The following is a 137,253-nucleotide window of genomic DNA, read 5'->3' on the forward strand; positions in this document are numbered from 1 at the left end:
CTTGTCCCGCTGGAGCTGCCCAGGGCTGACGGTCTGAAAGTACCACGAGAGAGAGACTCGCTTTCTCAGTTTAGTATCTTTGGATACATTTAGTATTATTGACAGGCGAGAGACAAAACCAGACTATTTCTTTCTCTTTTCAGATCCTGTCCCATCCACCAGCAAGTATTTTCATTTCTGAAGATACTAAGAGCCTTTTTAAGGGCATTATTTTATTAGGATTAGTTTACACAAAAGGCTCTGGTGAAAAACTTTTTCCTCACCCCAGGACAAATGTCTTTGCCAATGTCACCTCATGGATTTTCCTAACCTCTTCATAAAGCTTGGCAGTGAGTAGAAATCCTTTCTTCTTTCTTCTTCCCTTAAGGCCCTGGTTTGCACACCTCACAACCATTACTTGTAGCCTAACTCTGCAAAGCTCTTCAAGACAATTTAGGTAAGCAGTAGTCTAAAAATAAGATCTTAATCCTGCTGTGTGCAGCACAGCCTTCAACCTGAGCCCACACCAGATCCGCTCCAAGGACCAGTTCCAGCCTTTCCTTTCCACTGCAAAAGCAAACCATTTCCTACTAATGTGTTTAGTTTTCTTTGTATCAGCTCACATTTTCAACTAAGACGTCTGAAGATTATACAGTGGTTTATGAAGTAGAAGAGCCTCCTATGTCACAGCCTTTTCCTCTCTGGGGAGGTGGGAAGAAAATTGCTTGAGCCTTACTCTTCACAGAAATAAACCTGTTCAGGAGCATCAAGCCAAAACAGTCTTAAAAATGACAGCCCCAAAAAAATCAGGGATTTCAAAGTCTTAATTATAATGACACTTTACTGAAAGCACTACCCTGAGAAGTGCAGGACATTAACTAAAAAATAATGTACTTGAAATATTGCTCAGAACTCCTCTAATGTTTTCATTCTATTAAATTCATAAAGAAAGCATAATACTGTTTAAGTCCTAATGCACTAAAAACATTTTTTCAATCAAGTAACCAGACTACCAGGGATAAATCTTATGCAAGTTTCAGGCAAGAAGTAGGCAGGATCTCTGTACCTCCTCGGGTGGGAACCTGAATACAAAATCAGTCCTGGAGAAGCCCTGGCCAAAGCCACTCATGAATTCTCAGTCTGGTATCATTTTTTCATCACACAAAGACAGGCTGGATCTGATTCCACCTGGGTTTGTTATCTTGTGACCGCCTGACCAGACCCATCTCCCATGCTGTGGTTGCCACTGTGTGGTTGCATATGGTAATAGTAGACATGAAAATGCTGCTTCTGCAGCTTCCCACCCATGATCACATCCTTTAAATCTTCTTCCTGTCACAGCTCCTTTGGTCTTCAGTAAGCTAAACCCCTTCCTTTATAAAATATAAACTTCTATGACATTCACAGACAGACATCTTGTAAAGTGTCCGTAACATTTTGAATAAGATGACAGCGTACTGACCCTTTGGGGTAAAACCAGGCCTTTTTTTGTATGTTTATACAGCACTTAGCATAACAAGATCAAGCTAGATCATAGGTACTGCTGAGTTTACTTCAGCCATACTAGCAGGTTCAGCCCTGCCCAGTTTGCAGTGCAACTTTCTCCATTCATCTTTTCCTTCAAGGCCACATGCCATTTGGGGTGTCTGCTGTGGCCTCCCTCTGGAACTGAAAACCTAGAGAAATCACCCATTAAACTATTTCATGCTGTTCCTGACTTGCTCTCAGAGCAGCGTAAGCACCTTCTCTCCCCAGTATGCCCAACCACAGGGCCACCAGTGTATCACCACCATGGGGACATGCTCCAGTCTTGTCACACACTTAGATCCTCCTGCCAAGGCTTAGGGGCATCATCCAGACCTCCTCTCCTCTGCTGCTCTCTCACCCACCACTCCTCACCAGAGAGATGGGTCCTCACCCTGATTCCCTCCTGTGCTACATTCCCACTTCCCTCATCTCCACTGGGTACTAAGCTGAGCTGGCATGGCCCCTGTGAGCTGGCTGGGCTTTCACTCCTCCCCAGCTCTCTCTTCTCACACAAAAACATCACGGAGGGGACCTGATGTACCACCACTTGTTCTTGCGAAGGGCAGCATCAATTCAACACCCAGAGGCAAAAGCTACAGAGGTTTGAAGAACAGAAGCCAGCAGCGAGGTCAGGGTGGAGACACCCCGTCCCCTGCCCAGCGGCTCCCCGCAGATCTGTGGGGACAGTGTGGAGGCCTAGCGCCGGCCCTGAGCCTCGCTGGTTTCCAGCCTCCTCACCCCCACGCCGGGTTCCCGGCAGAGTCGTGAAGGCCAGTCGGCACAGACAGCACACCTGCTGCCTCAACGGCCGGCAGCACAGCGGGGAGCTGTGAAGCACCTCCCGTCCCCTCAGAGGGGCACACAGAGCCCTGACAGCCACCACCACAGAGCCCTGACAGCCACCCTGCCCTGCCTCAGCATTCCTGGGCCTGCGCTGAGGGGGCTGTGCTGAGGGGCCTGGGCTGAGGGCGCCGCCCCGGCTCCCTGCACCTTCTACGGGGACCAGGAGGCGACGCCCGGCCCAACCCCGCCTGCCTCAGCCCCTGCAGCAGCACCCTCGGGCTGGGCAGGGAAGGCGGCCCTGAGAGAACGTCCTCTCAGGCAACGCGGCGGTGCCTCGGTAAGCATGGCGCCCGCCTGGTCACGTGAGCGGCTGACAAGTCGCACGTGATGCGAGAGCTCTGGGGTCATGTGACCGGCCGGCGGGCGCGGGGCGGGGGGGGTGGCTGCCGTGGAAATGCTGCTGCTGCTCATCTTCTCGTCGTTGCTGCTGCCGGCCGGCGCCGCTCCCGGTGGGTGTCCCGGGCTGGAGCCCCGAACCGCCCCTGTCCTGCCCACGGGTGGGGACCCCCCCAGCGGGCTGCCCTGCGCCCCCACCCCCCCCCCACCCTAGCGGGCTGCCCTGCGCCCCCCCCTGCGCCCCCCCCCCACCCCAGCGGGCTGCCCTGCGCCCCCCCCCGCCAGCGGGCTGCCCTGGGCCCTGGACGGGGCCTCGAATCCGCTTCCTTGAGCAGGAACCCCCAGCCGGCCTGGGGAGCACTGGATGGGTGCCCCGGGCTCCCTTGGGCCCCAGTTACCGGGGCTGGGCTGGGCTGGGCTGGGCTGCGCCGTACTGGGTGCCGGTGCCGGTTTCCCCGGCGCTGACGGTTCCCCCTCCAGCTGCCCGGGCAGCGGGGTCGGACCTGGAGGAGCGGCATTTCCAGCAGGTGCGGGACCACTTCAGCTTCGAGACGTGTGGCAACGAGACCTTCCCGCAGCGGTACCTGGTCTCAGGTGGGTCCCGGGAGGGGGCGCTGCGGCCAGGCTGCTCCCGTGGCATGGCCGTGGCAGTGCCTTGCTATGGCTCAGGGCTGTATTTCTCGCTATAACTGCTCCTGCACTGAGGCAGAGAGCCTCTCCATCTGGTACTCAGAGAGCTGTGCTGGGCAGCCAGGAGTCAGTTTGAGCTGAGTGCCAGCCCTTCATGAGCCAGTCATTGCCCCCAGCCTTGTCTGTATCCTCCTCTCCTTCCCTTCAATTTGTTGGTCTGGCCACGGGGTGTGGGATGCCGGTGTGGGGAACGGCCTCTCTGAAGCGAGAGCAGGCTGGAAGCAGCAGCTGCGTTAGGCTTGGACCAGGGCTGGCTTTGTGCATGTGTGTTTTCAGCAGGCCAGAGCATCTCTTGCAAGTGCAACTTGGTGCTCTGAATGCAGCAGGAAAAACAAATAGTGACCTAACGTTGCACTCTGTACCCATTGTTCTTATGAGTGGCGATGACTCCCCCTGGATCAGTGTTTTGCATTATTTAAAACCCTGCAGCTATCGATAGCTTAAGCCGTGCTGAACAATGAGGGCTTCCAGCAAGAAGCTGCCTGTTTTCCTTTCTAGCCAAATAATGAGTTATTTTCTGTGCAACAGGCAGTAAGAGAGAGGAGGCTTTTCTAAACGGCATGTGACTAAAAAGAAAGCCATTTCAATAACCGGTGTCAGATGTTTTTCAGTCCTGCCTGCTTGAAGAAATCGGGGAGAGATTTGCAGAGAGAGAACAAAGGTGAAGCTGTGAGTAGCATCAGCTCAGGGCGCTGCCCAGCCTGGCACCTGCCTGCTGCTGCCTCACAGACTGCTCACGTCTGGGGCGTCACATGCAGCATCTCACCTTCTGCAATCACTGGTTACTCCACAGCTTTACCGGCACCTGCACGCAGTCACATGTTTCATCAAGCATGAATTCATGGATCACTTCAGCCCAAAGATGTGGGAACACCAGTGAATTTTGATAGTGCACCCAAGGCAGAACTTTCACTCATTAAGTGGCTCTTTTTGAACAGAATTTTGGGATCACCTGGTTTAAAGCATTGCATAACTTTTATTTATTTTCTTTTTAAAGTGTTATGTTTTATCTGAGTGTCCTGGGCAGAGCCAAATAATATTTGTGAGAAACGAAACATTAACATTGCCGTTCTGCTGGTTTACAAATAGTTTCTTACTCAAAATTCCTGTGAGTAGTTCCATTCCCCTCTACTGCTTCTTGTGCAATATGTGACTTTTCACATCATCAGCAAGAACTTGAAGGAGACTATCATTTCACAACCAGGCATCTGACTGTCTTGAGGTTAGCTGGCAGCTCCCCAGGATTTCAATCTAAAAATAGATACTTTTTTAAGCAACCCATCTGGTTTGTTTTTGGCTCCTGTGAATGGTTGTTTTCTCCAGGAGCCACAGAGCATATCAGAAGAAAAGCCAGAGTATGTAGCACTTCCATTTCCTACCTGATACCCAAAGCAAATGCAACATAGAAAGAGAATCAGCCTCTTTGTCAATGAAGAGTAGCAGTTTCACTAATGAAAGGTTTCAAACCCGTTTCCAAGCCAAATCCTGCTTTGGCAAGTCTGTGTTGATAATGCCAAGAATTAAATTCAGGTGCCTCTGTCAATGGAAATGACCTTATGTGACGTGCTGCAGCAGCACCCGTAGGACAACTGCTATTGGAGGGTCCCTTTGCCACATCACCCGGAGTGTTGAAATCAACGCTTAACTGGGGGTCTGTTGTTGAAGAAAGCTATTTATTATCCCTCTTAATTCCTGTGCCTTTTAAGACTAAGTTAAAATCAAATGTTTGTTAAAGTCAGCAAGCATTAAAGCAACTGTTTGTTAGATAAGCAAGTACTGACATCATGGGTCAGCTTGTCCTGCCAGTCTCAATTTGCCTTCAGCTATAAACAGATCAGAGGATGAAGCGTATCATGATATATCATGAAGCATATCTAGATATATCATGAGGTATATATGTGTATATTACATATATAACGTATATCAGCATATCAGCAGCAGCATATCCTGGGCTGCATCAAGAGAAGTGTGGCCAGCAGGTCAAGGGAGGGGATTCCCTGCCTCTACTCTGCTCTGGTGAGACCCTGCCTTTAGCCTTGTGTCCAGCTCCGGGGCCCCCTCTGCAAAAAAGGCAGGGACCTGGCAGCGTGGGTCCAGAGGAGGCCGTGAAAATGGTCAGAGGGCTGAAACACCTCTGCTGTGAAGAAAGGCTGAGAGAGTTGGGGGTGTTCAGTCTGGAGAAGACAAGCCTCCGCGGAGACATTGTTAGCAGCCTTTCAGTATACAAAGGGAGTTTATAAGTAAGTGGGGAGACGCTTGTTACCAGGACCTGTAGTGACAGGACAAGGGGCAATGGTTTTAAACTGAAAGAGGGTGGATTTGACTGGACATAAAGAAGAAATTTTTTATTATGAGGATGTGAGATAGTGGATGAGGTTATCCAGAGAAGTTGTGGATGCCCTGTCCCTGGAAGTGTTCGAAGTCAAGCTGGACAGGGCTTTGAGCAACCTGATCTGGTGGAAAAAGTCCCTGTCCGTGGAAGGGGGATTGAACTGGATCATCTCTGAGGGTCCCTTCCAACTCAAACCATTCTATGATATGTCACTTACAGCTTGTCTCTACCTTATACATCACAGCAGGAGCCGCAGAAAGATGCAGGTTATGCCCTAATGTTCATTTGTGGGAAAAGTGATCTGTGCAAGTATTTTGGGATGAGTTGGGCTGAAAAAGGGATATAAATTGGAAATGCCTCTTTTGAGGGCAGGTGTTTCCAAATGACTTGCAGAACTGAGATTTTAGGGATTTTCAGGCAGAAGTAGAAGTTCCAGGCCATGTACTGATCTCATGGAAGCTCTTATTTACTCCTGCTCAGATAAGAGATTTCTGTAGCCTGCTCTTTCTAATGCCTTTATGCCTCAACTCAGGTTCTCAGGGATCAGCTTGTTCACAGAGTTCTTCCTTGCTAAGCTCCTGCCCAAACTCACCGAAAGTATAGTCATTTCAGGCTCATGTGTTGAGTTTTTTGTGGTTTTGGGGTTTTTTTATTTGCTTCTGTCAATTGTCTCACTCAGCAAAGTTCTGGAAGAAAGGATTTGGACCCATCTTTTTCTATACTGGCAATGAAGGTGACATCTGGACTTTTGCTCAGAACTCTGACTTCATATTTGAATTAGCAGAGGAACAGCAAGCACTTGTGATTTTTGCTGAGCATGTGAGTATTTTAGTCATTATGCATACTATAGCCTTGTTCTGTTCGGTGTTACCGAATTCAACTTTCTGCAGGTCTGGAAAAATAACATCCCTTGCCATGAAGCTGAGGTATACCAGCTGTACGCTTTCTCCTCATGGTAGCAGCTTTTCTTTATTTAACTATGGCGTCTGATTTTTTTTTTACTGCGCCTACCAGCAATCCAGGATACAGACTACAGTTTCAGTAAAACCTATGCCATTGTGTGTTTGCATTAGACCAGTGCTTTTGTAAGTAGTTTCCACAGGCCTTGAACTCCATGCTGGACTAGAGAGTTATTTTGTTTGGGCAATATGTAATCTCCCTAGCCTGCAGAGTCCCAAGCCAACCTTTCCCACACCACTCTATTAAATCTAGTATTCCACAACTTATGCATGAAGAGATTACCCTGTTCCCTTTTCTAGTTGGGGATTTCAGGAGAGAGACGTGTGCTGAGGGCCCCCTTGGCACCCACTGAAGTCATTTGTCATGGACTGTCCATCCTCTACAGGATACGTCCTGAAAGTCTGTGTTTATCAGATGCAGGATACAAGGCACTTCCTCAGTTACAAACAAGTTAGAGAACACCACGTGCTCTGTTATCGCTTACTGTTTGTGCACACTTATCCCAGTTCTGTGGTGAGAACAGAGTTCTTGACACCAGCATTTCTGCAGCACACCTCTTTCCTTTCAGAGGTACTATGGGAAGTCTCTTCCATTTGGACTTGAGTCAACGCAGCTGAAGAAGACTGCTCTGCTTACCGTGGAACAAGCCCTCGCTGACTACGCAGTGCTAATTACTGAGCTTAAGCAGCAGTATGGTGCTGCAGACTGCCCTGTCATTGCGTTTGGAGGCAGGTAAAGGTTGTGTGTGCTTCTTCCCTTTTCTGCATCTTGTCACAGTCATGCTGTTCCCATAGATCTATTTGGCTCTCAAGCAAGTTCCAACAGCAGACCTTTAAGCTATCCAATGGAGAGCAGGTGTGCCTGTACCTCAGCTCCCAAGAGCTCATTACCAGATCCCCTCAATCAGCTCTCCCATCCAGAATTAGTCTCCATTTGCAATTGCTTTGGAGAAGAATCACTGCCTAGGATGTTTCTAGGTATCTTCAATGTACTAGTCAGCCAGAACTGCAGAAAATGGGAAATTGCTCCTGCAGAGTAAGAACATTTTACATTAGAAATACAAAAAACTAATAATTGGTAAAATATTCTTTCCAGAGGCCACCCATTTTTTCTATTAAACACAGCCTTTTTAACAACATCCCGCCATTTTCATTGTAGGCTTCTTTATAATTCTGCTCTGTAACCTGCTGCTCGGTTGCAGCTCAGCTGTGTCGATGCGATGTCCTTGTCTCTTGAATGCGCGCCCCCCCCCCCCATGCTTCCCTTTAAAAGGCTTCCACCAAGTACAGGGCTTCTAATTTAGTTGGAGTGAGATTACAAGCATTTGACCTGATTGTTATCATTAAACTCTCAGCTCACTGTGGTGGTGACTAGACTGTAGATCTCAGGGGTATTTGTACTGTCACTATCGAGCCAGTAGCTAATGTAAAAAGGGCCAGGAGCTGTCCTGGGATGGGGAGGTGAGAGAGGGATTCAGCAAAACCTGCTGGCTGGGCTGCATGTTAGACTGCATCTCCGTGTGTGTACATCAGAGTTGAGTCTGAGCAGCCTCAAACAGCACTAAACCCAGCAGTGTTGGAGTGGCACAGCATTTCCCATGGGAGAAAAAAAAAAAACCCTCTTCTGTTGCTTATAACTTTGCCAGACTTTAACGTGAAATTACATGTGGGTGATGTGTGAAATGGTATTTACTGCAACCACTTGGGGTGGTGGGGAGGGAGACTTGAATACCTGTAAGCTTAGACTCAGACTGGGTGTTACCTGTGTTTTGGGGATGTCATTTGCCACTCCCAAGAGTGACCACAGAGTAACTCCACAGACATCAGCATATGAATAACTTTTGTCACCTGGGGTTTATCTAGCAACCCTTGATGTATCTGCAGATTGTGGCCCTCAAACTGAAGCTACCAAGGTGGCTTTGAGTTTTATTGTGGTATTTATTAATGTCTCCCATTCCCTATATCTCTGCTGATCATCTATGCAGCTGTTATTTGGGGTGCCCAGGGAGAATACTCCACTTCCCAGCACTAGAGAGGGCTGCATATCCTGTAGTGTTCAGGGACACCCTTTGCTAAGAGCCTAGCTAGTCTTTATAATCCTGTATGCAAAATGTGTCTCCTTTCCACACTGAACAGTGACAGCCTCACTCGAGTCCCACTTGGTTCTGCACTGAAGCCCTCAGGACACACTCCTGAAGGTGCAGAGTTAAATACTGAGGCAGAATTTACATTTGGCTGCAGAAGCAAACTGGGCTGCTCTGTTCCCACTGGAGTTGGTGTGAATGTTTGGGGATGGGCCAGTAAGAACACATTGTGTACTGCTCATTGACCATAACTCGATCTTTTTACATGAGGATGGCATCTACTAGACATCCATCAGGTTCTTGTTGCCTTGGATTAGGTGAGCCTACGAATGCTGGCCTGAACTTTTGAGTTACTCTGTTATAAACTGTCTGTTAAAGGAAGTAACTCTTTGTCTCTGCTGTGGCAGCTATGGAGGAATGCTGAGCGCTTACATGAGGATGAAATACCCAAACCTCGTGGCTGGAGCATTAGCTGCCAGTGCTCCTCTGTTGTCTGTGGCTGGTCTTGGAGAGCCCACCCAGTTCTTCAGAGATGTAACAGCAGTAAGTAGCATCTCTTTTCAGGAGCATTATTTTCTTCCTTTAAGAAGGCTGGATTTTTTTTCCTTTTCCATGTATTTAAACAGACATCTGTCTTCACAGCATCAGTGCTGGGCAGGGAATGCAATTAAATGGGAACCCACCCGGAAAAGCAGCAGCTGCAGATGTGATGGCTGAGCACTGCTGTAGCTGTGGCAGCTCAGGGCCCAAAGGTGTTGCTCTGATGAGCAGCACAACTCAGTTCCAGCACCTTTAGTACCACTAAGGATTCACTTTCCCATTTCTAGTGACTTGACCATATTGCAGCCTGAAAGTTTTCTTTTGTGTCTGGCTGAATGCCCTTTGGATAATTTATGCTTCAAATCTTCTCCCAGAATGCTGTATTTTGCATTGATATCAATAATTCACAGCAGCTCCTTAGTCCCAAGATGGTTGCATTTTAGTGAAGAGCTGGAAAATCTTCATTTCACTAATTAAAAATGTGAGAAACGCTCAGTTGCCAATTATCCATAGCTCAGACAGGATGCGGTGTGAAGCACTCTTTATTACGTTCTCGCAAGACCGGGCGTACAGGGGGGAATTGTAAGGGAAAGAATGTTGTTTTCGCATAATAAGCCTGATGGGAAGGGCAGGAGCGATTCACCAAAGCAATCAACAAGAGCAATTCACAACCATTGAAATCCCTGGCCTAGGGCTAGAAGGCAAGTGGTCTTTTTGTCAACTGTGATGACCCAGTACTTGGAACTGGCTTTAGATGGATGCAGATACGGAAAGACTTGGGGAACCTGAATTTCGAACTTTTCCATCTTAGTAGGCTTGCGTGATGAGCTCATGCATATTAACTTCTCCACCCTGGAGAAAGCCAAGGTTCATTTCCATGAACATGCGACGTATGAACACATACATGAAGGGGCGTATCGGTAGGCGGTTCGGGAAGTCTGTACACCCTGTAGTACTCAGCCAATGAGGAATCAGGGGAGGGAACTGGCGGTTGGGAGAAAGGGATGTAAACCATTGCATGATGGCTGGTAGGCGCGTCCACTTGATGGGGGCGCACGGTCTTGCAAGAACGAAATAAAGAGTGAGTGCTTCACACCGCATCCTGTCTGAGCTATGGATAATTGGCAACTGAGCGTTTCTCACAAAAAACATGCAAGGTATCCCAGGTTCACTTAAAACCAAAATTTAAATGTGGCTTTCACAGTTGGGGACATAGGCCCCATAGGAAAGTGGTATTGCTTAGAACTGACTTATATTTAGTTTATAAGGAAAGAAATGTACTAGCTGGTAGTACTGAAATCTTGTGTTGCCTCTTTTTCGACATGAATTTCTAGACCTGGGTGACACAGATGGCTTTGCACGAACTACCTGTGTATGAAACTTGGGGTCTCTTTGCTCTTGTTTCAATGCAGAGACTTACAGGACAGATAGCATTACCAGTAAGTGTAAATCATATTAAAATAAACACAACAGCATTTGAAATTCTAAGTGTATAAGAGAATTAAAGACATCTTGTCCTAAAATTGTACATTTTAAAAAACGTAATACCACTCAGTCTTCTAACAGACCCTGCGGTGGGAATTCTTCCCTTCTCAGAAGCTCTGTTCAGCTGATATCTCTGTCTTGATTGAGCTGTGAATATGCTGTGAGTCAATACACACGCCTGCAATTAGGGCTTTGACCTTTTCATGTGAAGAAACTTTCCAATTATTTTTAAAATATATTCTCTCTGCAGTGATAAGCTGACCTCTGGGCTGAGAGCCTAAGCAAGCAATTTGTGTTGTTTTCAAAGTAATTCCTTCCACCTTCAACACATTTGCATAAAAGCAATTTGTGCATCTGAAATCTGAATTCAATTGCTGCTCTTGGTGAGAGAACGCCCCTGGAGAGCTGTTAATGCTAATGAAGGCAGAAACCTTTTATGAATCATTGTGGGAGCTCTCTCTTCCTGTGAGTCCAGAGTGCATTGTCTCAAAGCAGCTTTCTCTGACTTTTACTGAGTTTTTCCAGCCCATTTGATAAGCCTCCAGCTCACAGGGGAAGTGAGCAAAGGGCAGAAAGCGGATTTTCCATAATGCATTTGTGTAAGAGTAGGTTATACGTGCCAGCTGCGCTGGCTGCGGCCGGGCAGAGAGCCCCTGGTGAGCACCACCCATACAGCCATATGGGTGCTTCCCCTGAGGTTACTGCTGCAGGGGCTGTTCAGGCCTGGACTTCAGATCAGTGTAGACATCTGAACTAGGTGTGGTTGAAAAGAGGAAAGCTGGCAGCCTGGAGGGGCAGCAGCTTTCCTTGGAATACTTGTAATGCCTCCTGCCTCTGGTTCTGCCAGGGCTCAGCTGAACTGTTCCTGCGTCTGTACAGGTCTGCAGGGGAGCACAGGAGGAGCGGTGGCCCTGCTGCAGCTAGTGGGGAGCTCAGCCCTCACGGCAGCCAGAGCAGACTGGCTCCTCTGTCCCAGGCCAGGGCATCCCCACACTCCAGTTAGAGCCCATAGTAGATGAAGATCAGCAACCACATCCAGAAGGAGATCTGGAATTCCTAAGGGATGTCCAGGTAAACTGTGGAAAACCCCATAGTGATTTATCTAAGCGTAACAAAGGCAGAGTTAGGAATAAAAGGAAGATCCCATATCTATTTTTAGTTGAGGCTGGGTCTTTGTAAGAAAAATGTTTAGCTAGTGATTTGTGGTTACTTAACCATAGCTCTAGCAGGGTAAAGGGACCTTAAAAGAGCCCTAATAATTCTCATTATTACAAAGCACTGGTTGCCAGCAGATCTCAAACTGTCTTACAAGCTGACAGAAGAGAAACAGTTTGGGTTGCTAGAACCTTCAGTGACAACTTGTTGCACCAGCATAACCAGCCACAGTTTTTCAAACATACCTTAAAGTGCTTTTTCAGGATCAGTAATGCTTTTCCCAAGAAAAAAGATGTGGCATTCTTGGTCATCTGGCAGGTCACTGGCAGGCTTAAGAAGAAAAGCAGGTCTTGGTTCCCAAACCCTCTATGCATAACTGACATCTCCATGGCTCCTTCTCATAGACAAAGTGTAGTTGGAAGAACTCTACTGTGTGTTTAAAAGAAAAGAAAAAAACAAAAACAACCCACCAAGCTTTCAGGCCTAGCACTCTCTTCCCATGTCCTGGGAACATGTGTCTCCTCACTGCCTCGTGTTCAGTCTAATGGTTCCACTAAATGCAAAGTGTTTTGTGTAACAACTCATTCCAGTGAGACCTGGTGAAACAGTTGCTGCTTGGTCTGAGCTCTGCAGACTGTTGGCTTCTGCTGGGACGTGCTGATTGTCTGGAGGACAAGGTAGAAGCACCACTGTCACTGCTTCTGGAGACACAGATGAGGTTCTGACCAGTGGGTCAGTAACCCCTGTCACCTCCTGGTACTTCTAGCAGTTCTTCCCAATGCAGCCTCCACACGTATCTCCTCTGTGTGACCGTAATCCTGTGTCTTTTCTGTCCATTCAGGATTTTCAGAAGTCCAGCCCAGGTTGTGTTACAGCTGTCCGCAAAGCCTTCCAGCAGATTAAGGATCTGTGCTTGAGTGGAGGTAAGGAAAGATAGCCCCAAGGGCAGCCAGCAGGCAGTCCCAGCTGTGTGGAAAAAGTTGATTCAGTTTTACTTCAGCTGGGTCTTCAATTGGTTCAGCTAAATCAATGCAAATGCCCACCTGGCCACCTCTTTCTGCCTGTATGATTGATTTTTGATTTAATTAACAGTTTCGGTTAGCATTATAATTAGTAATCAACATCAAAATGAAAGCATCTATGCTTTCAGTGTTAATGAAACCATCTTTTCTGCATCAAAGTGCAAAAACACCTGCAGGTGCAAACCACCTGCATTTTATGCTGGTAAATCCTCATGTTTCACCAAATACTTGTCCTCAACACCCACACCACTGAGAACTGTTCAGGTGTATGACAGCTGCGTGGCTCAGCTCACTGGACATATCTGAGAAATTTTTGGAAGGCAATCCAGGTGTTGAAGCAGCCATCACAGTCTCTTTCGTCTCCAATGTTGGACAGTTAGGTGAAGCCAAGGACAGAGACTGGTGAAGATCTCTGCAGTGTCTCCCACGTAGGCCAGACCAGGCTCCCATCTCCTGGGAGCCCTGCATGGTGGTGGAACAGCTGTGGTGGCTTCTTGGTCTGTCTCAAGGCTTGGGTTGGTCTGTGGTGCTGCACGTCAGGGCCTGTGTGCCTCCAATGGCTGCTGTTGCTGCCTGGCTGCAGGGGCTGATCCTGGAATTGCCCAGAGCAGCCAGGGGGTCCCAAACCCCATTTAGCTTTGGGTCACAGCAGGAAAGATGTTACTGTTAAATAGCCAAGGTCCTCAAGGTTTGCCTGGTGCCACGCTTTCTGCAGCAGGGTGGATAAGGTGGTCTTATTTAAGGCTTAGGCTCAAGAGGCAGGTGCCAGGCCTTGGGTTTCCAAGTAAAGACAGCTGGGCTGCAGTGGGCAGCTTGTAGAGTACGACGGGGACAGACAGGAACTGCGACACCAGAATGTGGAGGATGAAAATTAAGGGAGCAGCTTTCCCCAGCAGAAGTGCAAAGGCATAAGACTGCATCTTGAAGAAATCTCTTCAAAGACAGATGTCCTGGCTCCTGCTCTCCTGCGTAAGAACTTGCCTGAGGAGACTGCGCTGCGGGACACAGCAAGGCCCAGGGAGGGAGCCTGTGGGGGTGAGGAGGAGGCAGCCAGGCAGGGCACTGGCAAGGATGGGCTTGTACCAAACTGCTCTTCTCACTGTGCCAGCTGGGACTGCTGCTGTCTCAGTGGGTGCTGATTCCTCTGGGCTCCCCAGGGAGGTGTTGGTGGCTCTGCAGGGAGCAGACTGTGGGCCATGCGGGGTGTGAAGCTGCACAGGAAGGCTGTGCCTGAACATCCACATGTGTGTAAATTTAGACGTAATGTTTCCTTCCCACTAGAAACCTCATCCGTGTGTTACGGCATCTCCTTACTCCTGAGTGAAGCAAGGTGCTGAAGCACGGTATTGTTTTCCTCTGCTGAAGTTTGTGTCTTTCATTTTCCTTCCTTCTGCAGCCTACAATGAAATCAGCAGCAAAATGTCCACGTGCAATAAGATCTCTAACAGGAATGATGTTTACCAGCTTTTTGGGTTTGCTAGAAATGCCTTCACCATGATGGCCATGATGGACTACCCTTACAAAACCGATTTCATGGGTCACCTCCCTGCCAATCCTGTGAAGGTGAGTCCCAGGCTGCAGGTGAGAGTCACAGTTTCTGTTGTGCACCTTGGTGACCAGAGTGCAGGGACACTGTCAGGCACACACCATCAGTGATGGTGACAGAGGGAGGTACTGGTGGATGTTGCAGCCCTTCCACTCTGACAGTAAATCTACACATTTTAAACTTCTCTGTGACAGTGACTGCTGTATTTGAACTGCACTGCCGTAAGGCTTGTCAGGGAGGGTTTGCTGGAGCCGCTCCTACCCTGCTCTGCCTTTACCTTAGACACAAGGGCCTGTGCAAACTTGTTGACTTCAGCTTTTAAACACTAAAAACCCGTAGCTTTAAAAAAAAAAAAAAAGTGCTTTGTTGTAGCCCACCTCAACACACTTTCATAGATATATTTTTCTTGGTGGGTAAGGATGGAGATCTAAAAATCAGGCTCCTTTCTAAGTGTCACCCAGGAGGATGACATACCTCAGAGTATAACGTAGGGAAAAGTCTGCTGCTGTGGGGGCTGGAAAACCTGCAAACTTTCAAGAGAATCAGATGGCAAAGTGTGGGAAAGGGGCCTGGTTGTCAGAGGGTTACAAAGACTTCTCAGACACCAGCTACTTTTGAAAGGTCCTAACTTTGACCCCAGATCACCAGTTGCTGTTGCAATTCTTGGTTTCTTCTGGTGTTCTGTCGGCCTTTTGCTGCTGTTCTCTGCCGCATTCCAGCACACCACACGGACAGGACTTTATTTTCCCCTGGCCTTATAGCATTTATGGTTCGAGCCCTACCTGAAGCAAAATGCATACTGTGCAAGAGGTCATACAGGCTATGCTGTACTGGGACTCAGGAGATGCTGTCTCTGGCTCCACTGGGCATCCAGTTCCCTTCTAGGGTCTGTTTAACAACATGTAAAATGGAAATAATTATTCTATCTGCATTGAGGAGGGTGTTAAAATATTCTGATTGTAGGAGGAAGGAACTGTTGTGTATCATTGACCTTCTCACAGCTGCTTAACTTGTTAAAGGAACTGTTTGTCCTAGCCCTGTCTCCTTGTTTTTATGTATTTTATTGCTAGAAGGGAGGGAGGAAAAAACCTCAAAACCTGTTGCATTAGGCCCTTGGAAAACTGCTGAACCATAAAATGTGTAAGTGATATTGTAATGAATCCTCCAGCTTAGATCTTCTTCGGAGCAGAGACTGTTAACTATCCTGTCTGCAATTTACCTGTAATGTGTCTCATCCAGGTCAGCTGTGAACAAATCCTTGCCCACACAGACCCAGTTCAAGGCCTGGCTGCTCTTGTTGGTGAGTTAATATTACCAGTTTGGTCTTTTATTTAACACCCTGTTTTCTAGAAGCACCTATAAGCAGAGCTGTTGCGTTGTTGTGCAGGTTGTGTATCATGGGAGCTGGTATGACTCCGATCTCCCACAGGGATGTTTTGCCCCATACTGGCTTTGTCCATGGGGATGTCCCATGGTGGCCCATGGGTTCATTCTCTCACCTTTCCAAACTTATTCTTGTCAGGTTTTTCAGCCATTGCAGCCCCTTAGCCTGTCTGTCCGTGCGATGTGGACTTCTAAGGTACTTGGTTCTTTTCTAAAAGTTTACCCACACTCTGGCTCAAGCAGTCACAGGTTCAATGCACATTCACTGACGGAACTTTTCTGGTCTGTGTGTTGAGGACAAGGTTGTCATCACAATATGCCCTATGGTCTTAATCCAGTAGCAAGACAATCTTAAATGTACGTCTCTGTGAGTACTTAATTTGTCAGCCAGCAGTGTTTGTAAGGAAATTATTAGAGACAGAATTCAAAACTCTTTTGAAGACTTCCACCTTGGTCATTATTCTGAAAAACAGGTTCTGAATGACAAAAAATCGATTTAAGGAATTCTTATGGGTTTAATGCAGTTTAGTAGGATTGGGAACTAATTTTTTTTTTTTTTTTGCAAATTATGTGTGTCACCATGATAGCACCAAGTCAGAAATGTACCAGTTCCAAATCACTGCTAAAGATGTTTGGCTGGAAACTAGAAGAGTTGTTAAAATACTAATGTCTTGGCAAACACTGTCAGATCTCTTGATGTATTCACATCCTACTTCTTTTCTGAGGCAGAGTGGGACTCTTGTTTCTTTGTGATGAACAAGCTGAGGGTAGATTTCTTCCTCCTTCCTGTGGGGGAGCACTTTGTGGCTCCCTCCATCTCACCAGCTGCATTCACTTGGGACAGTTTAATCATGCAAGAGGCATGATCCACCAGAGCTTTAGGCAGGGGACTGGCTTTCTTCCATACCTGCCCCTCTGTGTCATACAGGAAGACACTGTCTTCTTTCTGCATGTCCTTCAGCCTCCCACCTCCTGCCAGGTACAGCGTAGTGTTGTGGGCTGTGATGCTGAACTGGCAGCAGTTAAACGGCGATAGCGTTAGCGTTGTCCACTGATTGCTTACAGGACAATAATACTCTGTCTCCTTGACGTGAATCCACTCCTTCACCTGTAAAAAACCAGACCAACACTCACCCATTGTATCACACTTCGAGTGGGCATCACTGTCATGTCAGGCTCGCTTGGTTCATGATAAAGGAAACCAGTATCTCAACATCTATTTGAATATCATGGGGGTCAAGGTGCCAGATTTCAGATCTACATTTAGCAATCAGAGCCTCAAAGGAAACTGAATAAAATACCAGAATGGCACAGCTTTAAAGGAGCATTCTTGGAAAATCAAAGGAGTGAGCTGAACAAGGTGCCGCAGGGACCTGCTAGAACTGGCATAGCCCAAGTCCTGCCTGCTCTCCAGACTTTTAACACATTATGAGGAAAATCATCTGAAGAAGGCTATATTGCATCGAACCGTGGACAATAACTGAGTTGGTGTCATCTGGAGGAACTGGGTATCAGCCTTGATGTGCAGTTTATAGATTCTATCCCTTCCTCAGTGAGCAATAAGGACTCTAAGACACCCTCATTCTTTCAAAAGAAACCATATCCATCATGGTAAAATGGGGCCAGGCCCTGAGTCTTTACACTTTCACATGGGAATTGCTGAATGATCTTTGAAAACTCAGTTCTCTTGGCTTCAGGGAATGGGATTCTCCTAGAGTGACCCTTTCAGTCCCCGTCAGGTCTCTTCCCAGAAGGCTGGGCAGTGCTTTCCCTCCTCTTTCAGAGATGGGAAATACAGATTTGAAGAGACTTCACTGGCATTCCAGGACTTGAGCCCACCTTTCCTAAAATCTAGGCTAGCGTCCTCACTGCAGTTCATTCCTCTTCCCCTCTGCCAGTGTTTCATCCTCTCTCTGCTTGAACAAGGAAAATCAGGTGGTCAGTGTGTTTGGGGCAGGTATGTGACCAGTTTTACACTTAGTTTTTCCTGTGTTAACAGGCTGCACCTCCACTGTATATTTAAAAAAATACTTTAAACAGCCTTTGTACTCTAGCAAATAGTGTGACAACACAGCAGCTTCTCATGCACATGATTGTAATGACGGGCACGTTTTCATAAGCTTATTGGCCTGACTTGCAACTGTGCCAGTCCACGAAGAGACCAAAAATGATGAAGGTCAACCTGTTGGAATAAAACAGTCAGGGCCTAGCAATACAGAGATCCCGTTTTGGATCAGATTTGGGATTACAAGAGAAATGAACTTACTCCTTTTAGTGTCCTTCCTCCAATGCTAAAGATCTTGTCCCTGACTGTAGCCATCCCGTGGTCACAGCGGGTAAAAGCCATGGCACTGTTGCCGATCCAGCGTCGGAGGCGAGGGAGGTAGCTGTATGTGTCTCCTAAGGTTTTACCCCCAGAGAAGCCCCCTAAAAGGAAAGCAGAAGTCTTGAAAATCTGTCCATCATCCTCTCTGACATCCAGCAAATCTTCTGCAAACATTAGCAGAGCTGATTTTTTTCTTTAAAATACTTAAGAAGCTCGGATTTAAAATTTCACACCATTCTGCAGAGCTGATGCGGTGTGAAATTTAAAACCTGAGCTTCTTAAGGTATTTTAAAGAGGGGAAAAAAAAATCCCAAACCAGTTCCAGCTCTTTCTGTAAACAGTTTTCCACAAAAGATTTTTGAATAAAACTCTTAAGGTATTTCAAGTGTAACCAGGAACAGCTTCAACTAGGGAATCTGCTTCCAGCACACAGTCACAGAATGGTGGTTTGAAAGAAAAGCGTTCAAAGCTCTTTGAACTTTGGATCTTCGACAGAAGCTCAGAGCCAAGCTGCCAGTGCTGTTGTCAACTTTCTCTCCTTATTAGGCACTCACTTGAGTGTTTCAGGTGTGCGTTATAAAAAGCTCTTTGCAGAAGGAGGATGCTGCAATGGGAAGGGTAAACACCTCCAGCTGCCTGCCTGTTGAATTCCAGCCTGCACAGAGTCTTTGCAAACAAGGAAGATGATATTTCAGGTTGGCCATAAGCCCCAGCTCACCTAGGCATGAATACTTTGTCTGCTCTTAATTTTCAGTTTGCTTGGGCAGGGCTGTAGGCTGGCCAAAACAAATTTGCAGTCACCCCACTAGTTTAGAAGGAAATGAATGCTGTAGGTAGGTATAAACCAGGGGTATGGTGTTATCCAGCCTAGATCACTGTGGTGTGTTTGCAGCTCTGTGAGGCAATTGTGTCCTTGCTCTCTGGTAGGAATTGAGACCAACAAGGGTTAAAAGAGCTGCCTGTGGCACCATGGGCCAGCTGAGTCAAAGCAGGGACTTGAACCTGAGTCTCAGCAATTCCGCAGCTGAACCATTATCCACCCGCACTGCACTGCCATGCAGGAGGCCTGCTGTCACGGCGGGGGGGACACATCTGGGTAGGGCAGCCCCTGTGCTGCTGCCAGGCCTCAGGTGTACAGTCCATCACAGAGAGGGGCCCTTCGCTGCAGCTGTGCAGTTGTGGGTCATCTGGACTAGACCAGTGCCCTGATCCCAGCGGGCTGTGACTGGTGCAGGGAGCCTGTGGCCATGGCAGACTGGCCCAGGGCTTTTAACTGCAGAGGCAGTAACACAAACACTGTGCGGTTCCTAGGACAAACCAAAGGTCATCTTTCAAGACCAAATTAGTACCTGCAAAAGCTAAAGATCCTACAAGAATTTCCTGAACTGTTTAAACCCGTGCTGCTTTATTGTTAAACATCCTGCACCATCTACCAAAGATCCCTGTAATGACTGAGCCAGGACTGCAAGGTCGAAGGTGAGCAGGGGTGTGGATTGCAAGCAGGTGGTGTCACCTTTAATGTCTTGGAAAGAAAAGAATTCCTGCCATTCAGGAGGGCAGTGGGGCTGTGCTAACACACCAGGGAGGGACACTGGAGCTGTGGGTGTTACTCGTGTGGGTGCAGGCTTAGGCTGTGACATTAAGATGCCAGCAAAAATCAGTGAAACTGTATGAAAATATGCTGCTTTCTACTAGCTCTGTCACCTGAAATATAGAGGATTCCCTTGTGGGTTGTGCCTGCGTGATCAGCAATAGGCACGGGGAAGGGAGCTGCGAACTCCCACTTGTTGTCAGCGGGCTGGTACAGTTCCATGGTGCGGGTGAGGGTCCCCAGCAGGGTCCCACCACCCACGGCGAAGATGCGATCAGACAGTACGTCCGCGTGGAAGCGTGTCCGCCTCTCCAGCATACTGGCGACCTGGAGCCAGGAGGTGTTGCGGGGATCAAATCGGAAAACCTAGGATCACAGCAGATGGTGATGGTTAGCAGAAGGCAGGTGGCTGGCTTGCACCTTGTGTGCCTTCAAGAACTGATAAACGTTTTCCCTGGACTGAGGCAGTTTTTATATTCAGACCTGGACAGGCTCAACTTCCAGTGCCAGCTGATAACAGCAGTACCTCCCCAGTGGAGCTGGAGGCTCAGTTATGGCCTTTCTGCAGGTCTGTGGGGGTCTGGGAACAGGTTGTGCTCCTGTTCCTGCAGCAAGCAGGAGGTGAAACCCATTGGCTTAATGAAATACCTTTGTTTCAAACACCAGCTAGCATGTGTCAGCTGAAAACTTGATTTAAACAAGCACATTTTGCATCTCTGCTACTGTTTGAGTGTGTAGTAGAGAGCAGCTGAGCTTGCCTGCTGCTCTTGCCCAGGAGAAGGCAGGAGTGGCTTCCCCTCCCCTCGTCCCTGATGGCATCCCCGCAGGGGTGTAGCACCTCTGCTAAGGCCGGGGTTCCACTCAAATCTTGTTCAGCAGTAAATACCTCCCCAAACTTGTTTTGTCAGTCCTGGTTAGAAAGCCCAGGTCAGTGAGCAAAACCACACGCAGCCCTGCTGCTTCAGCATCCTCTGCTCCACTGCTGCTGAGCTGCCTCCTACCTTCAAGGCAGTGGAAGAAAGTTGCTGTTTGCAGTGGCACTGCTGAACTAAGTACAATGCTGAAATAAGCCCCCTGGAAGTATGGGAAAGAAAAACATGCTGTTTTTTCTAGCAAACTCACTGAAGCCATCTAGGAAAACATAAAATCCTGCACAAGTCTTTTTACTCTCAAGGCAGAAGAGGAAGTCCTGGGAGCTAAAGCAGATTTACCTTTCAAGGGCAAAACTGAGGAAGGAGCAGTTCTCAAGTGAAGTGGCTTTAACCATGCCTCCCGCGTGCGAGTCCCACGGCAGCAACAAGGGGGACGGGGGAGCATTCATGAGGTTGGCTGACATGGACCTGGCTGAACCTGCACTGTGGAAGTTGTGTACGGATCAGGGTGACAATTTGCAGTAGGAGCATGGTAGGACCAGGGCAGGACCTCGTTGCTTCCCAGAGAGTTTGGAAGCTCTGTGCCCAAGGGCTTTCAGTACTGTACAGAGTGCTAAGCAATACGTAGAGGTAGGAGATGTGTGGTGGGCAAGAAGACTGACTCCCTCCCTTCCTCACCCAGCCATTTTTCCAAGGCTACATGTTTCTTGTGTCTTACCTCATTTGATGGCTGCTTTCCTGTGGGGTCAAATTTGCACTGTCCCCCGATGACAAAGAGGAAGTCGTTGATGATGGCGACACAGTGGTTGTACACTGGCACACAGAGGTCCCCGACCTTGTGCCAGGTGCTGCAGCTCTGGTCTGCAGCCCACATCTCTCTGCACACGCAGTTGTCAGCGGTTCTGCCGCCAGCCACAAGCAGCACGGCGGAACCGGAGCGGAGGCTTGTGCTCTGCGTCTGCAGGACTGGCTGAGCATACAGCCGGGAGTGGTAATTCAGAGCCTCCTGCAGGTACCTGTGGCAGCCTGAATCCAGCCTCATAAGGGGCATTTCCTGGACATACTTCTGCAGATCCCTTAAAGGAATGAGAGGGAATCTTATGCGCCTTAAAATATCTGCCGCATCTTTCAGCCGCACGCGGTCGTGCTGCAGCCAGCTCACAGCAGCTCTGAACAGCTCCAGCTCGCAGCATCCCTCAGTGTCGGTCCTCTCTAAAATTTCACAAAGGGTTCCTCGGTCCAGGTCTTTCAAGCACTGAGGATCAGCCAGGATCTGTTTGTAATGCTGCCCTACGTAGCACATGGCTTTCTGTCTCAGCTCTGCTGGGCCGAGTTTTTTAGCAATGTTAAGAACATCTATGCAGTTCTCTCCGTTCAAGCAGCTCTCCAGAAAGCAAAAGCACAGCTTGATCACCTCCCGAACCAGGAGGGTTTCTGCAGCTTTGAAGGTCTCCTCGATATTCTGTAATGAGAGGTCTAGTCTGTTGGAGTAAATGAAGTTGAGAACGTTCTTCAGCCCAGCAGCACTGACAGCTTTCAGCCGAACGTTACTGTCTGCGCTTCCCGCTCTTGTCAAGTTTCCGACAAACAGGATCTTGCAGTAATTACTTGCTGAAGCTAAAACGATCTTGTGAGCTGGAAAGCAAACCCCTTCTGCCTCCAGTGTTACGTCACACAGTGCACTCTGTGAGCGAAGGCTGTTGAGCCCTTCCAGGAGTTTCGCCAGGTAGGTGTCCGACACAAGCCTCACCGTGCTGGCCTGGGAGCTGAGCAACATTTCTCTGAAAGGGGTGTAGCCCTGGGGCAGCCTCAGGACCCTTCGCTGCACACACTCAGCACATCTCCTGCAGCCCAACCAGTGCTTTTATGCTTCGAGGGAGCCGAGGCTGCGCTGCCCACGCCGCAGAGCCGTTCCGAAGGCAGTAGCTGCAGCAGCCTCCCTCCTCAGCGGCCTCTGCCTGGTGCTTTGCTGGCGCAGAGCGCCGGGTGCCTTGCAGAGCCGCGTGGGGCCGTTTGCAAGTGGAGCTGTTGGTGCTGGTTATCAGACAAAGCCCACAGTGTTTGTGGGTTTTGCCTGTGGGATGTGACACTGGCAGCAGCAGACGGCCACTGGTGTGGCCGCATTCCTCCTCCTTGCTATCTGGTAACTACCCATCCACACAAAAAGCAGTTCATTCTTCGGCAGCTCCCCAGCTCTGCTTCGCTGGGCCGCCTGGACAGGTGCTCTTTCATCAGGGCAAGCCTGCACACGCCGTCTTCCCCTTCTTGAACAACAGTCAAACAAAATCCTGTCTGTGACGTGCCACCCTTGGCCCTCTGACTAAATTTGATGCATTCAGACAGCTGCTTTCAGGGAGGGGGTGGGAAGGTCTCAGCAGTTGTGTCCCGTTCAGTTTGAATCATTCAGCTAACGTCCTGTACACAGCCTGTTCCCGGGTGTTCTGGGGACTGGAGGCTCTCCCAAGGACTAGTGAGCCTGTTGCTTGGCTTCTTGCACGAGCAGAGACAGCAGAGAGCACCTGGGAGCACCTGGGATCCTCCCCGTGGATACAGCAGAAGCAAAGGGTATCATGCAGCTGGGCTTGGGACCATGTGAAAGCTTTGGCATAAAGTTGGCTCATAATGTAACAGTGGTGCAGACCCTGCTAGCTCTGCCCCAGCCTTACACACTTGCCCAGCTGGGATAGCTACCCCTCTGCTTGGTCTGGCCATGAGGCTCATGTGGGAGGCAGTGGGTGAGACAGCAGAGAGGCACTGACAGGTTGGCTTTGTGCTGTGTTCCCACCTGGCAGGGGTGTTCTACAACTCCTCCGGCTCAGCGCAGTGTTACGACATATACCAGCTGTACCAGTCCTGTGCTGACCCTACGGGCTGCGGCAGCGGCTCGGATGCTCAGGCCTGGGACTACCAGGTAAGGTGTTGGAGACACCAACAGGTTTCAGCTGCTGCCATGGTTATACCCCTGCCCCATGACAGCTCTTGTACCTCTCTTAGGTTTGCACCGAGATCAACTTGACTTTCAACAGCAACAATGTGACTGACATGTTCCCTGAGATGCCCTTCACGGAGGCCATGCGAGAGCAGTACTGTCAGAGCAAGTGGCACGTGAGGCCACGAGCACACTGGCTGCAGACAAACTTTTGGGGAGGAGGTGAGCTGTGCTGGCTTCTCGTCCCTTTGCATTACCCTGTAGTTGTCTGCCTGTCCCCCTCTGCCCAGCTGAGCTCCAAGGGGACAGGCAGCAGTGCACTAACAAGTCCTGGAAGAAAGTCACAGCCTTGTGCTGACTTGAGCCAAACAGACTTTTCTGTACCTCTTTGAGACAGAAGTGGAAAATCTGAAAACTGCCAAGAATGTGGTTTATTCGTGTTTTCTGTTCCTAGCCATGTTTCCTGCAGTAGCCAAAGATATTTGGTTAAATGGGCAGGACGAGGCCTCTCAAATGTCATCTCTCTGAATTTCAGACCTGAAAAGTGCAAGCAACATCATTTTTTCAAATGGAGACTTGGACCCGTGGGCTGGAGGTGGGGTAAGCATGTGCACTCCTGCACACCCAGCACAGAGAACAACCTTTCCAGGTGATACACTGCCCCTCTCTCCCTTCCAAAGCAGCACTGGTGATTTATCTTTAGCCCATCTGAGTTTCTACAAGCGGCTGTTTTACGCTGAACCATTCAGGAGCCTCAGGACATTAATGATGGACACATTGAATAGAGTCCATCAGCCAGGAACACTGATGCAGCAAAGGTGGCTTCACTAGTGCAGACACAGCAGGAGCCTCCTTTCCCAACACCCGGGCTCTGAACCACAACCCATCGTGTTTCTGTGGAGACTTGGTCTCAGTGCTGACAGCCCCTTGCCCTCTCCAGCCTCAGCACACTTTGTGAGACCAAGCAGTTGCTGTAAGCAGCAACTCGAAGCAGGGCATATTTTAGCTTAGGTTCAGCAAAACTTCAGAGTGGTGGCAGAGCTCTAGTTTAAAATTTAAAAACAAAAATGTCTCAGAAATGGATTTTGAGTTAGTTGAGCTCCTGACTGTAATGCAGAAGTTCCGTGTTCTAGGCTGGCTTGGCAATCCCAGCTGCAAGAGGAACAGGTTCCTTAGGGTGCATGGGCCCAAAGGAGCTTGTTACTTCAGACTGCCTGTACCAGAATCGTCTGACAGTCTTCATCTTGGGGGAAGCCTTCACTTCATTTGAGACAGATGGTTTGGCTCATCAGGACCATTAGCCATGAACACAGCATCAGCTGTACCAAGGATCTCTCCCTGTGCTTTTCCTCAGTCCTGCCCAGCTTGTCTTCCAGTTTTCAGAACTGATATCCAGTTCTGCCTGGTGACTTGGTGAGAGTTTGTCTCTGCTTTCTTCTCCTTCCAGATAAACAGCAGCCTCAGTCCTTCACTAATTGCACTGACCATTAAAGGAGGCGCTCATCACCTAGATCTCCGGTAAGTACTGAACGCTCCTTTGGCTGACCAAATCCTGCTGCACTGAGTGTTTGATCTTAGCTAGCCACAGTCCAGAGGACCAGGAGATACCTGAAGAGGTCTGGATACCAGACTGTTGCAGCACAGCTGTGGAAGAGCAGCCTTCTTCCCCAGTACAGCATCCAGGGAAGCCAGGCTGTGCAGAACTCAGCACTAAGCTTACCTACTTTCATTAGAACCTGTTCTTGCACCGGGAGTGGCACAAGTGTGTGACAGCCTGTAGCTGTACTTGTGTAGTCCAGGGTTTCTTGGCATTAGCCATCATACTTTAGGCCCAGAGCAGAGGGCAGCAGCCACCAATGCAAGGGAGAGCTCTCAAGCCTGCCTCCAACCTCCTGGTGTGTGTGAGACTGTAACTTGTTTTCCAGGAGATAAATATGAAGTACAAAGCAGATAATCTCTGTCCTTCCATTCCCTGGCTTGGTTTTCCCTGTGCAAGGGGCAGAGAGCTGCTGCCCACTGACTAGCTCACACTGCTCTGCTTTCTCTAGAGGACACAATCCAGCTGACCCCCCGTCTGTCACAGAGGTGCGCAAGCTTGAAGCGAGCATCATCAACAGCTGGGTGAAAGCTGCACAGATGGAAAGGGCAGGGGAGAGGCACTCGGGAGCTCCCGCGGGCAGACAGGCCTGACTACACCCATCCCACAGCCCCTGGTGGGTGGGAGGCTGCCACCAGCGCACAGACAGCAGCCTGCTGAGCTGGGCCTGTGCTCTTTGGGAAAGTGTTATCTCCTTGGCCCTGACTGTGGAAATTCACCTTTCTGAAGGTCCCACCTGCCCCTAATCAAGCATCAAAAGAAAAGCAAAAGGCCAAATCACTGGCTAAAGCCAAAACCACGTTGTGTGGGTTCCACGCTCACCTGCTTGGAATGAGAAGGCATTACAAATGGTGGAAATAATAAAAGCTGGCCTGAAGGCCCAAGAATCATCACTGTCCTCAATAATATGGTTGCAGGAGGCACCTGAAGGTTGAAGCTAAATTATTTTTAGACAAAAAGTAAATCCTAGGCGACTAGTGGAAAAGCAGAGGCATGGTCATTACTTACACAAGTTCACAGGGGACTCCATTAGTGACCAGTTATGTCAGCCTCATCCAGTACTGTGGGTCTGGGTTTTTTGTTTGGTTTTGGTTTTAACTTGCACAAGAGATCTCCAGTTGGTGAGCTGGTATTTACACAAAGTAATCCTGGTGTGTACTGCTGTCACTGAAGAGCTGCTTATTGATGACCAGTAAAGCACACTTCCACTTGAGACATCTTCAGATCTTTTTAAAATAAATTACAAGTTTATTAAAGTGTGTGATATAATTTCATGGCTTGGTAGTATAACCAAAGAAGATAAAAAAGGATACTTCTCACCTTTCCAGGTGGAGTATACTCATCTTTGCACATAGTCAGGTGGATTCTTACCTACTGGAATTACTATGCACCAATAAATACTAGCATAATTGCAAAAATATTAAATCCTGGTAATCAATTGGAGGCTCAGTTGGTCCACTTACAATAATTTTATGAGTTAGCAGAGAAGCCTCCCGGGTCACAGACTCACATTACTTATATAGGCAAAGTCACAGCACTGCTTCAGCTTCTGTTACACTGCTCAAGCACAAGGCTTTGTGTTGAGTATTTGCATGGCTGGGTCCACCCTGCCATCACTGTATGATTGGTTCCCAGAGCTACGATGTCACTCACTGATGTTATTTCACAATATTCAGCTGCTGACAAAAGGGGTTTTTTGCATACGACTTGCTTACCTCTTCCCTGTTCTTAAGCACAAAAGGGCCAAAGCTCCCCACACCCCCACCCCCCGCTGAAGAGCTGCAGCAGATGAAGTCCCTTTATCAGACCTTTCAGATACGTACAAATGAAGGACAACGTATGGAGGACCTGATTAGTCAAACTCCAGTCCTTAAAGAAAAAAGCCCTTAGAGACTGCTAGTGGAACTACATCCTCAATAAGACCTGTATCTTCTCAGTTTGTGCTGACAAAAACCTCTCCACCTCTAAGAGCTGTCAGCTGAACTATACAGCTTACACAACGCTGCCCCTTCCAGCCTTACTGATATGCTAGGATCTGGTATGCTCACAGGACCCTCCTGGCTTTTCTGAATGTAATTTGCTGTACCCCAGCAATTATTCAGGACTAGCACCACATTAAAGCAGACAGTGGTGGATGTGTCTGCAGAGAGGATTACATCTTGCTTACATTACCTTTCTAACAGCACCCTTAGCTCCCAACAAGCAGGCACCCCAATCAACCCAGCAGTGCATTAAAGCGGCCACCATGTCTTTTGGAAAGGAATCTGCAAGTTAACATCTTTGCCAGGGGCTTGTTTTGTACCTTTGAGTGAACAGAGGCCCTGGTGTCTTTTGACATTCCAGAAGGAGAGAGTTCTTTAATCCCCTTATAATGGACTATACCAATCTTTTATTTTCTGCTGGCCAACAGTACTTGCCCCAAAGGAATCCACATAGTGCAAGGGACACAAATGGTTTGATTTATATGGAAAGATGAACTAAAGGCTTTCAGATGCTATGGCAAAGGGATAAACAAGATATACATGGACGTCCATGCAGATGATAGATGAGCAGTGCTAAAAATAATTACAAAAACAGGCTTCAGAAACTGTAGCAGAAATCTGAAGCCAGTGCCACAAATGTCCATGATATTTTGAAGCCTTGGACAAGGAAGAATGGGACCCAAGCAGAAAACCCTGGTGTGTGGTGCTCTGAACTGAAGAGCCCAACAGTCACCGCTCTTGCACACTGCAGGAACGCTGCTTGTGGCTGAGCTTCAGGGAACACAGAAGGAAAAGGGAGTGCAGGCAGAGAACCATCCATAGGTGGAGCCCCCATGCTGGTTTAAGACCTGCACCAGTGGGGTGGTTGAGAAGAGGCTTATTCATTCTATCATCACGTACCAGCATGAGGAGTATGACCAAGATGGAAACATTGCACAAAACAGTAAGAAGTGTCTCTCTGGTCACACGCCTTTAAGTCAGAGCTTGCAAACTGATCATGCAAAGCAGCAGGTTCTCCTGGCAAGCTACAAGTCATCCATTTCTGAAGAACTCATGGTTGTTTTTTATTGTGGAAGCTGAGGCCTCCAAAATTTGACAATAAGTTCTAGCAATACTTCAGAAACAAAAAAACCCCGAGCTATTCTTCCCAAATCCAAAGTCAGGAAACTCTTAACCCTTCTGTTGAAGCAACAAGCTTGCTAGACAGCATCATGGAGCTACCCTGACATGTCAGTTTTACTGGTCTTATTACATATACTGAGTGTGGCATTGGAAATCAGGAGCTGAACTGCCTGCAGGAAAGCACAGCTGAAGGGAAATAGTCTTTAAAGGACAGGAGAAATTCACAGAGCCGTGTAAAGATGTTAGCTGCAAAAACCTATCCTGTCTGCATCCCTCATCATTGCAATGTCACACTGATAGAGAATAGGAAACAAAGTGGATTCTTTGCCTAGTATTTAGAGGAGTAAATACAACTCTACCTGAGCATGGCATGTAATGGTGAAAATCCTGTTAATGGAAAGCCATGTGAAACACAGAAGGGGGGGTGTGTGTGTGTGTCCCAGCCAATACCATGGACATTGCAAAACTGCCAGTTTCTAAGATCTGTAGTGACACTTCAGTTCTCAAAAAATTCAGAGATTAGATGCCAACTGTGGCCCCATCCATCTATTAAATTTTCTTTGAGCAAGCAGGTATGTATTTTTTTCTGAGCTGTGGCTTAAAGCCCAGACTGTGAGAGTTCCAAGTCCTACAGCTGTGCAGCACTCCGTGGCTCTGCCCATACCCATTTCTGTTTATCAGCGAAAGCAGAGGGAACAGCATAGCTGGGTGCACCTGGTTTGGTTTTTATTTTCATTAGGCAAGGCACTCAATCTCTTGGAGAGAAACCAAGGCAGGTCTTTGTGCAAAAGGACAGAATCACTGGCTGAAGAGATGGCCTTTCTGCAACATTTGACTTAAGCATCCAAAGCATAAACATTATTTATGGATTACAGACCCTGCAATTAAGGCTTTGATTCAAAGAACTACACTGTACTCGAAAGAAAACTTTCCAACTACATGCAAAGCTTCTGAGCTTGTGTTGTGCCAGGGCTGGCGAGGGAGTGTGTGCACACAGTGGAATTGAGATGGGCTGTGAAGCTCAAGAGACTACTCTGACATTGTTAAGGAAGTAAAAAGAAATAAGCAATTAAAGTGACCTTTGCAAAAGAACAGGAAGAAGCAGATGACCTTTTATCAGATTATTTAGGTTTATACCATTTCACATGTGATATAGGAGTCTGAAACAAGCATTTATTCTCAAAGGTAGAGAGAGATGAAAAATCTGAACTTCAGATTTAAAGGATGAGGACAGTAAAGCCACACTTCGCAAAGATTCAGTTTCCCAGGAAGAATTAGGTAGAAAAGAAATCAGTTGGACCAACAGGCTCAGCTAAAAGACAAGAAGTGTGTTTGGGAAAGTGACAATTTATTCTTCTCTCCTTCCTTTAACTCGTTATGAAATGGATGATTACTCTCAAGCCAACCATAAGGCAAAAAAATTATAACACAAACTCCCACAGTCCCATTTGTAAAGTTGATTACATTAAGACTAGTATAAGACAGAAGGTTTTTGGTGAGCATTTATATGTATTCCACTTTCTAAGAAATCTCTTTGTTTCCTCAGTAGGGCTGCTGTATAGGTGAAACGCCAGACTCTGGAAGTTTTACAGTCCATAGCAAAGTCATTAATTAAGGGTTCAATACTACCTTCAATTGAAGGCACAAGGCCAAAGCAACGCAAGTCAGTAGGGCCTGGGTAGTCTCACTGAATTTTTTTTTTTTTTTTTTAATCTCCAGTTTTAAGCCTTCAGCCTTTAGCCAGAGCTCAGCTCTTCAGAAACACAAACCTGGCTCCACATACAAAAACAATGAAGGTGTTTCCTCCCACATTTCAACAGCATTTTCCTTCTTCACTGTTATGTCAAAGAAAACAAAAGTCTTAGGAGCAAATCAGTTGTGCAGAAAAAGGCTACAGCTACTGGATTCCACTGCACACATAAGTGAGAAACTACTCTCCAGGGTTACTGGTGGCATGTGAACTGAAGGAACATCATCATTCTGCACAAACTGGTCACGTCCTGCAAATCCCAGGGTCCCTCTGATGACAGAAAAAGGTGCGTTTAAATAATTTGTAAAAGTTCTCCATTTCCATAAGCCATCATTAACACATGGAATGATAAATGTGGTCCCAAGGGTAACTTCTGACTCTGGCAAACAGAATTGATCAGCATAAAACAAATAAAGGTGCATCTTACTTTACAAATCCAAGGTTACAAATACTATAAAATACACATACCCCCCTCAGCCACTGGAAAAGTAACCATTACAGTCAGATTTATTTAATTCCACTTAGCAGCCCTAAATTTAGAGGGGACTGTACCTCACTGTCGCTACCATGCACCTGCATACTTCCCACCACTCCCACTGATGTGAGGGGAAAGGACATTTTGGTAAGAACAACCTCTTTAAGAAATATGAACAAGCACATTTCTGAGAACTTATCTGTGAATACAGGACTGTCCAAGTAGCTATAAAACCAAAAAGAAAAGCATTATAGAAAGCTGATTTCCAAATTTATGGTTTAAAAATCTATTTGCACATACAAAAAATGAAAGATCCCAGGGCTCCCATACAATTCTTAAAAAAACCTGGGTCTGCTTTGTCTTCAAGCAACTGAATAGATTTCACTAATTCTACTGGGACCAGGAACTGTTGTAATATGTTTAGACTGCCTGCTTTTAATACTATCAATGAAAATACTTCTACCCAAAGTAATTTCTCCACAGTCAAAAAAATTATGAACAACATGAACTTTGCTGTACAGTTGTAAGCTTGAGTCAACAAACACCTTACAATGCAGTATCTGGACAGGGAGGGACGGAAGGAGGCTAACTTGGAATTATACCTAATGTGCTCACAAGCTTTCCCAGTGCCCAACCTCAGAAAGCAGCTTTCAGTCAGAATACCTGAGTCTAACTGATGCAAATAATATATAAAATGCACGTGTAGTTTCACTTGCGTTTCACATTATCTCCTGCATTCCTGCAGATAAGTTAAAAAAACTGCAATACCTCTACAAAATTATATACCACTTCTGAGCCAAACCAGCAGCAAATTCTCTTCCATCATTCATTTCAGCCACAGCCTGAACAGATTGTTCAAAGTGCTCTATAAAACTAAGACACTGTACAATAGATGCTTTGCTGCTACCTCCTTCTTCTAATGTGATGCAGCATAGCTCGGTAGTTTGGAATGAGATCAGAGTATCAGTAGCAATACTGACAGCTTTGCTTCTACCTGGGACAACGTTACAGTTCTTTGTTTATTCCACTTACCACCTGAAACACTCTTCTTAAACCTGAAACATGTTCTTACGAAGGAATGGCGCTGTAACTGAGTGTTTCAGTGAATCCAGAATAAACCAGAAGCCTGTAGGTTTATTCCTTCTCTCCAGGGACAATCCTGTGCTGTAAGACAACTTGCTGCACTCCCGATATTTAACGAGCATTTAGTAAGACTGACATAAGTGACTTCTCGTTCACCAGAGCCCTGTGAATGTCATGGTCCACACTACAATTATTCTCTGAACCGCATCATCAATACCAGGAAAAACAGCTTAGTATGGCACAGCTTGTCCATCCCAGAACCAGGGATTAGATTTAAGACTGACATGACTTCTCCAAACCAGAGAAGCTTTCCCAAAGGTTTTGTTTGTTTCTTTTAAGTCAAAAAAGGTGCAATATAGCATCTCTCCTCAAACCCTGAAAAGTAAAGTGACTTGAAGATAAAAATGCCACCATTGGAAGGTCTACTGACACCCAGTCTATGCTGGCACCCAGATAGGGAGTGGATGAGCTTCTGTGTTAAATACGTATTTGTCAAGGTTGATTAAGTCTATGTCATCTGAAAACAGCAGAAACATATATTTGAGTGTTTCCCCAAGGAAGAAGCTCTCCATCTTATCTCGTGGCTCTGGATTGCTGGGATTCTGGACATTGTTAATGGAAGTATAACCACCTGTAGGAACCTGTGCCAAAAGAAAGGAAGAGATTTTGTACATTTTGATAATCTAAAATCAATTATTTTCACTTCTTAACATCCAGATGCACTTGGAGAAAATGTGCTATGAAACAAATCAGCATGTTTTTAATTTCAGACTTGTTTTCATTTACATATAAAACTTTAGTTATGAAAGAACTTTAATTGCATTTTAAAAGAAACTACCCTGATAAAATGAATCAGAATGTCCATTTATGCTTAATTTAAAGAGGTATCACAAAGAACATCCCCTTGAAGTTTCTGGACAGAAGTACAGAAAGTAACTAGTGCAATTTCTACATTAGAGTTGGACAAATTGCCATACGTATTCTCTAAAGAACAGACAATGGATATTTAATGGCCACTGCAATCTAGGCCACACTTTTACAGCATATCAGAGTGGTATCTTCATAAGCACTGTAGTCAGAATGAATATAAAAAACCCTCTATTAAAGCACTAATGCCATTTTGTGGCAAATTTTTTTTTTGGCAACTTCAACCAAAGGGTTCTTTCAATCCAGCCTGGTCCTTCTCAGCTTCTGAATTCTAAAGAAGATCACAGTAGAGATTCTAACAGCTTCCAAGAGGACATAAGGGCACTTTGGTAGTCTGCATGCAGCCTCTGCATTTTACATTTTAAGCAATGTAATACCAGCTCTTTCCCTGAATGTACCAAGTAGTGTATCTCAAACTGTAAGGCACTGCATGAACTGAACTTTTCTGTGTGTTCTTATGAATTTCCCCACATGCATTTGATGACTCTTGAAACACAGAAGGTTTCCAAAGTTCTTGTTAGAGAGCAAGTGAACAAATACAGTGCTGACAGAACAAGGACATTATAAGCTGACCTTACCCGTGTGTATTTATTGAAGTTCTGCAAGATTTCCCAGCCCCAGTCTTGGTATTTCTTATCACCAGTGAATCTGTACATATAAAAAAGGCTTTCCACAGTTTCTGGTCGCAGTAAGTTGTGCCTGTCTGCAGGCTGCAAGAGGAAAAAAGGCAAGAATAATTCAGACAACGAATTTCCTCAAGGACACATGCAGGAAGAAAAAAAATAGCGATTCCCATCTCCACCTACTCCAGAGAGTTTATTATGCACAACTCAGCTTCTAAATACACTACAGGGGTAATTAAAAACAAAGGCTAGAGTACACCTAGAAAGGAAGGCAGCAAAAGAAGCACCTGCTTCACAACAGAGCACATCACCAATATCTGGCTGGGAGTTTCAACAGCAGAACAGAGATACAGAAGAATCATCAAATTACAGTTCAGGCCAACTATCTGTTCACCTTGATTTCCACATCTTTGTGGCCCTTCTGTGCATGAAGATTGAAGTGTACGATCTCTGGACTCAGGCCTGTCTCTACTTGAGCATACATCTGGTAACAGGTTTCTATAAGGGCTTCAGCCAATTTCATATGATCAGCAGTCAATCCGTTGTGAGCTCCCAGTGCCAGAGTACCAGGCAAAAAGCAAACCAAGTGATCCTGCAAGACAAGACAACTCTTACTCTAGAAAAAAATTACACAATAAACAGGTATTTGTGTGAGTGCACATGCCCCTCTCTGTCCCTATGTGTGTATCTCATTTTTTTCCCCTTCTTTCTCTTCTTCAAAACACATTTCAGGTACCAAGAACTTGAGCATAACTTCTTACGTTTGATGTAATGTACCATGAGGCAGGCAACATTATTACAGAGACATCACTAATCTGGAAAATTTACGAGACTCTGTTTTTATGTCAAGTTTCTGAAAAAGAGGTCTGAGGTCAGTGCAAGAGGGAAGAGAGCGTCTTTCGGTTCACCAGAAGTATTCATTTCATACCAGCCTATGAAGTGGGGTGAACAGGATCACCTAAAGGTTTCTCAATAGACACACCTAAAGGGACAACGTAAGAGACAAACTCATCATCTGAATTTCATTTTAAAATTCTGAAATAATCTTAGCATTATTGTAAGAGACACAACATCTGCAGAGATCATTAGATCCACTGACAAGCTTTCAAGCATATTTCTGCCTGAAAGCTTGCCCCTTTCTTGCAACTTTGTTATTTGGGGTAATAAAAAGCTATTACCCCTCACATCTACAGAGCACCAAAGATGCGAGAGCACCATTTTTCTGGAGAGTCTGGGATATACCTGGCTCCCATTCCCACCACTAGCTCTAGACTTACTCTCTTGTTTACAGCCAGCTGAATGCCACAGATAGCAGGCACCTTGAACAAAACATCTCTGGCTCGCTGTGTATGTGTGGAAGAGGGGCATCTGAGGATGATCTTATGAAGAGCATTCCTGCTGGCTTTCCCAAGACAAAGCAGCAGCAACGAAAGCACCGCAGGGACACTTCTTCCTTAGCTTTTACTTGCTACAGCAAACAATTTCTTCAAAGGACAACAGGAGTGGTATTACTTCAAGAACTGTGCAACGTTTGTAAACAATCAAGATTAATTTAGTTAACTTCCCAAGAAAGCTCAGTCATCAAAGTCAGTTGAAGAACACATCAAAAATCAGATTGTATAAAATGCCCAAAACCCATCTCCAGCAAAATTCAATTTGCAGTACAAGATTGATTGTCCTTCAGGGGCTAATCCACCACTGGTATTGTGAATGTAAGAGTTGCAGATTAAGGTCACATATGGAATTTCAAATGATTCTTACCATTCAGTATGAAAGCTCAGGTCTCATCACCCAAAAGCATAGTAAAAACACTCCGGTGCACAAGCAGCACCTGTATGGACCTTTAAAAGCTTTGTCCAGTCCTAAAGGAAATGGGTGAGGGTGGTGAAGGTCAACACAGACACAGGGGACAAACATCCTCCACTTTTCCAGTTGGCCAGGGTAAGACGCCTGTCAAGCCTTTCACTCAATAATTGATTAAATACCCAAACTCTGACTCCCTGTAACAGAAGCAAGTGTACCAATACATGCAAAAACCTAAGCCAAATCTATCTGTCTGAATTCAATTCTGTCATATCTTGGGATGGAGGAGCTCCCTCTACCAATCCAGTCTTGCTCACAGCAGGTTTGAAGAGCCTTTGAGAAATTCAGATGCAGGAAGCACATGCAGAACTGAACATCTACATCAAGAAACCAAACAAGTCAAAGAATTCACTAAAACTCACTTCAGGTATTGAAAAAGTATGCGTAAGGCTACACATACATTAATAACACAACACTCATCTTTAAAAAAAAAAGCCACACACTCATACAATATCTGCACTTGCATGAAATCTTTAACTGAGATTTTAAAATGCCTTTTAAAGAGTATGGATGCACAAATTAAGAGCAGGGAGGTGAGATCAATCAATTTTCTCTACAACAAACAGCATACTGTTTTACTCAATAACCCTATATACAGGAAAAGAAACAAATGTCATGAATAGACAGAACCCTCCAAAATTATCAGATTTTTTTTTTTTGACATAGTAACACAATATTAGATCACCTTGTTTTGAAGGTAAATCTGAAAAGCCAGGTGTGCAAGTGTCTACATATATTTTTGAATTATGGAATATAAATAATATATAAAACAGGCACTGCCTCAACAGTTTCAGACACTGGAATTTTATGACCAAAACAGAAGAAAATTTGACTCCAGCTCCAAAATGTTCCGTCTTACAGGAACATAAATGAATTTACCAGAGTAACTCAAAGAGAAGGCTGCTGGTTTACACAGGTGGCTGATATTGACAAACTAGTTACTCAGTACTGCCATCCCACTGCCTATATATATATATAGTCTTGGTTTTATTTGTGTTTGTTTTTTTTTCCCTTTTTTTTTGGTTGGTTGGGGTGTTTTTCTTTGGAGGGAGGAAGGGGGAAAGACAACACAGAAGCTTTGCATTTGCCTATCCATATGTTGATTTTTCTTTTTTTGGTGGTTGGTGCTTTTTCTGTTTTCTTTTGTTGTTTTTTTAAATGCAGTTGTACTTCTTACCATCTTGGCACTGAAATGGCCATGAGCAAGCTCTCCTACAAAAGTAAGCTTCTTGGGTTGTGATCTCTGAAGAAGATGCTTCTTCACTCCTTCTATGGCTCTCATATAGTCCTCCAACAGTCTGTGAATTAAAATCATTCCCAGTTGGCTCACATATGCACAGTTAGAACACATTTAATCATAGCTGATGTTCAGCACAATCCTTTTGGAGACTGTTATTTCAGTCTAAAGAACAATATTTAACCAAATTTAATGAAGAACAATACTAACCAAAATTTAACCAAAACTGACAAAAAACCTCAACTGGACATTAAGTAGTTATTACTACCAAGTAGTAATATTGGGTTTACTTTTCAAGTAATTTAAGTATTAAATTCAAGTAATTTAAGTATTAAATAAAACATACTCCCCACTGTTTCTAGGCAGTAACCAGATTTTATCTCAGGAATCCTTAGAATTACAGTAACTGAAATCACAGAAATCTAGGCGGGTAAGAACCTCTTGGAGGTCTCTACTTCAACCCTCTGCTCTGAAGCAGATTCAATTAGATCAGGTTGCCTGAGGGCGTAACCAAGCAATTTTTTTTTTAGTATCTCCATCCAAAAATGTAGTAGTATGACCTTAAATGAAGTATCACCCTCAGAGACCTTGAGCAGTCTTTTCCAATGTTTGACCACTCTCACTGTGAAGCATTGTTTCACAGTATTTAACTGGAATTTCCCTTGTTTCAAACTACTTTTATGTGGAAAAAAGCTGAATAATTTCATTTGAGGTTCACTAAATGCCATCGTTCGTGGTCCCAAAGACCACAGTCTCCATTTACAGTGAGGTGTGGCTTGGAAAAAGCAGTGATGCAAGCTTTCTTTGCAGACATGCACCCATTCTGATATAAAGAAATGCCTCAGAGAGGCATTAAACCCCTCGACATGAACAAGTCCAACATAATTAGCTCATAAGCAGACAAAAAAGTGCTTGGATTTTTTGTCTTGTTTTGGAGGAAACCTTCTTTTCCAACATCTCTAATTCCTCTGCTCCCTGCAAACATTCTCTTACACTTATCCAGCACAGATAAGAGAAACGTAAGAGACCTAAAGCAAAATTTTACACAAACATCAAACTTCAGTCTCCTTTCTAAGAAAAATTACTCCTTATGGATTAAATCTCCCACCTCAACCATCTTGTAGGATTCACCTTTCCCTCACAAACCCAGAGAAAGCACAGACATTGCTGGTGAAATGAAGTATCATCGGTATTTCAGAAGTGTCTAATTATGCTCCGTATCTACTGCAAAGACTTAATTCTCTTTTCCTGTCTGCAACACTCCTCACATCTGATGTGCTGAGGATGAAAAGCTTTCTGAGGAGGAGAGGTTTTGAGACTAAGCCTAACTTTCATGCTGTTTTTACATCAAAGTTAGCACAGGTCCCTCTTGCTTGCTTAGCTTGCTTTTAAAAACAGTGATATTTTCAGTCAACTGTTGGGCACGTACATTATTTTTCTTTAAGCAGCAAACTACAACAGGAAGTTTTACAGTTCACATAATTCTCACACAGATATGAGAAATGGAAAGAACTTACTCATTTTCTTTTTTTCCACCCTGAATCCATTGCTTCAGCAAATACTCATAGTAGCTGTCAGCTCTTGCTCCCAGAGTATAGACACCCAGGTGAGTGAACTGCCCACTATTGGTGTTTATGAACATAGGCACTAGTCCATCATTTTTCCCTGAGAGGGTATGAACATGCTTCATCACCTCATCTACAGCTTTCTGAATGAAAGAAAATAGCAAACATAAATTACAGGTATAAATGATGCACAAAACTGTGGCTAGTAACTTCAGGCTGATAACAAATCTTTAATTATTCTTCCTCAAATTAGCATCAGGGACATCAAGTTCAGCTCGTGTAATATACTAAATACAGGATTTCAAACTTTCTGACTCTCAAAACATGATGCACTAGGTACATTTAAGTACTGTGACATAACTGTAACTATTTCCTTTCCTTCAAATAAGCCCACTCGAAAGCCAGTATGGCACCGGACTATGATCTGACTTACTTGTATCTGCAAGAAGTCCAGCTAAAATAACATTTACATGGATCATGCAATAGCTTAAACTTCTTTATATAACTGCACAAAACTTGAGCTGTGTGTAATACAGTCTAAAACAACAAAACACCACCACCAAACAAAAAGACTGGAAAATATTCTCCTCTAATTATTTTTATTTCAACTAACTTTTCCTTATACTGTGACCTCCTGTCAGAGCCTTATCTAGTGAATCACATTTTAGTTCCTTGTACGGCAGCATTTAGGTAATGTCATCAAGAAACCTCACATAGAATTCTAACAACATTAAGCAAGGCACAGTTCCACAGTCCCCTGTTTAGCTTAGTATTTTTTCAAAATCTGACAACCGAATGTCAAACAAAAAAAATGACAAAAACTTGGAGGGGGGCAGTGGAGGGATGGTGGTGTTTGGGTTTTGTTGTGGTTTGGTTTTGCTGTTGGTTTTTTGTTTTGTTTTGTTTTTTTAAATCAAAAGCTGTTTCTGAGAAAAATATTTATTGACTTTTTGGTACTTAAGAAAATAATTGGAATTACTTTGTTTCTTTTTCTTCCCTCATCTAGAGTTTCAGAACTCATTTAGTGTCACTTAGAGACTACAGAGACCACATACATTGACAAAGAGTCAGTGGTGGAGCTGCAGAGAGGTGGAAAAAGAGAAAAACACTGACTGATTCTTCCATACCTGGAATTTCTCATCTCCAGTGAGACGAGAGAGCTCCCTAAACTCAAGCTGAATGCTGGTCACCTCTGCCACAGTGCTGTCAGATGTCCAACGAGGTGGATGTGCAGTGCCACGGCCAATGTTGACATCAGAATATGGTATCTTGGAGGGGGTCTTGAATGCTGGCATAAGTCTGTTCCCAATGTCTTTCTAAAGAAAACCCAAGAGCACAGGACAAAACAACAAGACGACAAAAAATAAATATATACACACATACCCGTTTAGACTTTCTTTCAACAAGCAGAGAGAAAAAGAGAGAATAGCAGCTTGGGTTTAGATGGTGCAAGAAAGCCAAGAATTAAAAAGGGTCATGGATTTATTCATAGTAATGACTATGTAATTACTACATTTAGTAATTACTAAATTACTAAAGTAAGAGTAAAGAGTTTCTACCTTGTTCCTAGTATTGCAAGCCTCATTGGAGTCTGCAACCTCTATGCAATGTGATGCAATTCTGAAGTCATTGACTGCATCTAGCTAATCTAAAGAGCTGGCTGATGCTGTTAAAACACACAGAAAGGGCGACAAATGACAACTATTACTCTTCGCTAACCATTTATTTCTTCTTTTGTTTCATGAACTTTATTACGGTCAGCTCTTAATCAACAGAAAAACAGGCATATAAGAATACCTGACAAAACACAGCAAGGTTCTGAGGTTATCCAGAAAGCAAAAAGTAGTGCAGGCTTAAAAGATTAAAGGTAAATCCCTTTCCCACCACTTTACATTGCAACTTAAAAAACAAGCAACATTTAACTTTCTGATGCATCTTCCCTCAACTACATCCAATATAGAATACATAATCTAGTTTCATTTCTAAGACTAGTCACTCACAGCTTTTTCCAAGAAGAGGCTATCTCCAGAGAGATGGTAGGTGCTCAGCAAGCCCCCCAGGATACGAATAGTGCTCTCAAAGAGGTTCACATCCACATTTTTATCAAATACTAAATCGTTTGCTACCCATTTTCTTGCTTCTTCAAACTCTGCAAAGTATAAAAGGGAGTCCAGTTATGAACTTCTGGCATGTTCCAAACAGACTAGAGACATTAGCACTCCATATATCCATGACAGTTACTTATATCTGTCTAAAGGGATCATAATTTTAGATGGAAAACTAAAATAAAGAGCACATGGTAGGAGAAGTTTGACTATCATTGGCTTAATATGTTAAATTCAGCATACACCACAGATGCATACAGACAAAAACACCCAGCAAAATAAAAAGTTTCTAATAGTCTAAAAAAAGAATTGAGGAATTCTTTATTAAAATCATCCAGAAATTGAGATCTTTTAAGCCCATCCATTTGACTTCTCAGGCAATTAGTTACACTTCCACAAGAGCTTTCTGAACTTTACCATGAAACCTATTTAAACCAAAGCTGTTATCTACCAAGATACCTACCAAGATAACAGATAACATTTTCAGTTAACAGCCATTAACACCTCTAGTCTAGCAATGTCCTGGGGAGCCTGCCTCCTACTTCAGCACTTAACCCTAAAATCCCAACAGTCTGCAATTTTTTGTCCAGAAACAAAAATGGTTGTTTATCACTCTAGTACTTCAAAAAGGAATGTAAAAAAACTCATTTTAGATTCAAAAGTCAGCTTATCAGCAGTATCACTCAATGACTGCTTTTGCACAGGTTCTAACTCCATGGTGCATGTGAGTTAGCTCATGCTTTAACTATAAAGGCTAAACTAATCTTGAATTATCACACCTTCCAGAAACTCCTGCTCGTGAGTAGCGCAGAACAATGAGTTTCCCAGAAATGGAAGGTATTCCAGAGAAGATTAACTCTAAAACAAAAGGATGCCTCTATGTCCTCATGAGAAAAAAATGTCTCGGATATCGGGTAAGTACTGGATGTTGGGTAGACTGAGAACCACAGAAAAATCTCTACTGTCAGATGTTAGCACTATCCAGCAGTACAACAGAAAAGGTAAGGTCCTCTTTCACAGAAGCATTAGCATTGATCAGCTTGCAAGAAAGACTGGCAACCTCCAACAGAGCTTTAATTTAGATAGCATTTGTTATTCAGAAAAAAAAACACAGGAGCTTTCTAAGGCAATCAGCAAAAGAAGTGCTATAAAATATGAAGAAGCCTTCACCAAGAACCCATTTCCAACACATCTAAATTACTAATAACTTATTTTAAAAGCTCTATGCAGTTCACAATTAATTTTTTATGAAAAAAAAGCAGCACACTGTCAGCTTTCTGAAAGATACACTACTCAGGCCTAGAGCTGCAGACATGATGTAGAGTTTTCATTTGATTTAATATTTTACACAACCTTCAAAGGTAAAAGAGACAGAATCATAAGAGACTTTGACTGTTTATTGTCCCCTTACTAGCACCTCTGTTCTTCCTATCCTGACACAAAAAAAAAATGCATGATGGATAGAAGTCTACAAAGGTGGCTATCGACCAAGGTTAAATAGATACAGTTCCAGAAATTTTTAAATACCACTAAGAAAAACACTGCACCACAAAAAAACCCAAAACAACAAAAAAAACCCCTAAGTACTGATTAAGCAAGTTTTTTGCAACAGAATTGCACAATTTTTGGCTTAGTTTTTAAACTCTGTTTGAAAGTTTTCTAACATAGTCACTTCAAGAATAACTGAAAAAATACAGATATCAGAGCAGTTCAGGAAGGAGGTATTGAACACTCCTTCATCTATTGATTCCTTACAGAAACAACTTTCTTAAATCCAGGTATGAAATACTGATACTAGGTGTGATAAAACACAACCAAGCTTACAGGCTAACTATCTAAGACTGATAGGCAGAAAGCCTACAGTGGCTGTATAATGGTACAAACATAGCACTAGAGTTTCAGTACAGAAACAAAAATCAGAAAGCTTAGTAATACCTTCCTCAGTTTCTAGCAGACATATCCTTTGTTATATGTAACAGTGGAGTATTTTTTTTGTGGCTCAAAATTCTATTCCAAGAAAAATGGTGTCATTTAATATAATTGGGGTTTTTTTGGTTTTTTTGTTTTTGTTTTTTTTTTTTTTATACATACTGTTTTATATATATATATATATATGTATTTACCCTCACAGGTAAACAAAAGTTATTGGCCACGCATAGTAAATGTTCCCTCCAAAGAACTCTGAATGTGTACTGCCTGAATAGAAAATAAGGAATTATTTTAGAGGGGAAAAAATGGAGGAGGAAAAAAAATTACCTTCTTTTAAGCCTAAAATCCACATGGTATCCAAGGCGTCAATTAAGGTAAGCCCAAGTCCAAACCACTCACTGTAGGACTTGGACAAGGGCTTCAGCTCATCATGGCCCCAGGCAAAATCCTTGTACCCTTTCCAGGCATGGCGGAATGCTTCTATCACAGCCACCTGACGCTCGGTGATGGGCACTGCAAAAGGAAACAGCACCTTGCTCAAGACTTCTGCAGGGGAGTTATGCAGCTATATCAAACACCATTTTGCTGCATTCTACACAAAATAATCTTTCTTCTGAACTAGACAATCAGTGTAACGGAAAAACCATCCTTAGATTATTCTTTTCAGTACAGCCTTTCCTCTGTGGAATAACCAGTCAGTGTTTCTGGTCAGCAATTCAGCCAGATGGAAACAGAGATCTCTCCCTGGCAAAAAAAAAAAGTCACTTTGGCAAATAAAACATTAAAATAATCCCATGCACAAGTGTTACATGAGTATCACTAAAGCTCAGAGACCTGAAAGTCAGGAAACAGCAGAATTAAGATTGCTTATATCAACTGGAATTCAGCTGCTGAATACATATGCTTAACAATTCAATCCTCAGCTAACTTACCACATACCATTTTTTGCCCCCTGTCTTATTCATTGCTGTCTGCTAAATTTAAAATCAGTTATACAAAATAATTTCTCTTGAACTTTTCATTTAATACAAAAAAGGAAGAAAATTTACATTTTTCCATCCTGGGCAAAGCCATACCTTTTTCCACAGTTCTACTGAAATTTTTGCTCTCAATTGGCCATAAAATTGAGTTTATGTTACACATCCAACATGAAAAATTTCAAGCCCATTAGCTGAAATTTTTCAAAATTATAAACAAAGATTTCTAGAGTGTGAAACACCAAGCAGCATAAGTAACCCATATATATTAAGCCAGAACAAGCCAAACACACCACATTGTAATATGCCATTTTTATCATATCAGAACTTCCTCATACGAGCCCTGAAAGCAGAACAACAAGTTCTTTACTCCACAAGGACAGCAATTGCAAAAACAACTTCTCCAACTTTCTGGTGAGACTTAAAAATAGTTCAGTTTAATTCAGGGAGGAAGTCACCTTCCCTGTATTTGCAGAACAAAAGGAAAACCACAGCTGAAAAAGGAAACTGTCCCTTCCAAGCCCTATCTCTTTAGACTATCCCTTCCTGGAGAAAGGACAGGAATGTCTGCTTTCTCCCAGAGGCTCTATTTCAAAAATTTGTCACTAAAATTTATTTTCAAATTCTGAAGGCTAATAAGCGTGAAGGCTGTCATGGTGGAATAAGGACACTGAAAGGCTTGGATGTCCTAGGTAAATAATCTTTCCTACACTTTTTGTTTTCATTGATTAAAATAGATAAATAAATAAAATAGATGTGTGGGGAGGAATTGCACAACTTCAGCCATAAAAGTGAACAGAAATAAAGGTATAATTAACTGTACTATTTACCTGGTTCCTTCTGGTCTTCAACTTCCACAGATGAAGGTTTTTCTGGTTCCTTTATTTTACTAGACGGAGGTTCAGTGCTTTGGTCAGGTTCTATCACTGCTCCTCTCCAGCTTCAAATACAAGGGATTGTAATTAAGATTTAATTTGATCACAGAAAGTCATGCAAATGAATGAGATATCTCTGCATTTCCTTTTTCTCACAATACTTTGATAAAAACAGGAGTTGGATTTTCTGTCAAGGATCAAAACAACTATGTTGTCCACTAGATAATTTTTCTGTTCAAAGAAAGTAATTTGTACCAGAGAAATTTTACTGGATTAAGAAACATGTCTTACAGGCTCTTGGAATTTCATTAAATACCTTGGCACTGTAATTTAATAAAGAACTTCTAAAAATAATTAAAACACCTGAGAATGCTGCATTAGAAGTATTTTGTTATCTACCAGTTCTGAAATGATCACAGGAGCTACTAACACTAAATAGTACCACACAAATGATGATCATCAAAAAATCATGAATAAGCATAAAGGAGTAGCCACTTAAAGTCACTTAAGGCTTTACTAGCACGGGACTCACGGGACTTCCCTACCACCACAGATGCATAAATCAGTTTTTACTGGTTTTTATTAAGAATCTCCTGAAGTCTCTCAGAACAGACATCAAGTCAAGACAAGTTCATATCAAGATCAAACAACCTCGACCATGCTGTTTAATGTACATATTGCCTCTGAGTTCATCCTATGCCTCCTAAGGGAACCAGACTTACAGGACCTTTAAAGTTTTTATTGTTTACAGTCAGTATATCTTATGACTGACATAAATCCCATCATTTCCTTTCTTACGTTCATTCTTTAAATTTGTAACTAGTCTTCACTATACTTTCACTGCTCTCCTAAGTTTTCCTGTTACCACCCGTTCAACTCTCTGAGTTATAGCAGAAGGCACAGCACAAAACACTTCAAGTCATTCTGAGAGATTTCAGGTAGCACCGACAGCCAAAATGCCGATGCAGGCACAGTTCTGATGCTATGATCAGCTCAGCTGTGCCAGTGCTGAAAAGGACACAAACATATTAAAAAAAAAAGCCTAGTGTTCCAAATCTTAAGAACCTCTGCTGAACTTGTGGCAGTCGTTTCTATATCCAAGTTACACCCCTCCAGTTATTCCTAAATCAAACAATTTCGATCAATAATATCTTAGGGAACAACTTAATATAATCATAGCAGCATAGACCCACTGTAAAAGATACTACTGTATCTGCATAAGGGGTCTTTGAACGGTATGATTAACCTTTTGTAAGAAAGGAGTAAGCACATCTTGTACAGTTACATGCACACAACTACATACGCGTCTACGGCTTCTGCCAGCCCAACCTGGGCTTACCGTGCTTAGTGGCATCACACCCGTAACCAACACTGACACTGATGTATCTTCCAAGTCTGGCCCAGGACAAAGACACTTGTGACGGTATTATTGTACTGATACATCAATATTTACTACAAAACAAACCGTGGAAACCTACAGAATTTTGCTGAGCATTAAGAGTGTCTAAGTGCATTAGAAATACAGACAGCCTTGGCTCCAAATCCTCTGCAGTTCTATGATGCAAACAGTAAAAACAGAAAAGCTGCACATTCATTGAAATTAAACAAATCAGCCTAGCAATATCAACACCTGTCAGGCCAGACCGTAACTTGCTGGAAACGTCTCTACCTGATAACGGATTTCTCCGTTTTCTCTTCTTTATCAGCCTGGACCGGGTCTTCTACAACCTTGCTGGTATCATGTCGGGTCTTCAGCCTCACATCCCTCCACGGTGGCTTGTTCTGAAGATTGGAAGGACCACGCCGAACATGAGGTGGTTTTGGTGGCTTCTGAGAAAATAAAGGAAAAAAAAAAAAAAGTGCTTGGTATGTTGCACAGTTGGTAAAATTTCAAACCGTAAATCAACAGCATTCCAGTGTTAAACATAACTTCAGATAAATCTTATTTTGATATCGTATCAGCATACAAATTCTGCCCTGAATGCAAGGTATGCTAAAGACCTTAGTTTTTTGTTTGTTTTAAACTTCTGGTAAAATTATCCAGTTCTTAAGTTCACACTGAGAAATTACTTTTAAACTGCCTCTACTGCTACCAGTGTTTAATTTAACACAAGGCACTGCCAAAGGATTGTAAAGATATTTAATTCCATTTTACTAGGCACAGTAAATTTTTTATCAGAATTAGCAAAAAGCATCGGGAAAAAAAAAGCTTACACAATGCTATTGTTAGGTAATACCAAGAATTACTACACAAGTAATATGTGTACATTTGTGCGGAGTGAAGTAAAGATTTAATACAAAAATTCGTATTAACTGGAAATCCCAAAATTCATGAGGTAAATACATGAAGAGCAACACAGTAACCAGTATTCCTCTACACCACTAATTCACACAGCCAGTTCATGTTTCTTTCCCATCACATCCCCCACAAATGTAACCCTTCAAAACCTACTAACATCTGTTTGCTGCTATATTTCAAGCTTCCAGAAAAGCTATTTCAGTTCAGTGTGACACTGACAGTATCCCACGACTCATATTCAGCCACGACTCTATTTAGGCTCCTCACAACAGCAAGACTGATGTCCAGAGCACTCCCAGTCCAAACAAATTAATTGTAGCAAGAAAGTGAAGCCTCAAGTAAGAGGTCACTGTGACTTAAAGTCCTGGCACTCCTAGGTATATCAGTGATTAGGAAACAGTATACTGAACACTTACTTATAAAAAGTAGAGCCAAGAAATACTATACCAAAGCCCTTCCTGAGAAGAGAGCATTCCACTCAGAGCAGACTTTTATTGCAAGTTATAACTCCTTTCTCAACAACTGCTGAAACCAAGCACTATTTGCAGCTTTCACAAACTCTTTGGTAGCTTTATAAAACTCATTTCTTCTCATAGTACCTGTGGTGAAAGCTCTGGGTAGTCTCCAAGGTTGGCATCTGCTTTCTGGGGTGCTGGTAGAACGGCTGGATTTGCCAGCTTTAATCCAGGAATTTCTGGTTCTGTTCTCTGATCATCCAATGATTTGTTTGTTAGACCTAGACACACAAAACTGCTCAGCACAAGGAATCAACAGTTTAGGCTCCAGCTAGAAATTTAGAACAGTTTGCTGTATTCACATACTAGATGCGCCTCCAAAAAGTGTTTCCATTCACAAAACATTGATAAACACACACAGTGTCTTTTGGTATTAACACTCTCCCCACTATACAAGGAGGTTGCTGAAATGCACATGCTTCTTTTTAATTGCTATTATTTTAGCTTCTCAATACAGGCTGTAAGATAATATCAAAGGCAAATGTGCCTTCATATTGTAGAAAAGCTTGGAATTTCTAATCTGATGGACAATCAAAACGAGGAGAGCATTATCTTATTCTACTGTTTAGGTTTGGGTTACCACTATCTACACACAAACATAATAAAAAAACCACTCACAGCCTCCAAATCTTAATCAACTAAACCAAAACACTGCTCTAATCAAAATAAATAATAAAAAGGGGTATGAAAAATATTTCTGATTAAGCAGAAACAAGTCATTGAAACGTCACATAAAAATCATCTCACAGGTGTGCATTAATGGATACACCCCGTCATTGTCAATAAAAATTAAAACTAGTTATAAGAACTACAATTAATTAAATGTAACACCACATTCCGGTAATTCTCAGCTATACAGAACACATACTTTTCCAGGGTTCCCCCATGCTTGTGTATGAAATGACTCCACAGACTGCCAAGAAGGCAAACAGGAAGAGAATTATGCTCCGCTGTAGTCGAGACAGCTGCTTCCATTTCTTTAGGAGAGAAAATAAGTAAAAGGAAGAATATTTAGCATGACATTGAGATCCAACTCAGTCAAAAATAAACTCTTATCGGTCAGAGCAAGAAACACAAAACTGAGTAGGTTTAATTTTACCCTCTGTTTCCAACTGCAGACATCCATTGCTTATCTTCTTTGATGATAGAGAAAACAGAAATACAGCATGCTAGCAAGCTCAGAGAAACATCAGAGCCATTTTCTGCAAGAACCTCAGAGACTACCAAGTGCCGAGATTCCCAGAGAGCATCAGCCACAGCGCACTGACTTTCATCACAACCTTTGCTGGCTGACCTGCGCATCTGCCCAGATGTCAAATGGGAAATAAGCCAAAAGCCTCTTTCCTCCCTTCTGGCTGGGGAGGTGCTGCAGAACACACATGCAAAATATGGAACAGATGAAAGTGATAAGAAAATTAAAAACGTTACTGCAGCAAAGAAGGCTCAAAATAAGCACCAGTCACTGGACAAGAAAATCCAGGCGTCCTGCCTCTGACAAACATATGTGTAACCGTCACACAGAACAGGTGCTGCCACCACAAATAAAGTCACCAACCCGCAACAATATGAAAATGAAGTAGACCAAGAGAACAATGAACAAGACAAACCCACAACGTTTCCAAGTTTAGTCCTGGGCAAAAATGTGTTTTTAAAACTGAAGTATATACAACAAAATCACTAAAAGTCAGACAGCAAATGCTAGATTAGCCTGAGAGGGAAGTTTCCTCCATTTAGAGAGAGAGCAGTTGGAGTTAAACATTAACTGCTAAATTACCATTTTGTTCGTTTTCTAACAGTCCTATCAAAATTCACCAGAGCAGCATTTTGCTTCTGATGGCAAGTTTCAGCACACAGAGAGGGCTCTTTGGTGCCAACGCTACACTCGGGAACACCTGCAGTTTCCTACAAACCACTCTACACCCCCCAGCACTTCCCACAGTTATCATCCAGAGGCTGCAAATGTTTCAGCAAAGAACCGTGCTCACAGTGCCGAGCCCCACAGCACACATTTCCTGTTTTCCTCCCACAGCGCTGACAGCACAGTAATCCTGCACACCCTTCCCTACGCACACCACAAGATGCAGATCCCACTCCTTCACCTTCGGCTCTACCAGCACAGCAAACCATCTCCCAACTGCAGAAGGATGCTTGAAACCCAGCGGCCCTGTGTTTCCCAAGGGTAGGATGGGAAGAGGCATTGACTGTGGTGTCTTGGGATGGGTAGGAATAAGGCACAAGAATTCATGAGGGCATTCACCACCATCTTACTTTTTTTTCCTGACAAACAATAAGGATAAAAGGAAGGATGGAACCTCTTGTGTCCTATTCCCACATTACCCTAGCTGTTAATAGAGAGAAGCTGCCATACTGTGTCCCTAAACAAGTTCTCCAGACACTTCACCCGACCACCTGTAAACCTCTATAGGTGGCTATCTGCAACAAAGGTTACCTTGTCCCTTTGACTCACACTTTCCCACTCTGCCTCTCCAGCCCAAGACTCCCACCCGCTGTAAAGCTGCCTGCCCTCTCCCTATCCCCCAACTTCCACACAGCTTTGTTCACAAAAATTAAGATATGACTTAAAGCACCCTCAACCAGCCTGCACTCCGCAAAGCCCTACCAGTGGAGAGCTGCCACCCGAACACTCCTGAGAACAGACACCAGCCCGGGGCCACCCCTTCCCAAAGCCCAGGGTATCCCCATCGTCAAGTGCCCACAGCTCAGGCCCACTGCCCAGCTCAGAATGCGGGGTCCCAAGCCAGGACCCTCAATACACAGTCCAGCTGCACCCAAGCCCAGAGACACCCCTCACCCCTCACTCCCTACAGACCGTCCCCCCCAGCCCAGCAGTGCTCCCTCACTGCCAGGTGCCCTCTGCACCCAGCTCGCCACTGCCGTACAGCTCCCCACCCGCTCCAGGCCGGGTCCTCCCCTCACGGCCCGGAGCCCCCCGCGGCCCGGGTCCCCTCACGGCCCGGAGCCCGCCCTCACCCGCCACCAGGAGCGCCGCCTCCAGGCCTTGCTGTTATTGTAGCCGCCGGCCCCCACCGCCTCCTCCGGGCTGAGGGTGACGGAGATGAAGTCCCGTCGCGGCGGCGAGGCGGCGGCGGCGGCAGCCGAGTACATGGCGGCGCCTCAGGAGCCGCAGCCCGCTCGCCCACCATCCCCCTCGCCGGCCGCCATGATCCCGCACCTCCCACCACACATCGGGACGGAGCGTCCGCTTCCGGGTGCCGCTCTAGTCCGAGAGAACTTCCGGGACTCTATGGCGCCCCTAGCAACAGCCGCGCCGCGCCCTAGCAACGGCGGCCGCAGGGCGCGCCGGCCCCGCCACGGGCAGCCAGGGCCGGCACGGCACGGAATCCTAGAATCACCTCGGTGGGAAAGGACCTTGAAGATCATCTAGTCCAACCGTTAACCCAGCACTGACAGATCCCAACTCCACCAGATCCCTCAGCGCTGGGTCAACCCGACTCTTCAACCCCTCCAGGGATGGGGACTCCCCCGCTGCCCTGGGCAGCCCATTCCAACGCCCAACAACCCCTTCTGCAAAGAAATCCTTCCTAAGAGCCAGTCTGACCCTGCCCTGGCGCAGCTTGAGGCCATTCCTTCTTGTCCCATGGCTTGTTCCTTGGCTCAAGAGACTCATCCCCCCTCTCTGCACCCTCCTTTCAGGGAGTTGCAGAGGGCCATGAGGTCTCCCCTCAGCCTCCTCTTCTCCAGACTAAACCCCCCCAGTTCCCTCAGCCGCTCCCCATCAGACCTGTGCTCCAGACCCTGCACCAGCTCCGTTGCCCTTCTCTGGACACGCTCGAGTCATTCAATGGCCTTTTTGGAGTGAGGGGCCCAAAACTGAACGCACTCATCGAGGGGCGGCCTCACCAGTGCCGAGCCCAGGGGTGAGATCCCTTCCCTGTCCCTGCTGGCCATGCTAGTGCTGATACAAGCCAGGATGCCATTGGCCTTCCTGGCCACCTGGGCACACTGCTGGCTCCTGTTCAGCCGGCTGGCAATGAGCACGAACGGTGCCCCTCGACGTGGCCAGAGCGTGGGGGTCTGTCCTCCTCACAGGGGGCAGGGTGGCGGCAGCCGCAGCCCTCACTGCCTTACGCAGCGCTGGAGCCGCGGGGGCCCTGCACCGCCCACCCGCGACAAGCGCCAAGGGTGCCACGAGAGGACGCAGCTCTTGGCGTTGGGTTTTCCGAGTCCGATCAATGCCACCGGTCATCCTGGTGCCGGCACCTGTTTCGGGCAGGTGGTGGTTGCCTCTTCCCCCTCGCTATACCTACTCTCTCAACGGAGCTGGGCCGGGAGTTCAGCTGCCTGGGCAGGAAATGAGACATAAGGAGAGGCTTTTCCTGTGTTGTGAAATTATAATATAGAGACCAGTCACAGAAATAGGGGCATGAAAGAAACATAAATGGAAATGTGCATGTAGGAGGTCATCAGGAAAAACAACTCAATGAACAGAAGGGCCGGCACACTCCCATCAGTCGAGCTCAGGAGGGTGCAGCTCCCATCCAGCTTGGAGAACCACACTGGGGTAAGGCCACGGCACCAGCCACGCAGCAGAAGACACTGTGCCCTAACAAGAGGATGCACCACAGACACCAATGCTCCTCCTGCCAGTCCACCAGGAAGGTGAGCACAGCAAAGGAAAAGCCCAAACACCTGTTGACTCCCAGAGGCCTGAGAAAGCTGTCTAATGTTGTTATTGCCTGCCAGGGAGAACCCCAGAGACAGCCATTTGTCAGCTGGCATCCCTTGTCCTTTGCATCACACGCACACAGTCCTGGGCAGACAACACAGGAACCATCCCGAGAGGAGACAACTGAAATCTGTGAGAGGATGTGTGAGAGTAGGTGAAAAGCAACTTAAGCAGTTGTGTAAACCCTTCCGTAAGATCTGGGACTGAATTTTGGTACTCGGCAGGATCCACTTGTCCCACACAACTCCTTCCCTCACCTGCTTCTCCACAGATGCGAGCCCTTCATCACTCCTTGTGCAAACAGTTATCTGCATCTTCACTGCAGAGGAGGAGGGACATCAGTGGGGTCAGAGGAATAGGAAAGAGCGCTGTTTAGTAAGGTACACATTCAGAGCCACAACATAACTGGCTTTGTAATAACCATTACTCCTAGACCAGGTTTAGTTCAAAAGGGAAAAAAAAGCATTGAAGCAGCTGCTTTAAGACTACTGCTTTAAGTGCTGGCACTGAATTGACCTTCAGTTGTGCCTAACTGTTCTGTTAACATACATCGGTTTAGCCTTTAAATTTGGAATCTACCTCACACTAGATTTCCAGATAAAACTGAAAATTTGGTGGTTTTCTGAGCAAACAAACAATTCTGGTGGATATGAACACTTAAAGCGGTGGAACAATTTAAAAGAAGCCTGAAGCATGCATTCATTTTTAATATTTATTTTCTTATCACAGGAAATTACTGATTTATGTACCTTAAAAACACATCAAAACCCCCAGCAGCATTCACATGGGTGCCAAGAGAGAAACATGGCGTGAAATAGGTAAGGGAAGGAAGAATATCTACTTCTGACCTTTGCTGGGTTCAGCACTAAACCCCCAAAAGAGCACAATCTGTTATTTGTGAAAAATCACTAACTTCCCCTACTGCTCGTTCTATAAATAGAGCCCTGTTTAAAAAGTGCCTGTCAATGGGAAGCCAAATAAAAGTTGCATTACAGTGAGTGCTCATTACCTACACAACAGCTGCGAAAGCCTGACTCAGATCCATATCACTCAAATTACTTTAAATAAAAATAAAACACACTCCACCCACAATTAAACTCCCTTCTCTCAGTAAACAGAGTTGAAAAACTTGAAAAAAATTAAACAGGATTGCAAGCAAGAACACAGTCTTCTGCTTTTTGATGAAAAAATTACATCCCACCATGTCAAACTCCTTCAGGAATTACCCTCTGCTGAGTTCCACATCCTGTACATCTGAAGCGTGGGCACTGCAGCCTCCAGCCGTGCCATACGTGACGCTGTCTCAGTGTCCAACACCCATGACGTGTAGGGACAAAGACGACAAGTGTAGTTTTCCTCATGGACAAGAAACACAGACACACACATAGAAATCACAGTAACATCTTTATTATAAAAATGCTTAGGTGTTCAAAAGTTTCTGGAGTACTACGGGACGTCCCTTTGTTTCAGATATTTTTCATTCCGTAACGCATACTAGAACTACTTTGTTACATACAGGACAGATTTTATTTATTTTTTTTTAAAGTTCTCCCAAAATTCTTTCTATGTTCCCGTTTAAAATGTGAGGAGTCATAAAAAACAACCCAACAGACAAGGCATTCAGCACTCTAATTCAGCTTCTCCTTGAAAACAACCTCTAGAAATCATGTCAGCAGCTCAGTGTACACATGATTAAAGCCCATGGGAACTGAAGTTTCAAAAGAGAAAGCACTTTAGAAAGAGCACAAGAAATACATTTTCTTTATAGCACAGTGCAATTTAAGACAAGAGCGTGCCTGAATCAACAAGCAATACCCACAAAGATACAACACAATTTGTTCTCAGATATAAGACGTGACTGACAGGAATGGAATGGCCCACAGAAACACTGTGCAAAAAAAAATTACAGAATTGAGTGTCAAGGACAAATGCTTAAAAGAAATGGGAATTACTGGCTGCACATGCAAACTGAGGTAATCAAAACTGTCGTTAGCTGGTTTGCATGTGCAAGAGGCTCATTACTTATGTGCATGCAGATACACTTTATACCCGAAAACTCTGCCACTGACATTTAGATGCTTTCTCTGGAAAACATGAGCCTACTTACAAATCATATTTATTCTCAAAGCCATTTTTATACTTCCCCAACATTCTGCATACAGCTTCACGTCAGGAATTACAGAAAGCCCTGTAAGTTATTTAAAAGATGTACACTTAAAATACATCAGCTGCTCCTCAGTAGCAGATGCATGAAATATCAACGTGCCAGATGAGGCATCTTCCTCACCACCTTCCTTAACAACTGGTTTAGGGAAAAGGTATAGAGCGCTCCTCAAGCAAAGGCCGCCCAGCAGTGCACCTGAATCATCCTCACAAAGGCTGAAATGACTCCGGTGCGCTCAGTGCAGGTTCTGCAGCAGGCAGGTCCCGCCTGGCACAAGCTTGCTGGGGCAGCATCCAAAGGCTGAACAGGAACAATCATTTGTGGATCACAGCCACACTGGGATCCCTCAGCCAGGGCTGAGGTCACATGCTACGTATGTTCTGGCAATTAGTGTCCTTAATTAGCTGACACATCTTTACATTATGGTTAGTAATATATTTAAAAAGAAGGCATCTAAAGAATTATTTACTAAGTGAAAGAGTGCTGGAAAACTACCTGGCAAGAAACTGTAGAAGCAGAGGCTGGTGTTCTACTGTGTACACTGGTTATGCTGGGATTAAGGCTTCTTCTGGTTTTGGTTAAGCATTAAATTCTACCATCAGAATTTGTTCCTCTTATTACTTTCAGATACTTTAAAAGAGTCCCCTTTGAGACATATGGTATACATTAAACAGAAAAATGAAAAGTAAAATAAATGATATAGAAGGAAGAGCAGAGGGTTGTGAAAAAATTTCTCATTTTTTTTAATTAAGAAAAACAGGTCACTACAGCTGTAAAGAGCAATCAGTCCAAGCTGCCTATTTATTTATGTTTTCTTGGAATGGCACCAGCAAACCTAGATATGCAAAGCAGTCTGTTATGCCTTGGAGTACAAACCTCAAGCAACCCTGCACAGCAGCAACCCTACCTACAGCAGACTCCTCTGTATGATCTGGTTAGAGGATGCAATTGCTGAATTGGATCTTCTAACCAGCACAGGATTAGGGAAAAGATGGATCAAACTGATTCTTCAACTGTGCACACAATTTAAAAACAAAACAAACACCCCGACCCCACCAGCACAAAGAAGATACCTAACAAGGCACTGAATACATTTAATCTTCTTGAATGCAAAGCTGATTTATTAGGCCCTGACTGGCTCTTTTACATATTCATATGCACAGCAAATAAGAAATATAAAATCTGTTTGGTACCCAGAAGGTGTTAATCTTCATTCACATCCAAGTTTACAAAACAGACTGAGGTAAAAGGCATAGCCTTCAAAGTTACCAAACAGAGCTGGTGAGCACAGATGTGTGTGTAAACACAACGGCTGCAAGGATCTGGCATCAATCCGATACTGCAAAGCAATTTTTTTAATAACATACTTCATAGCTGACATTTTAGTGATGTCAGTTTTTGTAATGGATCTGACCAACAGATAACTGATTTGAGGGGGAAAGGCCTCCCTTCTCTTCAAGAATTTCCTAGCATTTCTGCTTTGTTTTCCTCAAGTACATAGGGAGAAGGGAAGTCTTTGTTCTTCATGTACACGTCCAGACCCTGAGAATGTGTGAAAACAGTACTGTTAGGTTGTAAATACATCCAACTGGCTACCTGCACTATTTTTAAGTCTACATAATGTCCTCAAAGAACAACCAACTACCCAGAGCTAAAAGGTCACGGGAAGGGCAGACAACAGCAACAGTTTCCCCAGTGACACAGATGGAAGGTGTTTCAGCCCCAAGCCTGGAGTTCATGAAGGAGAAGTACCAATGAACCATAAAACAATGGATCTCAGAAGCAAACTTCCTTGGGAGGGGCAGGCATGGGAAGGTGTGTCCTTAACTCACATTAGAACAATCCTAGCAAAGAAAAGTCAATTCAAATTGCCTTGTTTTCATTTTGTTATTACAACACTTCGATTGCAATGAGTTTGCTACCTGCACACAGAAACTTAGTGAAGATGTGAAGTTTTATGAATGCCCTTCCCCACAGTGCCCACACATCCTCCTGCAATCCACTATTTCTTGCCCTGTTTGTCCAATACAGAGAAGCTCCTCTTCTCACTTCCAAATGGAAGCAGCTTTCCTAGGACCAATTCTTTCCAGAGGGACAGACAAGAAATCTATGACGTGGTTTCTCTAAAGCCAATGCTTTAGAGTTCTCTAAAGAACTCCAACTTATCATTCAGTATTCACTCACTGTGGGAGAGGGGCACAAATTAGCATACAATCGCATACGGTGAGCCCATGGATTTTGTACTTTGAATATTCTGCACTTATCATTCAGAAGATCTCAAAGTATTTGTGAGTCTTAATGAAATTCTCCAGCCTCACTGCAAGTCTCATTGTACAGATGGCTAAAACTAAGAGTGAACCAACTGCCGAAGAGTAAACCGTAGGGGAACCACAAACGTAACAGAGCCCAAGTCCTAGTTCCTTTGATCTTACCATTTCTCAGCAAGACCAGGCTAAAGAAATCCCCTGTGTTTGGAAAGAAATCAGACGCATACCTGCACACTCTTAAAAATACCTCCATAGATAGTTATTCTCACCTCTCCAAAGTAAGACACTAATGGAGAAATCTCACAGACAGCTGGAGGATCTTCAGTTCCTGAGAGACTAGAGAAGAGAACACAGGATTAGCTTCTTGCAATGCTTAAAAAAAACAGTGCATCTTTGTCAAAAGATCATCAAGAATAGGATATCCAGAAGGATAAGACATCTGTTTTCACATGCACCAGACATTATTCGAAAACAAAGTATGAAAATAAAAGAGAATTAGCAGCTCCCAAATATTTCTCATCAAAACAAGAACATGCTTTTATAGAGGTGCTTCTCAAGTAAAACGAACAGCTTGTGGGTTTATTAAACGATGAGTTGATGAAGTAATTATCCCACAGAGTAAAACCAGCTTGATGCAGGAAGTATCTGAATTGGTAATTGCTATAATAGCTGATCCTTAAGCCCACCTGAGAATCTTGATGGGCTTTAAGCACTGGGGCCATATTCACAAAAGCTGGTGAGGACTACAAATTACAATTCCTTGGGCTGGCTAAATCCAGAATGATGGAAAAGGTTGCCCCTGCCTAACAAGCTCTGCCAGAGATAAAGTCCAGAGCACTGTGCACTACTGTCTAGAGCACTCACAATCACTAATGGAGCAGGAGCTGTAATAGACATTACACGGCATGTTCAGAAAAGACCAGTTGAACAAAAAATCATGCCGAGCCACCCTGGGATCAAACTAATGCCCCGTTTTGTAGAGCACAGTACATGCCACTAGCCAGCTGGCACAGCTGGGCACTCACAGGCAGAGACACTGTGGAGAAGGTCACAGAGGTTCCTACCCAAGTTTCTCCGGTATCCTGCAACCATTTTCATCCAGAAATCTGGCCCCAGCCTTGAGAGCCCAGCGGTAATGCTGGGCCAGGAGGGCTTGCCGAGCAGTGGTAGGAGTGTCTTTGTCAGCTGTGTCTGCGTTTTTTAGGGGAGAGAACTCCTCTTCTCTCAAAACTTCAAATGCCACAAAATTCCTACCAGCAAAAGGGAGAAAACAATGATAAACAAAGCTAGCCATCAGCCCTGCTGATGTGCAACAACCTTAATGGGGAAAGGCTCATATATATTTTAGGGAGCAGCAATGTATGCAGCCTGGGGCAGTCAAGCTAAGGAAAACCCACCTCCCATCTGAAGAGCAAAGAAGTACCAGGGCTGTATGATGGAAAAATACAGTAAGAAGCCCAGTCTCTTTGGGAACATAACAGCAGCTTCACAACCATCCAGAGCTGCGCACAGATGAGAGGAAAAGCAGAGATCCCACAGAAAGCTCTCCAGGCACTGGGAAGCTTGTGGACAAAAAGCCTCAGGTAAGAACACGGCAGGATGGAGAGAGCAGCGGTGCCTGAAGCTCAGACACAGCACCAAGCTCTGCAGCTCACTTCAGAGCATCGCACCCCTGCTGCAAGAAACGGCCACTCCACTTGGGAGTCTGTAGGCAAGGATCAACTGAGGACACCAGTTCCCAGGTATGAACAAGCAGTATGGGAAGATTCACAGTTGAATCTTAAGTACAGCTGTTTACCAGAAATGGGAATGCAAATTAAAAAATCCCACAGCAGCATCTGTGCGTTTCTGCATTTCACGTGTGAAGAGCAGCTGCCAGGCTGGTTTTGCAGTATTATTAAAAAAGCACAAGGAATCACTGCTTGCAAATGAGTCCTTTCAAAGCTCAGAACTCGGCACTGTTTCTATCACATTTCTGCTTTTGCCTTTGGTGTGATACTTCTTTACTGAACACACGTGAGGAAACGGAGAGCAGTTCAAACCTTGAGCTCCCTACCCTAAAGTAAACCCTCTAAAAAGAAAAATACTATTCCCGAACAAAGATAATTCAGTTTCCCTGAGGTCTCTTTTTCCCATTTATTTAAGCCTAAACCAGAATCTTTACTGCTCAATTTGAGACCTCGGAAAACAGGTTTTAAAAGAACACTTATGCTAAATTCCTACATTATTAAAAGTCCCACATTCCCTAAACACAAAGTACCCCTGCCTGCACTAACACTACGGCACAGCGCTCTCAGCTATGTTTTAGAGCTTGGCAAGTCAACACTGACAGTTCCCAAGCAACAGTAACTTGGCCCCACGGTGCTTAAGCAACCCATTTTCCAAACACCAAGGGTGTGAGCTGAGCCCTGGCATAACACACACCAAAAACACAACCAGAGCTGCAGTTGCCATGGAAGCCACAATCCTGAAAGACCCAATTTTTGCAAGTCTGAATACTCCAACATGGGCTCGTATTAAATGTTGGCTTTGTGCTAGATTTCCTTTTTTTTTTTTTTGATTCTTTCTTTCACAGGGCTGGCAGAGGCTGAGCCAGCCAACACATGCTCAGTGGAACAAACAGTTCTGGGAGCATGGTCAGAGCAAGGCCAGCTACTGCTGAGCACTCTGTGGCCGCATCTCTCAGAGCCTGTGGTGTTATGTTGTGCTGGAGCTTGGTGTAGATCCAACAGCCTTTCTAACAAGCCACCCACAAACCACACGCTCCCTGGCAAGGCCTGTTACAACCTACAGTCATTCAAACAAACATTGAAAAGGGGAGGAAAAAAAAATAAAATCACGTCTGCCACTAACTTAGAGAACTGGAACACATCAAACACAAACTTCTCCAGCTTTATCCCGTTCGGTTTTAGCGGTTTTACCAGATTTCCCTCCTCGTCAATGTAGGGCACCTTCTTTATGGCTACGTGATGCCTCAGCTGCGGTTCATATTTCCTGCAAAAGGAGAAGAAACAAGTTCATTTATTCCATGTCCACTTAGAAAACAGTAGTACACTTCTGGGAAACAGATGGCTTATTACTGCTCTGGGTCCTCTCTCAACTGTTGTCCGTGTTGCTCTCTCCAAACTGATCCAAGTCACATCCAGGAAACACTTCACTGAGCAGAGCAGCCCAGCCAGCAGCACTCCCTGTACCAGTGGGACATGACAGGGTAAAGCAAGAGGAGAGGAAAGATCTAGCATAGAGCTGGAACTGCAGGCAGAGATAAAAAAAGGTAACCCAAATTATTATCTGACCAGGATGACAATGGAGCAGAACCCATTTCTCACACAAGGGTGGATCAAGGACTTCAGGAAGGGTGTACAGCTGCTCACTGAAGGCCTGGCATCACATCCCCATCTCCCAACACCACGGTGCAGAGTCCTCTGCCAGCTTTACCCCCTCCCCCAACCTCTGTTGTCCCAAGGGATGGCATGGGTGACATTCCCATTGAAAATCCTCAGTGTGGGGCTGCATCACTGATGACATCACTGACCAGACTGCAGCCCATGTGGCTGCTCACCCTTGCAGGCCCAGGAAGGTCGTACACTGGTATATCTTGGTTGATTTAGCTACAGCAATGCACGCAATCTCTTCATTGGGTAAGGTCTGAAGAGCACACTGGGGCTGTCAGAAAGGGGACACAGCTGTTTTGAACTGTTTGTAGGAGAGAGGAGGTGAACAGCAGAGCAGGAGGTACCCATAACTGATATTACAGAGTGGGCAACGGGAACACCCGCTCTTGGAGGCTTTTCTGGGCTGCACAGCTGCCTAGCAGGTCTGCTGGAACTTACTGGGCCACTGTCTCCAGGAACTCAACTGTGAAGAAATGGTTGCAGATATTGCCAGTGCTGTACATCAGTCCCCCATCAGGGCTTTTCTGCTGCGCAGTCTCCAGGCTGATCTCACTGTACTCCACCACCTGGTAGACCCCATCCACACAGCACACCACCCCAACAGGCTCTGTGGGGTAGGCCTTCTCCACCACCTGCAGCCACAGGACAGAGGGCTATGACAAGGAAGAAGAAAATCCCAGCACTATTCCAACTCCCACGTACAAATGATCCTACAGGACTGTAGGCATGCTGATCCTCCAGCACCTCAGGAGCACGGGCAAGGCAGTGCTGGGTATACAGAGTAGCCTGGAGGCACATTCTGTCCAACAACTGGGCATAAAACCCAGTACTTGACCGCTTAATTGCATGGCTGTTCAGAAGACAAAACAGTTAAAAGAAATCAGCGTACTGTGGGGCACTTTTCTTATCAAGGACTGAGACCTGGCATTAAATGAAAAAATGTTTGCAGCTATTATTAGCCTTCAGCTTCCTGTCTGAATGTACAGTGTTAATGACTAAAGTAATATAAATCTCTCCTCAGGCACCTGCTGCTTTAGGGTGACAAAACCAGGCTGGTTTGGTTTTCCCCATCTTCCACAGTGGGGCATAAGGAATGCCTCCATTAGACTTAAAGGTGCATTTAAGTAACACAACCCAGTTCAATACAGCTTCCAGATAGCCCGAGTGCCTTTGCAGAAAGGGCAGGGCATAAAGGAGAAGCAATTCCAATTTGTAGTGTCCTGTGCAGTTACAGTCCCTGCTCTAATTGAGTTAATTTTTGCACAGTACTCTGGGAGCAGCAGAGGAGGACACCCACGGGTTCTGAATGCAACGCAGGCAGCAAGCAGTTCTAAATCTGCTTGGAGCGAGTCGCTATCAGACAGAGGTCTGAACACCCTGGTTCATCTAAGCTCATCCTAGGCAGCAGCTTCCAAGTGTGATCAGACCTTAACTCCCCGTGGGGAAATGGCCCAGCGCTAGCACCACCTCACCTTTGCACCGCAGTCTGCCCCTTTCGAAACACAGAAGCCTATGAAGACCGGATCTGCCATTTTCACAAGAATATTGTCCACACAGTATACATGGACATACTGGATTCCACGTTGCTTCATGTCATCCAAGATCTTATTATCCACCAAAGCACGGTATAAGCCACCATTGCCATCTATAATGCAAGAGAAAAGAGAAAACCCTGGTTAGTTTGTGACTTTGTGGGATTTTTTTTGCTGACAGAGAAAAAGCTTAAAGTCCTGAAGAAACTTTCTTTAACAGCAGAGCAGGGAATTCTTTCTAGCCAAGAGTCAGTGCTACCAGATTTTATTTGCAGGTCTGTCACGTTCAGGCAAGGCTGTTCCCCTCCACACCCCAGCTCCCTCACCTGCAGAGTGGGACCATGGGGACCAGCCTCACAGAGAAGCATTATGAGACTTTATGAAGCCTTATAAGATCCTCAGAGGGTAAACACTAAAGGGCAAAACATTATGCTGACAGTGGGGAAAGCCTGCTATATTTCTTCTCTTCTAGTGCAGAGCAAAAGCATATTTAAAGCTCAGCTTGGAGAAAAAGACTGAAATAAATCTTATTTTCTGTTTATCTTCCGCCTGCGACTTCCCAATGCCTTTTTAAAGGCTTGAACTGCAGCTGCACAAAAGACACCTGCACATTTGTTCATCACAGATCACCCTTTCACAGCTCCTCCTTTGACACCCCTGCCAGATTAGGAAAACCGCTCTGCAACCGCAAAACCACATCACCGCAACACGGCCCCGACCGGGCTGCCCTCACCGAGTCTCCTATCATGTCCAGGTTAAGAGAAGAGAACTTTATTAGGTGAGACATTGCAATCATTTTGGAAAGTTAAATCTTCTTGCTGCTTTTTTACCAGCTATAAGCCTTGCATGGGAGCCTGGCTCCTGACAGCTTCACGCCTGAGAGGCAGCACCCCAGGGACCTCACGCACAGCCCTGCTGATGCACATTGTTCCTAACCTGCAGCTGCACCACTCCTAATCCTGACAATACTCCCAGGCTTTGATAAAAACCATGTGCTGTGGGCAAATCTCCAGTAAGAACTAAACAGACATTGCTAGACTCTATTACCAGCCTGAAACGTTTAACTGAACCCTCCCACACTAATCAGAAGCATTAACACTGACCTCCAAAGACTGCTCCATGTGCCAAGCTGGCTGATGGCTCGTAGCAATTATCAACACCTAACACATTACTGTACCACATAAGAGTGAACAGTGGGGTACCTGGAGCCATGGCAATCTTCCCCTTCTCCTCCAAGATGGCCTTCCCATCAAAGGTGACAGCAGGCAGCATCCTCTGTTCAAACATGACCACGTCAGATTTATTCAGGTTGAAGTAGTTGTGTTCTACAAAGAACTCCTCTGTCGGCCTCAGCGTGAACTCACTTGTCATGATGTACCTGGGTAGGAATGGGTGCTGAGCAATAAGCAAGAAAAGCACAAGGAAAAGACAAAACCGCAAGTGGAACACAAAAGGAAGGAAAGCCAAGAGTGTTAAATGAGGACACTGCAATATCCTGCAGTATGCAGCTGAGCAGGGGAGCTCTCCTCCAGAACTCGCCCTGCAGGAAGGCTGCACAGGGTCTGTGCATGACCCTAACCACAGGCTTAGCTCCAGCCAGGACAGAAGAGCCTTTCCCTAAAGGTGAACAACATCTGGATATCCAGATGAGCTGGAAAACAAGGCAAAGGACAGTACAACAGCCTCGTTCATCCTAGATTCAAACTGTTGTTAAGTGTCTAAAGCAGCACTGACCAGCATGAGGTGCTGAGAATGAGCTGTGAACCCCCAGCAGCTCAGTCCGCCAGCGCCTCCTCTGTGCCAAGGCGAACAGCAGCATTTTCAAATGTTGGCTGCATCATTTGTTTTTCTCTTAAGTTTCTCTATTTCCTCCTCTCCTTCTAGCTCCACATTGCTGCTGTCTCTCCCTCCACTACCCTCCTTCAACAGTGGCTAAGAACCACTTTCCTCATCTACCTGTCAACAACTATTGGCATAGGTGTATGGGGTCCTCTGCCAGCATGCCAGGGGAATCAATCCCTTGCACAGGAGAGCCTGGACCTCACACACTCCATGATTTGCATCTTTGCAGCACAGCACACCCTGGCCTGTGGTGGACTGTAGCAGCCAGCTGCCTCCTCAGCCCAGGGAGAGGAACATTATCAGCAGATAATGTTCCTACAAATAACCCATGTTGGCTTCCAGCAGCACCAGGGATGGTGTATTTGCAGTTCATGTCATGTACGTATGGCTTCAGAAAGAAACACAACGTGGGCTCGAACCACCTTTGATCTCTAATTTGTAAAACAATGTGCTACCCTGAAAACCCTGCTCTTTCAGTCTTCCCAAACCCTGGCTCAGACCAGACAGTGTCTAATGAAGAACACTTAGCAGAAAAGATTCCCAGAAGCGCGCTGCAGCGCCTTCTTCCCTCTCACCCACCACATCCCATAGGGAATTCATATTTTGCACCTTGCAGAAATCTAGTCTCTTCTGAAGCCTTTTGAAAGCTAGGAGCAGCCAGGAGGACAGCAGCCAGCTGTAAACAACAACAGCAGGAGGTGGCCTGAAAACGAAGCATGACAAGCTCCATTACAACTGCAAGGGGAAGAGGTTTTTTGCTGTGGCAGAAATTGCAGACAAGGGGAGGCAGAGGGTCTTGGAAGGTGAGCTGTAGGTGATCTCTCCCTCCATGCAGGAACCTGAGAAAGAATGGCCCAAACAGAGGAAATCTTTTGTGAAGCATCCGAAGCAGGCACTGAAAAGTGCTATTTATAGTGCTGTCAGGGCCTGGGCTTGAAAAGACAGCAGGGTACAGCAGTTAGGATAGTGGTCAGTGATTCAAGGGCAGTACTCGGTCCCTCAGGTCTGCAGACACAGACCTGCCACTGCCCATCCCTGCGCACCCTCCTCCAGCTGCTGGCATCACAATCCTGCCTACAAACGGCTCTCCCCTGACATGTCTCTGTACAGCACCCGGCAAAGTGCTTCTAGAAGACAACACAGGCAAGACTGCAACGCAAAGACAGTAGGTCTGTGGCTTCAGGTCACCTACCAGGGGACGGCACACTTGCAGTGGTGTCTCTGGCCAGCCAGCTGCTCCACTTTGCGGATTCTTTCTGCTTGGATCTGATACAAGGTCTTGCCACTGGGCAACCCCACGTTGTACATGCCCTTGGGATAGCTCACTCCCAGGCGAGTTCCTTGTCCTCCAGCCAGGAGCAGCACTGCCACCTTGTTCTGTGAGATCAGATGCAAGCCTGAACGGGAACATAAGGGGACGTGAAAATCACAAAAGCAACCAACACCCTGTGCTCTTCTCCTGAGCCTTTCTGCAGAGCTCAGGCAACAGCCAACAGCTGCCAGTTCAATGCCCATTGCTGGCTGTTCAGAGAGAACTATGACACTGCACACAATACGAGAAAAAGTCATTTCACCTCTTTGATGCAGCAGTTTCCTCACCTAAAGATGGTGTAACAACAGGGAACAGCCATGAGTTGCAGCTCAGGAGGATCAAACTGGACATTAGGATAAAAACTCTTTACTAGGAAGGTGGTACAGCACTGGAAAAGAGATCCAGAAGGGTGGGGGATGTCCCTTAAGGTTTTCAAGGCTTACTTTGGTAAAGCCATAGCTGACCTGACCTAGGGCTGGGTATAATCCTGTTCCGAATAGGGGTTGGACTAGAAACCTCCAGAGGTCCCTTAACACCAACATTTCTACATCCCAAAGAAATGAAGTTTTGTCATCTTCAGTGAAGCATTTCTGGAATCTGCCTTAATGAACTATCTGTACTTGTGCCCCAGCTTCTGTTTGGCTGCAGACTAATAGCACAGCCAAGCCTGCAGAACCCACAACTTCCACAATCTAAATTAAAACAGATAGTTTCTCCCAACATACCAGGAAAGTCCAGAACTTGGGGAAGAACCAGACCACGTAATAAGCACCCAGCTCATTCACACTCTTTGTTCCCTGCCTTCTCTCAAGCCAGCATCACAGTAATGACTGACAACTGCGAGAAACATTTTTCTTAAGGGAATGCTTTGCGTTCCTCCAGGAATGCAGTGAGGTCTGCTCTGTCCAAGCCAAAAGCCACAACTCTGCTGCTGTATGGTAGCTAACGGAGCCTTTTGCAACCTAATACAAGAAGTCTCACACACACCCCCAAGCCTGCCACTGCTCCGTGCGGCCCAGGACACCCCGTGCTTCACCCCAACCTCCGAGGAGAAAACAAACACCCAACTTGAACCACATCCGGGACTAAAAAATTCCTCACTTGGACTGAAAGACACAGGGACCAAAGATATTGAATTACAACAAAAACAGGATTGTTTTAATGCTCATCTTTAAATAATTGGCCATTTAAAGGAGCAATAGAGGGAAAACACCAATTGCTGCTCTAACAACCTGGCTTGGTTTGAGTCCTGTTCGGAAATGTAGCTTTCAGTAATAAAACCAGACGTAAGTCATTCATGACATTGCAGTAATATCTCCCCACGCTTACAAGTTTCAGTCCCACCACATCAGTAACACAATGTTTCTGCCTAAACATACCCTTTGCGAAAAGGCTGGTAATGCCTGCTCAGGAACACGGAAGGAAGCCTGCCATGCAGCCCTGCCATCGCTTCGCTGCAGCGAGCCTCTGCGTTCATGGAACTGCAGAAGCTGTCCACCTCTGGAGATCCGCAGTCTACCCTTCCACTCCAAGTGGGATTAGGAGAGCTCTCTAGAGGGAAACCTGTGCTGAAGGTGGAAGTTTGGGGATTTCAAAGTTTCAGGAGGTCCTTGGATAGAGGGGGAAGCTTGAGTGGGTTTAAATTTAAATTTTAAAAGGCACAGACGACAGCAGTGTGGGTGAGCTGTATGGCGATGCAAATAAGCATAATTTTATGCAACATACCACAAGCAATTAATGGCTTTGCATCTTTACTGAACTTCCCATCACAAAAGACTTAAAGCACAGAGCAGGAGGTCTAAGGCATTAGTTATGCCACTATTACTTGCTCTGGTCCCCAACACATGGTTTGCTGCCACGTGCTCGGCAGGCGGTTTGCCAGCGCACAGCACCATCGCTGGCGAAGGGAAGGACCGAATGAAGGGCCACAGGAGCATGGCTCCAGGTCTCCCAGCACCCTGGCTCTGGTGGTGGCTGCCCCTGCATCGAGACCTGGCACAGAGGCAGCAAACTCATGCAGGAGGGAAGCACGCAGGCGAGACCTGTGCTTTGCACACAAGCCTGGCTCGGTGCAGCCACACAGCCCTGGGGGACACAGACCTGGGTAAAACCTTCTTTCCTACCAGCCCCCTCTCCCTTCCCTTCTCTCTCCTCCCCACACAGACACGAGAGACGCAGCAAACTGCCAGCCAGCTCAGTACCAGGCTAGCTGGGGGTGTCCCTTGAGTCCACATCCCCGCCACGACCAGCCCCACCATCGCCTCTGCCTGTGCCCATCCTTTCGAGAAACAGCTGCGGGATGGAGCAGGGAGGAATCACAGACCAGTGGAGGGGTCAGCAGCAATGACAAACTGACCAATGGGAAGAGGAAGGGAAAGTCACTGTGGTTAGAAAACAAAGCCAAACTCTTCAGTTTGTGTCACTGTTGTCCGGGGGCAGGGCAGGGATAGGACAGCGATGGCTGCAGCTGAAGCATGTGGTTGCACAGATCCTGCCCATTTCCTATCCCTGCTTTATCCCAGGAAAAGGAATAACAACTGTCATGGTCCTGCAGAGGTCAGCCATGGGGAGCTGATTCACCACTCCGCAAGGAAACACCTCTCACTTGGCCAATCTATCCCTGAGCAAGCTTAATCTCGTCCTCTCCACAGTAACGATAAGCCTCTCGGAGCAAGACAAACAGCAGTGTCTGAGCAAAGAAAAGCCCTTGACCATGAGCACTGCAAAAGCATACTTGCTGTCATTCCCACAACCAAGGATGAGTCACTCTCCAGGGATTCCCAACTGCATTTAAAACCCACAGCAGATGGACACAGGCCCAGAGACCTGGCAACTGGAAGGGCTCTGAATGTCCCCACGCCACAGCGGCCCAGGGCTGAATGAGCACCGTCAGACAGCAGCATGAGACCGCCACATGCAGCTGCGCAGGGCCAGCAAGCCCAGTGAGCACATCCTACTGGGCAGAAGAGATAAGATGGTGACATATATATATATATATATATATATATATACGTGTGTTCCAGCTACTTGCTCCTCAGGATGCAAGCAAATACCTGGCTCGTTCACAGCTGCAGCAGTTGTGCCACACTGGTGCCCCACAGCACCAGTTAGTAGGGTCACAAGGGCAGCAGCACGAAGGGAAACACACAACCTTCCTCCAGCATCAAGACCACCAGCAGTCCCCCAAGAAAGCAAACTTGAAGCTCTCTAAAGATCTGAACAGCCTTGGACTGAAGTTGAAGGCTAAGGCATGTGGTCAGTAAAATCAAAGTACCCAACCACATCCCACCCAGGACCGCTCCGGGCAGGGATGCTGCATGGATAACCCCAGCCAGGCAGGGCAAGGTGCAGCTGCAGCATGTTCATCACCTGCCTCCATCGACACAGCACTCCTCCGTGCTCCCAGCCCAAGTACTCATTAGTGCTCATCCTTACCTAAGCCTTGTCTTACTGCAGGGCTGGGGAAGGGAGGGTTTCTCTGCCTGGCCTCACATATGTGAGCAGGGCACCACTGTACCAGGCTGCCGGGCTTCTTCCACCAAACCTGTCCCAAAATGTCCCAGTGGAAAAAGAAAAATTAAGGGAAGGAAGAATTTATGGAGGAAAAAAACCCAACCAACCTAAAAAAGTTCCTGTGGGACACTTCCAAACTGTTCCGTTTCAAACAGGCAATGAAAATATTTTTTAAAACCGAAACAACCTAGAACTGAAACTGCATGAGCTAAAGTATTTCACACTGATTTAAAAGAAAGCTGAGGTCTGAACTCAGCATTTGCTGGTCTCAGTTGCTGCAGCAAGGGGGTTGCTGCTTTGAGGTGCAACTCAGATTCATCCACCAGTGGACCAGGTCAAGTGCTTGCTCCGCTCCAGCTCTGCCACAGCACCGCCAGGCTCATACTGACACGCACCCTCCTGGTCCTGGTGCAACGGACCACATCCCATGATCTCCAATTAGAGGTTTACGTACAGCAATAGCCTGTGACCAAGGGGCATCACTCACATGAAGCTCTGGAGCGAACGCTGTATCGGAAAAGCCTGCGAGGTCCCACTTTGTGCTGCAGCATCCAGCACAAGCAGCTGCTATCCTCGGCCACAACTCAAGGGTGACAGGGCTGGTGTCACCCCACTGAAACAGGGATGGCCCAGAGGAGATGGCAGTTCTCAGAAGTTTTCCATGCAGCGACAAGAAGATCGAATCTGCCCAAGGATGATTTGGCATCTCACATCTACCTCCTGAAGGGGCCTCTCAACTGCAGGGACCGAAACCTTGACCTAAGCAGGATGAGTCTGAACCCAAAGCAATACCACAACATCAACGATGTAATTCTCTTTTTCTCTTACCAAAATCCAGCAGACTGACAGGAATGTATTCCCAGGAGAGGGCTGACCATGGCACACATGAACAACACAGCAAGGGGACTCTCCTTCATTTATGACATTCCCAGGATTTACGATGCAATCCTACAACTACTGGAGAGTTTTTCCAAGTTTCGGATCTTAAGTTGCCATGAAAACAAACATCCCCAAAGATCTGAGTAAGCCTACTGACTTCCCAGCTGTAAAACTACTAATATTCACGACAAGAGTTCATAACAACTGACTCATCTTGCTGCACATTCCTGGAGTAAATGGAAATATCCATCCCTCTTGAAAAAAACATCCACCTTATTTTCTGCAGCATATGAAATACAAATAGCTCAACCAAAGAAAAACCAGAAGATGTCTTGGCTGTTAGACAGCCACCAATGTTGCAGTAAGTCTTATTCTGCATAAAAAGTAAAAAACAAAAAATAGATTTTGCAGGAAGAACGGATTGATCTTGCAAGAACAGACTGAATTCTCCTGCTGAACAGGTGCATCAGCCCGATATACAACAGCAGTCAGCAAAAGAAGAATAAAGCAAAAAACCCAAAATCCTTAATTCTGCAGAGCAGTCTGATAACCAGAACGGCTCATCAAACTCTCTGATGAAATGGGGGCTATGCTGCAGCCCATGTCCAAGACTTAGATAAACATTTAAACACTAAACATTAAAATATTTACAGAATGTAAAAGTGTCTGTGCTTGATTGATATCATCATCCCTAAGGCTGCCTAGAGCATGTGATCACTTAATGCTTGTGTTTAAGATCTGAAAGCAAATCTGACCAAGCTAAGTTTTATCATCTCAGAGACAATGACTTTTTTCACTATTAAAAAAAATATCTTGGGTGTTCCCAAGACTAAGTTTTGAGTTGCTTGGCTCTTTTATCATTTTTTATCACAAAAAAGGGGGAAGGGGAAAGGAGGAGCTGTTCAGTCTTTGCAGAGGACAGACTGCAGGTGAGAGCTGCTGGGAACCTGGATACCTGCAGCCAGAGCACAGATGAGCTCGGGGTGACCCCGGCCCCGCAGCCAAGGGCTGTACCCGCCGTGCAGCCTCGAGGACATCGAGCAGCGGGTTGGGAGTTGGGACTGCTCTCTCTGCTCTTGTCCAGCTCAATACCACGAGCAGCTCACTGGAAGCAAGAGCCTTCTGGAGCCTGCATCCCCTCAGAGACCCACGACCCCCACAAAGCCTGTGCCAACGACACCAGCTCACTGGGAAACGCCGTGCAGAGGCACGGTGACACTCCCAGGGACGAGGCCACGTCGGCAGGGACAGCCAGCATGCCAGCGCTGCCCGGGTTCAGCGGCACAAACTCTGCCTCCTGATTGCCCTCCTCTGGGAGATAAAACCGAGGGCTGATTCCCAGCTCCAGCATTAAACGGAATGAGAAAAACAAACCACAGGAAACCAGAAGAACCACATCCCCCTCTCCTGGTACAAATTAAGAAATGCTCCTGCAGGACTGATGTAGCTCAGGCCATCCAGACTTCAGGGCCAGGCGACTTGTGCACGGTGCCGGTGGTCACAAACACACCAGACCTTCTGGACTCCTGAAAGCATTGCTCACGCCAAGGGAGGCCAGTCGCACAGCTTGCCTTCCTTGCCCTGCTGCAGACGGTGGCACAAGGCAGATATGCCGGCTCCTTGCTGGCCTGGCAGGGCAGAAGACGAAAGACCCAGCTTGGTAAAATTAATTTACTGCGCTCCCCTGGCCTGGACCCGTCTGCTCCTAGGATTCATCCCCTCCCCCTGACCGTGACACCCTCAGGCAAGAGGCAGCGACCACCATCCAAGCGGGTCCCTACCAAACCCCCCTGGTTACATCTGGGTGGCCACTGTGGTGCTGGCTGGGCACTGACACCCTCTTCTGCTCGGCTGGACATGTGAGCATGGCTGGTGGAAACCCTGGTTGGACCAAGCACACGTGGCCCCTGGGTCACCAGTTTCCTCCTGCTCCCTCCATCGCCACTCAGCTCTGTCCGCAGAGTCCGACGTGGCAGGAAAGCTCCTCTGCCCTGTGACCCTGATGCTTCTATTTTGGCTTTTCTTTGGAAACTTTTACTCCCCTGCCCACACATCCCCACCGCTTCACTGGCAGGTTTAGGTCAAGGCTGTGCAGACGCTTGCCACAATTTAGGCAAGTGTCTCTCTGACCACAGCTTTTTTTTTCTGGCTTCCTTTTTTTATGATGATTATTTTTTAACGGTGCTGTTACATTTTATAGAGGGGAGACACATCTGAACCTTTGCAAATAAATAAAATAGAGCGTTCACTAAGGAAAAAAGCACAGGATGTCTCACATGCTGTGGGGGGAGCACAGCACCCCACATCCAGCCACCACCTCTCCCATCACCCCCATCCTTCACACACCCACTGGGTGACCAGGGAAAGCTGCCAGCAAAGGCTCCAAAAAACATGGATGCTGGGCTCTCCTGAGCTTCTTCCACACCACCCATCCGCTCTGCTCCCAGATCCCACCTCCCTCCTTGCACTGCAGGCGGTACAGGCTGGACCAAGGCCTGCCTTCACACCCCTGAGCAGTCCGGGAGATCACCTGTGTGCCCCAGGGCAGGTCCCCATGCCAGGGACAATGCAGCCCCTCTGCTCCCACCCTCCCCAGGGAATTCACCTCCGCCTGTGAGGCACCACACTATCCCGTGGCCTGCCCACTACACGCTCCCCAGCCTCAGCCCCTGTATTTAACAGCTAAGAGTGAAAATTGAATGTTTCAGCTCTAAAGTGTCCCCACAGCCCCTGCCCTGGTCATCTGGCTGCCTGCACTGGGGCCTGCCGGTACAGCTGTAACCCCAAATCTCCCCCGCTCTGCCTTCCTCGCCATCACCTTGGCTCCCACTCGCCTCCCCCCTGCCTGACACCAGCCCCCCCTCCCGACAAAGCACACGGCCGCCGTGCAGGCTGCTGGATGCCACCCCAAAGGTGACACCTCCGGACGGGGGTCTCTGCCCCCGGGACCCCGCCAGGAACATCGGCCAAGGCTCCGCGGGATGCCGCAGGGATGCGCCTGCCCCCCGCCCCGAGCCCCCCCCGCGCCTCGCCCCAGGGCCGGGGCCAGCCCGGCCCCTCCCCGCTGGCGCCCGGCCGCGCTGTCGGGTGTAAGTCAGCCCCGGCCGGCTCTTGGGACGAGCCTCTGTATCTCTGGCACCGACTGGCAGCAGGGCCGCGCTGCGGGACCCGCCGGCAGCGGCGGCGGCGCCGGGACAGACGCCCCTGGGCCCCCCCGGCCCCGCCCCGGCCGCGCTCCTGAGCCCGCGGGCGGGAGGGGCGGCACCAGGGGCCCGGAGCCCACAGGCCCCCCCCCGCCCCGGGACGGGACAGGCGGCGCCGCGCCCCGCTCACCTTCCGCCTCCCAGCGCTCCAGCGCGGCGGGGCCGCTGCGGCGGGTGCTGCCCAGCAGCTGGGCGGGGAGCGGCTCCATGCGGCCGTCCAGGCGCTCCGGCAGCCCCCGCTGGCGGGCCCCGGCCGCCGCCGCCAGCCGGCAGTGCTCGTCCAGGCCCGGCGGCAGCGCGGCCAGCAGCGCCCCGCGCTCGGCCGGGCCCAGCTCGGCCCAGAAGCGCATCAGGTGGCTCTGCCCGCACCGCGCCAGCCGCGCCCGCGCCTCCTCCACCGGGCCCATGGCGCCGCGCCGCGCCCGCCGCCCTCTGCCCGCCCGCCGGACCGGCCGGGGCGGGGCGGGACCGACCGGGGCGGGGCGGGGCGGGGCGGCCCCACGGCAGGGCGGCCCCGCCCCCCGGGGACGCTGCCCCGCCGCTCGCGCGGGCGGAGCCGGTCGGTGGCTGCCGCGTGCCCCTCGCTCGCTTCCCGAGAGCCGCCCGCGCTCCGGGCGCTTCCCGCGGCCTCCTCGGGCCCGCAGCACCCTGCCGGCCGCCGCGGGGTCCCTGCCCGGGGCTTGCCCGCTGCCCGGCCCGGTGAGGCCTTTGGCCAGCGCGGCGGTTGCCCCGTGGCCGAACTCGTGGCCCACAGGCTGGCCCGGGCACGGCAGGCGCCAGCCAGGGCACCGCTCTGCCCCGGGCTGCGCCCGCAGGCGCGAGGTGTGTTTGGGTGCTGAGACGGACCCGGCCGGGAGCCCAGGGCCGTCGGTGCTGGGACCTGGGTACCCGGGAAAGCCCCACGCCGCCTCTCGCACCCACACTCGCATCTAAAAGCTCTGGGCGTGACTTCAGCCCCGCAGGGAGGCGGGTGGGTCCTGCACCGCCCCCGCCGTGACGCCTGCGGCAGGGTCAGGGCCACCAGCTCCTCATCGGAGACCCGCCAGCAGCAGCGGCGAAGTGACGAGACACAAAAACCCAAAGACCAGGGCTGGGCCGCTCGTGAGGTGACAGAGGGCACACGGCGAGGCAGCCGCCTCTGCGGCCGGCACTGGGGTCACCAGCCGGCGAGTGGGGACTGTGATGTCCCCTGCTCCTGCCCTCAGCCCTGGTATGTTCCGCCCACTCCTGCACTGGGCAGCCTGGTGCTGCCCCCTGTCCCACCACCGTGCTTGCTGTTAGAGCCCCGCTGGGCAGAGGAGAAGACAGACGGACAGACAGCTGGTCAGACACAGCCACCTCCCTGCTTGTGACCCGAGTCAGGGGAGCTGGACTCCATCCGGATGTGACAATCGGGTCAGGAAGAATCCCTGATAGTTGTCAAAGTTTCTGTTTCACACTCTGTTCCCTATTTTATGCAACTCTCTTGGGCAGAGGCTTAGGGTTCCAAAAACTCGCTCTGCTCCCATTTACACAACATCTCTTCCTGCCATGGTTGCATCCCCTGCCTGCCTGGGGTGTGAATGAGTGCAGGTCCTTCCACACACGTGGTGCCGGCATAACCACTGGCCCTTACTCATCAGAAAAGGCTCTGTCCGACCCAACGTACAAATCCAGCCCAGCCTTTTCCTGCTGAACTGGTACAGCCCTTGCTGCCTTGCCTCGAAGGAACCCCAGCATGTAGCCATGGGATCTCCTGCCATGGGATCTCAGCTCTCCTAGAAGAACCACAGCAATCATGCTGCTGGTGGTGAACATGCTCCCACCCCCCAAATCCAGCCCTCCCCCAGAACAGGTTTGTCCTGCTGCACAGAGTCCCCAGGGCTGATTCCACAACCCATGGCACAGCGTGGGTAGAAATTTTCTTCTGTAAAGCAATAAAAACAATGGCAGGTTAGATCAGATATACTGGGCAGGACAACCTGAGAGAGCAGGAAGGAGGTATACTTGGGCCAAAGGAAACACAAACATGCAGGTGGAACAGGAAATTCAACATTAGAAAAGCTCCAGCAGCCTGAAAGCAGACAGATAGCAGACACTGCTCCATCGGGGGACGATACTCTACCAGGAGAGAGACAGAGCTTCTTATTTTTAGGGCCCTGCTTCAGGCTTCCACCTGTATCCACCAGTATGTTCCCCAAAGAAATATGGTTTTACAGTCATTCCATTAATAAGACGAAAGCCTGGGTAGTTTATGGCCATGTTTATGACTGTTACATGCTGCCCTTAGCCGTTCCTGTGACAGCCAGCTTCAGCAGAGTGGAATTTGTACCAGGACAGAGCAATTGCTGAGCGGATTCTAATCAACGGCCTTGCAGCATCTATCACACTTTCATTTAAGCCTCATGGCTCCCTATATTTAAACTCGTGCTGAGACCCCATCAGCTGGAGGGATGGGAAGGTGGGACTGGACACGAGTGACTGCCATTTCCTACCAACACAAATTCTCGATCTGCAGACCCAGGCATGTCACAGGGCGAGCAAACAAAACCACCATCCCCCTGGACAGCTTATTTTAGCTTCCTACCCGAGGCCGCTCTCCCAGCCCTTGTGACAGCCTGTGGGCCGCCAGGCAGTCACCAGACTTCCTGCTCACCGGCCCCGGAGGGAAAAACAGTCTGGAGGAAAGAAAAGTAACTTTGTGGAAAGCGCCGAGCCCCCTCCAAAGCAAACAGAGCACGTCCTCAAGAGGACCAATAAGCAGCAAGATGGAAAACACGATGGCATCTCAGAGCTGGGAAGATCAAACAAGACAGCCCTCCCCCAAGGGAAATCTGCTGCATCTCCCCAACCACTCTGCCCTCGCCAGTTTTAGGTTTCCTGGGGACAGCTGCATTTCTGGGTTGACACTTTTGTACCCCACTGGAAGTGAATCCCTGCACCCCCTCAGCTTTGGGGCTGAAAGAAAGGGTTAGCACCAAGTGCACTTAATGAATTGGACAGTGACAGGGAGCACCAGAACTTGGCATCTGTTATTTTCACAGCTCCTGGTCTGGTCGATCCACCATTCCTGGGTACGGTCTGGTAACCTGTGCTGGCTGGGGACCAACCCACCCTGGATGCGGCACTGTTTTGGACAGCAGTGCCATATGTAGAGGCGGGCTGTGCCGTGCTGACTGGTTCGCGTGCCAGGCAGCAGTGTCCACGCACTGAGCCACAGACATGCAGCTGGTTCCCCCCCAGACCTTGCTCTCCCTCAGAGAATGCAGCAGCAGAGGCTCACAGCATCTGCTTGAATGTGGTCATCAGGAGACAGCCTCATGGCTGCAGTCACCATGTGTCCTCTGCAGTGTCAGGATTCACATGTGAACACCTACAGACTGCTCAAGTCAGCCTGGGACTTAATCTACTGCCACAGTCACCCAGCATCACCCGTAGATGGTCAGGACCATGTAGGAAGGTGCCTCAGTCTCCACCACCAGAACCCTGTTTCCCCAGTGCTCTGCTGCTGCTGCTTCTCCTCCCAGGGGTGGTACCACTGGTTGGTGGGACACACTGGCCTGCCACCAGTCTTCCAGGGGACATCAGACACCCCGTGCCCTCCCCAAAGAGGGGTAGTGGTACGTTGGGTGCCACCACACCAGAGCTGTGTCACCCCCAGTGCCTGTAGGCCAGCAGGAGGGAGGGTTGGGCCAGGTTTGAATGACAGCTGGTGCTTCCCAGCGGCTTGGAGAAAGCAGAACTGAATAACTACGTTGTTCATATTAAAAAACCAAAGATGGCTCTGTCAGTCAGAAGAGCCTGGCCTGGCCCCAAGAGAAACTATTCAGTGAGAAAAAAAAAAAAAAAAAACCACCACAAAACCAAAACCAAACCCCAAAAAGCCTTTTCCAGGAATTTTCAAAATTTCTCTAACCTCATTCACTTGACCATGCCAAGGATGAAAACATCAGCCCGTCTCATGGCAGCCTCTTGCGGGCACTTTGGTATGGAAAGCATAGTAAGACTAGATCTGCACTGGGCAGCTGTGTCCCAGCTCCCCGTTGCCAGAGCAGAAAGCTCCACATGGAGGAGTGAGAGTATTTCAGCTGAACCACCGGACGCAGTCAATGCCAGGAATTGTTTCTGGTATCTCTGGATTGCTTTCCTGGTGGGATAGACCTGCCAGGCAGGGAAATTGGACAAGAGACATTAAGGTCATTTTGCATTCCCTCTATTATTCTTGTCTGTTTCAGCAAGCCCAGAGATGTGGAACCTAGAGAAAAACTCATTTTCCTGCAGATTTAGCCTTTGCTGAGCAAAGCAGCCCATGTGCTGAAGCTACCAGAGCTGAGCAGTGTCACATTCACTGCCTTGTTTCTGGAGCAGAAAGCAGAGGGATGATGCACGGGTTCCTTCTCCCTGTATCTTACACAGATGTGAACCTGTTCAATCAAACACAGCTAAGCCGAGCAGAGATCTCAAAACAGGTAGGACAGGTCTGGGAAATTTATTAAAAGAAATAGTTTAAAGAAAAGCAGGCTATGAACAGACTGGCCATAGCACAGAGGAGACCAGCCAGAGCAAGTCCTTGATAAAGAAAAGCCCAGTGAGGGTCTCCAGAGACTGCTGTGATTTACCTGGCAGCCTGGGTCTGACAGGGCTGAGAAATTCCATGGAGAAGAGGAGTGACAAGGATGGGCTGAGAAGCCAAGAGTAAGACCAAGCTGCTGAAGACACCCAGGGATGGAGTCTGGCCTGGACAGATGGTAAGGGGAGCACAGCAAGGGCCACGTGGATGGGAGAGCCTGAGTGTGAAGCACTTTTCACCCTTTCTCTCCCTTTGAAGCCAACTCAAAGCTAAAGGAAATCACCCCTGGCACGTGGCACGGGGAGATGCCTGTGGCACAGGGGGGGGTCCATGGCACAGGCAGACTCACAACCTGATCATCTGTCACTAATCACCCCTTCTGGCTGTCACCCTTCTCCAACACTCTTGCTCCCTGATGCTCCTTCTCTCAGCATCATGAGCATCAAACCAGACGGGAGCTCTGGAGGTGCTGGCACGTGGCTGCACCTCAAGTGAGTTGTGGTGCCTGTGACATGGGAATCTTGACACCATGGCTTTGCAGTCTGCTGTGGTGTGCCACACCGTCTGATGGAGGGATTTTGCAGAGCAGGGCAGCACCTTTCACTAGGGCTAACATGCTGTTGGATCAAACAGACACAGCAAATATCAGTATAAAGTAGAGATCCCCATTCTCTTAACAATGTCAGTTCGTACTAAGTTTATAAGATACATGATCCAAATCCCGTTTCTTTCACATTTCTCAACACTGATCTATTTTTTTTCCTCTTTTCTCCATATCTGTGGTTCCTTTGGGCCCCTGCACCAGCCACAGTGCTGGGATGCCCGGACGCAATTTCCGCTGTAAGCACTGGCTGCCCCAGTGGCACCGGGCAGGTCAGGCACACAGGACCCCTCACAAAAGAGCCGTACATCCCCCTGCTGAGGCGAGAAGCTGGACTGACCCTTGTTGGCTGTGTTTGCAAAGCTGGCAGTGAGGGCGAACACCATGTTCGGTGGTTTTTTTCCTGTTGACTAACCACGTTTGCTCTGGAGTCACAGAATCACAGAATCATTCAGGTTGGAAAAGCCCCTCGGGATCATCGAGTCCAACCCTCAGCCCGACTCTACAAAGTTCTCCCCTACCCCACATCCCCCAACAGCTCATCCAAACGACCCTTAAACACATCCAGGGATGGTGACTCCACCCCCTCCCTGGGCAGCCTATTCCACTCTCTGACCACTCTTTCTGGGAAACGTTTTTTCCTCATGTCCAGTCTGAACCTCCCCTGTTGCAGTTTAAAGCCGTTCCCTCTTGTTCTGTCACTAATTCCCTGTGAGAAGAGACCAGCACCAACCTCTCTACAACGTCCTTTCAGGGAGCTGTAGAGAGTGATGAGGTCTCCCCTCACCTTCTCCTCCTCACACTGAACAGCCCCAGCTCCTTCAATCTCTCCTCACAGGATTTATTCTCCAGGCCCTTCCCCAGCCTCGTTGCCCTCCTCTGCCCTCGCTCCAGCCCCTCGAGATCTCTCTCGTATTGAGGTGCCCAAAACTGGACACAACACTCCAGGTGTGGCCTCACCAGTGCAGAGCACAGGAGGACTATCACCTCCCTCCTTCTGCTGGTCACACTATTTCTAATCCAAGCCAGGATGCCGTTGGCTTTCTTGGCCACCTGGGCACGCTGCTGGCTCATGTTCAGCTGCTGGTCAATGAGAACCCCCAGACCCTTCTCTTCCAGACAGCTCCAGCCACACCTCCCCAAGCCTGTAGCCATGCAGGGGGTTGTTGTGGCCCAAGTGCAGGACCTGGCACTTGGCCTTGTTGAAGCTCATCCCGTTGACATTGGCCACCGATCCAATCTATCCAAGTCTCTCTGAAGAGCCTCCCTATCCTCACACAGATCGACACTCCCGCTTAACTTGGTGTCATCTGCGAACTCACTGATGATACACTCTGTGACCTTATCAAGATCATCAATAAAGATGTTGAATAGAAATGGTCCCAACACCGAGCCCTGAGGAACACCACTTGTGACCAGCTGGATTTAGCTCCATTGACCACCACTCTCTGGGACCGTCCATCAGCCAGTGCTTGACCCAGCAGAGCGTTCGCTCATCCAGGCCATGGGCAGCCAGTTTTTCTGTGAGAAACCTATGGGGAACTGTGTCGAATGCTTTTCAAAAATCCAGGTAGACAATATCCACAGCTTTTCCCTCGTCCAACAGTCAGGTCGTCTCGTCACGGAAGGAGATCAGGTCTGTCAGGCAGGACCTGCCTTTCATAAACCCACACTGACTGGGCCTGAGTCTTTATGGATGCAACGTCTTCAGGTATCTCTGCTTAAAAAGAGATCCGCTCTCCTTTCTGCAAGGTTACGGTGTCTTTGAGGTGCAAAAATCCATCTGTCCGAAGCTATTTCTCACCCCCGGCAGCAGAAGCACCTCTGGGCGCAGGCAGCGGTGCCCGGAGTTCTGCCGGCAAACGGGCAGATTGGAGCTGCGGCCGCCGCGGGGGCAGCTCTGGAGGGTGGGCACCGGCCGCGCGGCTCCTCCCGGCGGGGCTCGCCGGGCCGTTACCGGGGGCGCGGGGTCCCGGCGGGACGGAGGAGGGGCCGCGGCCCTGAGCCCGCTCCCGGGACGCCCCCACCGGCGGAGGGCGGGGCGGGCGCCGCGCGGAACTCAAACCGCCGTCCTCCCGCTCAGCCAATGGCCAGCGCGACCGCCCGCCGCCAGCCAATGAGAGCGCGGGGCCTCCCGCCGCCAGCCAATAGGAGCGCGGGGGCCGGGGCGGCGAGTAACGCTCGGGAGCGGCGGCGGCGGCTGTGATGGCCCCGGAGCGCGGCGACCGGTCGCTCCCCGCCGGTACCGAGGGTCTTCCCCGGGTGTTCCTGCAGAGCCTGCGGACTCTATTCGATATTCTGGATGACCGGCGGCGGGGCTACGTGCACCTCCGGGAGATCGAGTCCCGCTGGCGGGGAGCGGAGGCCCGGGAGCTGCCCGCCGGGGTGATGGAGGGGCTGCGGCGGGCGGCACCGGCCAGCGGGTACCTCACCTTCGAGCGGTTCGTTCTGGGGCTGCGTGCAGCCCTGACCGGTGCTGATCCCCCGGCGGAGAGCAGCGGGCGGCGGAGCGTGGAGAAGCCGCCGAGCCCGCGCGGTGCCGAGGAGCGGCGCGGGAAGAGCACCGGGCAGCGGGACCCAGGGCACGGCCAGCCCCGCGGCCGAGGTGAGCCGGGGGCCGGGACGTGCCCGACTCGGCGCGGGCAGCTCCAGGGTGCTGTTAGCACGGGGGGGGCGGGACCCTGCGGGCTCCGGTCCTCGGGCAGCGCAGACCCGTTCCCTCCTCCGGGCGTAGAGCAGCAGCAGCAATTCCCGCAGGCCCGGACGGAAAACTCCGCAAAAGTGACCTCTGCTTTGACTTTTGGCTTTGGTGGGCTTTGGTCCAAGCTGCGGGAAAACCGGGACGGCGAGCGCGCAGCCGCGCTGCCCGCCGCGGGCTTGTGCTTCCCTTCGCATCTCCCCTCGCGTGGGTGCTTGTCGGTGCTGAGCGGTGACAAGAAGAATTAAGGGCTTTGCTGTAACGTGTCCGTGGTTGTCCCCTGGCGCAAAGTCTGTAGGTGACCTTCCTCGGGGGGTGGGTGATGCAGCTGGTCATCTCGGAGAGCCGCCGGGCCCTGGGGTCGCCCAGAGGCGAGCAGCTCTGCCGGAGCTGTGCTCACAGGGCAGGGGGGTGTGTGCCCCTCCGCAGGGCTTGCTTCACGAGTTCATCCACATTTTGGACACAAAAACTAGCAAAATCTGATCCACCTTTTTTGTTTGGATAATTCTGCGGCATTGTTTGCCACAATAAATAATGAAGCAATAATTAAATAGGAAAGCAGCATCAGGGAGACGTGCCTTGCTGTCCCCACGTGCTGTCTGGGTGGCCAGACGCTGCAGAGCTTGCCAGCAGGTCTCTGGGGACTCTGCCCCTTCCTTGGGACCTGGGGTCCCTGTGCTGGGTCTGCCAGGGCCCCCACTCCCAGGTGGCATGCTAACTTTGGCCAGGGGGAGGCTGTTTCACTGGCACCTCTATTTGTTGCTAGTCAGAGCGAGACATTATGAGGAAACCAGGCTTCTGAACTTAACTGGTGTAGATAATATTCTTTCTCTAGATTTGTGAAATGCTTTGAGATCTACAGACACAAAGGTCGCTGTGAGGAGCTGGTGTTTGTTATTGTAACACTTGGGCAACACTTGACTTCCTCTACCTTGGGAAAGTTGAGCTGATTTGCCTTCCCCTCCCACTCAGCCCCTCCCAGTCGCTTCTTCTGCTGGGTGGAGAAGAAATGTTAACCGTGGCTGAGGTTCTCTGCTTTCCATTTTGGTTCCAGACTAATCACTGGAGCTTCATCTAGGGGAATATTATTAAGCAGGCTGGTTCTTCTATCGTCAGGAGTGTAAATCTGGAAAAACCTGAAAAAAAGTCCTGCTTGGTAAATAAACAGCAAATTGAGAGCTCTGCCCTGGAAAGGGGTGAGTAGATGACTACAGCAACTTTCTGTTTGCTGAGGATCTTTCCATTACAGGCTGATGTTAACTGTCCGGAGCCTGCGGGCAGAGTTAGTGCCTCAGCCCTTGCTGCCAGCTTCCTGCAGTGCAGGGCTGTGTTCTGGCAACAGGCCTGAATTTCAGGTTGATTCAGCAGCTTAGCGAATGTTATAACTCTTGAGTTATTCTATCTCTTCTAGCTCCAGATCCTGCACAGCTGCCCCGTGCTCTCTTCCACCATGGAGGGTTTCTCAGGGTGTGGTTGAATGGGTAGATGTTCCCCTCAACTGGCTGTGGGGGAGTTGGTCACAGCCATGGCAGGTTGTGGCTCGCTCTTGCTGTGGAGAAATGTACTGAATGCTGAGAGCTGCCCATGGGTCCAGGAAGCCCTGTCTCCGTTAAGACTCTATCGTTTGGGCTCAAGGCTGCTTTGAGCCTCCAGCTGCATGAGGTGGTTACCGTAAGAACCCAACCAAGTGCAGCAAGGTGGTGGATCAATGCTCATCAACTTCAAAGACTTTGAGGAAACTCTCCCTGTCTATGTTCTGGGCGAAGGAGGTGCTCACAGGGTGCCACCCCAGCTCTGCTGTCTGGTCCACAGGGCGTTTGCATGCATCAGAGGTGATTTGGATGCAAATCATGGCAAGATGGCAGAGGTTAGGGCCAGGTGATCCTCCTGGCGTGTCCAGGGGGGAAGTGAGCCAGTGGGACAGCACTTCTGTCCCCTCTTGCCTGCTAACCTCCCTTAGCGTATGGTCAGAAGTTCTCCTGAAGAAGTCCTTGCTCAGAGTCAGCTTCCAGCTCCTCAGAAGCTCTCATCAGCCCGGCGGTGCTGGCACAGCCTGTGAGCCGCTGCTGGGCGCCAGCCATGGTCTCTGGGGAGCCAACAGCATCTGCCGGGCACAAGGACGGTGAGGCCCATGCTGGAGAAGTCACTGAGCACAGAAGTCCCCGTGATGGCTTCCCTACCGCTGGCGCCTAGGTGGCCTGTCCTAGCAGCCTCCATGCGTCTCAGTGATGGGGGTCTTGACCCTTGTGGTTCCCCTGAGAGCTGAGACCTGGGGAAGTTAAGACATAGAGCAGAAAGTGCCTTGCCCCGGAGGTCTGTGGTGGCCCCGGGCCTCCTCTCCAGCACAGCGCTTGCCTTTGCTGCTGGGGTGGCCTGGCTCTATAGCTGCTGCCTGGAGAGCTGGTGGCCCTGGCAGGAAGGAGGGGGTGGTTTGTAGGTAGCTGTGACTGTCTGCGCCATTGCCAAGACAGGTATGTAAATGTGTAAAATGACCATGAGGTGTCTGCTCTGTCCTGGGCACTTGCTCTGGCTGGCAAACACTGGGCCCATGCCCTGCAGGGTCAAAGAGGCTCTGGGGGGGAGGAGGCCATCCCATCTCATGGCAGGATCTCTTCCACCTCTAGTGAGCTGGTCCTGCTCTTTGCCTAAGAAGAACTGATCCCAGGTTATTAGCAGCAATCCTGATTTTAGCCACTGCATCGTCAGCTCGGGTGCACAGAGCTCAGCTGTTTGACCAGGAAGCGTCTCCTTATCACAGGTTCAGCTCAATCTGGCACTTCTAAGAAACAGCAGTGAAAACCTTTTTAACATGTTTCTACCCTGCAGCTCTTCCCAGAGGTGCTCCTGGCTTTGCTTTGGGATTCTGCCCACTGAAGCTACCCTTGGTTTTGGGGCTGTTCCTCAGCCTCCCAAGTAGGATGTGCTACAGGTCTGCTAGGAGACCATGTGCATGGTTGCACTCATCTTGCTGAGTTCCTCCCAGGTAGATATGGGCGTATGAAACCAAAGACAGTTGGCAAAAGAGATGAATGGGTGTTATCAAAGCCTCTTATTGACATGCTGGAGACCTGTCTGTGCTGGAGCACTTGCTGGTAGAAGTGGGACGCCATGATGGACCAGAAGCAGGATTTTTCCTGTGCCACAGTGGCTTCTTTCCGCAGTGACACAAAGTGACACAAAGGCTTGAGTGAGGTGCTTGTGTAGTGTTGCCTGCTGCCCGCTAAGCCTGAGTCCAGCCCATTGCTGAACCGGCACAAACACGCAGCACAGGCGGCCCCGGTGTGGTGCAACTCTCCTGGACCCTGTGGCCTTCCAGGTGAAGGGTGGCTCCTGCGGCCATGCCTACCCTCTCTTGCCCCATGTTCCTCTTCCATCACGTCCTTGTGCTCAGCTGAGGAGACTTGTGAAGCAGCAGGCAGCGATGTGCCAGCCCAGGCAATGCCGTGTGCCCTGTCCCAGCCCTGGCAGCCCTTGGTGCCTGCGCAGCGGGGAATGAGCTGGACCTGTGCCAGGCAGCTTTGGCACCTGGGAGCCGGCGCATCCCAGCCCACGGCAGGAGGATGTGGCTGGGGGTGCTTGGGGAGCTGTCCTGAGGAGGTGTTTTCCCCAGTTGCCTCACTGCCTGCCTTCACTTGCCTACCTCCCTGCTACTCTTGTTTGAAAGCCAGGTTGGGAGAGGAACTTTCGAGGAAAGCTGTGTGCAGAGAGCGGGGTGAGCTGCGACAGCAAGGGGTGGGCACAGGGCAGGGTCTGCTGGGGACTGGGCAGGGGACCAGGGCCAGAATGGAGGTGCAGCGGGCTCGCTGCAGGTGTGTTTGGGGAGGGTGTTGGCTGCACCCGTGGTTGCCCTGGTGCTGGTTCGGGGCGGGAGGGCTGTGCTCGGCCAGAAGCGGGGATCTGAGCTGACCTGGCCCTGGCCTCAGAGCTGTGTTTCTGGTGAGTTTGCCAGGGCGGGCAGTGTGGGGCTTGCACTGACTTTACTGCAGGTGCCCAGCCAATACCTGCTTCGGCGTACAGGCAACACAGGCAGGAGGTGTCTGATCCAGCCTAAAACCTGCCAGTATGAACTTAATCTCCAAAAACAGGTTATGCGTGGATTTGCACCAGTGTCATGTGTTTGTAGTAGATCAGTCTTTTGCAAGATAGAATGTTGGGATTTTAGTAAAATTTTGGAAAAGCTACAGCCTGATTTACTCTATGGTTAGACCCCAGCAGGGGGTCTTGGGGGAACATCTGCATGGCCAAGCCCATCACCAAGCAGGAGCTGCCGTCAGGAGGAGTCGGGCTCCTGGCAGAGCCTGTGCCACCTGAGGGGGACCTGGGGGTTCCATGAGGACAGGACGAGGGTAGACAATATCACTAATGGTTTAATTGCCTGTGCTGTGACTGAAACAACACTGCCTGGAAGCTGCCTGCTTTTTGCAGAAGGTGACCACCGAGGTCAGTTGCCAGCCTGTCACAGCTAAGTAAGTTGTTGCTGAAGCCTGCCCTGCCCATACAAAGATACGAGCAGGCACTTGGGCCCGTGCTTTGCTCGGCTGCTCCATTCCACATCCATATGCAAGACCACCCTGGAGATAGTTCCATAGAAGTGGCTGTGAGGAGGTTTTTGTTGCAAGCGGCTGGTGGCCTCATGCTTTCCTCTGTTACAGGTGGTGATGCTAAGGCTGCTGGGCAGTGCCAGGGGGATGGCAGCCATCCAGGGGCTGGAGACACTCGGAGACATCAGAGGGGACGTGCAGAACACCGGAGACACACCATCACCAATGGCGTGGACTTCAGCATGGTAAGGGGACAGCCCTGCCATGGGCTCCAGCAAAGGGGCCCGTGCTCCCTGGGGGAGGGTGGATTGCGGGTGTCCCTCAGTGCTGACACCAGCTCTGTTTGGGCTGTGGCTCCCCCTGCCCACCCTGCACATGTGAGTTGTGGGGTGTTGAGCAGATTCTGGTATTTCGGATACAAAGCTCTGTTGATGTACGTGGAGGTCCTGCCATTACTCTGAGGTGCTTTCTGTCCTGAATCATGCCAGACAGGGAGGAGGTGCGTGTTCTCTTGCCTTCCCCTGGAGTGGGAGTGGCCCAAGGGGCAAAAACTTGGGCAGGGAAAGGCAAACATGCAGGTGTAGGAGCAGGTGGGTCTCTGGGCCATTCAAGCACTTCAGCTAAGGTCAGGTATGCTCTCTGCTGATGAGCAGTGGTGCTGGGCTGTGTCCCCTGCCACACGTTCTCTGCAGATCAGGGCTCAAGCATGCTAATCCTCCTGGCTCCCGAGAGACTTTTTGCCAGTAATGCAGAGAAATCAGCACTGAATTTAGCTGGGCAGCCCAGGATGGAGGGATCTGCTCCCCTCTCTCCATCCCTGAGTGGAGAAGCTTGGATCAGATTGCCTGGGTGAAGGGATCTGCACTGCTCCCAAGTGGGATGAAGGAGCTGCCTGGGCACGTTGCCCACAAGCTCAAGCTAAATTTTCCTGGGAAGAGAGCCAGGACCCAGCCTGCAGGATGAGTGATCAGCTGGAGCTCATCTCGCCGGTGTCAGAGCCGCTGCCAAGGCTGTGACTGTCACCTCTGCACCTCCTCCCCTTGCCCACTGGTGTCACCCTGCTTCCTGAGCTGACTGGTGGCATGGGCAGCATCAGCTACAGCCTAGCGCTGGCCTTGAAGGACATAACATCCTCTGACGCCTGGCCTGGGGGGGTGGTTTGTACACACATAGTTTGCTGGGCTTGCAGCCATGCAAGGGGTTGGGGTGCTCTTGGGCTGAGGGGGTCTCTGACGAGAGGTTCTGACAAGGAGTAATAAATGTAGATGTGTGTGTCTGGGGTTGGGGGTCTCTGGTCCTCAGGGTTTTGGTGGCTGGGAGATGCTGCTTTGGAGAGGGAAGGTCTCTCCTTCCCTGGCAAGGCTCTTCCCCCTGTGTGTGCAATTCCAGGCTGGAGGCCATTGCTGCCATGAGCTCAAGATCCTGCCTGGTACTGGTGAGGAGGGGCTCTTGGGTTTGTTTCCAGCTCTGCCACAAGCACTCTTGCTCTGGGCTTGTGTTGCCCTTGCCCCTGTTTCCCCAGGTTGTTGTGGGGGTGGTGGGAGGGAGGTCCTCAGCCTTTCTTCCCCCCTCCCTATGTACCAAAGTGCTATACTGCCTGTCACATGCTTCTCCCCCCAGACAAGGGGTGTCTGTCCCTGTCCCACAGGTGAGAAGCCTTCCCTGGCACCCCGAGAGGAGCCTTTGGGTACTGATCCCCCTTCTGAGTGTAGAGACAGTTGGAGCAGGTTGGTGTCCAGCAAGGACCAAATCCCAGGGCAGGGCAGTGTTGTCACCTCCCCTGTGATGCTGGGAGGATGTTGGGCACCACAGAGACAAGGCACTCAGCTGTGATTTGGCTAATTTTACCCCCGGACTCGGCACTGGTGAGGCCGCCCCTCGATGAGTGCGTTCAGTTTTGGGCCCCTCACTCCAAAAAGGCCATTGAATGACTCGAGCGTGTCCAGAGAAGGGCAACGGAGCTGGTGCAGGGTCTGGAGCACAGGTCTGATGGGGAGCGGCTGAGGGAACTGGGGGGGTTTAGTCTGGAGAAGAGGAGGCTGAGGGGAGACCTCATGGCCCTCTACAACTCCCTGAAAGGAGGGTGCAGAGAGGGGGGATGAGTCTCTTGAGCCAAGGAACCAGCGCCAGGACAAGAGGGAATGGCCTCAAGCTGCGCCAGGGCAGGGTCAGACTGGCTCTTAGGAAGGATTTCTTTGCAGAAGGGGTTGTTGGGCGTTGGAATGGGCTGCCCAGGGCAGGGGGGGAGTCCCCATCCCTGGAGGGGTTGAAGAGTCGGGTTGACCCAGAGCTGAGGGACCTGGTGGAGTTGGGAATGGTCAGTGTGAGGTTCATGGTTGGACTGGAGGAGCTTCAAGGTCTTTTTCAACCGAGATGATTCTGGGATTCTGTAATTTGCCTAAAGCCCGGGGAGGCCTGGGAGCTCTGATATCCATCCTGCATCTCGGGGTACACTAGGACTGGTTCATCCTGAGCAACAAAGCGGAGGTGTGGGAGCTGTGCTGTAGCCCCAGGACCCTTCACACCACCACAGCTGGTGTCTGCTCAGCTGGTGTTTTTCAGCCAGTCCATCATCCATCAGCCTGATTTCCCCATGGCCACAGGGGGTAGCTGGGATGAGACCTTCTGTGAGAGGCTGAGCGCTTTAGTTTGTAGGCGGCCCAGGGTACGGCACTGTCCCCTCCCCTTCTACCCTGGGTAGCACCAGCCAAGTCCAGCGCTGCCCCAGAAGCTGCCTCTGTCCCCAGAGCATCCCATCCTTAACAAGATGCCATCTGTCCCCACACCTGGCAGAGCTGGTTATGTCCCACTGCTCTGTGGGATGCTGCCTCTTCCTCCGGTCACTGTGCTGGCCAACAAGCCTGGTGGGACCAAGGCAGGCCAGGTGGTTGCAGGCTGCTGCCCGAGCTGGGTGGGGGTCCTTGCCACGTACAGCACCTTCATTCCCCTCAGCAACAGCCTGCGTAGCACCAAGGCTCTGCGCTTCCCTGTGGGTGTGCCCCCTCTGGTCCATCGGTCCATCCAAGCATGTTGGGGGAGGGGGGTGTCGCGTGGCAAACAGCAGTTCCAGGAGCAGGAGCAAGAGCAGCCCTAGTGTAAGGGATGGCTGGCGCGGGGCGGTTGGGAGGCTTCGGGGCTGGTAGGGGGGATGGGGAAGCAGGCGCTGGTGACCTGAAGGACTTGGTGTAGTCTCACTTGTCCCTGGGGGTGGGGGTCTGTTAAGGGTCACTTCTGAGCTGGATCACCCCCCTCCAGATGCTCTCCAAAGCAGCAGGAGAGGTTCCTGAGCATCCAGCAGCTTCTGGGTAATCAAAGTCCCACTGGTGCCTGGAGGAGACTCCTGGAGCCCAGTCTGGGTGATGGAGGCCTGGCTGCATCGTGGCAGAGAAGTCAGAGGCAGCTCGGCAGGCAGCTCCCTGTGCTCTTGTCATAGAGCCAGGGGGACAGGAGCCGGGGAGAAGCCTGGCATGGCTCAGGAGAAGGGGAGCAGGAACCCTGGGCTCACTGGGTGAGGGCTGACAAACAGGTCACTGCACCAGTCACTCTGTTCTCCAGGGATGTTCTCTTGCCACCTCTGTGATTGCCAGTGGCAGCGCAGTGCTGAGGGGCAGCAGGAGAAGAAAGTGGAACAGGAGAGCCCATGTCCCCTGGGGCTTCAGCCCCCACCTGCCCTGCAGCAGCCTTGGGTGTGCCACAACCCAGCACAGGAGCCTGCTCTGCTTGTCCCGGGGGGGCTGCTCTGGGACAGGAGCCCCGGGCACCCTTGTAACAACTCTCCAGGCTCGTAAAGGTCTGGGCGTGCTGGTGTTTGAACTGAAAGACTGGCAGAGACACTCAGCAGAAAGTTATGCTGTGCTCTGCTCAGCTCGGAGGTGCCTCAGGGCGGGAGGAGGAGCAGAGGGCTGGGGAAACAGGGCTGTAGGCTTTTCCCCAGCTTTCAGTCTGCACTTTAGCTTGACTCCTTGCAGCTTGGCAAAAGCTCTGTGTGTTTGCTGCTGGCTGATGCTTTCAGCCTTAGGGGAATTTGGGGAGCGGCTGCAGGCCCTGCTCTTGCTTCGTCCCTGGATAAATATGAGGTGGAGAAACCTGCTTCTGCCATGGGGAGCAGGTGGGTGGAGGTGGCCTGACTGTCTTTTGCCTGCTTCAGTTGTTCTCCCAGACTGAAGAACTCTTCCCCCAAAGCAGCATCAGGCAGCAGCCATCATCCCACTCCTCTGTGGCTTTTCATGGGGAGGGTCTGAGACACCTGGCCGATTCCATATCCCTCCAAGCGTTGTGAAGAAACCAGCTCCTGGGGCTTGACAAGGCACTGGTGGGGAATGGGTGGCATCTCTGTGTGCTTTGTCCTGCAGCTGAAGCACATGAAGGAGCTGGAACAGGAGAAAGATTTCCTGCTGCAGGGTCTGGAGCTGGTAGAGCGCACCCGGGAGTGGTACCACCAGCACATCCAGTTCATGCAGGAACGCCAGAGGCTCCTGGGGAAGAACAAAACCAGTGCTGTGAGTCTGGGGCTTGTTCTTGGGGTGCCTGTCTGCTTGGGAGGGTCTGGGGCTGCTCTGTGGGTCTGGAGAACCAGGATGAGACTTGGCTGGACCTGGAACTGCCCCCATGGTAACCCCCAGCCTCTTCTTCCTCCAGATCTCACAGGAATTCCTCCCTGAGGGCAGCCAGAGCCACCTGGGGCGCCTGGTCCCCAAGCTGCAGGAGGTGAACCGCTGCCTGGGTGACCTTCTTTCCACTGCCAGCAAGGTGAGAGCAGCAGTTTAGCAGCTTGTGGTTGTTTGTGTGAGCTTGGGACCTATCCTGTCCCTTAGCTCATGTGGGTGGCTGGGCTGACATTGGAGCTGCCAGGGTTTCCCCAGGCTCTGGGGAGGTGACTTGGCTCTGTGTGCAAGATAGGGGATGAGGGACAGATGGCCAAGAGGACAGCACAGCTGGTCCCAAGCTGAGCTGGAGGATGCTCAAGGCATTTGGGGGACTAAAGAAGATCCCCAGAAAGATGTAGCCATTGTCAAGTGAATAAGGAAACCATCCTGCTTAGGTCCTATGTCAGCTCTCTCAGAGCTGGCTGTCCTGCCAGGCTGGCAGGAATGCTTCCCACCTCTGCCTGCCGTGCTGGAGACCTTGAAATGGCCTGTGCTGGGATCTTAATCTTGTGCTGGGCTTCTCTCAGTTCCTCCTGTGTCACAGAAACAGCTCTGGCCTTGGAGAAAGGGTGGGGAGGGCCACTGGGAAGGAGGCTCAATGTCTTATCGCTTCCCTTCATCTCTGCAGCCAGCAAACCCCTCCTCAGCTCTGAGCAGGCTGGTTCCTGTGGCATCCCCAGCCTCAGCAGGCTCCCAGCAAGCCATCAACATGCTGAAGGAGCAAAACCGGCTTCTCACCAAGGTGAGTGGGGTACGGGGGAAGGAGATCCCCTTGAAGGAGGCTGGGAGAGGAGGCGAAGTGGGATGGGGCTGGGGAAGGAATATGAGGCACTGGAAAGTGTTCCTTCAGCTTGGCCAACCTTGGTCATCCCAGAGAAGGGCATGTGGGCTGCACCTGGAGAGCCTCTGTCATGCAGCTGTGTCCAGCTGTTTGCTGGGGATGGGACATCTCTGCTGGAGGGAAAAGGCTGTCAAATACAGGTCATGAGAGGGTGCAGACGCTGTGGCTGGGGTCTGTGAGCAGGGCTGCTGGGGAAGGGGCATCCATGGTGCCCCTGCCAGGGCCAGGCTCGCTGCTGGGGTTCACATCCCAGCACCCACAGCATGGCAAATGCCAGCATTTTCCTCCTCTGTCCTGTGCAGGAGGTGACTGACAAGAGCGAACGCATCACCCAGTTGGAGCAGGAGAAATCTGCCCTGATCAAACAGCTCTTTGAGGCTCGCGCCCGCAATAACCATGAAACAAGCCAGCTGGACTCCACCTTCATCTAGTGCCCGTCTCCCCGCTCCCTGTCTTCAAACTTCCCCGGGGATTTCGTGGGACTCTTGCCCAAAACCCATTGCACCTGTTGCTCCAGGTGTCGTATCTCGAGGTCTGGAGCTGCTGGTGGCATCTCTGCGGGAGGAAACCGGGAAGGCGTTTCCCCGACCCCGCCTGGGGAGCATCCCCGTACTGCTCTGCTGCTGGGCTTTTCAGCCGTGCTGCTCTCAAGCTGCTCCTTTTCTGTCTCTAAACAGATTGCAGGGACTGTACCCCCAACCCTGTGATCCCCAACGTGCTGGAGGAAACAGCCGCTGCCCGTGCTGCCTGCGCAGGGGGAGCTGTTGTGCTCTTGGCCTGACTTAGGCTGAATTTTGGCTGCTCTCAGAAAAAGATGATGCAGCTTCAACATTCCAGCTGGCATCTCCAGGCAAGCCTGGCCACTGAAGGGCGACCTCTCCCCTGCCTTTCTCCCTGTTGGAGAACAAGATTGAAATTCCAGTGGGACATGCCTGGCCCCTCTCTGCTGCCTGAGTTCTGCCTGCCAGTGACACTGTACTGGGCCAGAGCAGTGCCCAAACTGGTGCTCCTCCTGGCATAATCCCTCTTTCCAGTTTGCGGTAGTGATGCCATAGTCACTGTTTACATGCCTGCAGGCTCCTGTAGTTAATGAGCCAGAGACCCAAACGAGGTAGCCTGTAGCTCTGAGCTGCTGTTTCAGGCTGTTTGCAGATAGAGGCAGACACCTCTACAACCCTTTATTTGGCTTGACCTGGCAAATGTTTTCTTATTACTGCCAGGCTTATATTTTTTTCATGATGACTTTAAAAGGAGAGGTGATGTCCTACAGCATGAGGATGCTAACGCAAGCCTCATTTCACAGAGGGGCTTTAGGACGAGGTTTTGTACTTAGCTGAATGTGGGTGACAGAGCCAAGCTGATGGGCTCTTTCATTTGCACATCTCCAAGTGGAGAAATGGCATCTTTGCCTGTCCTGGTGGTGGATGCTGGCTCCCCGGGGTGACAGCCCAAGTGTGAACCACACCTCTCTCCAAGTCTTTTGGGGAGGTGGTGGTGGTCTAAGAGTGGGTCCTGTTAGACTGGTGCATCTCAGAATACCTCCTCCTTCCCACCCAGCTCTGATGATGCTTGAGCTGAACGATGTCTTCCACTGTGGCTTGGTACTTGGTATTTACAGTACTTTCACAGGAGATCCTTGTGAATCCCCATGTAGCACAAGTCCTGGCCCTCTGTAGCTCCATGGCCAGGACTTTTCTCTCCAGAGTTGTTTCACGCTCTGACTTTCCTGGCATGATGCCGTGGCACAATGCACTGAGATGAGCAGAAGGTGCTGGACCTGCCCTGCCCTGGGTGGGTACCGTGCAGACCAGTTCCTTTCTCACTCCTGTTTTTATCTGTCCAGTGCTGTCCGTCCCATCCACAGCTCCTCTGAGGTTGATCTTAACCTGAAGGTCACTGCAAGGCACGAATCCCTGCTCTACCCTTGTGCCGGCTGCCCTGTGCCAGAGTGGGGATCAGCAGAGTGCTGGGGAGAGGGAGGAGGAGGAGGAGGAGCAAGGCCATAGCTAGTCATGTCCCCTGTCTGCAGGAGTAGGGTGTTAGTTGTCCCCTGGGCATTGGTGCTTGCCATCTCTTTCATGATGCCACCTCTGGTGTCCAGTACCTGTTTTGCCTGAGGTTTAATTAAAAGCAGCCCTCTTTATGAGGAGGGTCAGCTGTCTGTAGAATAATAAAGTAGGGTGAACTATTTAATTTATCTTTCTCTCTCTCTGCCTAAATCAGCCCATCTACTGCTACGAGCGCCGCAGTTCCTGACTGTTCTGTACCACAGGATGTGGGGTGAGCTGAGGTTGCACAATTGTGGCCTGAGCACGAGGAGCCCAGGAGGTCTCTGCTCCAGGCTGTGTTCCCCTGTGCGCTGGGGCTGGGGACCCCCCAGTCTCTTCTTGCTGCTGCGGGATGGGGTCATGAGGCCACCTACACCCCTTCCAGTGCTTGTAGCTTCATCTGGCTGCTCCTCCAGAAGCTGTGCTGGGGGCTCATACTCCTCAGGTGGTGCTGGTGTAGTTCACAATCTTTTATTACACTTCAAGCCCGCTGCCCCCCGTGACTGTGGGCAGCAGTGGCCGTGGTGCTCTGCACTGACTTGTCCCTGTGGGGGCAGCCAGAGGGGACCTCGCTGGCACGGCACAAAGCGGTGCACGTCCCTCTGCCCTGTGCCGAGGGTGGCAGTACCTGCTCGGGGCCAACCTGGGGCTCTACGCTGGCCAGAGGCACCTTCCTTTGCCCCTCAGCACAGCCGGGCTGTGGGGTGAGCTGAGACCCCCCCTGCACTCTGCAGAGCCAGGAGAGGGATCCGAGCCAAGTCCCTCGATCTTTGCTGCGGCCTCTTTCAAGTGGTGCTTAGGGCAGCCACGAGTCCCAGACAGAGCAAGGAGGGGGGCGATAATTGTCCTCAGTTCCCATTTCGTGCTTTTGCTTGGACGCAGAGCCCATGAGGATTTTCAAAGGAAAGAGGATCATTGTCCCCACTCAATGCTGCTCTGTGCAGAGCCAGGGCAGCTCTCCCCCTGCCCTGCGGCTGTCTCTGCCCCAGCCCAGGGGAACGTCCTGGCTGTGGCCTGGCAGTGCTGGCCCCGGGCCCGCTTCCTGGGGGACTGCTGCCGGTGTGGCAGGGGAGCTCCAGAGCGTGATGGGCCAGCTGGGACCGCGGTCCCCCCGGGAGCTGCAGGACTGACCTCGAGCTGCCAGCCCTGGCCTGGACACCCTGGTTCTCTGCCTGGCCCTCACCTGTGTGTTTGCGCTGTGTCCACTTTGGCACCCTGAACTGTGAGGACTGGACCACTGCCGTGGCTGTCCAGGAGCCACGAGACCTGGGTTTGTGGCCAGGTCTGTAAGGGATGCACTGGATGACTTGGGTGAACATCTTCCCTTCTTTTCACTCTGTTCCTGCTAGAACTGGGTTTGCACAGATCTGTGAATGTGCCTCCGGGGCTCTTATCACATCTGGAAACCACTGTGTGAAGCTGCAGTCCACACTGGGAACAGCTGGAGCAGGTCTCTGCTGTCCCCAGCCAGGGCGGCTCCTGACCCACCTCACCTCAGCCCCTCCATGCTTGAGGTTGTTAAACCAGGGTGCAACACCACATAGCCAACACGTCATTGGGTGTTTATCACAGGCACAAGGGTGAGACTGCATGGGGGGGTCCCCACTGCCGAAGCCTGGCGATGGTCTGTTATCAGGAGCAGGGTGTGCTTCACCCTTGCCTGGGCTCAACCCCGGGATGTGTCTGGCCCCTGAGTTGCCCCGGGGGATGCAGGATCTTGTCCTCTGTGTCCTCAGCCATGTGGTTTGGGAAGGATCCAGTCACCCAAGTCTATTTGTAGTTTCTCTTCTCCTGCCCAGCTCCATGCCCTTCTCACGCCCTTGGAGGCTGGGCTGTGTGCCCAGCTACCCCCTTTAAAGAAGGACTGCTCTCCCAGCAGAGCAATTATCCCAAATGCCAGCAGGAACAGCCACATCTTGGGCCCCTTGCCTGTGCATTTTGTGCTTTTTGCTTTTCTTCCCTGCTGCATGGTTAGAAACTGTTAGAAACATCATTAGGTCCTTGCTGCCCTGGGCGGTTTGCAGCAGCTCCGGCGCCCAATGTGCTGTCAGCCCACACGCTCTGTACCCACTGTCCTGCTCCTGCCAGTGCAAATCCCTGACAGATGAACCAAGGATGTGATGAGCTGGAGAAGGCCCTGGGTCCTGGGGCTGATCCTCACCAGGACAGGGAGCCGGGTGTGCAGGGCTGTCTTGGCTAAGGGGGTGCCTGCTGCATTTCAGACCTGCCAGCTGGCACCCACTACCTCTTGCTCATCCCCTTGGTCCCTCGTTGCAGGTGTTCTCCTGCCCCAGCCCATCCCTGTGCCTTGTTCCTTCAGCCCTGCCTGTATCCCAGGCTCCAGCTCACCAGCACTTCTCTCATCTTGGCAGAGATAAAGCTGCCTCCTGCCTTAGCAGCATTACCTGGCACATGCTCGGTGCTCCCCGTTCCTCCTCCCTGCTGCAGCCATGGAACAGTTCCATTTTCCACTGACACTTGAGGCAGAGTGGATTAAAGATCCACTCCCAGGTGGCAAGGGACCGGGTCTGCCCTCCCCGCTGTGGGATACAGCAGGGGCAGCAGTGGGTGAGCCTCTGTTGCCCCATCCCAGCTCCTTCCCGGGGGCTGTGCCTAGTGCTCCCAACATCTCCATCACGGGGGGACTTGGGCACAGCACCCTGGCTCTGCTCCAGTGTCCTGCCAGGTTCCTGTCAGGTTCAATGTCGCCCTGCGGCCACGACCCCAGCCTGGCGTGGGTGCTCACTGCTGCCTGCACAGCCAGCCGAGCCTCTTCCAAGGTACAGCTGATTGAAGACAGATGTCCCCTCCCAGGGAGACCCGGTGCAACCAGGAGGGGTGGGGCTCCCAAAATTCCTGCTTTGTTCCGCAGCTGCATCTCATGGGAACCATGACTCTACTCCCCGCATTACATAAAGACACAGCTGCCTGTGGTGGATATCCACTCTGTTTCCTCACCCTTGGAGAAGTAGCTGTCAGGGACCAGAGCAGGGGCTGGTGTCCTGGCCAGCACCCTGGGGGGGCGGGCACACTCACTGTATGGGTGCCTTTAGACCCAAAATGTCCCCCTGTGGGGCACTGATGTGGCAGTGGGTGCAGACATGGTGGAGGTGGCCCCCTCTTCCTGCTCTGCCGTTGGGGCACCTCTGGTTGCCCTTCCTCAGAGATGGGATGGTGCCAAGTGGGGCCATGCCCCGGGCAGGGACAGGCAGCTGAAGGGGCAGAAATGTCTGTAGGGGTGGAGAGCCAGCGCTGGAGGCCAGGCTGCAGCCGCGTCCCAGGGAACGATCAAACCCCACCCATGCAATGACACCATTTAACTGCCCTGCCTCAGTTTCCCCAGCTGTAGACGAGGGTTGAGCAGATGGATTAGCGCGTCTCTGCGGCAGGAAGCCTGGGCTGCCCCGTGCCTGCGCCCTTTCACCAACAGAGCGTTCTTCCTTCATCCATTCCCACGTCTCTGCAGTCTGGAGACGGGGCAGGAGGACACAGAACTCCCGCTTGCCCTGCAGCCAGATTCAGGGGCCAGTGCTGGGAGCAGTGAGTCCTACTGTTACTGATTGTTACTGATTTGTTATTAATTTGAGCTGATTTTAATGGTTTTTTTGATAAGGAATGATTAGGCCTAATCAATTAAATGGAATTTTACAGGAATATCAGTTTTATAAAAAGATAGTAGTGTAATGTTTTAAGTAGTCATGGAAATACTGTATTTAATTTAGAGTAACCATACAACCAGTTATGCTGCTACAAAGTCCTTTGTAAAATCCCAGACTAAGGCCCCATAGGCTGGTAATAATCATTAACCAGATTTCTATTCAAAGAATAAGACTCATGACGAGGTGCCATTGTTAGACTGTTCAATAAGGACAATTTATTGCTCTGTAGATGAGGTGTTCTAAAAGATACATTGTGAAAGGGCCTCGATGCGTGTTAAAATCGCAATGTGAGCCAAAGCCCTTGAGTCAAGGGCATTGGAGGGTCTTTCTTTTGAGTCAGTGGTCTGTGGTGGTCACAAGAGCAGCCCCTGACTCATTCCAGGACTCAAGTGTGCATGACCAGAAAGAGCTGGGAATAAAAAAATGAATTATGGGAATTATCCTGTTTATGTATGAGAACTTGTTTATTATGATGACTGTATCCAATATAATCAGCATGCCACACCAGTTAGGGGTGCGTTGTTGGTGAGACGACTCCCCTACGCACCCGGCCGTTAAAGGAGTGTCTGTTATCTACATCAAACTGGTGTCAGTAAGTTCTCTTATCCATTTTGGTGACACTACTGCCCCAGAGCCTCTCCTGGGTGCATGCCTCCCATTTACCCCAAGGCATCCCCTCAAGGGTCTGAGGGACCCCCCTGCTGCAGGCAGCCAGGGACACCCCATCCTCAGACAGGTCCAGGCAGGCAGGTCTGGTTTCTTTTGGATGCTGAAAATGATCTCCTGACCATGGAGGAGGTCTGGGGGGTGTCTACAAGGCCAATAAGACACCAGGTAGAGATGTGGTAGATAGAGGGATCCCCCTTGGCCCTTTCTTGGGGTGAAAAAAAAGAAATCGTTAGCAAATCTTCCCATCAAGAACCTGATGGCAGACAGGGCTGTGCTGCCTGCACCAGGGCATCCTGCAGCCTCCCCCAGGCAGGGGTCATGACCATGGCCACGTCTGGTGCCCCACAGATGGGGATCCAGGGGGCAGAGCTCAGACACAACGTCAACAGCCCGATGCAAGCAGGATGTCTAGCCTGAACTCCCCGGGTACGGCCTCCAGTCAACCTTTGCCAGCGAGGACGGAGCTGCTGTGGAGGGACTGGTGCTGGTCAGGCCCTGCCAAACCCTGTGCAGCCGCCATATGTCACCCTGCTTGCAAGGAGGTGTCACGAGTGACGCTCTCTGCCTCAGCCCTGGGCTCCTCCCCACCACACCGCGGTGGTCCTGGCAGACACCCAAACAGGGTGGGCAACCGGGCAGGTCTGCGATGGAGGGCAACAAGGGAAACAGAAACCCGGCCGTACTGGGAGCGTACGCCAGCTCTGTGGGGTGACTCTCCCCCTCATGCTGTTGCACACGCGCGTGTGGCAAAATCCTTCCCTTTACCACTTGGGGTCCCCAGGAGTGATGTGATAGACTGAGCAACCTGATCTAATTGAAGATGTCCTGCTCACTGCAGGGGGTGGATGATCTTCGCAGGTCCCTTCCAACCCAAACTCTCCCATGATTATACGGTTCTTTGTGGAGCTGGGGAGTGAAGGGAAGTTCTGGATGAGTTGTGCCACCAGCAGCGCTGGGCTCGGCAGGGAAGGGCTGAGCGTGGCAAGCGGCGTGGGTGCGGGCAGGCTCTGGCTGCAGTAACAACCTCCCCGTCCGCAGGGTCTTGCACGGGGTTTTGTGTTGCTTCATTTCTACAAAGGCACTGAGCAGCTTTCAGACCGCAACGGCTTTGTCCATCCCTGGTGAAGATAACCATCTCCCAAACGGTGCTGGTCTAACTGGGAGAGAAACAGGGGTTTTTGTCCTATTGACTAAATAAAGAAACCTAGACATTGCCTCAGCCCCCAAGGTTTTGTTTAGCCCAAAATGAAAATATTTTGTATTGTTTTGAGTTCAGTTTGGGCTTTTTAAACACACTTTCCTTTTTCCTCTGCTATAATTAGGGCCAGTTGAAATGGAAAAGCCATTTCTAAGTAGCACACGGAGAAATGGCCCCGTCCTGGTACTCCTGGCACGAGCTCTGTCATGCAGAAAGCATCCACTACTTTGGGATGTTTCCAAAATCTTCATTAGATCTTAAAATCTTCCAAAATCTCCATTAGTCCTCAAGCTGAAACACTTTGCCAGAGAGACCTGGTCCCGTGGGCAGATCAGATGTCCCTCTGTGCTGGGCCACTGTCCCTTCCTCCTGAGAGCTGTGCCCCAGCCAGCTTGGAGAGAGCTCAGATGTATGGGCCAGGAATACATTAACCAAATAATCGAACGATTTCATCATTAAATATTTCATATTGTTGGCTTAGGAAGAGAATAATTTGGGCTTGTGAGAGACATCCCAGTGCTGATGCTCCTGCACTGATGTACACGCCTTCTCACTGGTGGCCGTGTGGCTGGTCAGTGCTGGTGACCGCTGCTCTGTGCCAGGCAGCTGGGCAAGTCCCCCAGGGACGGGTGAGCCCAGGAGCCCAGTAGCATCCCTGCCCTTGCAGCAGGGCTGCTGCCCCCAGGAGGGACATCCCTGTGGCCGGAGGCACTTGGCTGATTCTGGTGGGGTTCTTGGTGGAGTCTCCAGGGACAGCTTCATCCTCACGACTTTCTGTGCTCTGCACCACCCAGGACACCTGGGCTTGTCAGTTCTCATTTTGCTTTTCTGTCTGAAATCCTAAGGGTATTTTTCCAGTCCAGCCATTTTTCCCATTTTCCTCTGATGAGCATGATGTTGCACTGCTGCCAACTCCCAGAAAGTCATAAATCTCCCTGACCCTTCTAAAATCATGAAATTAGGGGAAAAAAAGAAAAAAAAACAAAAGCAGCTTTTGCAAACAATACTTTTAGGAGAGGTTTATTTCTCTCCAGGGTCCTCAGCCCTCATCACTCTCATTGCTCAGCTTTCCCCTGCAACGCCTGCCTTCAGTGGAAGCCCAGTCTTGCAAAACCAAAGAAGCTGTGAAAACCTAAATATTGCAAAACTTTATTTCATTAAGAAGAAAGTCAAAGCTGTTGGAGCCGTTGGGGTTGCGAGGTTGGGAGCGGGTCACCGGCAGGATCCGACAGCAACAGAAATGCCCTGGTTGCTCCGTGTCCCTCAGGACGGTGCTGTTGGCGGGGTCTGGGGTGGGGTCTGGCTCCACCGTGGCTGCACTGTGACCTGGGGACAGCGGGAGCTCAAAGGCCACCTGCCCGTGCTACCCTGGGGCCCGTCTCTGCTCCCTGTGGCTTTTCCAGGGATTTTCACCATTTTCCCAGGGCTGTGAGCTACTTTTCCTCCTCCCGCCTCCCAGTTGGATTGGTGGCTCTCCCCCCACAAGATGTTTGTGTGTCAGGCTTGGGATGTGGGTCTGCAGGGCAGGATCTGTTGTCCCAGGTTCTCTGCCCAGGTCTCCAATGCCCCAGGCCCCTCCTGCCCCTCCCAAAGCGGGCTGGCACCCGGCTCCCACTGCTGCAACCGCAGGAGCCATGCTGGCTGGAGGCACTCGCTTGCAGGGTGATGCCTGCAGGGCCAGGGCAGCTTTTGCCAACCCTCCAGCTGCCAGCCCAGCTGCAGGGCCGGGAGGTGGCCTTCTCTGTCCCTGACATGTGCCGGTGTCAGGCTGTGGCAGCCACCCGGCCTGGCCATGTGCATGGCACCGCAGGCCACTGCAGCAGCTCGAGAGCCACTGGACTGCTCCAGCCCAGCCCATGAGCATGTTAACAACCACCCCCAAACGACAGGCGGATGGTGCGGTGCCAGGGGGGAACATCGGCGCAGACAGGAGTGTGCCAGCATTCATGGCGCTGCTCCAGGCGGATGTTCAGGGATTCAGGCACTGCTGGAGAAACCCCCTGCCATGGGCACGCATGTGGGCACAGGCACGGCACAGCAGCATGGTGCAAGTGTGCACGCTCAGGCTGTGCCAGGCTGTCCTGTGGCCACACACACCGTGTCCTTGCTCACACCATGTCCGTGCTCACACCGTGTCCTTGCTCACACCATGTCCGTGCTCACACCGTGTCCTTGCTCACACCACGTCCATGCTCACACCGTGTCCATGCTCACACCGTGTCCATGCTCACGCCGTGTCCATGCTCACGCCGTGTCCATGCTCCCACCATGTCCATGCTCACACCATGTCCTTGCTCACACCATGTCCATGCTCCCACCGTGTCCATGCTCACACCATGTCCATGCTCACACCATGTCCATGCTCCCACCGTGTCCATGCTCCCACCGTGTCCATGCTCACACCATGTCCTTGCTCACACCATGTCCATGCTCCCACCGTGTCCATGCTCACACCGTGTCCATGCTCACACCACGTCCATGCTCACGCCGTGTCCATGCTCCCGCCGTGTCCATGCTCCCACCGTGTCCATGCTCCCACCATGTCCATGCTCACACCATGTCCATGCTCACGCCGTGTCCATGCTCCCACCATGTCCATGCTCACACCATGTCCATGCTCATGCCGTGTCCATGCTCCCACCATGTCCATGCTCACACCATGTCCATGCTCACACCATGTCCATGCTCACACCATGTCCTTGCTCACACCATGTCCATGCTCACGCCGTGTCCATGCTCCCACCATGTCCATGCTCACACCATGTCCATGCTCACGCCGTGTCCATGCTCCCACCATGTCCATGCTCACACCATGTCCATGCTCCCACCGTGTCCATGCTCACACCGTGTCCATGCTCCCACCATGTCCATGCTCACACCATGTCCATGCTCACACCATGTCCATGCTCCCACCGTGTCCATGCTCACACCGTGTCCATGCTCACACCATGTCCTTGCTCACACCGTGTCCATGCTCCCACCGTGTCCATGCTCCCACCATGTCCATGCTCACACCATGTCCACGCTCACATCACACCAAACTGTGCTCCTGGCCACAAACATCGAGCCCCCTCACCTTCCCCACTCAGTTCCTGGCTTCCCAACAAGGCAAAGAGGAAGGAGCTCCTCCATGGGCAACAAACTCTGTCAGGGCTCGACATCCTCCACTCCAACCCACCCCTGCACCCCACGTCCACCCAAGTACCCCTGTCCACATGTGACAGCCCCCCGGCTGCATGAGCATTGTCCGTGCTGTGGGGTGAGCCCCCACTGCGAGCCAGTGGGAGGCACGTTTTCCTGAAAGAGCCTGAGAAAAACAGGCCGGGTATAAAATTAGCTGGAGCTTTTATTGCTGGGATTTTATTTTTAAATGCAATGGAAAATACATTGCTGGAGGGAAAAATCCAAGAGGTCTGAACCAGCCTGCAGGATAACGGCGTACCTCTGTCCCACAGCAAATGTCCCGCTTGCCCCTGGGTGGGATGCAGGGTGGGAGCTGGCTGTGGGGTGCAGTCAGTGCGGCAGCAAGGACTGCAAGGGCTTGATCCTGCTGTCCTGGAACGTACCCAGGGTGGTGCATGGGGAGCAGTGGGGTCACAAGGGGCAGCAGGAATGGATGAGCTCTGCCTGCAGGCATCATGGTGGTCATAGGGTCCCTGAGAAACTCTGGTCGGAAGGACCCTCCAGCCAGAGAAGATACAACTGGGGGTCTGGAAACTCAGGACTATCCTGGAGAGGCCGGACAGGGATGGAGCCACCAGCTTTTCCAGCACATGAATGAAGTGAAGGTGGGAGCCTGAAGTAGGCAGTTGTCTCTGCTGGAGTTGCAGGATCTCCTTGTTGAGGGATGGTGCTGATGCTGGAGGTTTGCCTATGCCTAAAGGGAGTTTTCTGACAAATCCGGAGAGGAGGGATTTACTGAAGGGTGCAAATACAGAGAAATCAGGAAATCATGGCTCGGGAAATCCCCTGAGCTGAAAAGAGCTGGAGACAGGGAGAGGGCTCAAGGGAAGTATCACATATGCTTGTTGTCATCTTCCTGAGCCCTGGATACCGCTGGGTGGCAGGAGGGGATGGTGGGGACATTGTAGCTGTGTTACTGCTGGCTGCTCCCAGGCCTATCTGCTCAGAGAGGTGTGTACCAGCCATGAATGCAGCTGGCACAGGCTCCAGCTGGACCCTGAAATGGTTACTCTTTAAGCCAGTGAAACTTGTGCCTGTAAAGATCTCATTGGAAAGCTTAAACCCACTGCCAAGGGTCTAAGCAAGCGCCTGGTTCCCTGGTGAGCTCCTCATGACGAGCTGCCTGGTGACCCCCAGGGGAGGGACCCCAGTCCTTCCAGACTCTGGAAACGTGGCTTCTCGCACAGACACCCACTGCTGAAGCCACGGGACCTGGTGTCCATCCTCTCCCCTCCAAACTGCCCTCTCACCCCACAGGTGCAATGGTCCTGGCAGGGTGACGAGAGGATCCTGAGCTGCATCTGCAGCCTAGTACAGGGCTCAGGGTCTCCATCTCGGACCCACGTGCCTCTGGCTGGCACCGGTCAGGATGTGGCAGCTGTGCTTGGCCTCGGTTTGTGGAAGTCCTGCTGCAGTCAGGCACCCACATAACCACAGAAGAACTGAAAGTGCCAATCCTGGAGCTCGCTTCCAAAGAGAGGCACATGTGGGATGTCGGAAAGGGAAGCTGAATCATTTAACAAGGCACATGCAAGCCTCTATGACAATGTGGGGGCAGGATGTGGTGGCAGCCGGGCAGGCTCCTGGCAGCGGTTTGGCTCTCAAACCAGCCCCCAGAGGCTGAGCAGGCTCCTGCCACAGAAGGCAGAGGTGTGGGATCCTCCCTGGGCTGCAGGTGGACATGTGCTTCATGGGGACCTCCCCAGGCTGCACGGGCACAGCTGCCTCACCATGGTCTTCCCCACGGGCTGCAGGGGAATCTGCTCTGGGTCTGGAGCACCTCCTCCCCCTCCTTCTTCACTGACTTTGGTGTCTGCAGGACTGTTTCTTTCACATCTCACTCCTCTCTTTGGCTGCTGCGCAGTGTTTTTAACCCTTTCTTAAATACGTTATCACAGAGGAACCACTCTCTTTGCTGATGGGCTTGGCTTTGAGCAGTGGTGGATTCATCTTGGAGCCAGCTGGAGCTGGCCGGGTCCAGCATGGGGGCAGCTCCTGGTGTCTTCTCTCAGCAGCTACCCCTGCAGCCCCCCGCTACCAAAACCTTGCCACATAAACCCAATGCGTCCCCAAGGATACGATGTCCCCCTGGCAGGAAGGGGACCGGGCTGGAGCAGAGGGGTAAGCACTGGCAGCGGGATGCGGTTGCCCATCCACACCCACCTCTGCCCAGGTCCTGTCTGGCTGGTGTGCACCAGGCAGGATCCTTTCTGCCCTGACAGCAGCTTCACACACACGTGGGCCGGTTTCGGCTCTCCTGAGGACTCCCCGGCCTCAGCAGCTCCTCCAACACTCAGCACAGGGTGTGTTTCAGGAGCTGGACTTCACCGGCTGCTTGTCGGAAAGGAGAAGAGCAGCTGCTGACTGCCGAGTGCTCCTCTGGCAAGCCGTCAGCACCCCCAGTCTCTGTCAAATTTCACACTCATGCAAAACGTTATTTTTCTGTGCTGAGGTTTTAACTTCAGCCCTGCCCAGGGACTTAGAGATGAAAAAATAATTCCAGCAAAGAAAGATTTTCCCCATGGTAGAGTAGTGTCTTCCTGCAGCTCCTGTCAGCAACATGTGAAGCTGTGACTGCTCTTTCACCCCACAAAAAAGCAAAATCAAGCTGAAGCTGGAAAAATTGCGTTCAGCAGTTTCATCTAAGTCACCAGCTGAAACCCGAGAGCAGGAGTGAATCTGAAGGTGGAACAAGTATCCTTCCCATGCCCTTCCTGGGCACGTCCCCGTCCCCGCAGGCACAGAAGAGCACCTGGCGGTCACACTGCCAGCTTCCCACAAATGAACCTGGGTGTGTTTTTCTTTTCCTCTTGTCCCAGTTACAAAGCACAAACGTATCTTAAAAGAGCCGGGTGGTGGCTTTGAGTTAAGCATTAGCAGCCCTGAAGGCCTCAGAGATCATCCCAGGACACAGCTATTCTCCCTCTTCTTTCCCCTCCTGGTGACTCCATCACCTCTGCAACCTGTTTCAGCCTCAGGGGTGTATGTTTAACTGGTGCCACACCAGGCGTGTGTCCTGCTTGCTCTTCTGTTCTGCAGCACGTAACATCTGCTATGGGACTGTGTTTCTTCAAAATATTTTGCAAGTGTTAGTGAGGGAGGGAGGCTGGACCCTGTGCTGGGGCTGAGACCCTGCCACTAGCAGGATGCTCCCAGAGCTGAGCGAGATGCTGTGCCATGGAGGTTGGCCAGGAGATGTGGAGCAGTCCCTGACCTGCTTCATGCACAAGCAACTCCCTTTTAATTTTTCAGAGGGTTGCACTATGCCAGCTGACCTCCCTGAAGTGGCCTGAAGAAGACCCACAGAGATGTCTCTGTTTTGGGGCAGGAACAGGTAACCTGCAGCATTTGAGCATGTCCACCTGCAGTTGGAGACATCCCTGTGCATCCTCAGGAGCATCCAGCTGCTCATAAATCATACTGTTTTGTAGCATACAGAGAAAGAGGAAATGAATGAGGCTCTCAAGGGCTTTCTGAGAGCTTCACAGCACATGATTTTCTCAAATTGCAGCTGGTGACATCCCATGATGAGCTCAGAAGCCCCAGTTCTCCCTGAAAGGCAAATAAAAGTCCAGTATTGAAGTTATGTTCAAAAACTGTTCAAAAATCTCTGCAGTTCACAAACTTTCTTTATTTACATGTCAGGATTTTGGGTTGTCTGACTCCCACTTTTGAGTTTTGAGTAATTTGAGAAAAAAGCCCTAAAGAGAGACCAAGGAGCCAGGGGTGTATCGGAAATTTAGCAGGAGGGTTCATATGAAAGGCCTCTGGGGGGGCAATGGTTGTGAGGAAGAAGGGTTAAATATGGAAAAAACCTGATTTAATAAATTGATTAAAGCTGATTAATTCCCTCTCCTGGGTACGGATCAGTTCGACAGCCTGCTCTCAGGAACAGGTGATTTCATGGCAGCTCTACAAAACTCATCCCTGCTCCCTGGGCAGCCCTGGGAAGTGCTGGGTTTGCCAGAAGGAGATGAGCCTGGATGCTAGAGGGCTGCTGGGAGGTGGATGCTGAGGGAGTGTCTCCAGGAAAGCAAGCTCCCAGCGGTGTTTGCCCGAACTGGGAGCCATCAGCAGCTGGGACAGATCTTCTTCCTGGTGTCCAGATGTCAGTGGGTCCGGGCTGGCATCCTGCAGGGCCTGGGCAGTGGGGTCTGTTGGGTTTGTGTGTGCCAGGGTTTTGGTAGCAAGGGGGGGCTACAGTGGTGGCGCCTGTGAGAAGCTTCTCGAAGCTCCCCCAGCTCCAAGTCGGACCCAGCTCTGGCCAAGGCTGAGCCAATTAGTGATGGTGGCTGAGCCTCTGTGAGAATGTATTTAAGAAGGGGAACCTGGGAGATGGCGTGGGAGTTGTGAGGAGGAATTGTGATGTGGTCAGAGGAAGAAAGGAGGAGGAGGGGAAGGTGTGCCAGAGCAGAGACCCCCCTCAGCCCGTGGGGAGAGGGCAGGCTGGGCCCTGCAGCCTGTGGAGGTCACTGGTGGGGCAGATGCCAACCTGCAGCCCGCGGAGGAGCCCACACCGGAGCAGGGGGCTGGGACTGAAGAAGACCAGGACTCTGAGGGAAGCACGTGCTGAAGCAGTTCATCACTGGGAAGACTATGATGTGTGAGAGGGACCCACGCTGGAGCAGTTCGGGAAGAGCTGCAGCCCGTGGGAAGGACTCATGTCAGAAAGTTCACAGAGGACTGTCTGCTGTGAGAGGGACCCCACGCTGGAGCAGGGGAAGAGGGCAAGGAGTCCTCCCCCTGAGGAGGAAGGAGCAGCAGAAACAACAGGTGATGAACTGACCACAACCCCCATCCCCTGCCCCTTGAGCCACTGCAGGGGAGGAGGTAGAGAAGCCGGGAGCAAAGCTGAGCCCAGGAAGAAGGGAGGGGTGGGGGGAGGTGTTTTTAAGATGTGGTTGCATTTCTCACTGTCCTATTCTGTTTGATTGGAAATTAAGTGGTGGTGGTGTTTATATTAAATTGATGTTCTTTTTCTTCCCCAACTGAGCTTGTCTTTTGCCCATGACCATAATGGGTGAGTCATTCCTCTCTGTCCTTATCTCCACTCCTGAGCCTTTTGTTTTATTTTCTCCTCCCCGTCCCTGAGGGGGAAGGAGTGATCGAGGGGCTGTGTGGTGCTCAGTTTCTCCCTGGGGTCAAACCACAACAGGGCAGGCAGAGCTGCTGCCTGGAGGCAGACCAGGGCAGCCACCAAGGACTGGGAAGTGACATGGGAGAGGAAGGGCTCTCCTGGCTGAGCCTCGGCCCAAGGGTCTCAGCACCCGCTCTCCTACCCTTGTGCTGCAGCGGGTCCCTTTGCTGCCACCCCTGCAAACAGGTCCTTGCAGCCAGCCAGGCTCCGGGCGCCTCCCGCTGCCCTCCCTGCCATACTGGTGGGAAATTAAGTCTCTCCTGTGTGCGCCATGATTTGTCCTGCAAGTGTCATTCCCTCTCCTGCCTGTGCCATTGTCTACCTGTGCCATCATCTGTCCTGCCTGTGCCATCACACTGGCACTGCTCTGCTGCACACGAGGGGTCCCGCTGCCAGGAGTGTTGACAGCTTGAGACAGGAATAACGACAGCCCATGACGTCCCCAGTGTCCCTCTCCAGAGGGGGTCTGTGCTCCTCCCTTCACCACCAAGGACCCAGAGCCCTGGGATTATGTCAGAAATTACTTGCTGAGGTGGCTCGGAGCTGAGCCCTGGTGCAGCTGGGCAGTGCAGCGGGTTCTTGGCTAAGTCAGCAGTGTGACAGTGGGAAGTCCGTTTCCTGGAACAGAGGATGCTTTTCCAGTCTCTGGACCAGCATGGGTGGCTTTGAGTCACCTTCTCTTCCTCTAGCGGTTGGCTGGCTGGGGCTGCACACTGGAAGCCCACCAGGCAGGGAAGGATCCGGCTGCCCATGTACCAGTTTTGTGGGGAGAGGATGGGAAAATGCCAGTCGGACTAAGGCTGGGAAGAGAAAGCGTGTCATGCTCAGCCGGGGCTGGAGCAAGCCCATGTGCTCCGGCAGAGGAAACAGCTCTCCAAAGATTTTTTTGTTGCATTTTGGGATGCAGAAAGGACTGGAAATGTGCCCATTGGCTGGAGGGTGATCCTCAGGGCTGTGTGCTCTTACACAGAGACAGTAACCATCTATCAAAAGGAAGCTGTTATTAGTGTGAGAAACAACACTACTGATGCATTTCAATTTAGAGATTGCTAAGGCGGGTAGCTGGGCTGACAAGGGGCTGCCCTGGGCTGGGGGCACCCTCAGGTGTGGGGCTCTGAGCTGCTGTGCTGGGGCTGCTCTCATGGCTTCTGCTGGAAAACAGTGGGAGAAGGGACTTGGCAGAGGCGGGAGTCCAGATGAGATGCTTCCCTGGTGTGGAGCTTTCCCCAGAAGGCCAGTGGCACAGGGAGGGGATGGGATGCTGCAGGACAGCTGTGCTGGCTGTCCCCAACCTCACGGGGAGGCGAGCAGGGAGCCCCAGCCTGCATTGAGACTCTAGTTTTTATTAGAGTCCTGCCAAAGAAGAGCAGAGACTCCTCCTTGCCCTCAGGTTGAGTTCCCAGTGCGAGGTCTTGGATCAAGCAGTCATAGTTTGATGCCAAAGATTTGAAGGAGCAGTCACCCTGGGGCTCCAGCAACAGCATCGAGGGATGTGATTATGCCTCTGCAAGCATCTGCAAGGACCTCTTTGGTCCTCAAAACCAACTGCAGGCGTCAGAGGGAAGCAAAATGATCTTGCTCAGTGCAAAATGGGATTGGGCTGAATGGACACCTTCCTGCCTCCCTTCCCAGAGCTCAGGAAAGGGGTGCTGGAGCAGCATCACCTCACTGGGCTGGGGCACGCTGCCAGAGAGCTGCAGGATGGTGATGGCAAGGTGACTTATGCCCTAACAGGGGTGCTCTGACCTCCGGAACTAGCTACTGTGGCTTGGTGGGAGGGTGGTGAATGCACAGGGCCCTCCTGGTGCTCAAGTCCTCCTAAAATGTTAGCTTTGCCTCTAACATCTCTTGGGACTCAAGGGCACCTCAGGGCAGAGAGTTTCACCATGCAACAGCAATGGGAAAAGAGCAAATTCACTGCATAGGAGAGCTAATGGAGAGATTAGCCATGTCCCTCCAGGTTACTTGAATTCTCCTCGCAGATCAATGCAATAGCTGAGAATAGAGAAACAGGTCTTGTTTGGACCTTCAAGGGGCAAAATCCCCCATGAAGCTGGGTTAAATGTAGATAATTGGGGAATAAGAGACTGCTTCGGGTCAGAACGTGGTGTGGGTTTTGGGCGAAAGTGGATTGCAGTGCTTGCACTCACCCCAGGAGGAGGAGGCATGGCCACAGGCACCCCTACGCTCCCCCCCATGCCCTGTTGCCTGTCCTGCTGCCCACTGCTGCTCACAGGGGGACATTTGCAGTGGCCCCATGATCCTGCTCACCTCCAGACTTTGGGAAGCTGAGCAGCAGCCCCGGTAGGGAGTCACACACAGCTGACCCCAACAGCTCCCTGCTTATTCAGAGCCCCTCTGATGCTCCGGCAGAGGCTCAGCAGGGATAGCCTGGGTGTTTGGGCATCCCACAGGGGAGCCCCTCCTTGCTGTGGCTCTGTGTGGGGCTGCAGTGGTGGCCACGGGCAGCCCATGGGGCTGTTGCAGCAAGCCTCCTGCCCCGAGAGCCTCCACGTCACCTGGCTGTTCCCTGGCACTGACCATGGGGCTGGTGGTCATGGTGGTAAGCTGAGGTCATTCAAAATGTGGTTTCTTGATTGTGATTGGATTGTGATTGGAGCATTGTCCAGTTTTAAGAAAAGTGACAAATAGTTGCCTGCTTTATTCCAGGCAGCACATAATTTCCACCTCCATCCTGCCAGCTCTGTCCCCACCCCACCATCACCCCCTCCCTCATGCTGAGGATGGGGATCAGCCCCGTAAGCAAGGCTGCCTTCTTTCATGTCTTGTGCTTCCCTCCTGCCCACACACCCTGACCCACAGGTTTAGGGAAAGGTGAGCCCACAGTGGCAGTGAGATGGGCCCAGGGCTCCACACGCCAGCACACCTCTGCCCTGGGGCCATGGCACAGGGGCAGGATGCTCTGCCAGCGGGTCCCCTGTCCTGCACCAGGACCCACAGCCTCATACCATGAGCTTGGGGAAGCAGCTCCCCAGGCACCATGCCACAGCCACAGAGCCAATGGCACAGGACACCTGCCAGACCGCAGTGGCTCCTCGCTGCAACACCTGCCCTGCGAGCTGCAAGCACCCTGTGGCTGGACGCCTCCCTGCCCTCTGCCCCATCATGAGAGGGCTCCTGGCAAGACAGCCAGGAGAAACTGGTGGGGCTTTTCCGGAGCAGCCGCTTATTTCCTGGCTTCTTTAGTGCCCAGGCAACGGGGAGCAGATCCCTGCCCATGGGAGCCCCCCTCGGGCTGTCATGGCAGAGACGCTGCCCTGGGAAACCGGAGAGAGAAAAGGTTTTAGAAAGCAAGGCAAGAATGAAGATTTGTGCTTTGGTTTGATCTTCCTTCCAGGAAAGTGTCCTTGCCAGGAGGGGGATTATAGCCTTGGATACACTGGGTCCTTCCAGTCCTTCAGTGCCAGTAAATGGAAAAGCTCTGGGCTTGAAGCCGAGGCTCAAGTGCATCAGGGGAGCTTGTACCCGCAGGGTGTAGATGCAAAGCCACTGGCTCAGCAGGAGCTGCCCTCAGTTACACGTTGGTTTGTCGCACCCCCTTTCTTTTTCTCCTCTATCAATGGAAACACTGGTTGGATTTGCAGCCTCGTTGCCCACAGACTCAAAAAGAATGTCCAAATGCCTTGCATGCATGTGCTGTGGGCTTGCTCAGTGCTGGGACCAGTATGGGCAGCCCCAGCTATTCCCAACGGGTGCTGACTCCCCAGCCAGCCCTGGACAGCCCTCGCTGTATCAGTGATGCTGCGGATGGAGGCCTGGCTGGGTACACACTGAGCAAAAGCATCATTCTGGCTCCAGCTTGACATGGCTCTGCTGGGCTGAGGCACGCATCCCCCCCAACAGGACAGGCTGCTGGAAGGTTTTCCAGTACCCCGTGCAATTCTGGGACCCCTCCATGCAAAGCAACAAAACACTGGGGAGAGAGTCAGCACCAGCAGTTTGGGAAGCGCAGATGCCCAAGTTCTTTGGTTGGTGCAGGACTCAGCCTGCCTGGAGGTCCCTGAGGAAGGGACAGCTCTGGGCTTGCAGGATGGCTGGCCTGCGCTGGCCTGCAATCTCTGAAAAATACACCTGATTTCTCAGCTGAGTCCCCAGGGTTGGGTGAGTCCAGGTCCTGACTTCAGTGAGAGCTGCAGAGCTCAGCCAGGCTGCTCGTGGCCCTGGGGACTGGAAGCAGGTGACAGCTCCTCCACCTGGCTGTGGGTTCAGTGCTGCTCCCAGGCAGGATTCAGGTTGGGAGTGCCATTGGGACTGGGATTAGGGTTGGGACTGAGAGCAGGGCTGAGGGATTCTCCCTCCCATGGACAACCACACATGGCCCTATGAGCAGCCTCAGCCCAGCCCATGACTGAGGATGAGCCCTTGCCCTCATCCCCTGGTTCATGCACTGCTCGAGAGCTGCCCATGAGGCAGACAGGGGCCGTGCTCCTGCTGGGGACACCTTTGCAGCCTCACGCCATCCCAAATGTGCTGCTGGCTGTCCCAGGGACCATGCTGCTCTCCAACCAGCCCTTCTCTCTGCCTGCTGTTCCTTGCCCTGGGTGTCTCTGCAGAGTAACTGTGGCACCTGCTGTCCTCCTGTGCTCCCTTGGGAGCAGGTTGGGACCACCCTGGGGCTCTTATTAGGGCTGAGAGCAGTGTTTTGCTGTAGCAGCTCTTGAGTGCATCATGGGACTGCTTGTGCATTGTTCATGGCTGGCCCACGCTGGTGGCTCATCCTAATCCCAGGGTTATTGAATGCTCCTGGATGCATCTCCCCTTGCTGCTGGCCAAAGATCTTGCAGATGAGAGCAGAAAACCCTGTCCCTAATCCCTCCCTTTGGACCTTGGCCCACTGCAGTGTCTCCAGGCTCATTCTGTTCTTCCTGTTATTTCCCAACCACATATGGAGCCGCAGTGCCGCCCACCAGTGCTCCCAGATGTGCCGCCCACCAGTGATCCCAGATGTGCTTGTCCGTGTTTAATAAAGACATTGAGAAGCCCTGAGCCCCTGCACCAGCAAACCCCTCCATCCCCAGACACCACCTCCCAGGGTCAGCCAGTGAGTCCCTTCCCTTGCTCCAGTTTCTCCGTTCATTCAACCCAGGCAGCCCTCGCCCAGGTGGCCCCATGTCAGATGCTTTTGTTGTAAGAGGTGGATTAGAAAAACCTCTCTCCTTTGTCCAGGAAAGCGGCTATCCTGCACCGCTGGGTGAGTAACACGCTCCCCACCTTCTCGTCTTTGTTCCCCACCTGCCGCTCTGCCCCCAGTGAATAATGAAATCGTTGTGCCTGCATGTCCCCCGGGGTGGGGACAGGCTTTGTTGCCCAGCTGGGATGGGGCTGCCACCAGGACTCGTCTTTCCTGGAGAGCCTGAGCCTGCGCCTCTCTGTGGAGCAGGAGGAAAACCCTTGTCTCCTCCACGCCACTGAGCTGAAGTCAGTGTCCGCATCGGCTGCAGGAGATGTAGAAGTACATGCCAAAAGCCAGCAGATGCCTCAAGCATGTGGCTGGCACATCCTCGTTCAGCTTTACCTGGGACCCAGCTCTCAGTGTTTACCCAGGAATGGAGTGAGCAAAAGGCACCAGCGTGGTTGGGAGTTGGGTCTCCCAGTCTGGTTTCCCCTTTGCCTGTGATATCCACCCACCCCTCTGGGCCCCTTCACCATTCCACGTCTCACAGGTACACCTGGTCCTTCTCTGCCTTGGCCCCATAACAGAGGTGACACCCTGTACACAGGCTGTAAGTGTGCAAAACCAGCCTTAGATGGTGGGGAACTTATTGCTGCTTCACAGCAAATCCTGGCGCTGCAGCTGATTGATTATATGGTCATTTCAGGTTACTGGAAGCATCTGGTCATGTTGAGGATCTCTCTCCCTCCTGCTATCAAAGCAGGCCCCTAACATTTCACCATGCACCTCTGTCCCTGGGGACACCCAAGGCAGGATGAATGGATGGAGAGCAGCCCTGTGGAGAAGGACTCAGGGATACTGGTGGATGAAAAATTGGGCATGAACTGGCAAAATGTGGACATGTCACCAGGGGCATGAGGACAGTGGGGTGCCAGAGGTGCTGGATAGCCTTGCTGTCCACTGGAGCACAGGGCCCCAAGCCCAGGCATTGCTCTTCCTCTGTCCCACCTTGCTGTGCAACATGGTGACGATTGAGCAGCATGTCAGGGTACAGGGAGGTGGTAGGGCAGCAGAGCAGCAGAGATGGCAGGGTGGCAGGCAGCAGAGGTGACAGTGGCAGGGCAGCAGGGTGGCACGGTAGCAGGACAGCCAGGCTGTGTTGGGCTGGCTCCCCATGCAGCTGCTTGTGCACTGAACCTGCTCGTTCAAGCAGACCCTTTGCTTCACAACCTGGAGTCTCACAGAGGTGACATCTGTGCAAGCCTTGCTCTGCTGCGTCCAAAATCCACGTGTCCTTGGTTTCCTCAGACAAACAAGGCTGTGCTCACCCTCTCATGGCATTGGGAGATCCCTCGTTCCATCTTCCATGGCAGAGAGAGCCCTCCCTGCCCCCTGCTTTCTTTTTCCCACTGAATTTGTTCCACCTGGAGCTCATTTCACGCTCCTTGCCAGGCATTGCCCACCAGGGGTGGCCACTTCAGCACAGGCACCTGCTCCTCCGCAGGGATGGGGCTGGGGCTGCCGGCACAGTGTGGGCAGAGGCACTGACACCCTTCCCTGTCCTGCTCTCCTCAGGTGGTGCCTCCTGTAAAAGGGACACGATGAGAAATGAGAGGCCATGGGAGCCTCCCCTTGCTGGGGCCAAAGCAGCCAGCGCCTGACCCTGGCCAGGCTGAGCTCAGGACAGTGGTGTCGGTGTGCTCCCTCTGCCCCACAGCAGAGACATTTGCCTGGCTGTGCAGGGATCTGCATGGCTGTCCTTCCCTTGCATGGCTGGGAGCATTTCCAGCCCAGCACGTCCCAGCTCTTGGTGCCTCCCTGTTCGTGCTGGAGGTTGAGCCTTCTGGGACACCAGCCATCGGTCAGGGCTGGGCACAGGCTCCCTCGGACCTCGCTCGGCTCAACCCCCCCTGCCCCTTGGGGCTGGGCAGAAGGTGGCAAATGCGATCCTGTGCATAGATCAGGACAGCCCCCCTTGCAGAGGGAAGGGATGCAAACCCCTGCTCCTACTACATACGGGCAACCTGGGAACAGGGTGGCTAAATCTGTGTGAGACTAAGATATGGAAGACTCTCACATCTCCACTCAAATCCCAGGAGGCTCCCAGCACACTGAGTAACTGCCTGCCAGGAAGGGACTTGCTCTAAAGCAAAATAAGAATGAGGAGCAAAAGACCACCTCTACCCCCACAGGGCTCTCCCAGCCCCATCTCTGCTCGTTACCATTCAGAAAAGAGATTTTTGGTTCCTTTTCAGTTTCTGAAGACTTCTTCTCACTGCTGTCCAGTCTAAAGGAAAATCAGGAGGCTTGGCAGCTATTAGGAAAGGGATTAAGTGCAATCCAGAGAAGATATTTCTGCTTCTGTGTTAATCCCTGGTGCGGTTGCACCCGTGAGGGTTGCAGATGTGTGCCCCAGAAATACTGGATGGGTGAAGAGGATGGCAACAAGAGTCAGGTACGTCCCTGTGGAAACTTGAAAAATGCCTTAAAGTCAGCAGTGATGCAGGAAGGCAGAGGAAACGATGCACTGCTAATCCTCAGAGACAAGACTATGGTCTCCTGTGGTATTAGCAGCAGCAGCAAAGGGGAATAATTTTTTCACATAATTCACATATATTAATGACTTGGAGTTGATTGCCACAGGTTTTCCAAAGGCTAAATGCTTAATGAGTTGAAGTGAGGAGGTAGACACACCTGCAAACAGACTCAGAGATTGAACACAGCCGGCCTGCGGAGAAGCTCTGCACTGTGCTGATGGGCACTGGCTGGCGAGGGTCACTCTGTGCGCCAATTTAGTCATTTTCTTCCTCAGACTCTGCTGCCGGTCACTGCTTCGGGGAACAGCACTGGAGCTCATCCTCCATGGGACGTCCAGCGGCAGAGCCTCCGTTACACAGCGACCAAGGACCACAAGCCCTTGGCACAGGCTGGGCCCCTCGAGCACCTCTGCAGCCAGAGCCCACGGGGTGGGCAGCGAGCTCTGAGAACCGCCAGCCCTGGTGCAACGTGTGCGGCGAAGCTGCCGGTGCTAGAAAAAGTGACTTGCTGGAAACAATTAAGTGAGGCAGGCTGCAAGGAGCTGAAGTGTGACCCTCCAGCCTGCGACCCAGCTGGGCTGGAAGCCGCGTCCTCCTTCAGCCTCCTCTCCTTGGTGATATCTCCTTGTTTATTATTTTGTTCACTGTTTTATCCCGCTGTGTAAGCAAGCTCAAAATGTCCTTCTCAGAGCCAGGGGCCCAACCTTCCTTGGCTCACTGCTCCATGTGGAAATGCATTACATTATTCACTTGTGACCATATTAAAAACAATCTCAATATACGTCTGGGCTCCTCAGGGCTGTCACAAACTCCTTGTAATGATTAAAAGCAGTTATATATTCATAGTTGTTAATCATGGCAGGTGAGACTCTTTCTCAGAGCTTTTCTGTTGCTCGGGTGTTCTCACCAAACCCATGTCTGGTCTGAGTCCTGGGGCAGAGGTGATGCCCAGGGAGGCAGGATGGGGCTGAGTCCTGGGTCAAGACCAATGTCTGGTGGGGGGAGAAGGTGGGACTGATCCGGAGCAAGGCCCAAGCCTGGGGGGCCAGGATGGGGCTGAGTCCTGGGTCAAGGCCCATGCCTGGATGGGTGGATGGGGCTGATCCCGGGGCAGGGGCGATGCCCGGGGGGGGTGGATGGGGCTGATCCCCGGGCAGGGGCGATGCCCGGGAGGGGTGGAAGGGGCTGAGCCTGATACAGGGGCGATGCCCGGGGGGGTGGATGGGGCTGATCCCCGGGCAGGGGCGATGCCCGGGAGGGGTGGATGGGGCTGAGCCTGATACAGGGGCGATGCCCGGGGGAGGTGGATGGGGCTGATCCCGGGGCAGGGGCGATGCCCGAGGCGGGGGGGGCAGGAGGGACCAGAGCCCGGGGCAAGGGCAGCCGCGGGACCCGCAGCTCGGGGCCGGCCCCCCGCAGCCCGGCGGAGCCCGTGTCCCGCCCGGGTGGGCCGGGGCGGCGGTGACTCAGCCGGGAGAGGCGGGCGAGGAGGAGGAGGAGGAGGCGAGGGAGGAGGAGCAGCAGGAGCCGCCGCAGCCGCCGCAGAGCCGCTCACCTGCCCCCGCTCCGGCCCCGCCATGGCCCGCCGGGTCGCCGCCGTCCTCCTGCTCCTCGCCCTCGGCTGCCTCCTGGGCATCCTCCTGCTCTGCCTCGGCTCCGGGGACACGCGGGGGCCGCCGGGCTTCAAGGTGAGCGGGGCCGGCACGGGGGGCAGCGGGCACGGAGGGGATGGGAACCGGGCACCGGGGGGACCTGGGCTGGGGGAGCCGCAGGGAGCACCGCGATCTGCGGGATGCCCGATGCGGGAGAGGCTCCGGCATCCAGGGGATCCCCAGAGGCGGGGGAGGCCACCGGGGCTGGGGGGGCCCCGAGCTGCAGGGGGGGGGCGCAGGGAGCAGCCTCCCCGCCCCGGGCTGCCCAGGGACGGGGCTGCCCCCGGCACCAGGCCAGGAGCGAGACCCCCGGCTGCGGGGACCCCCGGCTGCGGGGACCCCCGGCTGCCCATCCCCAGCACCTCAGGCCGGCGCTTTGGGACTCTTTTGCACACACCGAAAAATAGTGATGGTGTGTCCGGATGCGGCCCCCCAGGCCAGAGCAGCCGTGTCAGCATCTGCTTCCGCAGCTCTGGCTGGGTTGGGGCACCCCTGCGCACCCCAGCATCGCCCAGCGCTCCCGAGCTTCAGCTGCATCTCCTGAGACAGCGCTGCCGGGCGAGAAATGCACTTCCCTATGAAAACGAGATGGGTTTTTTTTCTTTTTCATTGTAAATTCAGATGCTGAAAGAAGTTCCCAAACAACTTGGGAACAATCTTGTTGGCTGAGTCCCCCAGTTGACTCTTTTGCAGCCCAAGTCTTTTGTTTTAAGAAAGGCGTATTTTTTTCGATGACAGACCGAGCTATCCTGTGGGATCAGGCTCTTGTCCTGGAAAATCCAAAACCCCCTTTTTCTCATCCCAAGCAATTTGCTTGGAAACTTTCTGAGCCAGCCTGAATGCCAGATGTGTTGTCTTCTCTCCGGTTTTGTCAGATGTAATGAAGATTAGGTTGAGAAAACAAGTTGGCTTAACCAAGATGATACTCACTGCTGTTAGTATAACTAGCAATGATTAACTCTTTCCCTGTGACACCTTTCTTTGCCACCACTGCCATGTGCTGGTGCATCTTGGGCAGTGCCCTTAGCTGGTTTCAGAATGGATTTTGTCTCTTTGGACACAGGGCGATTGGACAGATCAGTACCGAGAGGCCTATGTGCAGCACTTAGGTCAGTGTGGGAAGACTTTTCCCCTCCTGATTTCAATCTGGAGCTTTGGTTTTAAGCCAGATGTATTCCCAGAAATTTAATTTAATTTTGGGGCTTTTTGTGCTTTTTCTCTCTCTGGGTGGTAGCACCTTCCAGTCTGCAGGCAGCACTTCAGTTTGGGGCTGAGCATCCCCGAACACTCACGTGGGTCCTGGCCCTGCTGACCCGCGGCTGTGCCACCTGGCCCGGTGACCTGGGCTCTTGCGCCGTTCCTGGATGTGCCAAGTGCTCCCGGGGTCCAGCACAGCGTGCGCTGAGGCGCTGCCCACCGGCGCTGCCCACCAGCGTCCCAGCAGCGCCTGGTCCTGCAGGCACCGAGGGATTTGCTTTTGCACAAAGCTCAGGGGTGTTTTGGGGATGCAAAGCTTTGTCTTAGTCTGACTCAGCCCAAAATATGCCAATGCAATTTAGAGGAGATTGATCCTGCTGTGGGGGACCCCGGGCACATCCTCCCACCCACCTGGGCAAGACGTGGTCCTTGCTGGCTCAGTCCACGTTAGCAGCAGTTGCTGAGTGATAGCACTGTTCACTGCTGAGCTGCAGCTCCATGTCTTCCCTTTGCAGCTCCTTTGCTTGGAATATAGCCCTAAAAATACCCTGGATTAGTTATTCTGCTGCTGGAGGGACTGATCCTGGGAGCGCGGTGTTCCCCTTCCCTCGTGAGCATTCCCCTTCTCTCACGGGGCTTACGGCACTGCTGCCTGATGGCTCGGAGCTGTTGCCTTCTCTTGACAACCCCTTTTTTTCCTTCTTTTGTCAAATCTCTTTACTGACCATTACAAAGCCAGCTGGGCTCTTTCCCTGCCAGCCTACCCGGGGGAGCTGCAGCTCCCACAGCAGGAAGGAAACTTGTCATAACCCACTGCAGACCTGGGGGTCCCGCAAGTCTCACTGCCCTCGAGGGAGGTGGGATGTTGTGGGGCAGGGCTGAGCCCCTGCTGCACTACGGGGCAGCCCCGAGAGCCTGCGGAGTGGGTGACTGGTGACCCAGACACAGCCACGGGGCGTGCTGCCAGGCTGCAGCAAGTTGGGCAGTTCTCAGCATCCCCCTCTGCCTCCTCCCCTGGGGTGTGGGACATTTCTGGGCAGAGCCATGCGCTCACCAGGAGCCCTGAGCCCTGCCCGTGACCTCACTGCCCCATGGCCTTTGGGGACATCACCCCCCTCTGCATCCCCTCTGCAGGGGCTTCGGGACAGAGCAGCCCTGGCTCGGGCTGGGCTGAGTGACGCTGTGGTGGGGCAGAGCCTGTGGGCCCATGGGCGACCCAGGAGGCAGCGGGGCTGGGGGTGGCACAGGGACACTGTCCCAGTATGGGGCCACGCTGGGACCCGTGTGTCCCCCAGCCCTGTGGCATTAACAGGGTCTGGACAGGGTGTCCTATTGTTAGAAAAATCCTTCTTCCCTTTGCCACCGGGAGGTGCTGGGGTTGGGGACTGTCCTGTGGGCTGGGGCCAGAGCCACAAACACGTGTGTGAGGCCCCGCCAAGCCCCGGGGCACCGTCAGCCGAGCGTGCCGGGGCAGATGAGAGGGGTGATGGGAGCCAGGCGCCAGTGTGGGAGCGTGCCAGGGCATCCTTGTGTCCCTCCAGCCCTCACTTCCACCCCGCTCATTGGCAGGCGCAGGACACGTCGGCTGGAGGAGCCGAGGGCACTGCTTATGCTGCCAATCACTAACGAGTTGGGCTTCCAGTGGGGTTCCTCCCTCCCAGGGCTTCCCATCTGCAGGGGCCCTGCCTGTGCCTGCGCCTGCCCTGCCTGTGCCCCTGTGTGGCTGCGAGCCCACAGCTCGGCCACGGCTCGTGCCTGCACGGCAGCTTGCTCTGTGCCGGGTGACACAGCGGCTCCGACGCCTGGGCATAGGGGCTGGGACAGGACAGGGGCCAGCAACATCCCAGCCCCGCTGGGGGTGACCCCGTCCCCGATTTCCGTGTGGGTGCTGGAGACGTGTGTGTACCCTCGGGTCTGGAGGAGGGGCTGGGACCTCTCCTTCATCCCTGGGGACCCTCTTGGCCATCCAGGTCTGCCTCGGCCCCTTTGTGCACACACACCTGTGCACGTGGCTTCCCCTGCTCACCGCCACCAGCACTGCCAGCGAGGACGTCTCCTCCTCAGGGACAGGCTGGGGTGCAAAACCCTGCACCCCCGGGAGTAGGGCAGAGGGGGTGGCATGAGGCCGTGGCAGCTCCTCTCATGCTGGGACAGCCAGGGAGCGAGCCGTGGCACCGGCAACTGGCTGGGCGCTGGGCACTCCCTGCGGCTGGCAGCGCCCACCGCGCTGCGGCAGTTCATGTTGTCACACATCGTTACCTTGGCTGGTCCGAGCACTGCTGCTTCCACTGCCAGGGCCGGGCCACCACCAGCTGGGGGGTCCCACGGACCATCCCATGGAGTTCTGGGGCTGCTGCCCATTTTTGCCACCCTGCACCTGGCTCTGCCCACACAGAGGCCGGGGTCAGGAGGAGAGACCCCCACCCTGACCCGCAGCGTTGGCAGCAAAGGGCACTGGGATGCGCCTGCATGGGGCAGCTGTTTCTGCAAACTGCCCTGGTGATGTCACTGTCACCCCCAACACGACACCTCCCCACCGGGCTCCCCTGGGTGTTGCCCCTCACTGCCAGCCACCCCGCGTGGGCAGCAGAGCCGCAGTTGCAGCCACGTGTGCTCCACTTGCCCAGGCCTGAGCAGGCAGCACGGCTGTCCCAGGCACGCACATGCCCACACACATGTCTGCACGGGCGCACGCTCGTGTGCGCGCCCACACACCCACACATGCACACCCACCTAAACGCGTGTACGCACAGACACGCACCCACGTGCACACAAACACATCGGCACACCCGTGGGCATGTACACCTCCCCCATGCACCCCCACGGGCGTGCACCCCCCCCACATGCAACCCCCACACATGTGCAACCCCCTGCCAGCTCTCCATGGGGCTGGAAGCAGGGCCCGGCTGAGCCAGCCCTGGCGAAGGCAGGAGAAAATCCCCTGAACCAACGGAGCTGGTGCAGGGTCTGGAGCACAGGTCTGATGGGGAGCGGCTGAGGGAACTGGGGGGGTTTAGTCTGGAGAAGAGGAGGCTGAGGGGAGACCTCATGGCCCTCTACAACTCCCTGAAAGGAGGGTGCAGAGAGGGGGGATGAGTCTCTTGAGCCAAGGAACCAGCGCCAGGACAAGAGGGAATGGCCTCAAGCTGCGCCAGGGCAGGGTCAGACTGGCTCTTAGGAAGGATTTCTTTGCAGAAGGGGTTGTTGGGCGTTGGAATGGGCTGCCCAGGGCAGGGGGGGAGTCCCCATCCCTGGAGGGGTTGAAGAGTCGGGTTGACCCAGCGCTGAGGGACCTGGTGGAGTTGGGAACGGTCAGTGTGAGGTTAATGGTTGGACTGGAGGAGCTTCAAGGTCCTTTCCAACCGAGGTGATTCTGGGATTCTGTGAACCAGGTTTCCCCCCACTACAGACATGTGGGCTTGCCCTGCCCACCCTGCATCCAGCCGTGTGTCCAAGCTCCCGTGGCTGTGGCGCAGGGTCAGTCTGGCATCCCCACGCTGCTCTTCCTGGGCTGTCCCCATTCCTGGTGTGTGGCACCAGGTGTCCCCGGTGCTGCGGGTCATCCTCCCTGCCTCCTGCTCCAGCAGTTCTTAGCCCCTGCCACTCCACAGAGATCCCCATCTCCAGCCTCACCCCCCTTCCACGGGCTGCAGCCCCCCACATGTCATCCCAGGCTGGGAGCCACTCCTGGGGTCCCAGCTGTGCTCGGCCTTGGGTTTGGGGGTGACCTGTTGGTACTTTCCCTTTGGGGACAGCGTTGTCACCCTGCTAATGCTACTGTCACTCCGCGTGATATCTGGGGTGGCGCGGAGGTGGCATGGTGCCCTGCAAGGACACCGGGGACATCTGCATGGTGGCCACAGGGTGCATGGTCACACTTGTGGCAGAGGCAGGCAGGGGGATCTCCCCAGGGACCCCTCGTGGGGACGCCAGCACCCACCCGCGAGGGCTGGGGCAGTTAAGGGGACGTGCTGAGGGGACTGTGGGGCTGGGAGCCAGTGGTGATGTGCCAGCGGGCATGCCCTGGGACAGACAGCTTCACGGGGGCAGACTCAGCATCCTTTAGTGCTTGGGCTTGTGCCTGGCAAGTGTTTGCCCACCCAGCAGTGCAGAGGGTGCCCATGGGGCCCCGGGGCAGGCAGATGAGGCAGAGGGTGCTATGGTGAGGAAGGACTGGGGGGACACTCAGTGCCAGGGGGTGCACGGCCCACAGCACAGTGGGCACAGGGGGGAGCTGAGAGCCTCCCCGAGGCTGCCCAGGGCACTGACCCCAGCACCCAGCCAGACTGGGGGTCCTGCTCCCCACCTTTTGTGCTTTAGAGCAGCAGTTGGGGGGGGGGGGGGGGCACTGTCAGAGTCCCCTCCTCCTCTCTGCAGGGTTCAGCATTTCTGGGAGCTGCTCCCCCACACCAGTGCTGTGACACACAAACCCCAGTCTAGCCACAGGTGGGGATTCTCTGCTGGCTTGTAGCTTTTGGCCCAGGGCATGTGACAAGCTCCTGACAGTTAATGGGAGCTGGAGGAGGCTGGAGGGGGGTCACCCATTGGCAATGGTTCCCTGGGGGTACCGCTGGTGTGGGGCCATGGGGGAATGGGGGTTGCCTATAAGCAGGGAACCCAGGCGTCCCTGCCTGTGCCCTGATACTTTATTTCTGCTGCCTGAGCTGGCCCAAACCCAACCCTGCAGCCACCCGGGCTGGAGGCTGCTCTGCCGCTGGCGGGGACAGGGATGGGGACAGGGATGGGACCAGGGCACCCACCAGGCAGGGCTGGGGTGGCTCCTGGGTGCTGGGGAGGGAGAGGAGCTGGCTGCCCCAGCCCTGGGGCTCCACCCGGGTCTGGGCAGGGCAGGCAGCAGACAGAGCCTTTGCACAAGCCAGATTAAAGCCTTAAGTGGTTTCACTGCAGAGATGCTCAGCTGGGGCAGCGCTGGATCCTGCCTCGCTTTCCAAAGACTCGCAGCCTCCTCTCCGGCAGAGAGGCAGCCCCAGCTCCGGTGGGGGCACGGAGAGGGCCAGCGCAGGCAGCCCTGAGCCTGCAGATGGCAGGGGGTGAGGCAGAAGGGTCCGCCCGGCGGGGCTGAAGGCCCGTCCCTGGGAGCTGGGTGACCTTGTTTGGCAGGAGGGAGCGGGGTTATTTATAGCCGGAGAATGGCCGAGCCATACAAGGACGGGAGGGATGAGGTGCCTGGCTGCCCTTCTTTGGCGAGCTGCATCCCTGAGGGGCCACTCCCAGGTGTCCCTCTCCCCTGCATTGGCCCCAGGGACCTTCTGGCACGGCTCAGCACAGCTGCCCGCTGGCCAGGAGGATGCTGTGGGGAGATGGGGGCAAGCAGCGGGGGAAGAGCCTCCCAGTCTGTGCTCAAGGAGGCAAGGGGGTCCCCATGCCCAAAGAGCCAGAGTCCCTGTGCTGTGCCAGGCGGTGGGGTGACCAGTATCCCGGGCTGGGGAAAGCGCCTGCTCCCAGTCACATCCTGGGCAGGGCCCTGTGCAGGCAGGGGACACCTCTGCCAGAAAATGCCCTTGAAGCTGCCGGGCAGGTCACTGCCAGGACAGGAGCGGCCAGCCACGGCGGGTTGTTGAGCCCCAGTGCCTTCCTTCGGGATGGCCTGGGGCAGCTGGGGGGTCTCCTGCCTCTGGACCTGACCCCCTGCCTCCTCCCCCCGCAGTATGGCATCGTGCTGGACGCCGGCTCCTCCCATACAGCCATGTTCATCTACAAGTGGCCTGCAGACAAGGAGAACGACACCGGGGTGGTCAGCGAGCACAGCATGTGTGATGTGGAGGGTAAGGACTGTCCCAGTCCCCAGGGACCAGTGGCTGGTGGCAGGGTCTGTCACATCCCCTGAGGGCAGGGCACCGTGATGGTGCAAATGCCCTTGCAATGTCCAGCTGCCTCTCTGTGTGTTCACCAGCGCAGTGAGGTGTTACAAGGGGTCCAGCTCTGTTCCCAAAACCTCGCCCATTTCCCCCCACAAGGCTTGCAGCCATGCATGCCTGTGGTTTATCTTTTCTTGGCATGTGTTGAACCGCCAGGAAACAATTCGGGTCCCTGCGTAGCCCAGTGAGGAGCGAGAGATGGTTTCCCACCCTCCATTTAAGCCACCCTTCCCAGGCTGTCAGCCAGTGGGGGATGTGGCGTGGGCAGGGAGATGTGGCTGGACGCTGGATGGCTCCATGCCCACAGAAACCTGCAGCACCTGCCTTTTGAAAAGCCTGGGAGGAGCAAAGCTGCCCACCAAGCATCTTCCCACCAAGCTTCTGCCCACTGAGCTTCTGCCCACCCCCCCCAGGGAGCAATGCTGTTTTCTTTCTACAGGTCCTGGCATCTCCAGCTACAGCTCCAACCCTCCAGCTGCCGGGACAAGCCTGGTGCACTGCCTCAACCAGGGTCTGAGAGATGTGCCCAAGGAGAAGCAGGCGGGCACCCCACTCTACCTGGGTGCCACAGCCGGCATGCGCCTGCTCAAGTGAGTGCTTGCTCTGGCCGTGCCAGCTGCCTGGCCCCAAACACTGCCCGGGATGCCCATGGCAGGGCTGGAGATGGTGAAGGACAGCTGTGGTGTTGCCCCTTTGCCAGGCGAAGCTCCTAACCCTCCCAGCTGCCTGGCTCCATGTCCCTTGCAGAGGTGCTCCTGCCTTTCAGAGCAGGAGATGCTCTGCAGGGCACAGCCAGCACATGTCTGGGTGGAAAGGGGCTGGTGTGGGGCCAGCACCAGGATAACCCACCCAGTCTTTTTGTCCAGCCATGGGGAAAGTCCCCCTGCACCCATCGGCAGCCTGATGGGATGCAGTGAGACTAATTGCCCCATGGAAACCACACAGAGAAGGGAGTCGTGCCCCCCTCACCCAGCCACGGGATATGGCTCAGGAGGAGGGAGCACACCCTCGTCCCTGCTGCCTGCCTCCTTCTCCGGCAGAGACAAGGGGAATTAGCTGGGTTTTTGGGGGGACATCCCCACAGGTACCTGGGTGAGGACCCACCTATCTCCAGCCCCATGTGCCGTGGCAGGGCCAGGCCCCGAGGGCTTTGCGAGCAGCGGGGGCTCCGCTCGCAGCACCCCGGTGCAGCCCTGCCACTCTGCCCTCTCGCCTGGCCCGCAGCATCGCGAACCCCCAGGCTTCAGACGCCGTCCTCAGCGCCGTGGAGGCCACACTGAAGTCATACCCCTTCAATTTCCGGGGGGCAAAGATCCTGTCAGGGGAAGAGGAAGGGGTCTTCGGCTGGGTCACTGCAAACTACCTCCTGGAGAACTTCATCAAGGTGGGCAGGGGATCCCAGCAGGGACGGCTGTTCCCCAGCTTATCACAGCCTTACACCCGTTCTTGTCTTCCTTGCTCAGCGTGGGTGGCTTGGGGAATGGATCCAGCCCCAGAAGAAGACCCTGGGGGCCCTGGACTTCGGGGGCGCTTCCACACAGATCACCTTTGAAAGCAGGGACACCATCGAAGACCCCAGGAACGAGGTGATGCTGAAGCTGTACGGCCAGGTGTACAAAGTGTACACCCACAGCTTCCTCTGCTACGGAAGAGACCAGGTCCTCAAGAGGCTGCTCTCGAAGCTCCTCCAGGTACCAGCATGTGCTTGACAGGCACACCAGCTGTCATCACCCCACACAGGGTGCCTCCTCACCCTGGTGTTTGTACAGGGCTGTCCCCCAGCCCTGGCTCTGGGACAGCCCCACAGGGCTGGCTGCACATCTTTCCCAGTCAGCTCTTGTGTTTTGCCCCCGACCCTCTCCTGTGGTCCCAGGACTTCCTCCCACTCTCTCCATAAGTTGTTGTACCCCTCAGCCAGAGCTGAGACGTCCCGAGTCATCTTGAGACACTTGTGGCAACTGCCAGCTCCGCATCCCGCTGCCCAAGCTCCTCTGCATCCCCCCGGCAGGGAAACGGAGGCAGGCAGGCGATGGCAGGGCTGCTGTGCAGCGCTGGGGGAGCCGGGGCTACGGCACGGCTCACGAGTCCCGTGCATCGCTTCTCTGGCAGGCTGAGAGCTACCAAGCAACTGTCCCCCATCCCTGCTGGCCCACGGGCTACCACAAGAGCCTGTCACTGAGCAGTGTCTACGACAGCCCCTGCACAGAGAAGGAGAGGCCAAGCCTTGCCCTCAACACCACCGTCACTGTGGTTGGCACCGGGAACGGGAGCCTCTGCGCTCTGCACATCAACAAGCTCTTCGACTTCACCACCTGCTCCTTCTCCCACTGCTCCTTCGACGGCATTTTCCAGCCAGAGGTTTCAGGAAACTTCATTGTAAGTCCTGGCATGGAGCGGCGTGGTGGCCTGGCTGCTGGGTGTGCCGGTGTCCCCAGCCCCTGCCATCACAAGGTGGCAAAGCGAGGGCAGTCGCTTCTGCGCACCGTGCCAGTCAGAGCAGCTGCTCGTGGTGAGGGGGTTTGTTCCCGGCCTGTCCCACGGCTGCCTCCTTTCTTCCATCAGGCCTTCTCTGCCTTCTTCTACACGGTGGACTTCATCCAGACAGTGATGGGGAGATCCGTGCACTTGCCCAGCGACCTGAAGGATGCTGCTGAGACCATCTGTGCCACCAGCTGGAGTGAGGTGGGCTCCAGAGACACCGCGGGGAGGAGAGGGCTACTTCATGTGGGGCATCACCTGGGCTCTGAGAGCAGCCCTTGGAGGGGGCTGGGTGTCCTGGCACCCATGGAGTAGGGGGAGGGTGTGTGATGGCTCCTACATGGGACCAGGAGAGGCTCAGGTAAGTATGGGCAGGGCCTTGGCCAGCCAGATGCAACCACCCAGAGCTTCAGGCTACAGAAACAAAGCCCAGGCCCTGCTGGCTTGACCCTTTTTCTCTCTCCCTCCATGCATCCCATCCAGCTGCTCCAGAAAGCCCCCAAGCTGGAGAAGAGGCTGGCAGATTACTGCGCTGTCAGCATATTTGTTTATTTGCTCACCACCAAAGGCTACAACTTCAACAACCATTCCTTCCCCAACATTGCCTTCCAAAAGAAGGTGAGTAACACCAGAGCACATACTCATCCCACGGTATCTGTTTGGAGTTAGGCCAAAAAGCCCTGCAGGAGAGATGATCCCATACCAAGAAAGAGCCAAGCAATCTGAGGGAAGATCTTGGGGAACAGGGCCAGGACGGGACTCCCAGTTTTTGGGTGGATCTTCTGGGAGATGGAAAAAAATGAGCTGAGCTGACTGTAGGGTGGTCACATAGACAGGAATTTGAAGGTCCTCTAGGTCCTTCCTTGGCCCTCAAGACACCAGCCATCTCAAAAAACTCTTTGCTCTAGTTTGTTGGGAAGTTATCTCAGGGCAGGAGCCCACCTTTGCCAAGTCTCCTCACCTACATGAGTCACAGGATGGGCAGCGAGATTAGGACTGGCCTGAGTAGACAAGATCCTGCTCCCATCAGATGAGCCCAGCTCAGCATGGGATGGTCACTGCTTTGTCCCTGGGCTGGCTGGACCCATAGGCAAACAAGGGCTCAGGGTGTTGTGGACTGCCCCAAACCCCTCTCCTGCATTGGGCTGACAGATGATCCCTGGAAGGTCTCTTGATGGCCATGGAGCTGGGTTGACCACGGTGGTGACCATGCCATGCTGTTCCCACAGGCAGGAGAAACCTCCATCGGCTGGGCCCTGGGCTACATGCTAAACCTCACCAACATGATCCCAGCGGAGAAGCCCTCTTCCCACAAAAGCATGCTGTACAACTACTGGGTCATCCTCATCCTGCTCTTTGTGGTCACCACCCTGACGTCTCTGGTGACTGCCATCTGCCTGCTCCGGCGCAGCAAGTCCCTCACAATCTAATGGCAGGGACATGGTGGGTCTTGTCTGCAGGACCCAGCACCATCCTTTCTGCTGGCGTCTCCATGGCCTGAACACTTGGGATGCAGCAAGTGCTCAGAGATGTCCTCCTCCAATACCCAATGCTGCCTGTCCCAGAAGGAAAGCAGTCCCATTTTGCCCTCCCCTTGCTTTCAAGCTGCAGGAAAGGGGGGGACAGAAGAGGACCACTGGCCATGCAGGAGAATGGCTTAAGGGTTTCCAAGTGCTACTCAGGGATGGACCCCGGACCAGCCTTGGGATGTGGATGTTCAGACCTGGGGAACCTTTCTGCTGCCAGACCTGGGCTGGACCGGGCCAGCGAGTCCAGACAAGAGCATGATTTATTTTCATGTGCATGGGGTGGGCGGGGAGTATTACTTATGCTAGTCCTTATAGCTGACCTCACTAGCCTGTCCCTGGAGCATCAGCCCTGCCTCCTGGGGAGCTTTGGGCATCACTTAGAGCCTCTGCTGTCTTTCTGGCCAATGCACAAACCCCACTGACCTTCCCAAGGGCCAGATCTTGGCCTGGACTTCTACCGGCCTCAGCACAGGGTCAGCAACAACCAGAAGTGGGCAGCAAGCAGCAGGTCCCCCTCCATCAACCAGACATGGTGCCTTCCCCATTCCTATGGTTCCTAAGCCAGTGTCGCCTTTGCCACAGCCAGAGCCTCCTCTGTCCCCCGTCAATGGCACAAAAAGTCCCCATAGCTCCCTGGTGCAGGGCCGTGGCAGTGCAGAGGTGGTGGGCTTGCTGCAGGAGTGGGGCCTTGCACTGCTTTAGGACTTGAGCCCTGTATCACCCCATGTCAGGCAGCTGGGAGGATGAGCCTTCATTTCCAAATGAGTAAAAACAGGGACATGCAAACACACAGAAGGTTTGGTTTTGTTTGGTTGGGTTTTTTTTATAATCAGAAATAAATCTTTGTAACCACTCTTGTGGCTCTGTGGCTTTTGATCAGCAACAGGCCCATCAAGCCTGGTTGTCTTGCAGGGGTAGAGCCACTTACGGGCTCTGCTCGGACACAGCTGCAGGTCAGGCTCTGCGTGAAGGTCTCAATCCCCTCAGCCCGCCCAGTGCTGAGTCACCAGCACAGCTCTGCCAATCTGGAAAGTCCCCCAAGACGGACCAAGATGGGCTTGAAACCTCACTGCAGACTCAGGCCCACCTGGAGGTGGAAGTCTCAACCAGTCGTGGTTGTGAAGTTGAGGTCTCACAAGCACCAGAGGTCCAGTCAGCCCAAAGGCGTGAGCGGGCAGTGCTCAAGCTGACCCTGTCCCACACGGTCACGGCTGCGCTCACGGCCACAGCCTTCACACGAGGACAAGTTGGGAGCCTCTGCCCCAGGGTCTGGTACCAGGCAGGGCAGGGGAGCAGCCCGCAGACTTGGCCATTCGTTCATGCAGTCGCTGGCAGCTCAGAGGCCCCACGGCACGTGTCCAGCCACCGGCCGCTGCACGGGGCCCGTCCCGATTCCTCCAGCCCATCTGGAAAGAGCCTCTGGCCCCGCCGCGCTCCTCTGCGCACCCCAGGACAGGAGCAGCTTTAGCCAGCTGCGGTTTCTCGCTGCCATCCTCGCTCTCGCAGGCAGCACAAGCTCTGCTCCATGGGTTTGCTCACTTACCGACACCTTCCCCTGCTCCAGCCGAGCTCCCGGTGCACCGTGCTTGGCTTAACCTGCCCATTCCCCGCAGCCACGCTGCTTTTAGCTGTTCCACTGCCTGCTCCCCATTCTCTCTGCGCAGGGCAAACACGTTCAGATGATGTTCTGAGCCCCCAAACCCAGCTTCCTCCCTGGGCCCCCCGCCCCCCATCTGCTCAGCACAGGGACTCCCTCCCGTGGCGAGGCTCAGGGACTGTCTCTGCTCCGAAACAGGAAACATTTCTGGTCTCTCAAGCTGAAACGCTGCTGCTCTGCTCCAAGAAACCAGTTAGCTTCCAGAATCCAGGCTGGGTTTCCCCTTCTAAGAAATTCAGCTGCAGCTGAATCAGAGCTGGACAGCCACCAAGCACAGCCAGTTTGCCCTAACCATGACTTGGGGTTTGCTATTAGGAAGGAATGAAGTGAAAGAGGCTCCCTAATCTTCCCCCGTGCCCCTCTGGGTGCGCGGGATTCATGACAACACCATTCCTTTGCTGGCTGGTTACAGATCTGCATGGAGAGTCCGGGACTGGCCAGGTGACATGTCCCGAGAGCACAGTGGCACAGAGGGGCTCTGGGCACACGTGCACCCCCTCTGCAGGGGCAGAGGACACCCCCAGAGGCCATGCAGCTGCAGGGCTCAGCGCAGCCCCACGCAGGCAGGCGAGAAAAGCCTTGCTGCTATGGGGGCAGAGGCACTGTGACTGCCTGGGGTCAAGAAACAGTACAACAGCTCTGCCCTCTCACAGCTTAGCCCAGGCCCATCCCTGCCCACAGTGATTTCACGGCCCTGCGCTGTTGGATTGCCAATGCCACGGTCTCAGAAGAACCAGAGCTCCAACATTTACTGCAGAGTTTGCCTCAGGGTGACATCTACCACCCGCACCCCAGCTGTTCCTGTCCCACCGCCAGCCTTCAATTTGCCCACACCGAGTGCTTTCGGCTCCCGACTTTTATTGTACCCTCCCATGTGCAATGTTCAGAGGCCACCCCAGGGGAGGCAGCGATCCCCACCGTGCCTCCACCGTGCTCGCACTGCAGGATCGATTCATTCGAGCTCCTGGGCAGGGCCACCAGTCTCACAGGCAGGCTGGGCAGGCAGGAGGGGTGAAGCAGGTCACGGGCATGGTGCAGTGCTCTGCCAGCTACTCCACAACATCCCCGTACTTGTTTCTCCTCACTGGCGGTGCCACGTTCTCTCTGTCCTCTGGGCTGGGCAGATTTTCTGCAACAGAAAGAACAAGCTCCCTGGACCCCTGACTATCCTGGCATGTTTGCCAGGGGCAGGGCAGAGAGCCACAGAGCCCTCGTGAAGCATTTAAAGCCTCTTCAGTTAGGCCCAGCTTTAGGAGCTTATGATACCAGTGGGAGAAAGCAGCCAGCAGCCATAGGAACCACCCCCCTCCAGCTCTGCTCACCACATGGAGCAACAGGTTGGTAGGGGTTTACTGCCTCCCTCCATCCCCTACCCTCTTCTTCCTCTTCCAAACAAGCCCTTCACGCTGGCTCTTGTGAATGCACAAAGCAGGCAGGGCAGCAGGCAGAGGCAAGCACTCCCACCCCCCGCTGCCAGCCCTGCCCAGGTATCTGCAGTGCAGGTGGTGGGTCCGGAGCACGGGGAGACACGGGAGCCAGGAAACCAGGTGGGATGCTCCGGCCACCCGAGCGCTGCTCCCATCCATCCCAGGCGCCTGCTCCCGTCCCTCAGCTGCAGGGTGGCAGCGCAGCAGTTATAGGGGGATTTTGGCAATGACACAGTCACCAGCTTGATTATGAGGCAGGAACAGCAAATTGTTGCAGCAGGGAAGAACCAGGCATGACAAGCCCAGGGAAAGCAGCAGGGAGAGATGTGAAGGTACCTGTGGGCTGAGCCACCCTACCAGCCGTGGTGAGCTCCTGCGGGGACTGGCCTGTCTCCAGATAAAGCCAGAAGTCGGAGCATTTCTGTGTCTCAGCTCTGGTTACCACGTAGCTGGCAACAGACCCTGCGGCTGAAGAGACCAAGATGCTCCCAAGAGCGCCGGCAGCGAAGGCTGGGAACGCACCCGCCAGCCGAGGAGCTGCTGCCTGCGAGCGGGCCCCGAGCCCCCAGGGCCAGGGGTGCGGCAGAGCCGGGGGGGCGAGTCCCGCAGGCAGCGGACAAAGAGCCCTTGTGCTGCGGCACGGCCCGGTCCTGCCGCCGCCCCGCTCCCGGCGGCAGGGCCGGGGTACAGGCAGGGCCGGGAAGGGGCACGGGCCGGGGTACGGGCAGGGGCACGGGCAGGGCGCTCACCCGCGGCCAGCAGCAGGCTCCACTGCGGGCGGTGCGGCAGCTTCCTGAGCAACAGCTTCTGCGCGGCGAAGGCGGCCCCGCTGCCTGCCCACACCGGGGGCCGGACACCGTTACCGGCCACGGCCCCGCCGGGCCGCCCCCCGCGCTGCCCACAGCCCCCCCCGGCCGGGCCGTACCTGCCAGGAAGGTGCCGATGCCCTTCAGGAAGGCGTGGGACTGGCAGGCCGCGTACTGCTGCAGCGCCTGCGGGGACACCCTCAGCGCGGGGCGCCGGACCCCCGCTGCCCGCACCGGCCCCCTCGGCCCCGGTCCCCCCGCTGCCCCCACCCCGGCACGGGGCGTACCGGGTGCTTGGCGGCCACGCTGTCCTCCACCCGCCGCAGCCCCAGGGTGACCATGGCGGGGCGGAAGGGCCCCAGTGCCGGGGAGGGCCCCGCGGGCCGCGCCCCCGCCCCTTCCGGCGCTGCCGCCATGGCGGAGCCGGCCGGGCCCTTCCACCTGCTGCGGGCCGGGCCGGGCCGGTACCTCTGCTACTGCCTGCCCGGCCCCGGCCCCGGCGGCACCGTCTAGTGAGTGCGGGAGGGGGCCGGGAGCGGGGCCGGAGCGGGGCCGGGCGGCTCCAGCCCCGCCTGAGCCGCTGCCCCCCGCAGTGTGACCGACGCGCTGGAGGTCTGGGCCGCGGAGCTCGGCGCCCGCCCGCCGCTCGGCTGCGTATGTACCGGGGGGGGGGGGGCGGCGGGGCCGGGGCCGGGAGGGGCCGTTTCGGGACTCGCTCTCTCCTCCGCAGCGCTGCCAGCCCGAGGAGCACGGCTCGAAGCTCAGGTGGGTGCCGCGGCCGCGGGGACCCGGCCCCTGGGCCGAGGGTCGCGCTGAGCCGGCCCCGCCCGCGCAGGGAGGCCCTGGGGCGGGGGGCTGCGGCGCTGAGCCTGGCGGGGGCTCCGGCCACGCTGCAGCTGCGGGAGGAGGCGGCCCGGTGCTCGGCGCTGGATCTCGTCAAGCTGCCCGGCGGCGAGGCGAGGAGCCAGCTCCAGGGGCTGGTGTTCGGCATGGCGAGGCGCATCGAGAGCCTGGAGGAGCGCTTGGAAGGTCCGTGGGGGGGTCTGGGGGAGGGCAAAGGCAGGAGGAGGGTGGGCAGCCCCCCGCCACCTTTGCCGTGTCACCCCCCCTAGCCCAGAAGTGCCCCGGGTGACCCAGCTCGGGCGGCTTCTCCTGGCTGAGCCGGGGGGGCTGGCTGGGAGGGCTGGCAGCAGGACTGCTGCCTTCTCTGGCCGGTTTGGGCTGGCCAGGGTCTGCGCTGCCCGCCTGGGACTGAAGAGATCCTGCACGAGAGCAGAGGATGCAGCACTGTGTCTCTGTGCACAAACACAACCTTGTCCCTGTGCCAGCACCGCACCATCGCCTCTGTGTGGGGGAGATGCCTTATTTTAGGGGTCTAGGAAGATCCTGGGGCAGCAGCAGCCTGGGTGGGAGTGCTGGGAGGAACGTGGCTCAGTGGAGGGAGGTTGCTGGGAAGGCTGGGGGGCTGCATGCCGTGTTGGGGTGCCACAAGCTGTGGCTCTGGTTCCTGTCTTGGCAGCGGCAGAGACACTGGCATCTTCCTGCAGCCCTGAGAAGAACACTGCCCGGAGCCAGCAGCTCTTCCTGCCAGGTAGGCAATTGCCAGGGGACACCTCTCCTGGTCTCGCTGCTTGTTTGCCTTCTCTTCCCCAGGAACCTGCTGGTCCTGTGTCCACGTGCTCGTCAGGACACCCTGAGTCCCCTCGACTGTGTGGCTGCTGTCAGCTGTCCCGCTGTTCTGGTGCCTTCCTGGTACAGAAGGGGCCAGGGCTCAGCACGGTGGCTCTCGGGGTGTCTGGGGTGCACTGTGCTCAGGTCGGATGCCAGGCATGGCCAGGCAGGTTACTCACTAGCCTCCAGGAGGTCAGGCTTCGCTGTTCTTCCAGGCTGGGGGCCATGGCAGGTCCATGGCTCCCTGCCGTGCTGGGAGAGGAGACCAGGCTTGGCCCTTCCTCACCTGCCACGGATGGTGGGCCTGCCGGGCTGGGCTGCTGGGGGCTCACCCTGGGCATGGAGGGGCTTGCAGGGCTGCCAGAGCAACTAGCTGACCTTTTGTAATCCCCATCCTGCCTGTCCCTGGCTGAGGCAGACCCCAGCCCCAGGAAGAACAGGAGTGCTGGCTCGGTTTTGCTAGCCAAGAGGAAGATCCCGGGAGAGTCTCTTATTAACCCTGGCTTCAAAAGGTCAGTGCTGCTCCCAGGCCCAGTGCTGGGGCTGGGCTGTGTGGAGACCCAGTGGACTCTGCTCGGTAGCTACATGGGAGCAGGCTGTGGGGCTTTGGGCTCTGATGCTTCCTCCATCTCCTTCTAGCAAGAAGGCACCGTCTGGAGTGGATTTTGAAGACTCCTGACCTGTGCTGTCCCATCCCCTGATGCCCAGAGCCTCATCAACCGCGAGTGTGGCTGGTGGAGGTTTTGCTGCACCCTGGGCGTGCCAAGCCCCTTGCGCCTGGAGAGGTGGACGAGGCAAGCGTGACCCAGAGGGCTGGAGCCTGGCAGGCCTGCGCAGGCAGCAGATCCTCAGCTGGTGTGGCAGGGCCATTGTGGGGACAGATGGGGCAGGGGTAACAGGAGTGGTGGCTTTTCTCCCTGCAGCTCTTCCCTGCTGGCAGGGGCCACCTCTCTACCTCACTTGCCTTGAATTGGTGGGGTTTTTAAAGAGCTTTTATATCACCGTGTAAGGAAAAGATTGCCTGTGCTTAACTTATTGCCAGTAAAGGTGGTTTTAGCCAACCGGTCTCTAGGAACCGGGACAGTGTGGGTGTGTTGATCCATTCTGCCTTTCCCTTGCTCAGGAACCCTGTGGCCAATTTCAGCTAAACGTGGAGGGTCAGGGGCTCAGAGGAGTTCACTTTCCTGCCAGCTTTGTGCCAGTGGGCTGATGGGTGAGTGGTTAGAGCCTTCCCAGCCCCATGGAGAGCTGGGAGAATGGGCCCAGCCCTTGCTAGGCACTGGGAGGGGACTGGGGGATCCAATGCGAAGTCCTGCAAGGAAGGAGAGCTGCTGGGGCTGGTCACTCCAGACGCACGCTTGTCTCACTTGCAAAGCCTTTATTGATTTCCAGGAGCTCTGATACATGGCTTGGACTTGCCCCGTTTCACCCCCATCCCTCTCCCAGATCTGCTCCAGAGAGCTTCCTAGTTGCTGTTGGAGGACAGTGCTCTCCCCTCACCCAGGATGATGGGGCTGGCCATGTCCACCCCCCGTGCCATCCCGCCGGCTCCATTCCCAGGCCTCTGCCGTGGCTGTGCCAGTTCTCCTCACCCCGTGCAGCTCCTCGGGGCATCCTGCGGTGCACACTGGCCTGGCACAGCCCTGCCTTGGCTTGCTCTGCTGGTGGGTGGCACAGAGTGTCTCCGAGGGAGGCTGCAGGGATGGGCGCTGCCCTCTCTGCCCCACAGCCCTCTGCTCTGGGCAGCTTTTCCTCCCCAGCTCCTGCCCTTGCCCTCGGCATTGCAGCTTTGATACGGATGGTGCCTGTGGCTGTGGCCCCCTTGCACCCATTCTGATGCTTGAGGGACCACAGGGCAGGTCACGGGGGTCCTGACCAGGCAGAGCGGGTGGCACAAGAGGTGAGAATGCATTTGCAGGCTCGGGGTGGTGCAGATTGCTGCCGGCACCGTGGCAGGGGTGCCAGCTGGGGGAATTTGGGTGCCAGGGGCACAGCTGATGCTCTCTGCCCTCCCACGTGTGTGCAGGCAGGACTGTGGTGGTCATGGCAGGACCAGGGTGGGCACTAGCCTGTTGCCCAACCCTGGTCGTGTGCCCACCTGGGCGCATGCCCGGCTCACTGTGGCAACCGGACCACGGAGCGATAGGCTTGCACAATTTCCTCGCTGTTGGGGCAGGTGTATTTGAACTCCTTGGTTTCGCTGGCGCTATTGAGGTAGCGCCACACAGCCTGCAGGTCCTTGGGGATCCCAAAGCGGCGGTAATGCTGGCACACGACCTGCGAGCAGAAATGGGGTGAGCCCTTGCCCAGCATCGTGTGCCTGTGGTGTGCCAGGGAGGGCCCCGTAGCCGGGGAGTGGTATTCATGGGCAGGAGCCAGCCAGGAAGGGTGGCGGGGGGCTAGGGGACATCCTGGACACTGCATGGGACAAGGGGATGCCAAGGGGAGCAAGATCTGTGGGAAGGCACCATGCTGGGCAGGGGTCATGGGGAGGGGGGTGCCGGGGGGCACCCAGGTGATAAAGGGTTGAGAAAAGAGCTGGGGATTGCTGCAAGCACCCAGCAGGAGGTGAGAGCATGGGGCTGATGGCATCGAGAAGCCGGGCCAAGGGGGGGCACATGACACCGAGTGCTTGCGCTCACCTGAACGATGTTGAGCTTGGGCAGCAGGTTGCAGTCGGCTAACGTGAGCTGGTCCCCGTCGAGGAAGCGGCGCTGGGAGGCCCGGAGGTGGGGGTCACGGGCCAGCTCGTACTCCAGGGGGGCACTCAGGTACTCGTCCAGCTTCAGCAAGGCCCGCAGCAGGTTCCGCTGCAGTGCTGCGGGGAGGGAGGCAGCGCCTCTGCATCAGGGCACAGGCCCGCTGCAGGCACCGTGCCCCGCGGGTCTGCCGTGGCCTCCTGCCAGCCCATCCCTGTGCCCAGACAGTGCCTGCCTGCAATCTTCCTGCCTTGTCCAGGCAGGCACCCACCCCTGCCCTCCCAAAAGAGCCCTGGCATGGCCACGCTGACTGCGTGGAGAGGGGCAGTGCCTGGAGAGACCCGGCTGTGGCCTGGGGCAGGGGAGGGCTGAAAAGGCTCAGGGTGACCTGACCAGGCATCAGGCTGGTGGCACCTGAGAGGTTGCATGGGATCTCCCCCTGCCCAGCTCCTCACCCTCGTCCTGGGCAGGCGCTGGGTTCTTGATGAAGGTGGAGAACTTGTGGAAGATGTCATTCCCGGCCAGGCTCGACTCCCTGTACTGTGGGACCAGGCTGGGGAACCTGCAGGGACGTGGGCACAGGTGAGGAAGGAGGCAGGGGCTGGCAGGCTTATGTGCTGCTTGCCTGTCCCCCCTCTCTCAGCCCGTCCTGCCCCTCTTTTGTCCCTTGCCCCATCTTGGGGCAGCGCCAGACACTGACATGGGGGGGCCCAGGTGATCCTCCAGGAAGTCCTCGATGGTGACGGTATCGGTCTTGGGCTCGCCGTTGTAGAGCAAAACGGGCAGCTGGGCACCTGGTGCAAAGTCCTTCAGCACGTCCAGTGCCCTGCGGGAGATGGGAACGGACGCTGATGCCTCGCAGTGCCCAGGGCTCTGCAGGGCACCTCACGTGTGTGTGTGTGTGCGCACATGCGTGTCCTGGGCAAAGGGACGAGGTGGTGCCCCTAGGCTGCCCCTGCTTCAGTGTGTGCCCACGGCAGCTCCACCAACGTCCCTCAGGCAGCAGTGGGCAGCTGTGGGAGGGTACAACAGACTCCACACATCCCACAGTACCCACCCTTCGCTCCTCTTCCCAAGGTGTTGGGGACCTACCACCCCCCCATCAGTGTGCCAGGGCAAGGCTGTCCCACCCTGCCCATGGCCCTGACCCCACGGTGGCAATGGCCACGGCGGGTGAGGGGACATGACTCACCTCTTCACATCCACGGTGGTGAGGGTGAAGGGCACCCCTTTGAGCAGCAGCACCATGAAGAGCCGCTGGCAGAAGGGGCAGTGGCCCACGCTCTCCCCGTCCTCGCTTGCCTGTGGGCAGAGAGGGAGAGCTCAGCTGCCCCTTTGCCCCGGCTTGGCTGTGGCGGGGGCAGCGCTGGCCAGGCCCCCCCCAGTACATGCAGGGTGAGGGTGGCAGGGCGCATGCCATCCCCCTGCCCGGCCAAGCTCATGCTGGCCGCAGGCCGGGGAGCAGCACTGGCAGCCCGTGGCACCCACTAGCCCAGGCAGGGTGCCAGCCCCTGGCCCCCACCTGCTCCTGGGGCCGCCACGCCCCACCCCAGAGCAGCCTGCGTGGCATGGCGGGTGCTGGCCTTGGCAACCCTGGGGGACCCGGGGCCCCCAGGCTGCTCCAGCCCTGCAAGGCCGAGGGGGCAGCGGCTTGGGGGCAGCTGTGGGTCAGGACAGCCCAGCTGTGCTGGAGGAGGGCGATGGCCGTGCTGGTGGCCCCGTCACCCCCAGGCGTGATCCCAGGCGGGCCCTGTCCTGCCCTGCGCAGCCGGACAGACTGCCCGGGCCGGGCGCTGGCTGGGAAGGGCCCCGCCGGTGCAGGCAGGTGCTGTGGTGGCCAGGCTGCTGGGCAGGGGGCCGTGCTCTGGGGGGGGCACTGCAGCCCAGCAGCCCCCGGGCACGGGCAGCAGCTGTGCCCTGGAGATGAGCCCTGAGCTGCCCGCTGCCTGCCCAGGGCCCCGTGGCTGGGCACTGCGGTGGGCAGGGACGGCTGGGCCACCCCAGCCCAGCGATGCCAGGGGTGCCAGCCAGAGGTGCCCACCGGCCGGGGGGACCCCAGGCCCCCATGACCCCCCTCACCTTGACGAAGAGCTGGATTTGGGGTTTCTCGGCCATGCTGGGTGGTGGCTGCCGGCTGAGTGGTGGCTGTGGCGCGAGCACCCGTGCTGGAGCCGCGGCCCCTCCCAGCCCACATTCCTCCCCGGGGTGCACCCGCTCCCACCCACGCCTGGCCCCACGGTGAAGCCGGGGACGCCCTGCCGTGGGGCCCCGGCCACCGCTGCTGCTGCCAGCCCCAGGCCAGCAAGGGCAGCTCACAGCATCACCAGCTGCAGCAGCTCCTGCCTGGGCCCCCTGCCTGCGCTGCCCGTGCCCTGTGGAGCTTTGCACCCCCAGCCAGCCCCACCGCCCGTCCTGGAAGATGCCCAGCGCTGGGCATGGCCTTGTGTTGTGCCCTTTGCCCATGGCAGGCTTCTGTACCCCCACCCCAGGGCACTGGGAACCCCCTGCTCAGCCCGGTCCCTCCCCAGGCACCCAGCCCTGGCACTCCTGCCCACCAGCAACCACACAGCCATGCTGGCTCCAGTTATTATTTTTTATTTAAAACGATCATTATTTCACATTTCATCTTTTTTTTGTTTCTTTTGCTTGCAATGTACAGGCTCCTCCAAGGCGTTCCCACCCCTCGGGGTGCCCCGTGCCTGGGGCCGTGCATGGCACCGGCGCTGTGCCCATGGCTGGTGGCCAAGGACGTGCAGAGGGAGGGCGAGGCGGGAAGCGGGGCCAAACTCAACGAAGCGAAATAGTGTTAAGGCAGCGGCCACCCCTGCCCTGGGGCGATGCCCTCCTGCTCCCACCCCGCTGCCCCCCTCGGGGTGCCCCCAGGCGGGGTTTGTGCCTGGACAGGCCCAGGGCACCCAGACTGTGTGGGCACGCTGTGCTGGGGACACAAAAGCATGTCCATCGACCATCAAAAGCCACAGGGCATGGGGACAGCGGCATGGCAGCGGGTAGAGGCAACTCTGTGGATGGGCGGGCTGGTGGGGGGGGGTCTGTGCCCAGGGGGCCAGCGCCATCCTGGAGCCCTGAGCAACAGGGCAGCAGGGCAAGGACAGAGCACAGAGCAGGCACCATGCCCGCCCTGGGCTGCCACCACTGAAGTCACAGCTGGGGACCCAAAGATGACACTGTCCCCTCTCTCCCTGGTGGCAAAGGGCTAATAACCCCAGGCTGGCTTGTCCCTCACAGTGCCCACCCGGGAAGGCAGAGCGTGCCCAGCAAGGGAGCACCCGCGCTGCCCACCTGTGCCACCCACCCCACGCCAGGACCAGCCAGTTTTCAGTATGCCGTTAAAAAAAATATGGTCTGAAAAATCTGAAAATAGAGCTCATCTCCCCCAAATTTTTCCCCTATTGAAAATACTGTATATTGTATCACAATCTATAGCAGGTGGCATACAGGACTGGCAAGACTGGGGGGGC

At 52.4% G+C, this 137,253-nt stretch overlaps 10 protein-coding genes across 20 annotated transcripts in view; 4 read left to right on the top strand and 6 right to left on the bottom strand.

Moving 5' to 3' along the window:
- The first annotated feature begins 2,716 nt into the window (after nt 1–2,716).
- On the top strand, nt 2,717–38,955 carry DPP7 (dipeptidyl peptidase 7). Of its 2 annotated transcripts, none has more exons than XM_074846565.1 (13): nt 2,717–2,798; nt 3,166–3,279; nt 6,387–6,526; nt 7,236–7,399; nt 9,158–9,293; nt 12,772–12,853; nt 14,349–14,515; nt 15,738–15,798; nt 23,463–23,581; nt 23,665–23,821; nt 24,135–24,199; nt 25,047–25,117; nt 38,830–38,955. In XM_074846565.1, exons 1-13 carry the CDS (start codon nt 2,744–2,746, stop codon nt 38,846–38,848), a joined length of 1,350 nt encoding a protein of 449 aa, XP_074702666.1. In that variant the 5' UTR covers nt 2,717–2,743; the 3' UTR covers nt 38,849–38,955. The 2 variants fall into 2 exon arrangements, with proteins under 2 accessions (XP_074702666.1, XP_074702665.1); XM_074846564.1 differs by lacking the exon at nt 38,830–38,955 and adding an exon at nt 25,648–26,452.
- On the bottom strand, nt 15,805–23,391 carry LOC141932637 (kelch-like protein 9). The gene is given in 6 exon segments (XM_074846490.1): nt 15,805–16,989; nt 18,148–18,308; nt 19,912–20,164; nt 21,389–22,540; nt 22,542–22,817; nt 23,341–23,391. Coding segments are annotated over 6 exon segments (2,292 nt in total). The 3' UTR covers nt 15,805–16,590.
- MAN1B1 (mannosidase alpha class 1B member 1) lies at nt 29,628–49,728 on the bottom strand. Its single transcript, XM_074846563.1, is given in 14 exon segments — nt 29,628–32,249; nt 33,114–33,245; nt 33,553–33,750; nt 36,199–36,319; nt 37,776–37,966; nt 38,951–39,139; nt 39,824–39,972; nt 42,185–42,370; nt 43,665–43,774; nt 45,379–45,539; nt 46,608–46,744; nt 47,392–47,500; nt 49,515–49,619; nt 49,622–49,728. Coding segments are annotated over 14 exon segments (2,058 nt in total). The 5' UTR covers nt 49,688–49,728; the 3' UTR covers nt 29,628–32,045.
- Nucleotides 49,729–52,622: 2,894 nt separating this feature from the next.
- On the bottom strand, nt 52,623–71,745 carry UAP1L1 (UDP-N-acetylglucosamine pyrophosphorylase 1 like 1). Its single transcript, XM_074846255.1, has 9 exons — nt 71,469–71,745; nt 63,624–63,828; nt 61,792–61,967; nt 60,530–60,702; nt 59,496–59,689; nt 58,516–58,656; nt 56,727–56,912; nt 55,932–55,998; nt 52,623–54,937 (listed from the first exon to the last, which is right to left on the bottom strand). The coding sequence occupies exons 1-9, from the start codon at nt 71,743–71,745 to the stop codon at nt 54,851–54,853; spliced, it is 1,506 nt and encodes a 501-aa protein (XP_074702356.1). The 3' UTR covers nt 52,623–54,850.
- A 6,829-nt stretch (nt 71,746–78,574) lies between these two features.
- On the top strand, nt 78,575–91,407 carry SAPCD2 (suppressor APC domain containing 2). Its single transcript, XM_074846138.1, is given in 7 exon segments — nt 78,575–78,664; nt 78,667–79,093; nt 83,839–83,972; nt 88,080–88,226; nt 88,366–88,476; nt 89,002–89,115; nt 89,517–91,407. Coding segments are annotated over 7 exon segments (1,152 nt in total). The 3' UTR covers nt 89,646–91,407.
- Nucleotides 91,408–114,314: 22,907 nt separating this feature from the next.
- On the top strand, nt 114,315–126,367 carry ENTPD2 (ectonucleoside triphosphate diphosphohydrolase 2). Its single transcript, XM_074845877.1, has 9 exons — nt 114,315–114,467; nt 121,297–121,414; nt 121,947–122,097; nt 122,732–122,891; nt 122,971–123,198; nt 123,617–123,883; nt 124,070–124,189; nt 124,469–124,603; nt 125,215–126,367. The coding sequence occupies exons 1-9, from the start codon at nt 114,357–114,359 to the stop codon at nt 125,413–125,415; spliced, it is 1,491 nt and encodes a 496-aa protein (XP_074701978.1). The 5' UTR covers nt 114,315–114,356; the 3' UTR covers nt 125,416–126,367.
- TMEM141 (transmembrane protein 141) lies at nt 126,313–129,909 on the bottom strand. 6 transcript variants are annotated; one of them, XM_074845883.1, is made up of 5 exons: nt 129,692–129,909; nt 129,524–129,590; nt 129,348–129,431; nt 128,956–129,060; nt 128,013–128,300 (listed from the first exon to the last, which is right to left on the bottom strand). In XM_074845883.1, exons 1-5 carry the CDS (start codon nt 129,818–129,820, stop codon nt 128,221–128,223), a joined length of 465 nt encoding a protein of 154 aa, XP_074701984.1. In that variant the 5' UTR covers nt 129,821–129,909; the 3' UTR covers nt 128,013–128,220. The 6 variants fall into 6 exon arrangements, with proteins under 6 accessions (XP_074701985.1, XP_074701984.1, XP_074701983.1 ...); XM_074845882.1 differs by having other exon boundaries at nt 128,956–129,066; nt 129,692–129,900; XM_074845881.1 differs by having other exon boundaries at nt 128,935–129,060; nt 129,692–129,826.
- Nucleotides 129,819–132,161, top strand: PAXX (PAXX non-homologous end joining factor). Its single transcript, XM_074846725.1, has 5 exons — nt 129,819–129,911; nt 130,003–130,058; nt 130,135–130,433; nt 130,924–131,587; nt 131,715–132,161. The coding sequence occupies exons 1-4, from the start codon at nt 129,819–129,821 to the stop codon at nt 131,460–131,462; spliced, it is 987 nt and encodes a 328-aa protein (XP_074702826.1). The 3' UTR covers nt 131,463–131,587; nt 131,715–132,161.
- A 52-nt stretch (nt 132,162–132,213) lies between these two features.
- Nucleotides 132,214–136,278, bottom strand: CLIC3 (chloride intracellular channel 3). The gene is made up of 6 exons (XM_074845879.1): nt 135,854–136,278; nt 134,967–135,076; nt 134,475–134,600; nt 134,230–134,336; nt 133,718–133,893; nt 132,214–133,352 (listed from the first exon to the last, which is right to left on the bottom strand). The coding sequence occupies exons 1-6, from the start codon at nt 136,235–136,237 to the stop codon at nt 133,191–133,193; spliced, it is 1,065 nt and encodes a 354-aa protein (XP_074701980.1). The 5' UTR covers nt 136,238–136,278; the 3' UTR covers nt 132,214–133,190.
- Nucleotides 136,279–136,353: 75 nt separating this feature from the next.
- The window catches only part of ABCA2 (ATP binding cassette subfamily A member 2), a 36,767-nt gene continuing 35,867 nt past the window's right edge, over nt 136,354–137,253 (bottom strand). For all 5 annotated transcript variants that reach the window (XM_074845895.1, XM_074845897.1, XM_074845893.1 and 2 more), the window contains exon 49: nt 136,354–137,253. This exon is cut by the window's right edge and continues 1,804 nt beyond it. The gene's annotated coding sequence lies outside the window, so the exon portion shown is untranslated.

This window comes from Strix aluco, chromosome 20, assembly GCF_031877795.1.
Source record: "Strix aluco isolate bStrAlu1 chromosome 20, bStrAlu1.hap1, whole genome shotgun sequence".
Taxonomy (NCBI): Eukaryota; Metazoa; Chordata; class Aves; order Strigiformes; family Strigidae; genus Strix; species Strix aluco.

Coding starts and splice junctions, on each gene's coding strand:
- DPP7 (XM_074846564.1), top strand. CDS start 2,744: ATGCTGCTGCTGCTCATCTTCTCGTCGTTGCTGCTGCCGGCCGGCGCC. Junction 12,854..14,348: donor GGATCTGTGCTTGAGTGGAG/GTAAGGAAAGAT, acceptor TTCCTTCTGCAG/CCTACAATGAAATCAGCAGC. Junction 23,822..24,134: donor GACAAACTTTTGGGGAGGAG/GTGAGCTGTGCT, acceptor TCTGAATTTCAG/ACCTGAAAAGTGCAAGCAAC.
- UAP1L1 (XM_074846255.1), bottom strand. CDS start 71,745: ATGGGCCCGGTGGAGGAGGCGCGGGCGCGGCTGGCGCGGTGCGGGCAG. Junction 58,657..59,495: donor TTCCTGGAGACAGTGGCCCA/GTAAGTTCCAGC, acceptor CTCCTTTTGCAG/GAAATATGAACCGCAGCTGA. Junction 55,999..56,726: donor AGGATACCGGAGAAACTTGG/GTAGGAACCTCT, acceptor TCTCTTCTCTAG/TCTCTCAGGAACTGAAGATC.
- ENTPD2 (XM_074845877.1), top strand. CDS start 114,357: ATGGCCCGCCGGGTCGCCGCCGTCCTCCTGCTCCTCGCCCTCGGCTGC. Junction 114,468..121,296: donor GGGGGCCGCCGGGCTTCAAG/GTGAGCGGGGCC, acceptor CTCCCCCCGCAG/TATGGCATCGTGCTGGACGC. Junction 122,098..122,731: donor GCCGGCATGCGCCTGCTCAA/GTGAGTGCTTGC, acceptor CCTGGCCCGCAG/CATCGCGAACCCCCAGGCTT.
- PAXX (XM_074846725.1), top strand. CDS start 129,819: ATGGCGGAGCCGGCCGGGCCCTTCCACCTGCTGCGGGCCGGGCCGGGC. Junction 129,912..130,002: donor GCCCCGGCCCCGGCGGCACC/GTCTAGTGAGTG, acceptor CCCGCAGTGTGA/CCGACGCGCTGGAGGTCTGG. Junction 130,059..130,134: donor CCCGCCCGCCGCTCGGCTGC/GTATGTACCGGG, acceptor TCTCCTCCGCAG/CGCTGCCAGCCCGAGGAGCA.
- TMEM141 (XM_074845881.1), bottom strand. CDS start 129,820: ATGGCGGCAGCGCCGGAAGGGGCGGGGGCGCGGCCCGCGGGGCCCTCC. Junction 129,432..129,523: donor CATCGGCACCTTCCTGGCAG/GTACGGCCCGGC, acceptor CGGTGTGGGCAG/GCAGCGGGGCCGCCTTCGCC. Junction 128,301..128,934: donor TAGGGTGGCTCAGCCCACAG/GTACCTTCACAT, acceptor TTTCTGTTGCAG/AAAATCTGCCCAGCCCAGAG.
- CLIC3 (XM_074845879.1), bottom strand. CDS start 136,237: ATGGGCAAAGGGCACAACACAAGGCCATGCCCAGCGCTGGGCATCTTC. Junction 135,077..135,853: donor AAATCCAGCTCTTCGTCAAG/GTGAGGGGGGTC, acceptor CTCTGCCCACAG/GCAAGCGAGGACGGGGAGAG. Junction 134,601..134,966: donor ACCACCGTGGATGTGAAGAG/GTGAGTCATGTC, acceptor CATCTCCCGCAG/GGCACTGGACGTGCTGAAGG.